General features: G+C 48.1%; 1 protein-coding gene and 1 long non-coding RNA gene across 4 annotated transcripts; one reads left to right on the top strand and one right to left on the bottom strand.

Moving 5' to 3' along the window:
- Nucleotides 1-58,078: 58,078 nt before the first annotated feature.
- On the bottom strand, nt 58,079-120,868 carry REM1 (RRAD and GEM like GTPase 1). Of its 3 annotated transcripts, XR_015297626.1 has the most exons (6): nt 119,542-120,868; nt 114,614-114,947; nt 111,641-111,720; nt 76,642-76,846; nt 60,948-63,937; nt 58,079-60,154 (listed from the first exon to the last, which is right to left on the bottom strand). XR_015297626.1 is itself a non-coding variant. In XM_086932708.1 (5 exons), exons 2-5 carry the CDS (start codon nt 114,942-114,944, stop codon nt 63,660-63,662), a joined length of 894 nt encoding a protein of 297 aa, XP_086788834.1. In that variant the 5' UTR covers nt 114,945-114,947; nt 119,542-120,868; the 3' UTR covers nt 58,079-63,659. The 3 variants fall into 3 exon arrangements, 2 of the variants coding, with proteins under 2 accessions (XP_086788834.1, XP_086788835.1); XM_086932708.1 differs by having other exon boundaries at nt 58,079-63,937; XM_086932709.1 differs by having other exon boundaries at nt 58,079-63,937; nt 120,747-120,866.
- Nucleotides 88,347-91,403, top strand: LOC147706264 (uncharacterized). Its single transcript, XR_015297627.1, has 3 exons — nt 88,347-89,237; nt 89,653-90,546; nt 90,962-91,403. It is a non-coding gene; the product is annotated as an uncharacterized LOC147706264 (long non-coding RNA).
- Nucleotides 120,869-141,857: the final 20,989 nt, after the last annotated feature.

The raw sequence follows: 141,857 nt of genomic DNA on the forward strand, positions 1-141,857 counted from the left end.
GTGGTCCTGCGACCCAAATTAAACCACTTCCTTTGTCGTATTTTTTATCAAAGCCCGCACGACCTAATCCTCCCTGTTCCACTTTTCAAAGTAACAGTGGACCGGGGTTTTTTCCACAGCAAGCCATCAAACCTTGGCAGCAACCACCTTATCCACCCCCTTTTTTCCCACATTATGTTAATTTACAGCAGCAGCTATCAAATGCCTCACCTTTTCCTATGCATCAAGTTAAAGCCCACTGGCAACACCCTTTTCATTTCCCGCCACCTTTACCCCAGTCTGCTTACCAATGGCAGCAATCTTTTCAGCCACCACAATTAGACAAACATCCGTGGCAACAAACGTGGCAGGACCCGCCCCACTCCCAAGACCCCATGTCCTCACAATTCGCCCACCCAAATAGATATGCCGTGCTAGATGAGGTAGACTGACTTAGCCCTCTAGAAGCACTGGATCTAAATATTCCTAAGCCCTTTCTTGATATGGAGTGTTCTTCTTCCTCTGCCACGCCCCTTGCTGTACCTCACGAATCTACTACATTGACACTACCAATACCTCCCCAGTACATAGGTAATCAGGGTAGCTCTGATAAATGTATAACTACTGCTAGCCCGAGCCTAAGTCCAGTTACCATCTTTCGGGAAGAGGGTCCTGCCTTTTTACCACCAGCAAATCAGCCGGAGTTATCTGTTGTTGGTAAACCTGGTAAACCAGCAGGAATTTCTCTTATTTCTTGGAACATCGCTGGTCTTACCGGCAAATTAGGTACACCCTTTTGGACCAGCTTTTTGGGTGAGGGATTTGATTTAATCCTACTTCAGGAAACTTGGTGTCCAGACCCTATTAACATCGAAGGGTATGCATCCTTCTGTCTTAGAGCAACTAAATCTAGCTCGGGTAGGGCTAAGGGGGGCCTTTTATTGTTAGTGTCAACCAAGCTGTGTGACTGTACGGTCAAATATAGCACGACCGTGGGGACATACAGCCAAGTTATTAGGGTGGAGTGTAGGAAGAACATTGATTTAGTCATTGTTAATTTTTATAATAATATTTTTGATGCTACTAGGGGGGATATTTTACTGCCTCTAGAAAGGGAAATCAATAAGGCTCTTGATATCTCGAAAAGAAAGGCTGAGGTGGTTTGGGCTGGTGATTTTAACTTGCAGCCCTGCCATCTGTCTAATGGGAACATCTGTGGCTTCGATGTAGCATTAAATAGCCATTGGGGAGACCAGGGGGGGAGGGAGGATTCTCCCCACTTTCAACACTGCAGTTATGGTTCCACTTTAAATAATATGCTAGTCACGCTAGACATGACCCTGTTAAACTGTAATGTTAATAATCGGGCAATTATATGCCCTACATTTACAGGCAGAGGTGCAGGTTCATTTATAGATCATATTTTGCTGTCTAGCAGTGGAGCCTACACGGATTTGTATGTGAATGAAGAAAGTCTCAGTGACCACAATAGTCTACGTGTTACCCTTTTGGGGCATGGTACCTCATCAGTTCCAGGTGGTAAATGTACAACTGATATAGTGCCTACTAGACCTAAGGGCCTAAGGGTCAAATGGACTGGTTTAAATTCCAAAGTCAAGCAGAAGGAGGTCGTTACTCTTTGCAAGAATCAAATTAGTTATTGTTTGGATGATGATAGTGATTCTGGCTGCTTAATAGATTATTTTGTATCTATGAATAGCATTATCGATGGTATTTTTACTAAGACCTCGTCAGTCAATGGTGGTCCAAAGCAGGGGTGGTTTGATAAGACATGTATAGTCGCCCTCCGCGATTTAAAGAATGCGCTAGGCACTAAACCACGTGTTAAGACGGATATACAATACCACAGGGCTTGTTATAAAACAGCTATTAATAATAGGAAAAGGGTATTACAGTCTGAGGCGTGGGATAAGCTGAGGGAGGCTGCTGAGACCAAAAATAGTAAACTCTATTGGGAAACAATTAATAGCCCGTTTCTCAATAAAGAAAATGTCCCAGAACTGACCTCATACGTGGCATGTAGCGACTGGGTTAATCATTTTTCTAAAATATTTAATCCAGATAGGTTAACCTCTGAGTTATCATCACCAGATATAAACCTATGGTTGCCCCTTTCGATGGCTATAACACTAGAAGAATGCCAGGAAGCTATCTCTTTAAGTAAAGGAGGCAAGGCCCCTGGCCCCAATGGGGTTCCGCTGGATTTATACAAAGACGAAACAGCGTTATGGGCTCCCATTCTGACGAGGGTTTTTAATTGTGCGGCTGAAAGTGAATTTCCTTCTACCTGGGGTCAATCGATCATCATTCCTTTACATAAGAAAGGTGACAAGTCAGAGGCCTCTAATTATCGTCCAATTTCATTACTGGACGCCTCTGTAAAGGTGATGAGTAGGATTTTGCTGAAGAGGCTAGAAGACTGGGCAACTGATTTTAACATCTTAACTAGAGTCCAATATGGCTTTCGCAAAGGCCTGGGTACACTGGACCAATGCGTAAATCTGGACCTTTTAATCAGTAAATATACTGTGGCTAAAAGTGGCAACCTCTTTTTATGTTTTGCTGATCTGAGCAGCGCTTTTGATTTGGTTAACCATAACATTCTCTGGGAGGTTCTGCTTGATGCAGGGGCACCAAGGGAAATAGTGCATTTTTTAGCTAGACTTTACGAAAAACTTTCATGTAAAGTCCGCTATGGCACCCTTGGTGAATGTACCCCGTTCTTTAGAGTGTCTCGGGGCATACGTCAGGGTTGTGTTTTAGCCCCGCTTTTATTTTCTCTTTTTATTAATGGTGTTGACCGATCCCTGACCGACATCCCAGCAGATGCCCCTTTGATTGATGGTAAACCTGTTCCGCTGTTACTTTATGCGGATGACGCTGTTCTTTTATCTCGAACACAGTTGGGCCTACAGCGCCTAATTGATAATTTCATGCAGTTCATTCAAGCTAGGCGGCTTCGTGTGAATAAAACTAAGACATATGTAATGTCATGTGGTCAGGCAGCCAAGCAGGTAAAGCATACTTTCTTCCTTGATAAGGAAAAGCTAACTTCTGTTAAGTCCTTTTGTTATCTGGGAATAACATATACTAATAGTGGGTCTTGGAATGCGGAATTTGATGCCGTAAAAATAAAAATGCTACGGTCCACTAGTAGCATATTTCGTTTTGCCTCTAAACTCGGCTCACGAAGTATCTTAGATATGATGAACATATACAATGTATGTTGTGTTTCCTCTGCTCTGTATGGGGCAGGGGTGTGGGGTCACCGTGAGGGTATTTCCCTGCAGAAGGAGGAAAACAAGTTCTTAAGGAGGTTGTTATGTGTTCCCCCTTCTGCCTCCATCCAGTTGATCCACGAAGAAGTTGGGATCGAGTATATTTCTGACTTAGCAGCAGTTCGGCCACTCTTATTGTGGCGTTCTATTTGGGCTAAGCCAGAGACTCGATTCACCAAGGACATTATCCTTGATTGTATAGGTTTGGATCACTCCTCACGTATATTATGGTTAAGATACATTCATCGTTGGTATCTACTTCTTTTTAACATTGATGTGTTCTGTGAGCCTGAAAAGGTTGTCTCCATTTCAAAAAAAGAAATTAAGATAACGTTCCTTAATTTTCGTAAGGCCGAACGAGACAAAGCCGTTGGCAATCTTGTTACTATGAAATTTTATAAAGACTTAAATTTAGCTCCCGGACTACAATCCTACCTTGCATTTGTGACTCGCCCTTCTCACCAGTATGTCCTAACACGGGTCAGATTGGGCATTGTACACCACTTGGTTGCTTTTCCAAACACAAAAACTAGTTCAAACATACCCTGTCCATGCGATAGCACCTCCAGGCAGAGTAGTTGCCATTTCTTACTTTTTTGTAAATTTTATCAGTTTTTTAGGTTAAAATACCTCAAACCTATTTTCATCAAATATAACATTTGTACCACACAAACAGCATTGATATTTTTATCTTCATTAGAGAACGAGGAGACTTGTTTCTTTTTGGCTACTTTTATTTTAAAATGTACAGCTGCCAGGAAAAGTATTGTATTATAATGTTGTCTACTTACCTGTCTGTACATATGCTATACAGCTGCCAGGATCTGTTTATGATAATATTACTGTTTAACACTCCTGTCTGTATATATATGTTTTCTTTTCTAAATTTTATATCAATTTCTGTAATTAAGGTATTTTTAAAACATGAAGAGGTCCACAGTATTGAATGATTACTTAATAATTTTAATGTTCAGTTCCCATGAAAAGCCTAGTGAGTAACTCCTACTGATCCCCAGCTAGTCAATGTAAGAATGTTTGTATTTTATAATAATATGTTGACCTATAGAGGCATGTTCACTTTCTACTTGATGCACTTTAGCCTTCTTTTCTTTTTAGGATTGATTATATGGCGATTTTTAATATTTCAATTATGTATTTCTGCTTGTATGATTTGTATGTACAAATCGAATAAAAGCTTTTGAACTGAATTGCACTGGGGAGGCGCTATAGGATAGGTAATAGTTTAATTTACTATCCAACACCATCCCTACTATCCACTGGGACTGGAGTTGGAATAGTAAATTAAACTATTCACTATCCAGCGCCCCCCAACGCAAGTCGTTGTAAACTTGCGTTGAAAAACCTGCGTTGTAAAAGCATGCGTGGTAAAAGCATGCGTTGTAACAACGTACATCCCTCATATAGCCATTCACATCTCCACCCCTTGCTTCCTAGCAAACAAACTCAAGTTATCAGGTGCTGAAAATCTGCTGCTCGAGCCTCCAACTTTCAAAAGGGAAGACTAATGGTGCAATTATTCTCAGGTAATGCGACTGGAATTTGGAACTTGCTGACTCCAAACCTTACCACCACCACCTCTTTCCGGATCTTCAAAATGGACCTTAAAACTCTTCTCTTCCAAAGACATTTTTCTCAATAACACTCCTCGCCAAGCTCCCCACTAGGCATACGGCCTCACTTTTACATGACACTGTCGAGGGCTATAACAAACTTTCTGATTCAAATCTGCAAAAATATCATATGTATTAGTGTAACCTTAATCGCTTTAACTTTTCAAAATATGTCAACTGTAGTAGCTATAAGTACTGTCACATACTACCCTGTTACTCAGAATTTCTCATGTCACGTTCTTCGCTCTATTGTAAAGCGCTCTGACACCTATGGGTATTGTCCGTGCTATATAAAACGCATAAATAAATACATAAATAAAGGATGACCTCAGAAGCTGTGAACGTGTACGTGCTCTGACTTTTCTCACTACTGACTGTGTGTGAAACAGTCCCAGGATGCTTGTTTCCGGTCCAGGGAAGACCTGGCTTTTTAGTTCGGGCTGGAGGGTCACGACTGATTTGCATATGGCTGTGTCTGAACTTGGGTGGCGAAGTGAGCTAAAGAACGATGATGGATTCAACCCAGATCTGTGACTGGGGGTGAGGGTCTGAAAAGTTTCAGCGCTCCGTCCATCATCTCCTTGTGTTTGGCTTATGGGTATCACTGTGTCCATTCTTCAGCTGTGGCCTTGGAAGCCTTAGAAACCAAGCAGACTCAGCCTCTTTAGTAAAACCTAACATGCACTTCCTTGAACCAAAGCATGGCCGTCGTTTTATTTCAACCACCTGGGGGCGGGGGGCGGTCAGTATGGTACCATGTGAGAAAACCTCCCAGGGTGGGATGACAAACAAATGGAAAACAACCCCTTAGCCTGTCTTTAGGGTAAGTAAAGGGACCTGCTAGCACTACCGTGGATTGGGGGTCTGGAAGGAAAGTTTATAGACTAGTAGGTGTACGTTCCCTCATTGATACTTAAAGAACACTATATACACCTACAGTCTCTCACATGTGTATGCGATGTAATCTAGAAAAGCCCTTGTTTTTCTCTCAACTCTCACAAGTGTTATAACACCAGGAAAGACATCCCTTAAGGATAAGACCCCTCACTCACCCGAAGGTGACATGCTTCATCATATGGGTCCTCCTTACCAGTGGGGAAAACCTAGTCACCACTGGGAGCTACTACTTCAAGGTTTTAAGGAAGGAGCTCAGAGATGTTTTGATTTTTCTATGGAGTAGGATGATAATCCCATATGTGTGCTGCTTAAGGTTGAGTGAGTAAATTGCAGCGCTGTGTGGAGGAAGGGTGTGGATTAAAACTGTCTAGATAGATCACCAATAAAGATTATTCCTGTGTGCTACCTGACAGGATTAAAATGTAACTCCCGGGGTTAGCTCTGCTCCACGAAGAGGTACCGACGGATAGTGCGGGCCTCCCTCCTGAGCAACCTGACAGGTAGAGGTGAGGCTGGGTTATCCAACAATTGTGGATATCCAGAGTATGGCCTGACACAAGCAATAGAATTGAGCAGGAATACTGGTGGTGTATTACAATTTACTTTTTTAGTTTATTTGTTATATTGCACACTAACTGCAGCAGCATTGTATAAATATCTGGTCCTGAAGAAAGCCGCTGATACTGAAAATAGATCAAGAGGCTGAAACATGTCGACCTATCACTAACAGTGGTTTATATCCATACCACTGTGCTGTTACATTTTAATCCTGTCTGGTAGCACACAGGAATAAAGTTTATTGGTGATCTATCTAGAGAGAGTTAATCCACACCCTTCCTCCACACAGCGCTGCAATTTACTCACTCAACCTTAAGCAGCACACATATGGGATTATCATCCTACTCCATAGAAAAATCAAAACATCTCTGAGCTCCTTCCTTAAAACCTTGAAGTAGTAGCTCCCAGTGATGACTAGGTTTTCCCCACTGGTAAGGAGGACCCATATGATGAAGCATGTCACCTTCGGGTGAGTGAGGGGTCTTATCCTTAAGGGATGTCTTCCCTGGTGTTATAACACTTGTGAGAGTTGAGAGAAAACAAGGGCTTTTCTACATTACATTGCATACACATGTGAGAGACTGTAGGTGTATATAGTGTTCTTTAAGTAAAGGGACTGCCAGAAAATGTAGAGAGAAGCCAGTGGGAGTAGGCCATCGTCCTATACCCCAATACTGACTTTTAGGCCACCCCAAGCTTCATCATCAATGCTTTGTCCCAAAGGGCGGTGGTCCCTGATAGGTCAATTAAGAGATTTAAAGGAACCTTCACAAGGGAACAGGGAGGAATAGAGGAGCACAACTTGACCTTCAGATCAGAGAGGAATTGTAAGTGAATACATCAGTGTCATCGTCCCCTTTTCTTGTGATTTAGGTGAAAACTGATCAAAAAAGAATGTTCTAATAAAGGTGCAGTCTCCAGGCACGTTCTTTTATTGTGAATAAGAAGGGACTCGTGGAATTGTTTTGGAACAGGAGCGAGTAGCTGGCTGGGTCAAGAGAGCGAGATTTTGGGGCAACCGGAAGAGATGCAGGGGGCACTCAACATTTTGAACAGGTGCAGCAGCGAGGCTGGGATTGCGCCAGCATTCAAAACCATTGGAAGATGTTGGCACCTACGTGCCTGGTTAGAGCCGAGTTACATAGGCAGTGGCTAGGCTGCCACAAATCACAATGACCCAATGTGTAACGACTACTTCTCAATATCTTGAAACCAAAGAATATACACATAAAGCAGGTCTCTGAGTGACAGCAGCAGGACTATCAGGATGCGGACATGGAATATCACCTAAGTGAGAAAGTGTCAGAACATGATTATTCACTCACTCGTCCACCTATACATTCCTCTCAAAGAGGTAAGCATCTTCTCCAGAGATCTGTCTGTGCCCTACATGCCTTAAGTCAAGTCAAGTCATAAAATTTGTATAGCGCACTACATACCCAGAGGGTTTCAAGGCGCTTAGGAAGGGGAGGAGGATTATTTGTCAAATATCCACGTTTTAAGCTGCTTTCTGAACGCTAGGTGATTCTAGGTGAGGCGAAGGTGGGCGGGGAGTGAGTTCCATGTTTTGGCAGCCAAGTATGAAAAGGATTTGCCTCCCATGGTGGTCTTGTTGATGCGAGGTACAGTGGCGAAGGCTTGGCTGGAAGAGCGAAGTTGGCGGGAGGGGGTGTAGAAGGATAGTCGAGAGTTGAGGCAATCTGGACCGATGTCGTAGAGTGATTTGTGTGCGTGGGTAAGCAGTCGGAAAGTGATCCTCTTATTGACGGGTAGCCAGTGGAGGTCTTTAAGGTGACCAGAGATGTGTTCGTTTCGTGGGATGTCTAATATGAGCCTGGCTGAGGCGTTTTGGATTCGTTGTAGTTTCTTCTGGAGTTTAGCGGTGGTACCTGCGTAGAGGGTGTTTCCGTAGTCCAGTCGGCTCGTGACTAGAGCGTGGGTGACTGTCTTCCTTGTCTCGGAGGGTATCCAGCGAAATGTTTTTCTGAGCATGCGAAGAATGTTAAAGCAGGAAGAGGATACGGCGTTGACTTGTCTGTTCATTGAGAGTGAAGAATCCAGGATGACGCCAAGGTTCCGTGCGTGGTCTGTCGGGGTGGGTGCTTTTCCGAGGGCTTCCGGCCACCAGGAGTCGTCCCATGCAGAGGGGGATGAGCCTAAGATGAGCACTTCTGTTTTGTCTGAGTTCAGTTTCAGACGGCTTTGTTTCATCCATTCGGCGACTTCTTTCATTCCTTCGTGTAAGTTAGTTTTGGCGGTGCTGGGGTCCTTGGTGAGAGAAAGGATTAGTTGAGTGTCATCCGCGTAAGAGATGATGTTGAGGTTGTGTTGGCGGGCGATGGTCGCGAGGGGGCTCATGTATACGTTGAAGAGGGTGGGACTGAGTGAGGATCCTTGTGGTACGCCGCAGATGATTTCAGAGGCTTCGGACTTGAAAGGTGGGAGGCGGACTCTCTGGGTTCTTCCTGTGAGGAACAAGGTGATCCATTCCAGTGCCTTTCCTTGAATTCCGATGTTTCTGAGGCGTTGTAAAAGGGTGCTGTGGCAGACTGTGTCGAAGGCTGCAGAGAGGTCGAGGAGGATGAGGGCGACTGTGTCTCCATTGTCCAGTAGAGTTCGAATGTCGTCTGTTGCTGCGATGAGGGCGGTCTCAGTGCTGTGTTTTGCTCGGAAGCCAGATTGTGAGGGGTCGAGTGATTTGTTGTCTTCCAGGAAGGTGGCGAGCTGGTTGTTGACGGCTTTTTCGATGACTTTGGCCGGGAATGGAAGAAGCGAGATGGGGCGGTAGTTTTTGAGTTCGGTGGGGTCTGCTGTTGGTTTTTTCAGAAGGGCGGTGAGTTCAGCGTGTTTCCAGTCTTCCGGGAAGGTGGCGGAGTTGAGGGAGCAGTTGATGACATCTCGGAGGTGCGGAGCAATGACAGAGTCTGCTTTGTTGAAGATGTGGTGAGGGCATGGGTCTGTGGGGGAACCAGAGTGGATGGAATTCATCAGGCGGATGGTGTCCTCCGTGGAGATTGGGTTCCAGGCGTTAAGGATGTTTACGGGGGGAAGATGGTCAGCAGATGGTAGGGTGGGTTGGCTTCCGGGTTGGTTGTCAAAGCTGTTGTGGATGTCAGCAATCTTGTTGTGGAAAAAAGAGGCTAGGGAGTCGCAGAGGGTTTGAGAGGGGGTGATGTCGTTGGAGTTGGCCGAGGGGTTGGAAAATTCCTTGACGATGTTGAAAAGTTCCTTGCTGTTGTGGGCGTTGTTGTCAAGTCGATCTTTGAATGCTGTTTTCTTGGCTTTTCGGATCAGTTGGTGGTATGTACGGGTGGCGCTTTTGAAGGCGTCCTTGTTGCTGGTGGATGGGTCTTTTTTCCAGGCCTTTTCAAGGGAGCGGCAGAGTTTCTTGGACTTCTTGAGATCATCGTTGAACCATGAGGCTTTCTTGTTGCCAGGTTTGCTTTGACGTTTTTTCAGTGGTGCTAAGGTGTCAGCGGTGTTGGATAGCCAAAGGGTGAGGTTGGAGGCGGCTTCGTTGGCGTTAGAAGAGAGGGCTGGGGAGGTTTGAAGGAGCGATGTGGAGATCTGATCCGTGGTGATTTTGTTCCAGTTTCTTTGCAGGGTAGGTTGGAGGTGGATGTTGGGTTTTGGCTTGTTGTAGGTGAAGTGAACGCAGCTGTGGTCAGTCCAGATGAGGTCCGTAGTGTGGCTGAAGGAGACGTGGTTGCTGGAGGTGAAAATGGGGTCGAGTGTGTGACCTGCGATGTGGGTGGGGGAAGTGACCAGTTGTTTAAGTCCGAGGTTGGCGAGGTTGTCTAAGAGGGTGGCGGTGTTGCGGTCGTTGATCTTTTCAAGGTGGAAGTTGAGGTCTCCTAGAAGGATGTAGTCTTTGGAGGGGAGCGCGTGATGGGTGATGAAGTCCGTGATGTCTTCACTGAATTTTGCGCGGGGTCCTGGTGGTCTGTAGAGGAGGGTGCCTCTAAGAGTTGTCTTGGGGTCGATGTGGATCTGGAAGTGGAGGTGTTCGGAGTTAGCAAGGTTGGCGTCGGAGCTGGTAGAGATGCGGATGGATTTCTTATGGACGATAGCGATTCCTCCTCCTGTATGGTCGGTGCGGTCCTTGCGTGTGATCTTGTAGTCATCAGGGATAGCGATGGCGATGTCGGGGGCGGAGGAGGCGTTCATCCATGTTTCCGTTAGGAAGGCGATGTCTGGAGAGATGGTGTCTAGTAGGTTCCAGAGGTCGATGGCGTGTCTGTGGACCGAGCGGGTGTTGAGCAGGATGCATTGTAGGTGGTTGGGGTCGGGAATATGTGGTGTGGTCGTAGCGAAGATGTTGTTGGTGCCGCTAAATTTGCAGGAGAGGCAGGAGAACGGTCCATGGGTGCGTCCAGGAGCGGCTTGGACGCAGTTGGGGGTGCGACCGGGATTAAGGGCTAGGAGGGTGGCGGCATCGTAGGTAACACGGGGGGGCTGGGCTGCGCGAGGGCCAGGGGGTCTGGCACTGGGCGCGGTCCAGGCGCGGACGGGCGTAGACGGGCTTACCTTTGGCGCACCTTCGGCGCGAATGGGGCGCGGTCGCTGCGCGTGATCGCTGCACGCGGGAACAGCTGTCATATATGGATGGTGGAAGGGGAGGGGCGGGGCATCTCAGCTGGGAGGCGGGGCGGGCACACGAGGACGACGAGAACAACAAACAAAATGGAGGCGGGGGGAGGCACAGCGGAGCGCTGCAGGTAAACGCGCTGGTAAGGCTAGGGAAGCGGACACAATGACACTACAAGCAGGCGGGCTGAAATTAAAAGGCAGCGATTGAAGCACAGACCCAGAGCGCCAAAGCAATCGGTAAAATAAGCACAAATACAGAGCGCCACTGCAATCAGATAACAGGCAGCGAGCGAGCACAGCCACAGAGCGCCAATGCAATCTATAAATAAGCACAAATACAGAGCGCCAATGCAATCAGATAACAGGCAGCGAGCGAGCACAGCCACAGAGCGCCAATGCAATCTATAAATATACATGTTCTGAGAGTGATCGAAGTTTGTGCTAGTCTGCTACACTGGACATAGAAGATATCGCACTTATGGCCTTCTATGGGCGAGGGAAGCTTGCATTACTACCATACATGTCCTGTGACGGGGAAAGCTTGCATTGCTGCTGGCCTAGCTGTACATGTCCTGTGATGGGGAAAGCTGGCATTGCTGCTGGCCTAGCTGTTCATGTCCTGTGATGGGGAAAGCTGGCAATGCTGCTGCCCTAGCTGTACATGTCCTGTGATGGGGAAAGCTGGCAATGCTGCTGCCCTAGCTGTACATGTCCTGTGATGGGTAAAGCTTGCATTGCTGCTGCCCTAGCTGTACATGTCCTGTGATGGGGAAAGCTGGCATTGCTGCTGGCCTAGCTGTTCATGTCCTGTGATGGGGAAAGCTGGCAATGCTGGTGCCGTCACCTTACATGTCCTGTGATGGGGAAAGCTGGCATTGCTGCTGCCCTCGCTGTACGTGTCCTGTGATGGGGAAAGCTGGCATTGCTGCTGGCCTAGCTGTACATGTCATGTGATGGGAAAGCTTGCACAGCTCCTGCCCTCGCTGTACGTGTCCTGTGATGGGGAAAGCTGGCATTGATGCTGGCCTAGCTGTACATGCCCTGTGATGGGAAAGCTTGCACAGCTCCCGCCCTCGCTGTACGTGTCCTGTGATGGGGAAAGCTGGCAATGCTGCTGGCCTAGCTGTACGTGTCCTGTGATGGGGAAAGCTGGCATTGATGCTGGCCTAGCTGTACATGCCCTGTGATGGGGAGAGCTTGCATTGCTGCTGCCCTAGCTGTACATGTCCTGTGATGGGTAAAGCTTGCACAGCTGCTGCCCTCGCTGTACATATCCTGTGATGGGGAAAGCTGGCAATGCTGGTGCCTTCGCTGTACATGTCCTGTGATGGGTAAAGCTTGCATTGCTGCTGGCCTAGCTGTACATGTCCTGTGATGGGGAAAGCTGGCAATGCTGCTGGCCTAACTATACATGTCCTGTGTTGTGGAAAGCTGGCAATGCTGCTGGCCTAGCTGTACATGCCCTGTGATGGGGAAAGCTGGCATTGCTGCTGGCCAAGCTGTGCATGTCCTGTGTTGGGGAAAGCTGGCATTACTGCTGCCCTAGCTGTACATGCCCTGTGATGGGGAAAGCTTGCATTGCTGCTGGCCTAGCTGTGCATGTCCTGTGTTGGGGAAAGCTGGCAATGCTGCTGCCCTAGCTGTACATGCCCTGTGATGGGGAAAGCTTGCATTGCTGCTGGCCTAGCTGTACATGTCCTGTGATGGGGAAAGCTGGCAATGCTGCTGCCCTAGCTGTACATGCCCTGTGATGGGGAAAGCTTGCATTGCTGCTGGCCTAGCTGTACATGTCCTGTGATGGAGAAAGCTGGCATTGCTGCTGACCTAGCTGTACATGTCCTGTGATGGGGAAAGCTGGCATTGCTGCTGCCCTCGCTGTACGTGTCCTGTGATGGGGAAAGCTGGCATTGCTGCTGGCCTAGCTGTACATGTCATGTGATGGGAAAGCTTGCACAGCTCCTGCCCTCGCTGTACGTGTCCTGTGATGGGGAAAGCTGGCATTGATGCTGGCCTAGCTGTACATGCCCTGTGATGGGAAAGCTTGCACAGCTCCCGCCCTCGCTGTACGTGTCCTGTGATGGGGAAAGCTGGCAATGCTGCTGGCCTAGCTGTACGTGTCCTGTGATGGGGAAAGCTGGCATTGATGCTGGCCTAGCTGTACATGCCCTGTGATGGGGAGAGCTTGCATTGCTGCTGCCCTAGCTGTACATGTCCTGTGATGGGTAAAGCTTGCACAGCTGCTGCCCTCGCTGTACATATCCTGTGATGGGGAAAGCTGGCAATGCTGGTGCCTTCGCTGTACATGTCCTGTGATGGGTAAAGCTTGCATTGCTGCTGGCCTAGCTGTACATGTCCTGTGATGGGGAAAGCTGGCAATGCTGCTGGCCTAACTATACATGTCCTGTGTTGTGGAAAGCTGGCAATGCTGCTGGCCTAGCTGTACATGCCCTGTGATGGGGAAAGCTGGCATTGCTGCTGGCCAAGCTGTGCATGTCCTGTGTTGGGGAAAGCTGGCATTACTGCTGCCCTAGCTGTACATGCCCTGTGATGGGGAAAGCTTGCATTGCTGCTGGCCTAGCTGTGCATGTCCTGTGTTGGGGAAAGCTGGCAATGCTGCTGCCCTAGCTGTACATGCCCTGTGATGGGGAAAGCTTGCATTGCTGCTGGCCTAGCTGTACATGTCCTGTGATGGGGAAAGCTGGCAATGCTGCTGCCCTAGCTGTACATGCCCTGTGATGGGGAAAGCTTGCATTGCTGCTGGCCTAGCTGTACATGTCCTGTGATGGGGAAAGCTGGCATTGCTGCTGACCTAGCTGTACATGTCCTGTGATGGGGAAAGCTGGCATTGCTGCTGGCCTAGCTGTACGTGTCCTGTGATGGGGAAAGCTGGCATTGCTGCTGGCCTAGCTGTACGTGTCCTGTGATGGGGAAAGCTGGCATTGCTGCTGGGGTAGCTGTACATGTCCTGTGTTGGGGAAAGCTGGCAATGCTGCTGGCCTAGCTGTACATGTCCTGTGATGGGGAAAGCTGGCATTGCTGCTGGCCTAGCTGTACATGTCCTGTGATGGGGAAAGCTGGCAATGCTGCTGCCCTAGCTGTACATGTCCTGTGATGGGGAAAGCTGGCATTGCTGCTGGCCTAGCTGTACATGTCATGTGATGGGGAAAGCTGGCATTGCTGCTGGCCTAGCTGTACATGTCCTGTGTTGGGGAAAGCTGGCAATGCTGCTGGCCTAGCTGTACATGTCCTGTGATGGGTAAAGCTGGCATTGCTGCTGGCCTAGCTGTACATGTCCTGTGTTGGGGAAAGCTGGCAATGCTGCTGCCCTAGCTGTACATGCCCTGTGATGGGGAAAGCTGGCATTGCTGCTGGCCTAGCTGTACATGTCCTGTGATGGGTAAAGCTGGCATTGCTGCTGGCCTAGCTGTACATACCCTGTGATGGGGAAAGCTTGCATTGCTGATGCCCTAGCTGTACATGTCCTGTGATGGGTAAAGCTCGCATTGCTGCTGGCCTAGCTGTACATGTCCTGTGATGGGGAAAGCTGGCATTGCTGCTGGCCTAGCTGTACATACCCTGTGATGGGGAAAGCTGGCATTGCTGCTGGCCTAGCTGTACATGCCCTGTGATGGGGAAAGCTTGCATTGCTGCTGGCCTAGCTGTACGTGTCCTGTGATAGGGAAAGCGTGCATTGCTGATGCCCTAGCTGTACATGTCCTGTGATGGGGAAAGCTTGCATTGCTGCTGGCCTAGCTGTACGTGTCCTGTGATAGGGAAAGCTTGCATTGCTGCTGGCCTAGTTGTTCATGCCCTGTGATGGAGAATGCTTGCACAGCTGCTGCCCTAGCTGTACATCTCCTGTGATGGGCAAAGCTCGCACAGCTCCTGCCCTAGCTGTACATGTCCTGTGATGGGGAAAGCTTGCATTGCAGCTGCCCTAACTGTACATGTCCTGTGATGGGGAAAGCTTGCATTGCTGCTGCCCTAGCTGTACGTATCCTGTGATGGGGAAAGCTTGCACAGCTCCTGCCCTCGCTGTACGTGTCCTGTGAGGGGGAAAGCTTGCGTTGCTGCTGCCCTAACTGTACATGTTCTGTGATGGGGAAAGCTGGCATTGCTGCTGGCCTAGCTGTACATGTCCTGTGATGGGGAAAGCTGGCATTGCTGCTGGCCTAGCTGTACATGTCCTGTGATGGGGAAAGCTGGCATCGCTGCTGGCCTAGCTGTACGTCTCCTTTGATGGGGAAAGCTGGCATTGCTGCTGGCCTAGCTGTACATGTCCTGTGATGGGGAAAGCTGGCATTACTGCTGGCCTAGCTGTACATGTCCTGTGTTGGGGAAAGCTGGCAATGCTGCTGGCCTAGCTGTACATGTCATGTGATGGGGAAAGCTGGCATTGCTGCTGGCCTAGCTGTACATGTCCTGTGTTGGGGAAAGCTGGCAATGCTGCTGCCCTAGCTGTACATGCCCTGTGATGGGGAAAGCTGGCATTGCTGCTGACCTAGCTGTACATGTCCTGTGATGGGTAAAGCTGGCATTGCTGCTGGCCTAGCTGTGCATACCCTGTGATGGGGAAAGCTTGCATTGCTGATGCCCTAGCTGTACATGTCCTGTGATGGGTAAAGCTTGCATTGCTGCTGACCTAGCTGTACATGTCCTGTGATGGGGACAGCTTGCATTGCTGCTGGCCTAGCTGTACATGTCCTGTAGTGGTGAAATCTTGCATTGCTGCTGCCCTAGCTGTACATGTCCTGTGATGGGGAAAGCTGGCATTGCTGCTGGCCTAGCTGTACATGTCCTGTGTTGGGGAAAGCTGGCAATGCTGCTGGCCTAGCTGTACATGTTCTGTGATGGGGAAAGCTGGCATTGCTGCTGGCCTAGCTGTACATGTCCTGTGTTGGGGAAAGCTGGCAATGCTGCTGCCCTAGCTGTACATGTCCTGTGTTGGGGAAAGCTGGCAATGCTGCGGCCCTAGCTGTACATGTCCTGTGATGGGGAAAGCTGGCAATGCTGCTGGCCTAGCTGTACATGTCCTGTGATGGAGAAAGCTTGCACAGCTCCTGCCCTAGCTGTACATGTCCTGTGATGGGAAAAGCTGGCATTGCTGCTGGCCTAGCTGTACATGTCCTGTGATGGGGAAAGCTGGCATTGCTGCTGGCCTAGCTGTACATACCCTGTGACGGGGAAAGCTTGCATTGCTGATGCCCTAGCTGTACATGTCCTGTGATGGGTAAAGCTCGCATTGCTGCTGGCCTAGCTGTACATGTCCTGTGATGGGGAAAGCTTGCATTGCTGCTGGCCTAGCTGTACGTGTCCTGTGATAGGGAAAGCTTGCATTGCTGCTGCCCTAGCTGTACATGTCCTGTGATGGGGAAAAGCTGGCATTGCTGCTGGCCTAGCTGTTCATACCCTGTGATGGGGAAAGCTTGCATTGCTGATGCCCTAGCTGTACATGTCCTGTGATGGGTAAAGCTCGCATTGCTGCTGGCCAAGCTGTACATGTCCTGTGATGGGTAAAGCTCGCATTGCTGCTGCCCTAGCTGTACATGTCCTGTGATGGGGAAAGCTTGCATTGCTGCTGGCCTAGCTGTTCATGCCCTGTGATGGGGAAAGCTTGCACAGCTGCTGCCCTAGCTGTACATCTCCTGTGATGGGCAAAGCTCGCAATGCTATTGCCCTCGCTGTACATGTCCTGTGATGGGAAAACCTTGCACAGCTCCTGCCCTAGCTGTACATGTCATGTGATGGGGAAAGCTGGCAATGCTCCTGCCCTAACTGTACATGTCCTGTGATGGGGAAAGCTGGCAATGCTGCTGCCCTAGCTGTACATGCCCTGTGATGGGGAAAGCTTGCATTGCTGCTGGCCTAGCTGTACATGTCCTGTGATGGGGAAAGCTGGCATTGCTGCTGGCCTAGCTGTACATGTCCTGTGATGGGGAAAGCTGGCATTGCTGCTGGCCTACCTGTACGTGTCCTGTGATGGGGAAAGCTGGCATTGCTGCTGGCCTAGCTGTACGTGTCCTGTGATGGGGAAAGCTGGCATTGCTGCTGGGGTAGCTGTACATGTCCTGTGTTGGGGAAAGCTGGCAATGCTGCTGGCCTAGCTGTACATGTCCTGTGATGGGGAAAGCTGGCATTGCTGCTGGCCTAGCTGTACATGTCCTGTGATGGGGAAAGCTTGCATTGCTGCTGCCCTAGCTGTACATGTCCTGTGATGGGGAAAGCTGGCATTGCTGCTGGCCTAGCTGTACATGCCCTGTGATGGGGAAAGCTGGCAATGCTGCTGGCCTAGCTGTACATGTCCTGTGATGGGGAAAGCTGGCATTGCTGCTGGCCTAGCTGTACGTGTCCTGTGATGGGGAAAGCTGGCATTGCTGCTGCCCTAGCTGTACATGTCCTGTGATGGGGAAAGCTAGCATTGCTGCAGGCCTAGCTGTACATGTCCTGTGATGGGGAAAGCTGGCAATGCTGCTGCCCTAGCTGTACATGTCCTGTGATGGGGAAAGCTGGCATTGCTGCTGGCCTAGCTGTACATGTCCTGTGATGGGGAAAGCTGGCATTGCTGCTGGCCTAGCTGTACATGTCCTGTGTTGGGGAAAGCTGGCATTGCTGCTGGCCTAGCTGTACATGTACTGTGTTGGGGAAAGCTGGCAATGCTGCTGCCCTAGCTGTACATGCCCTGTGATGGGGAAAGCTGGCATTGCTGCTGGCCTAGCTGTACATGTCCTGTGATGGGTAAAGCTGGCATTGCTGCTGGCCTAGCTGTACATACCCTGTGATGGGGAAAGCTTGCATTGCTGATGCCCTAGCTGTACATGTCCTGTGAAGGGTAAAGCTCGCATTGCTGCTGGCCTAGCTGTACATGTCCTGTGATGGGGAAAGCTGGCATTGCTGCTGGCCTAGCTGTACATGCCCTGTGATGGGGAAAGCTGGCATTGCTGCTGGCCTAGCTGTACGTGTCCTGTGATAGGGAAAGCTTGCATTGCTGATGCCCTAGCTGTACATGTCCTGTGATGGGGAAAGCTTGCATTGCTGCTGGCCTAGCTGTACGTGTCCTGTGATAGGGAAAGCTTGCATTGCTGCTGCCCTAGCTGTACATGTCCTGTGATGGGGAAAGCTTGCATTGCTGCTGGCCTAGTTGTTCATGCCCTGTGATGGAGAATGCTTGCACAGCTGCTGCCCTAGCTGTACATCTCCTGTGATGGGCAAAGCTCGCACAGCTCCTGCCCTAGCTGTACATGTCCTGTGATGGGGAAAGCTTGCATTGCTGCTGCCCTAACTGTACATGTCCTGTGATGGGGAAAGCTTGCATTGCTGCTGCCCTAGCTGTACGTATCCTGTGATGGGGAAAGCTTGCACAGCTCCTGCCCTCGCTGTACGTGTCCTGTGAGGGGGAAAGCTTGCGTTGCTGCTGCCCTAACTGTACATGTCCTGTGATGGGGAAAGCTGGCATTGCTGCTGGCCTAGCTGTGCATGTCCTGTCAATGGGGAAAGCTGGCATTGCTGCTGGCCTAGCTGTACATGTCCTGTGATGGGGAAAGCTGGCATCGCTGCTGGCCTAGCTGTACGTCTCCTTTGATGGGGAAAGCTGGTATTGCTGCTGGCCTAGCTGTACATGTCCTGTGATGGGGAAAGCTGGCATTACTGCTGGCCTAGCTGTACATGTCCTGTGTTGGGGAAAGCTGGCAATGCTGCTGGCCTAGCTGTACATGTCCTGTGATGGGGAAAGCTGGCATTGCTGCTGGCCTAGCTGTACATGTCCTGTGTTGGGGAAAGCTGGCAATGCTGCTGCCCTAGCTGTACATGCCCTGTGATGGGGAAAGCTGACATTGCTGCTGACCTAGCTGTACATGTCCTGTGATGGGTAAAGCTGGCATTGCTGCTGGCCTAGCTGTACATACCCTGTGATGGGGAAAGCTTGCATTGCTGATGCCCTAGCTGTACATGTCCTGTGATGGGTAAAGCTCGCATTGCTGCTGACCTAGCTGTACATGTCCTGTGATGGGGAAAGCTTGCATTGCTGCTGGCCTAGCTGTACATGTCCTGTGATGGTGAAATCTTGCATTGCTGCTGCCCTAGCTGTACATGTCCTGTGATGGGGAAAGCTGGCATTGCTGCTGGCCTAGCTGTACATGTCCTGTGTTGGGGAAAGCTGGCAATGCTGCTGGCCTAGCTGTACATGTTCTGTGATGGGGAAAGCTGGCATTGCTGCTGGCCTAGCTGTACATGTCCTGTGTTGGGGAAAGCTGGCAATGCTGCTGCCCTAGCTGTACATGTCCTGTGTTGGGGAAAGCTGGCAATGCTGCGGCCCTAGCTGTACATGTCCTGTGATGGGGAAAGCTGGCAATGCTGCTGGCCTAGCTGTACATGTCCTGTGATGGAAAAAGCTTGCACAGCTCCTGCCCTAGCTGTACATGTCCTGTGATGGGAAAAGCTGGCATTGCTGCTGGCCTAGCTGTACATGTCCTGTGATGGGGAAAGCTGGCATTGCTGCTGGCCTAGCTGTACATACCCTGTCATGGGGAAAGCTTGCATTGCTGATGCCCTAGCTGTACATGTCCTGTGATGGGTAAAGCTCGCATTGCTGCTGGCCTAGCTGTACATGTCCTGTGATGGGGAAAGCTTGCATTGCTGCTGGCCTAGCTGTACGTGTCCTGTGATAGGGAAAGCTTGCATTGCTGCTGCCCTAGCTGTACATGTCCTGTGATGGGGAAAAGCTGGCATTGCTGCTGGCCTAGCTGTACATGTCCTGTGATGGGGAAAGCTGGCATTGCTGCTGGCCTAGCTGTACATACCCTGTGATGGGGAAAGCTTGCATTGCTGATGCCCTAGCTGTACATGTCCTGTGATGGGTAAAGCTCGCATTGCTGCTGCCCTAGCTGTACATGTCCTGTGATGGGGAAAGCTTGCATTGCTGCTGGCCTAGCTGTTCATGCCCTGTGATGGGGAAAGCTTGCACAGCTGCTGCCCTAGCTGTACATCTCCTGTGATGGGCAAAGCTCGCAATGCTATTGCCCTCGCTGTACATGTCCTGTGATGGGAAAACCTTGCACAGCTCCTGCCCTAACTGTACATGTCCTGTGATGGGGAAAGCTTGCATTGCTGCTGCCCTAGCTGTACGTATCCTGTGATGGGGAAAGCTTGCACAGCTCCTGCCCTCGCTGTACGTGTCTTGTGAGGGGGAAAGCTTGCGTTGCTGCTGCCCTAACTGTACATGTCCTGTGATGGGGAAAGCTGGCATTGCTGCTGGCCTAGCTGTACATGTCCTGTGATGGGGAAAGCTGGCATTGCTGCTGGCCTAGCTGTACATGTCCTGTGATGGGGAAAGCTGGCATTGCTGCTGGCCTAGCTGTACGTCTCCTGTGATGGGGAAAGCTGGCATTGCTGCTGGCCTAGCTGTACATGTCCTGTGATGGGGAAAGCTGGCATTACTGCTGGCCTAGCTGTACATGTCCTGTGTTGGGGAAAGCTGGCAATGCTGCTGGCCTAGCTGTACATGTCCTGTGATGGGGAAAGCTGGCATTGCTGCTGGCCTAGCTGTACATGTCCTGTGTTGGGGAAAGCTGGCAATGCTGCTGCCCTAGCTGTACATGCCCTGTGATGGGGAAAGCTGGCATTGCTGCTGGCCTAGCTGTACATGTCCTGTGTTGGGTAAAGCTTTCATTGCTGCTGGCCTAGCTGTACATACCCTGTGATGGGGAAAGCTTACATTGCTGATGCCCTAGCTGTACATGTCCTGTGATGGGTAAAGCTCGCATTGCTGCTGACCTAGCTGTACATGTCCTGTGATGGGGAAAGCTTGCATTGCTGCTGGCCTAGCTGTACATGTCCTGTGATGGTGAAAGCTTGCATTGCTGCTGCCCTAGCTGTACATGTCCTGTGATGGGGAAAGCTGGCATTGCTGCTGGCCTAGCTGTACATGTCCTGTGTTGGGGAAAGCTGGCAATGCTGCTGGCCTAGCTGTACATGTCCTGTGATGGGGAAAGCTGGCATTGCTGCTGGCCTAGCTGTACATGTCCTGTGTTGGGGAAAGCTGGCAATGCTGCTGCCCTAGCTGTACATGTCCTGTGTTGGGGAAAGCTGGCAATGCTGCGGCCCTAGCTGTACATGTCCTGTGATGGGGAAAGCTGGCAATGCTGCTGGCCTAGCTGTACATGTCCTGTGATGGGGAAAGCTGGCAATGCTCCTGCTCTAACGGTACATGTCCTGTGATGGGAAAAGCTGGCATTGCTGCTGGCCTAGCTGTACATGTCCTGTGATGGGGAAAGCTGGCATTGCTGCTGGCCTGGCTGTACATGTCCTGTGATGGGGAAAGCTGGCAATGCTGTTGGCCTAGCTGTACGTGTCCTGTGATAGGGAAAGCTTGCATTGCTCCTGGCCAAGCTGTACATGTTCTGTTATGGGGGAAGCTGGCAATGCTGCTGGCCTAGCTGTACATGTCCTGTGATGGGGAAAGCTGGCAATGCTGCTGGCCTAGCTGTACATGTCCTGTGATGGGAAAAGCTGCCAATGCTGCTGCCCTAGCTGTACGTGTCCTGTGATGGGGAAAGCTGGCATTGCTGCTGGCCTAGCTGTACGTGTCCTGTGATGGGGAAAGCTGGCATTGCTGCTGGCCTAGCTGTACATGTCCTGTGATGGGGAAAGCTGGCATTGCTGCTGTCCTAGCTGTACATGTCCTGTGATGGGGAAAGCTTCCATTGCTGCTGCCCTAACTGTACATGTCCTGTGATGGGGAAAGCTGGCATTGCTGCTGCCCTAGCTGTACGTGTCCTGTGATGGGGAAAGCTGGCATTGCTGCTGCCCTAACTGTACATGTCCTGTGATGGGGAAAGCTGGCAATGCTGCTGCCCTCGCTGTACATGTTCTGTGATGGGGAAAGCTGGCATTGCTGCTGCCCTAGCTGTACGTATCCTGTGATGGGGAAAGCTTTCACAGCTCCTGCCCTCGCTGTACTTGTCCTGTGAGGGGGAGAGCTTGCATTGCTGCTGCCCTAACTGTACATGTCCTGTGATAGGGAAAGCTGGCATTGCTGCTGGCCTAGCTGTACATGTCGTGTGATGGGGAAAGCTGGTATTGCTGCTGGCCTAGCTGTACATGTCCTATGATGGGGAAAGAGTGCATTGCTGCTGCCCTAACTGTACATGCCCTGTGATGGGGAAAGCTGGCATTGCTGCTGCCCTAGCTGTACGTATCCTGTGATGGGGAAAGCTTGCATTGCTGCTGCCCTAACTGTACATGTCCTGTGATAGGGAAAGCTGGCAATGCTGCTGCCCTCGCTGTACATGTCCTGTGATGGGGAAAGCTGGCAATGCTGCTGGCCTAGCTGTACATGTCCTGTGATGGGGAAAGCTGGCATTGCTGCTGGCCTAGCTGTACATGTCCTGTGATGGGTAAAGCTTGCACAGCTGCTGCCCTCGCTGTACGTGTCCTGTGATGGGGAAAGCTGGCATTGCTGCTGGCCTAGCTGTACATGTCCTGTGTTGGGGAAAGCTGGCAATGCTGCTGGCCTAGCTGTACATGTCCTGTGATGGGGAAAGCTGGCATTGCTGCTGGCCTAGCTATACATGTCCTGTGATGGGGAAAGAGTGCATTGCTGCTGCCCTAACTGTACATGTCCTGTGATGGGGAAAGCTGGCATTGCTGCTGCCCTAGCTGTACGTATCCTGTGATGGGAAAACCTTGCACAGCTCCTGCCCTAACTGTACATGTCCTGTGATGGGGAAAGCTTGCATTGCTGCTGCCCTAGCTGTACGTATCCTGTGATGGGGAAAGCTTGCACAGCTCCTGCCCTCGCTGTACGTGTCCTGTGAGGGGGAAAGCTTGCGTTGCTGCTGCCCTAACTGTACATGTCCTGTGATGGGGAAAGCTGGCATTGCTGCTGGCCTAGCTGTACATGTCCTGTGATGGGGAAAGCTGGAATTGCTGCTGGCCTAGCTGTACATGTCCTGTGATGGGGAAAGCTGGAATTGCTGCTGGCCTAGCTGTACGTCTCCTGTGATGGGGAAAGCTGGCATTGCTGCTGGCCTAGCTGTACATGTCCTGTGATGGGGAAAGCTGGCAATGCTGCTGGCCTAGCTGTACATGTCCTGTGATGGGGAAAGCTGGCATTGCTGCTGGCCTAGCTGTACATGTCCTGTGTTGGGGAAAGCTGGCAATGCTGCTGCCCTAGCTGTACATGCCCTGTGATGGGGAAAGCTGGCATTGCTGCTGGCCTAGCTGTACATGTCCTGTGTTGGGTAAAGCTGGCATTGCTGCTGGCCTAGCTGTACATACCCTGTGAGGGGGAAAGCTTGCATTGCTGATGCCCTAGCTGTACATGTCCTGTGATGGGTAAAGCTCGCATTGCTGCTGACCTAGCTGTACATGTCCTGTGATGGTGAAAGCTTGCATTGCTGCTGCCCTAGCTGTACATGTCCTGTGATGGGGAAAGCTGGCATTGCTGCTGGCCTAGCTGTACGTGTCCTGTGTTGGGGAAAGCTGGCAATGCTGCTGGCCTAGCTGTACATGTCCTGTGATGGGGAAAGCTGGCATTGCTGCTGGCCTAGCTGTACATGTCCTGTGTTGGGGAAAGCTGGCAATGCTGCTGCCCTAGCTGTACATGTCCTGTGTTGGGGAAAGCTGGCAATGCTGCGGCCCTAGCTGTACATGTCCTGTGATGGGGAAAGCTTGCATTGCTGCTGGCCTAGCTGTACGTGTCCTGTGATAGGGAAAGCTTGCATTGCTGCTGCCCTAGCTGTACATGTCCTGTGATGGGGAAAAGCTGGCATTGCTGCTGGCCTAGCTGTACATGTCCTGTGATGGGGAAAGCTGGCATTGCTGCTGGCCTAGCTGTACATACCCTGTGATGGGGAAAGCTTGCATTGCTGGTGCCCTAGCTGTACATGTCCTGTGATGGGTAAAGCTCGCATTGCTGCTGCCCTAGCTGTACATGTCCTGTGATGGGGAAAGCTTGCATTGCTGCTGGCCTAGCTGTTCATGCCCTGTGATGGGGAAAGCTTGCACAGCTGCTGCCCTAGCTGTACATCTCCTGTGATGGGCAAAGCTCGTAATGCTATTGCCCTCGCTGTACATGTCCTGTGATGGGAAAACCTTGCACAGCTCCTGCCCTAACTGTACATGTCCTGTGATGGGGAAAGCTTGCATTGCTGCTGCCCTAGCTGTACGTATCCTGTGATGGGGAAAGCTTGCACAGCTCCTGCCCTCGCTGTACGTGTCTTGTGAGGGGGAAAGCTTGCGTTGCTGCTGCCCTAACTGTACATGTCCTGTGATGGGGAAAGCTGGCATTGCTGCTGGCCTAGCTGTACATGTCCTGTGATGGGGAAAGCTGGCATTGCTGCTGGCCTAGCTGTACATGTCCTGTGATGGGGAAAGCTGGCATTGCTGCTGGCCTAGCTGTACGTCTCCTGTGATGGGGAAAGCTGGCATTGCTGCTGGCCTAGCTGTACATGTCCTGTGATGGGGAAAGCTGGCATTGCTGCTGGCCTAGCTGTACATGTCCTGTGTTGGGGAAAGCTGGCAATGCTGCTGCCCTAGCTGTACATGCCCTGTGATGGGGAAAGCTGGCATTGCTGCTGGCCTAGCTGTACATGTCCTGTGTTGGGTAAAGCTGGCATTGCTGCTGGCCTAGCTGTACATACCCTGTGATGGGGAAAGCTTGCATTGCTGATGCCCTAGCTGTACATGTCCTGTGATGGGTAAAGCTCGCATTGCTGCTGACCTAGCTGTACATGTCCTGTGATGGGGAAAGCTTGCATTGCTGCTGGCCTAGCTGTACATGTCCTGTGATGGTGAAAGCTTGCATTGCTGCTGCCCTAGCTGTACATGTCCTGTGATGGGGAAAGCTGGCATTGCTGCTGGCCTAGCTGTACATGTCCTGTGTTGGGGAAAGCTGGCAATGCTGCTGGCCTAGCTGTACATGTCCTGTGATGGGGAAAGCTGGCATTGCTGCTGGCCTAGCTGTACATGTCCTGTGTTGGGGAAAGCTGGCAATGCTGCTGCCCTAGCTGTACATGTCCTGTGTTGGGGAAAGCTGGCAATGCTGCGGCCCTAGCTGTACATGTCCTGTGATGGGGAAAGCTGGCAATGCTGCTGGCCTAGCTGTACATGTCCTGTGATGGGGAAAGCTGGCAATGCTCCTGCCCTAACGGTACATGTCCTGTGATGGGAAAAGCTGGCATTGCTGCTGGCCTAGCTGTACATGTCCTGTGATGGGGAAAGCTGGCATTGCTGCTGGCCTGGCTGTACATATCCTGTGATGGGGAAAGCTGGCAATGCTGTTGGCCTAGCTGTACGTGTCCTGTGATAGGGAAAGCTTGCATTGCTCCTGGCCAAGCTGTACATGTTCTGTTATGGGGGAAGCTGGCAATGCTGCTGGCCTAGCTGTACATGTCCTGTGATGGGGAAAGCTGGCAATGCTGCTGGCCTAGCTGTACATGTCCTGTGATGGGAAAAGCTGCCAATGCTGCTGCCCTAGCTGTACGTGTCCTGTGATGGGGAAAGCTGGCATTGCTGCTGGCCTAGCTGTACGTGTCCTGTGATGGGGAAAGCTGGCATTGCTGCTGGCCTAGCTGTACATGTCCTGTGATGGGGAAAGCTGGCATTGCTGCTGGCCTAGCTGTACATGTCCTGTGATGGGGAAAGCTTCCATTGCTGCTGCCCTAACTGTACATGTCCTGTGATGGGGAAAGCTGGCATTGCTGCTGCCCTAGCTGTACGTGTCCTGTGATGGGGAAAGCTGGCATTGCTGCTGCCCTAACTGTACATGTCCTGTGATGGGGAAAGCTGGCAATGCTGCTGCCCTCGCTGTACATGTTCTGTGATGGGGAAAACTGGCATTGCTGCTGCCCTAGCTGTACGTATCCTGTGATGGGGAAAGCTTTCACAGCTCCTGCCCTCGCTGTACTTGTCCTGTGAGGGGGAGAGCTTGCATTGCTGCTGCCCTAACTGTACATGTCCTGTGATAGGGAAAGCTGGCATTGCTGCTGGCCTAGCTGTACATGTCGTGTGATGGGGAAAGCTGGTATTGCTGCTGGCCTAGCTGTACATGTCCTATGATGGGGAAAGAGTGCATTGCTGCTGCCCTAACTGTACATGCCCTGTGATGGGGAAAGCTGGCATTGCTGCTGCCCTAGCTGTACGTATCCTGTGATGGGGAAAGCTTGCATTGCTGCTGCCCTAACTGTACATGTCCTGTGATAGGGAAAGCTGGCAATGCTGCTGCCCTCGCTGTACATGTCCTGTGATGGGGAAAGCTGGCAATGCTGCTGGCCTAGCTGTACATGTCCTGTGATGGGGAAAGCTGGCATTGCTGCTGGCCTAGCTGTACATGTCCTGTGATGGGTAAAGCTTGCACAGCTGCTGCCCTCGCTGTACGTGTCCTGTGATGGGGAAAGCTGGCATTGCTGCTGGCCTAGCTGTACATGTCCTGTGTTGGGGAAAGCTGGCAATGCTGATGGCCTAACTGTACATGTCCTGTGATGGGGAAAGCTGGCATTGCTGCTGGCCTAGCTATACATGTCCTGTGATGGGGAAAGAGTGCATTGCTGCTGCCCTAACTGTACATGTCCTGTGATGGGGAAAGCTGGCATTGCTGCTGCCCTAGCTGTACGTATCCTGTGATGGGAAAACCTTGCACAGCTCCTGCCCTAACTGTACATGTCCTGTGATGGGGAAAGCTTGCATTGCTGCTGCCCTAGCTGTACGTATCCTGTGATGGGGAAAGCTTGCACAGCTCCTGCCCTCGCTGTACGTGTCCTGTGAGGGGGAAAGCTTGCGTTGCTGCTGCCCTAACTGTACATGTCCTGTGATGGGGAAAGCTGGCATTGCTGCTGGCCTAGCTGTACATGTCCTGTGATGGGGAAAGCTGGCATTGCTGCTGGCCTAGCTGTACATGTCCTGTGATGGGGAAAGCTGGAATTGCTGCTGGCCTAGCTGTACGTCTCCTGTGATGGGGAAAGCTGGCATTGCTGCTGGCCTAGCTGTACATGTCCTGTGATGGGGAAAGCTGGCAATTCTGCTGGCCTAGCTGTACATGTCCTGTGATGGGGAAAGCTGGCATTGCTGCTGGCCTAGCTGTACATGTCCTGTGTTGGGGAAAGCTGGCAATGCTGCTGCCCTAGCTGTACATGCCCTGTGATGGGGAAAGCTGGCATTGCTGCTGGCCTAGCTGTACATGTCCTGTGTTGGGTAAAGCTGGCATTGCTGCTGGCCTAGCTGTACATACCCTGTGAGGGGGAAAGCTTGCATTGCTGATGCCCTAGCTGTACATGTCCTGTGATGGGTAAAGCTCGCATTGCTGCTGACCTAGCTGTACATGTCCTGTGATGGGGAAAGCTTGCATTGCTGCTGGCCTAGCTGTACATGTCCTGTGATGGTGAAAGCTTGCATTGCTGCTGCCCTAGCTGTACATGTCCTGTGATGGGGAAAGCTGGCATTGCTGCTGGCCTAGCTGTACGTGTCCTGTGTTGGGGAAAGCTGGCAATGCTGCTGGCCTAGCTGTACATGTCCTGTGATGGGGAAAGCTGGCATTGCTGCTGGCCTAGCTGTACATGTCCTGTGTTGGGGAAAGCTGGCAATGCTGCTGCCCTAGCTGTACATGTCCTGTGTTGGGGAAAGCTGGCAATGCTGCGGCCCTAGCTGTACATGTCCTGTGATGGGGAAAGCTGGCAATGCTGCTGGCCTAGCTGTACATGTCCTGTGATGGGGAAAGCTTGCACAGCTCCTGCCCTAGCTGTACATGTCCTGTGATGGGGAAAGCTGGCAATGCTCCTGCCCTAACGGTACATGTCCTGTGATGGGAAAAGCTGGCATTGCTGCTGGCCTAGCTGTACATGTCCTGTGATGGGGAAAGCTGGCATTGCTGCTGGCCTGGCTGTACATGTCCTGTGATGGGGAAAGCTGGCAATGCTGTTGGCCTAGCTGTACGTGTCCTGTGATAGGGAAAGCTTGCATTGCTCCTGGCCAAGCTGTACATGTTCTGTGATGGGGAAAGCTGGCAATGCTGCTGGCCTAGCTGTACATGTCCTGTGATGGGGAAAGCTGGCAATGCTGCTGCCCTAGCTGTACGTGTCCTGTGATGGGGAAAGCTGGCATTGCTGCTGGCCTAGCTGTACATGTCCTGTGATGGGGAAAGCTGGCAATGCTGCTGGCCTAGCTGTACATGTCCTGTGATGGGGAAAGCTGGCATTGCTGCTGGCCTAGCTGTACATGTCCTGTGATGGGAAAAGCTGCCAATGCTGCTGCCCTAGCTGTACGTGTCCTGTGATGGGGAAAGCTGGCATTGCTGCTGGCCTAGCTGTACGTGTCCTGTGATGGGGAAAGCTGGCATTGCTGCTGGCCTAGCTGTACATGTCCTGTGATGGGGAAAGCTGGCATTGCTGCTGGCCTAGCTGTACATGTCCTGTGATGGGGAAAGCTGGCATTGCCGCTGCCCTAGCTGTACGTATCCTGTGATGGGGAAAGCTTTCACAGCTCCTGCCCTCGCTGTACTTGTCCTGTGAGGGGGAGAGCTTGCATTGCTGCTGCCCTAACTGTACATGTCCTGTGATAGGGAAAGCTGGCATTGCTGCTGGCCTAGCTGTACATGTCGTGTGATGGGGAAAGCTGGTATTGCTGCTGGCCTAGCTGTACATGTCCTATGATGGGGAAAGAGTGCATTGCTGCTGCCCTAACTGTACATGCCCTGTGATGGGGAAAGCTGGCATTGCTGCTGCCCTAGCTGTACGTATCCTGTGATGGGGAAAGCTTGCATTGCTGCTGCCCTAACTGTACATGTCCTGTGATAGGGAAAGCTGGCATTGCTGCTGGCCTAGCTGTACATGTCCTGAGATGGGGAAAGCTGGAATTGCTGCTGGCCTAGCTGTACATGTCCTGTGATGGGTAAAGCTTGCACAGCTGCTGCCCTCGCTGTACGTGTCCTGTGATGGGGAAAGCTGGCATTGCTGCTGGCCTAGCGGTACATGTCCTGTGTTGGGGAAAGCTGGCAATGCTGCTGGCCTAGCTGTACATGTCCTGTGATGGGGAAAGAGTGCATTGCTGCTGCCCTAACTGTACATGTCCTGTGATGGGGAAAGCTGGCATTGCTGCTGCCCTAGCTGTACGTATCCTGTGATGGGGAAAGCTGGCATTGCTGCTGGCCTAGCTATACATGTCCTGTGATGGGGAAAGAGTGCATTGCTGCTGCCCTAACTGTACATGTCCTGTGATGGGGAAAGCTGGCATTGCTGCTGCCCTAGCTGTACGTATCCTGTGATGGGGAAAGCTTGCATTGCTGCTGCCCTAACTGTACATGTCCTGTGATGGGGAAAGCTGGCAATGCTGCTGCCCTAGCTGTACGTGTCCTGTGATGGGGAAAGCTGGCAATGCTGCTGGCCTAGCTGTACGTGTCCTGTGATGGGGAAAGCTTGCATTGCTGCTGGCCTAGCTGTACATGTCCTGTGATGGGGAAAGCTGGCAATGCTGCTGGCCTAGCTGTACATGTCCTGTGATGGGGAAAGCTTGCATTGCTGCTGCCCTAGCTGTACGTATCCTGTGATGGGGAAAGCTTGCATTGCTGCTGGCCTAGCTGTACGTGTCCTGTGATGGGGAAAGCTGGCTATGCTGCTGGCCTAGCTGTACATGTCCTGTGATGGGGAAAGCTGGCATTGCTGCTGGCCTAGCTGTACATACCCTGTGATGGGGAAAGCTTGCATTGCTGATGCCCTAGCTGTACATGTCCTGTGATGGGTAAAGCTCGCATTGCTGCTGGCCTAGCTGTACATGTCCTGTGATGGGGAAAGCTTGCATTGCTGCTGGCCTAGCTGTACGTGTCCTGTGATAGGGAAAGCTTGCATTGCTGCTGCCCTAGCTGTACATGTCCTGTGATGGGGAAAGCTGGCATTGCTGCTGGCCTAGCTGTACATGTCCTGTGATGGGGAAAGCTGGCATTGCTGCTGGCCTAGATGTACATACCCTGTGATGGGGAAAGCTTGCATTGCTGATGCCCTAGCTGTACATGTCATGTGATGGGTAAAGCTCGCATTGCTGCTGGCCTAGCTGTACATGTCCTGTGATGGGGAAAGCTTGCATTGCTGCTGGCCTAGCTGTACGTGTCCTGTGATAGGGAAAGCTTGCATTGCTGCTGCCCTAGCTGTACATGTCCTGTGATGGGGAAAGCTTGCATTGCTGCTGGCCTAGCTGTTCATGCCCTGTGATGGGGAAAGCTTGCACAGCTGCTGCCTTAGCTGTACATCTCCTGTGATGGGCAAAGCTCGCAATGCTATTGCCCTCGCTGTACATGTCCTGTGATGGGAAAACCTTGCACAGCTCCTACCCTAGCTGTACATGTCCTGTGATGGGGAAAGCTGGCAATGCTCCTGCCCTAACTGTACATGTCCTGTGATGGGGAAAGCTGGCATTGCTGCTGGCCTAGCTGTACATGTCCTGTGATGGGGAAAGCTTGCATTGCTGCTGCCCTAGCTGTACGTATCCTGTGATGGGGAAAGCTTGCACAGCTCCTGCCCTCGCTGTACGTGTCCTGTGAGGGGGAAAGCTTGCGTTGCTGCTGCCCTAACTGTACATGTCCTGTGATGGGGAAAGCTGGCATTGCTGCTGGCCTAGCTGTTCATGTCCTGTGATGGGGAAAGCTGGCATTGCTGCTGGCCTAGCTGTACATGTCCTGTGATGGGGAAAGCTGGCATTGCTGCTGGCCTAGCTGTATGTCTCCTGTGATGGGGAAAGCTGGCATTGCTGCTGGCCTAGCTGTACATGTCCTGTGATGGGGAAAGCTGGCATTACTGCTGGCCTAGCTGTACATGTCCTGTGTTGGGGAAAGCTGGCAATGCTGCTTGCCTAGCTGTACATGTCCTGTGATGGGGAAAGCTGGCATTGCTGCTGGCCTAGCTGTACATGTCCTGTGATGGGGAAAGCTGGCATTGCTGCTGGCCTAGCTGTACATGTCCTGTGTTGGGGAAATCTGGCAATGCTGCTGCCCTAGCTGTACATGCCCTGTGATGGGGAAAGCTGGCATTGCTGCTGGCCTAGCTGTACATATCCTGTGATGGGGAAAGCTGGCATTGCTGCTGGCCTAGCTGTACATGTCCTGTGTTGGGGAAAGCTGGCAATGCTGCTGCCCTAGCTGTACATGCCCTGTGATGGGGAAAGCTGGCATTGCTGCTGGCCTAGCTGTACATGTCCTGTGTTGGGTAAAGCTGGCATTGCTGCTGGCCTAGCTGTACATACCCTGTGATGGGGAAAGCTTGCATTGCTGATGCCCTAGCTGTACATGTCCTGTGATGGGTAAAGCTCGCATTGCTGCTGACCTAGCTGTACATGTCCTGTGATAAGGGAAAGCTTGCATTGCTGCTGGCCTAGCTGTACATGTCCTGTGATGGTGAAAGCTTGCATTGCTGCTGCCCTAGCTGTACATGTCCTGTGATGGGGAAAGCTGGCATTGCTGCTGGCCTAGCTGTACATGTCCTGTGTTGGGGAAAGCTGGCAATGCTGCTGGCCTAGCTGTACATGTCCTGTGATGGGGAAAGCTGGCATTGCTGCTGGCCTAGCTGTACATGTCCTGTGTTGGGGAAAGCTGGCAATGCTGCTGCCCTAGCTGTACATGTCCTGTGTTGGGGAAAGCTGGCAATGCTGCGGCCCTAGCTGTACATGTCCTGTGATGGGGAAAGCTGGCAATGCTGCTGGCCTAGCTGTACATATCCTGTGATGGGGAAAGCTTGCACAGCTCCTGCCCTAGCTGTACATGTCCTGTGATGGGGAAAGCTGGCAATGCTCCTGCCCTAACGGTACATGTCCTGTAATGGGAAAAGCTGGCATTGCTGCTGGCCTAGCTGTACATGTCCTGTGATGGGGAAAGCTGGCATTGCTGCTGGCCTGGCTGTACATGTCCTGTGATGGGGAAAGCTGGCAATGCTGTTGCCCTAGCTGTACGTGTCCTGTGATAGGGAAAGCTTGCATTGCTCCTGGCCAAGCTGTACATGTTCTGTGATGGGGAAAGCTGGCAATGCTGCTGGCCTAGCTGTACATGTCCTGTGATGGGGAAAGCTGGCAATGCTGCTGCCCTAGCTGTACGTGTCCTGTGATGGGGAAAGCTGGCATTGCTGCTGGCCTAGCTGTACATGTCCTGTGATGGGGAAAGCTGGCAATGCTGCTGGCCTAGCTGTACATGTCCTGTGATGGGGAAAGCTGGCATTGCTGCTGGCCTAGCTGTACATGTCCTGTGATGGGAAAAGCTGCCAATGCTGCTGCCCTAGCTGTACGTGTCCTGTGATGGGGAAAGCTGGCATTGCTGCTGGCCTAGCTGTACGTGTCCTGTGATGGGGAAAGCTGGCATTGCTGCTGGCCTAGCTGTACATGTCCTGTGATGGGGAAAGCTGGCATTGCTGCTGGCCTAGCTGTACATGTCCTGTGATGGGGAAAGCTGGCATTGCCGCTGCCCTAACTGTACGTATCCTGTGATGGGGAAAGCTTTCACAGCTCCTGCCCTCGCTGTACTTGTCCTGTGAGGGGGAGAGCTTGCATTGCTGCTGCCCTAACTGTACATGTCCTGTGATAGGGAAAGCTGGCATTGCTGCTGGCCTAGCTGTACATGTCCTATGATGGGGAAAGAGTGCATTGCTGCTGCCCTAACTGTACATGCCCTGTGATGGGGAAAGCTGGCATTGCTGCTGCCCTAGCTGTACGTATCCTGTGATGGGGAAAGCTTGCATTGCTGCTGCCCTAACTGTACATGTCCTGTGATGGGGAAAGCTGGCAATGCTGCTGGCCTAGCTGTACATGTCCTGTGATGGGGAAAGCTGGCATTGCTGCTGGCCTAGCTGTACATGTCCTGTGATGGGTAAAGCTTGCACAGCTGCTGCCCTCGCTGTACGTGTCCTCTGATGGGGAAAGCTGGCATTGCTGCTGGCCTAGCTGTACATGTCCTGTGTTGGGGAAAGCTGGCAATGCTGCTGGCCTAGCTGTACATGTCCTGTGATGGGGAAAGAGTGCATTGCTGCTGCCCTAACTGTACATGTCCTGTGATGGGGAAAGCTGGCATTGCTGCTGCCCTAGCTGTACGTATCCTGTGATGGGGAAAGCTGGCATTGCTGCTGGCCTAGCTATACATGTCCTGTGATGGGGAAAGAGTGCATTGCTGCTGCCCTAACTGTACATGTCCTGTGATGGGGAAAGCTGGCATTGCTGCTGCCCTAGCTGTACGTATCCTGTGATGGGGAAAGCGTGCATTGCTGCTGCCCTAACTGTACATGTCCTGTGATGGGGAAAGCTGGCAATGCTGCTGCCCTAGCTGTACGTGTCCTGTGATGGGGAAAGCTGGCAATGCTGCTGGCCTAGCTGTACGTGTCCTGTGATGGGGAAAGCTTGCATTGCTGCTGGCCTAGCTGTACATGTCCTGTGATGGGGAAAGCTGGCAATGCTGCTGGCCTAGCTGTACATGTCCTGTGATGGGGAAAGCTTGCATTGCTGCTGCCCTAGCTGTACGTATCATGTGATGGGGAAAGCTTGCATTGCTGCTGGCCTAGCTGTACGTGTCCTGTGATGGGGAAAGCTGGCTATGCTGCTGGCCTAGCTGTTCATGTCCTGTGATGGGGAAAGCTGGCATTGCTGCTGGCCTAGCTGTACATACCCTGTGATGGGGAAAGCTTGCATTGCTGATGCCCTAGCTGTACATGTCCTGTGATGGGTAAAGCTCGCATTGCTGCTGGCCTAGCTGTACATGTCCTGTGATGGGGAAAGCTTGCATTGCTGCTGGCCTAGCTGTACGTGTCCTGTGATAGGGAAAGCTTGCATTGCTGCTGCCCTAGCTGTACATGTCCTGTGATGGGGAAAGCTGGCATTGCTGCTGGCCTAGCTGTACATGTCCTGTGATGGGGAAAGCTTGCATTGCTGATGCCCTAGCTGTACATGTCATGTGATGGGTAAAGCTCGCATTGCTGCTGGCCTAGCTGTACATGTCCTATGATGGGGAAAGCTTGCATTGCTGCTGGCCTAGCTGTACGTGTCCTGTGATAGGGAAAGCTTGCATTGCTGCTGCCCTAGCTGTACATGTCCTGTGATGGGGAAAGCTTGCATTGCTGCTGGCCTAGCTGTTCATGCCCTGTGATGGGGAAAGCTTGCACAGCTGCTGCCCTAGCTGTACATCTCCTGTGATGGGCAAAGCTCGCAATGCTATTGCCCTCGCTGTACATGTCCTGTGATGGGAAAACCTTGCACAGCTCCTGCCCTAGCTGTACATGTCCTGTGATGGGGAAAGCTGGCAATGCTCCTGCCCTAACTGTACATGTCCTGTGATGGGGAAAGCTGGCATTGCTGCTGGCCTAGCTGTACATGTCCTGTGATGGGGAAAGCTTGCATTGCTGCTGCCCTAGCTGTACGTATCCTGTGATGGGGAAAGCTTGCACAGCTCCTGCCCTCGCTGTACGTGTCCTGTGAGGGGGAAAGCTTGCGTTGCTGCTGCCCTAACTGTACATGTCCTGTGATGGGGAAAGCTGGCATTGCTGCTGGCCTAGCTGTACATGTCCTGTGATGGGGAAAGCTGGCATTGCTGCTGGCCTAGCTGTACATGTCCTGTGATGGGGAAAGCTGGCATTGCTGCTGGCCTAGCTGTACGTCTCCTGTGATGGGGAAAGCTGGCTTTGCTGCTGGCCTAGCTGTACATGTCCTGTGATGGGGAAAGCTGGCATTACTGCTGGCCTAGCTGTACATGTCCTGTGTTGGGGAAAGCTGGCAATGCTGCTGGCCTAGCTGTACATGTCCTATGATGGGGAAAGCGGGCATTGCTGCTGGCCTAGCTGTACATGTCCTGTGATGGGGAAAGCTGGCAATGCTGCTGGCCTAGCTGTACATGTCCTGTGATGGGGAAAGCTGGCATTGCTGCTGGCCTAGCTGTACATGTCCTGTGATGGGGAAAGCTGGCATTGCTGCTGGCCTAGCTGTACATACCCTGTGATGGGGAAAGCTTGCATTGCTGATGCCCTAGCTGTACATGTCCTGTGATGGGTAAAGCTCGCATTGCTGCTGACCTAGCTGTACATGTCCTGTGATGGGGAAAGCTTGCATTGCTGCTGGCCTAGCTGTACATGTCCTGTGATGGTGAAAGCTTGCATTGCTGCTGCCCTAGCTGTACATGTCCTGTGATGGGGAATGCTGGCATTGCTGCTGGCCTAGCTGTACATGTCCTGTGTTGGGGAAAGCTGGCAATGCTGCTGGCCTAGCTGTACATGTCCTGTGATGGGGAAAGCTGGCATTGCTGCTGGCCTAGCTGTACATGTCCTGTGTTGGGGAAAGCTGGCAATGCTGCTGCCCTAGCTGTACATGTCCTGTGTTTGGGAAAGCTGGCAATGCTGCGGCCCTAGCTGTACATGTCCTGTGATGGGGAAAGCTTGCACAGCTCCTGCCCTAGCTGTACATGTCCTGTGTTTGGGAAAGCTGGCAATGCTGCTGCCCTAACTGTACATGTCCTGCGATGGGGAAAGCTTGCACAGCTCCTGCCCTAGCTGTACATGTCCTGTGATGGGGAAAGCTGGCAATGCTCCTGCCCTAACGGTACATGTCCTGTGATGGGAAAAGCTGGCATTGCTGCTGGCCTAGCTGTACGTGTCCTGTGATAGGGAAAGCTTGCATTGCTGCTGGCCAAGCTGTACATGTTCTGTGATGGGGAAAGCTGGCAATGCTGCTGCCCTAACTGTACATGTCCTGTGATGGGGAAAGCTGGCATTGCTGCTGCCCTAGCTGTACGTATCCTGTGATGGGGAAAGCTTGCACAGCTCCTGCCCTCGCTGTACGTGTCCTGTGATGGGGAAAGCTGGCATTGCTGCTGGCCTAGCTGTACATGTCCTGTGATGGGGAAAGCTGGCATTGCTGCTGGCCTAGCTTTACATGTCCTGTGATGGGGAAAGCTGGCATTGCTGCTGGCCTAGCTGTACATGTCCTGTGATGGGGAAAGCTTGCATTGCTGCTGGCCTAGCTGTACGTATCCTCTGATGGGGAAAGCTTGCACAGCTCCTGCCCTCGCTGTACGTGTCCTGTGAGGGGGAGAGCTTGCATTGCTGCTGCCCTAACTGTACATGTCCTGTGATGGGGAAAGCTGGCAATGCTGCTGGCCTAGCTGTACATGTCCTGTGATGGGGAAAGCTGGCAATGCTGCTGGCCTAGCTGTACGTGTCCTGTGATGGGGAAAGCTGGCATTGCTGCTGGCCTAGCTGTACATGTCCTGTGATGGGGAAAGCTGGCATTGCTGCTGCCCTAACTGTACATGTCCTGTGATGGGGAAAGCTTGCATTACTGCTGGCCTAGCTGTACGTGTCCTGTGATGAGGAAAGCTGGCATTGCTGCTGGCCTAGCTGTGCATGTCCTGTGATGGGGAAAGCTGGCATTGCTGCTGGCCTAGCTGTACGTGTCCTGTGATGGGAAAAGCTGGCATTGCTGCTAGCCTAGCTGTACATGTCCTGTGATGGGGAAAGCTGGCATTGCTGCTGGCCTAGCTGTACATACCCTGTGATGGGGAAAGCTTGCATTGCTGCTGCCCTAGCTGTACATGTCCTGTGATGGGGAAAGCTTGCATTGCTGCTGGCCTAGCTGTACATGTCCTGTGATGGGGAAAGCTAGCATTGCTGCTGGCCTAGCTGTACATGTCCTGTGATGGGGAAAGCTTGCATTGCTGCTGGCCTAGCTGTACATGTCCTGTGATGGGAAAACCTTGCACAGCTCCTGCCCTAGCTGTACATGTCCTGTGATGGGGAAAGCTTGCATTGCTGCTGGCCTAGCTGTACATGTCCTGTGATGGGGAAGCTGGCATTGCTGCTGCCCTAACTGTACATGTCCTGTGTTGGGGAAAGCTGGCAATGCTGCTGGCCTAGCTGTACATGTCCTGTGATGGGGAAAGCTTGCATTGTTGCTGGCCTAGCTGTACGTATCCTGTGATGGGGAAAGCTTGCATTGCTGCTGCCCTAACTGTACATGTCCTGTGATGTGGAAAGCTGGCATTGCTGCTGGCCTAGCTGTACGTGTCCTGTGATGGGGAAAGCTGGCAATGCTGCTGCCCTAGCTGTACATGTCCTGTGATGGGGAAAGCTTGCATTGCTGCTGGCCTAGCTGTACGTGTCCTGTGATGGGGAAAGCTGGCATTGCTGCTGGCCAAGCTGTACATGTCCTGTGATGGGGAAAGCTGGCAATGCTGCTGGCCTAGCTGTACGTGTCCTGTGATGGGAAAAGCTGCCAATGCTGCTGCCCTAGCTGTACGTGTCTTGTGATGTGGAAAGCTGGCATTGCTGCTGGCCAAGCTGTACATGTCGTGTTATGGGGAAAGCTTGCATTGCTGCTGGCCTAGCTGTACATGCCCTGTGATGGGGAAAGCTTGCACAGCTCCTGCCCTAGCTGTACATGTCCTGTGATGGGGAAAGCTTGCATTGCTGCTGGCCTAGCTGTACATGCCCTGTGATGGGGAAAGCTTGCACAGCTCCTGCCCTAGCTGTACATGTCCTGTGATGGGGAAAGCTTGCATTGCTGCTGGCTTAGCTGTACATGTCCTGTGATGGGAAAACCTTGCACAGCTCCTGCCCTAGCTGTACATGTCCTGTGATGGGGAAAGCTTGCATTGCTGCTGGCCTAGCTGTACATGTCCTGTGATGGGAAAACCTTGCACAGCTCCTGCCCTAGCTGTACATGTCCTGTGATGGGAAAACCTTGCACAGCTCCTGCCCTAGCTGTACATGTCCTGTGATGGGGAAAGCTTGCATTGCTGCTGGCCTAGCTGTACATGTTCAGTGATGGGAAAAGATGGAAATGCTGCTGACGTAGCTGCACATGTCCTGTGATGGGGAAAGTTTACATTGCTGCTGCCCGAGGTGTACATGTCCTGTGACGACAAAAGCTTAGATTGATACTGTCCTAGCTGCACATGTCCTGTGATGGGGAAAGCTTGCACTGTTGCTACCCTAACTGTACATAGCCTTTCAAATGCAAATGCAAGTAACTCAGGTCTGATGGGCTAGCTTTAACAACCCCTGGACAAACAAACTGCATTTTAAAAGGTGTCATTTACGAAAACAGCAGCTGAACCCCCTCTCCCCAACTCCTCCAAAAAAGGTACTGAGAAAGGAGAAACCATGTTCTGTCATGCCTCTTCCTGAGCTCATACCTGGACTGGAGGGTAGGGTGATTTAGATAGATTGTCTCTAACAGCAATGTGAGGCTCCATTCCTTGAACAAGTGGAGCACATGCTGGAGGTGCTGCCCCTCAAGCACTGCCAACAGAGCTAAGCAAGGTAAACAGGCCTGGCACCAGCTGTCTTTAACATAACTTGTGTAGTTGTAAATCGTGTTTCCTCCCCTATCCAGCACTCATAACAGAGGCTTACTGCTAACCCACTTAGTGGTACTTATTTTACCAAACCCTGGAAAGATGATAGGCTGAGTCGACCCACCTTGATTCAAACCTGTCCCAATGAGGTCAAGTACAGATCCCTGGAGTGGATGTCTTAGCCCATGGAGCCAACAAACTTCCCTTTTATTTTTTTATGGAGAAGAAAGATGTTGACCCTGGTTGGGAGAAAATGACCCCCACCAGGGTAATGCTTGTGGCCTCACAAAGCTGCCACCATGTCCTGAGTGCAGAACCCTGAAAGTCTAGTTGCACAGTAAAGAAACTGCCCCAAATCTGTACAGGCATTATTATTAATAGTGTTATTTGCAGAAGTGTGCACACATCACAAAGAACCACAAGTCATGCATGTACCAGGCACTATTTTCTTTGTTTTTTATTTACCAGTCCAACATGGTGGACACCTCTTGGAACAGTAATTGAAAACAATAAAGGCCATTTTGTACAAAATCGCAATTGAAAAATAAAAATAAAAGTTAGTTCTGAGGGCAAAGGAGGAGTGGGTTGGGGGAGAGAGTGGTATGGTGGAGGGGGGAAAGTAGCACACGAGGAAGAGAGAAATACGATAAGTGAGAAAAAGCAATGGGAGAACTCGAGTGCAGAGGACAGAGGGAGTAGCACATGAGAGAATGAACAGCCCACAGGGGTGACAGCAACATAGGGAGTGGATGGAGAAGCACCCGAAGAAGAAATAACACAGAGTGCAGAGGGGTGAGTATGAAGCATAGAAGAGAGGAATACAGAATGCGGGATCATTTGAAGGGAGTACACGAAAGAGAGCTGGAAAACACATGCACTCTCATGGAATGCTTAATAAAAAAAAAGGATTTCCCTATAAGTGAGCAGTGGAAGTAAACAAGTCAGCCAACTCAACAAAATGGTAAAGAAGCATGACCTTAGGTGCTCAGGCTGCAGCTGGTCACGTCACCCTTAGGGCAAAAAGTATAAAGAACATTAGTGTTGTTCTCTCGCATCAAGAGTGTTCCTTTCTTTAATCCACCAAGGGAACACTCGAGGCTGAAATGGTCATTACCAAAACCTTGACCTTTTAGTTACCTGGGCACATTACGCCTACTGGAGTAACACACCACCTCCGGGGTTTTCACTCTGACAAGGGTACCGCCACAATAAATATCCCCTTTTGGTAACCCTTAGCGAGATTTAGCTTACACACGCTCTCTCAACCTCCTCATAGGACTCACCCCACACACCCACACCCATCTGATGGCAGTTCTCAAAAGATCTCCGCTATAGTGACCCTTAGGGGGATCCGTAGGGCATTTCAGTGCCGGCCCGACGAGGAGCAAACGCCCGATGATGAAGCATGACATACTTCGGGGTGTCTGAGGGCAGCAAGAGACAAGACTTGTTCTTGCCTCGGACCAGTGGGTTCTAGACCTAGGACTACCTCTTGTCTTTTTCTTTCTCTTTCTCTTTTTCATTGGGTTGAGTGGGTGACTCCTGGCACCCCCACCTACGGAACAGTGTCCCCACATTTTGAGTTCATTTCCAAAACCTCCCAAGTATATCACATCCAGGGTGGGTGTTTGATGATACAGGTTCCTAAGGGGAATTTACAAAGATGACAACCTCTTTTACGGTCAGTCAAGAGATGTATTGAATTGTAGTAGCATTTATATGGCACATTTTAACTAGATGACAATTTGCCTCATTACCTTCTCATTTCAGAGTCTCATGGTGGAGTTGCAAGGCAATCCTTTAGCCTTAAAGAACAATAATGCTCAGAGAGCTGGGGGGAACAAGGCTATCCCTCAAAATGAGCACAACAGGTAGTTTAAAAGCCACCATTGTCGATATTTCTACAGGATTACCTCAGCCAGGTTTGGCGGGAGTAATAACAGTTTTTGATAAAGTCAGTCCAACCTTCCCTCTGATGCAAGTTTGACTTTAAACCCTTCACAGACCATGAGAGCCTGTCAGGAAGATACATTCCTTTCTTGGTTACTTGTAAAGAGTGCCAAACAATGAAAGAATGCCCCACAACGGGAAGCCGCATCAGACCAACATGGATTTTTTTTAAAAGGATGACGTAAACAATAGTGAAGAAGAGAAGGCGGCACTGTAAAGAATATTAAACTTTCTAGAAGTCCTCATTGAACAAAGGGAACTTGTATCTACTGACCCACTGGGTCAGAAACTACAGTGGTACACCCTGTCCTAGGCAATTGACCAAATTAATCCTTTGTGCCTTCTAGATCACTCTTACTCTAAGCGTATGTTTCATAAAGCATTAGATGCCCCTTGAGTCACAGAGAGTGATGTAGGGGTAACAATTCTCAGGTGCAGACCGGAGCAATGGAAAATTGGCCCTCAGTCACTGACGGGCCACTGGGATAGGGAGAACCTTTCTCAGACATAGACATTCAGAAACAGATAGAGCAGGGGTCTCCAAACCGGTCCTGGAGCGCCGGATCCATGCCAGATCTTTTGGATATCCCCATTGAGATACATGTAGTAATTTTAAAAATCTGGCATGGATCCGGCCCTCCAGGACCGGTTTGGAGACCCCTGAGATAGAGTAACTGGCAGGTCAACTCTGAGACCCTGACAGCGACACATGGGGGATCAGTCCTCGATCATTGACATTGGGAGATCGACCCACAGACTGAGGTATGGTACAGGCAGATCTGTACTGAGAAAGTGATGCTGAGGGTGGTATTCCACCAAAATCTAATCTCAAAAATATCAATGGACACAAATATCATGTCAAATCATGATGCCAAGAGTATCGTGGGATAGAACATTGCAGGTGAAAATATTGTGTGTTTAAGCATTGTATAGAGGTTATTTACATAATGGTGTTGTTTCATTATTTTGTTGAGTTTTATTAGTTATAAGTTGTATGAGAAAGTGGATTATTAGTTGAAATGGAAAGTAGTCCTCTTCAAGTAATAATGAGACTAGTTCTTACTAGGTCCAGTTACGTTTCAATATTTTAAACCCAATCTCAACCCTTGGTAGCTGTAGCGAGGAGACGGGTTTAATTTAGGAGAAATTTGTAAAGCATTTATCAGTACGATAACAAAAGTAAAAAACACAACACAATAAAATCCCACTCCAAATTATGAAATACAGAACATTTTAATGAACAAATAGAAGCCCAAAGGACAAAAATCGGATATAGGAAAAAAGAGATATGATTTTTCAAAGTTTTACATTGTTCTATCTCCAAAAAATGCAAAGCACCAATCACGCATATCTTTTAATGCTAGACCAAGTCAAAATCAAAAGTTAAGGCTGACCCCAATGAAGCAAAGGCAGAGACAGGGGCCAGGTAAATCCCGGTGGAAAGTTTGCCTACTGATGTAGTTGTTTCTCTGGGAAATGTTTGTGCCGACCAGTTCGTGGGTCAGGTGCCAGCTGGTTCCGAAGAGGGTCTCATAAATGGCAGCTAGCTGATGCACAGGACCTCAATGAAAGCCTTGGTTCCTGTGCAAAGTTCGAGCTCTTGACAACGAAGGTGGGAAAACTAAAAGCAGGTGGAGTCCAAAGTCTGGGCCCAGGAAGGCGTCGTCTTCATTGGGTTGCTGCTCGTCATTGGTCCAGGTGAAGTCCTCTATGCTCGAACTTAGAAACCTTTCTGGAAGTCAGGATCCTTTCAATGGGGCAAACAATCAAGTTCATTCCAATTGGCAGTTCTACAGCAGCAGCTGCGGCTCAGTGGCGGTCTGGTGGTAGGCTCTGGTTCTTTGTGCAGAAAGTTTGGAGACTGTTTCTAAGTGACCAATCTTGCAGTTTTTGATTGGTAAAGAGTACACCCTAAAACCATCCAAGAGACTAGGACATTTTGGGCACCACTTGGGGGATAGGTCTCAATCTCCCAGAAGCCAAGAGCAGGGTCCAGGGCAAATCTAGATGGAACTGGTCAATTAGGCTCAGCAGAGACTCGGGCTTTGTGCACCTTTTCTATTCCTGTAGCTGAACGGGAGGCTAGCCAACTAGCCCTTGGAGTCCACTCCTCTGTCTTAGGTACTAGTGGGACCAGGTCCAGTGCTTGGGGTTCCCTCCACAGGTGCAACAATATATGAAGTCCTGTTTCTGTCTTCCACAGGTCCACAGGTGTTCTGAAGAGGGTACTAAGGCTGCTACTTTTGCGCGGAGCGGCAGTCTATGGATGGGGGAACTCCTGACCACTCCATTCTCTGGGCTGCCCGTAGCCACTTTTGTAGCATTTCCTATGTGTTTTACTGTAAACTATCCTGCAGTGTCCCTCTCTACCTAAAACCAATTTGGCATAACCTTTCTTCCCTTATGCAGAGTTCCGGGCACACCACTGAGGTATGTCCTAGGGAAGTTAGACACTCTCCCTGCAATACAGTTCTGGAACAGCTTCTCCCATACTGGGAGTGGTGCCCCTTTGGCAGCTTGGTAAATGGCAGAAACATGCCTAAGTTTGAGCTACATCTGCCCGTGGGATGCCCCTTTGAAGCTTGTGCATTTGGTGGGCACACCCTCCAGGCCACCCTCTCAGGAGTAGGTCATACCTCTTCCTAGCCAGGGCTCTTTTGTTCTATTTCCTGTGAGTCATTCACACCACCCAGCAGGCTGTCAAGTGACATTGGGGATTAAATCTGAAAAGGCTACTAGAGACTTTAGGTAGGAAAATGCAATTTTTTTGAAGTGGGGTCTTCAAAATAGTAATGTAAAATCTGACCTGGCCATTAGATTAGATTTGAAATTGCTATTAATTATAGCCTAGACTTATGGTTCTAGCTATTCCCAAACTGAAGTTATGCTTTAAAGGTGTTAAAGAGCTCCATTAGGATGACGGGCGGACTTTGCCCGCCCGTAATCCCATCGTAAATCGGGACCGCCCGCCATAAGGGCGGGGGTCCCGGGGTGCCATTAGGATGTGCCCGACACAGTGGTGGGCACATCCTGTATTTACAGCATTGTGGCGGGCGGTGCTCTCTGCACCGCCCGCCACAATGCTGAAAATGCACTTTAACATTGTCATTTGCAAAGCGGCAGGCACCGCGCGGTGCCTGCCGCTTTGCAAATGACAATGAAGGGGGTACCACAGGTACCCCCCATGTGCAACCCCCACCAGTACTTCACTTTGGGGGCCCGCAGGGGGCCCCCAGAGGGAAGACCGCATGCCTTTCCGTGGCGGCATCGCCGCCGTGGAAAGGCACTGCACACCACTCATCATAATATGTCTGGCGGTGGCGATCCGCCCGACATCGTAATGGAGCCCATAGTGTTAGCCAGGGCTTTTCTATGAGTGAGACGGCCTTGCCACAGTGAAAAACGACTCGGGAGATTTTTCACTGCTAGGACATGTAAAACTTAAGTACACATGTCCTATTTTTAAAATGCTATGGACCTTGCCCTGTAGGCATTTAGGACCTACCTTAGGGGTGACTTATAATTAATAAAAAGGCAGGTTTAGAGTTGGCAAAAGTTTTATTTTGTAGGGTTGAATTTGCAATTTTAAACCTGCACACTGAGGCTGCAGGGGCAGTCATGAACACATGCTTTGCATTTAGTAGTAGCACAATAGGTGCTGCAGTGTATTAGTGAAATTTAACTTACAGGCCCTGACTGCACTGGGTACCACATAGTCGAGACTTATTGGTAAGTTAAATGTGCCAATTATGATTTTTAACTGATGCAACACGTTTTTAGGGATCAGAGCACACGCACTGGGTCCCAATGTACAGGATCCAAACACCAACAGTATCATTTCCATGATCATGCAAAAAAAAAAGGCATTTTCTTACAAGTTGTTATTATGTTAGGTATGTGTAATTATGTTTCACTCTCTTTTTTGATATGGCAATATATTAAAATCTCTAATTTAATTTAATTTCATGTATGTTTATTTGGCAGATTGTTGGATTTGTAAGGGAATAGGGTGGGGTCTGTATTGGTTCATTTAATATGTTTAGTTTTTAGATATTTATATAAAGAATGTAATATTAAAAATATTATTTTTTATATATTTTATGTTTCATTATATATATATATATATATATATATATATATATATATATATATATATATATATATATATATATATATATTCTTTTTAATATGTGAATGCGGAAAACAAATCTGAGCTTTGCAAAGCCTAGCATTTTCCCTACTGTTGCTCACTTTGGAGTGGGAATAGTACTTCTGGCCCCTCCAAAGTCCAACACTTTCCTCACTGTTGTTTAGGTTGGGAATAGTAAATATAGCCCCTTCAGTGAATTTGACCACTCCAAGTCAATTTCTTAACTTGAATTTTTTTTTGTTTAAATGTGTTAACATATATTTTTGTGATTTAATTTTGAAGTTTACTTCAATTTAAATGTTTTTATCTACTGTTAGATTAATGTTCTGTTTATTGAACTATTTTTTATTCTAATAGTGTTATTGTACTTTTAAATATTTACATATATATATATAGTATTTATAATTATGATTAGCATTTTTCTATTATTGCTTATGGTAAATTAACAATTGTATTTATTTAAATATTATGTTTATTTTTTGCAATTAATTTTACGGCATATATGTTTATGTTATGTTTGTAAGTTATGCTTTTTATGTATTTTTGATAATATAAATATATTCTTTTAAAATGCAATATAATTTTTTTAAGTTCATATATATTTTAAAGTTAATATAATGCTTAATAATTACCATATACTTACCTACAGTTTACAGTTTACAGTTTGTAGGCTTTTTTCCGATAAAAAATATATCTTAAAAGCATTTTACAACACATTTAAAAACCACAGCATTTACAACGTACTTGGTACTATACATTGTGACTTACTTAAAAACAGCAATAAATATATACTATAAAACAATCATTAAATGGATAAAGAAAGCCTTTTTTTAGGGCTCGCCTGCTGTGCGCATGCGCATAGCTGGCGAAGCTTCTATAGGGGCTTAAATAAGCTTTACCTAGACTGGCGATTGACTGGCGATTTGATGCTGTGCCCGTGCGCTTTTAGGTCAATGCGCAAGCGCATTGACATAAAATGCGCGTGCACACCATCAAATCGCCAGTCAATCGCCAGCAGCACTCCTCCCCTGCTGCTTCACACCCTCATGCCGCTCTCCCCGCTCCGCCCCCTCCCCTGCCCGCCGTGTCGCATTTCTCATCCCCCCTCCCCACAGCAATACCCTCAGCCGGCCGTACTTTCACTTTGACGGCCGTCTCTCGTGTTTCTCCTTGTTTCGCTTTGTCTCAGGGCACATTACTGCTGTCTCTTTCTTCTTGAACACCTCTTGCAGGCAGCATTGCTGCTGTTCCTACTCATAATTCCTCGCACTACTGTTGCCATGCTGTTTGTTTGCACACTCTGCAGTTACTGTTGCTGTCAGACTGTTTCTAGACACACATCGGGCTGTCATTCTGTCCTCAGACACCTGCTGGAAGTAGTAAGCAGTGAGAATTATATTGCAATTTGCTTGTTTTTTCACTCATCTGGACATGTATTTAGAAATGATGACATCATTGTAAGTCCACCTGGACTAAACAATCCTTTTTACATGCACTTTTCGGAGCTGATCACGAATTGATTGATAATCCATATTTGCAGACAATCCATCGATTGTCATTAGTAAGTATTGATCCCTGCGTGAAGCACGACTGAGCCACCGGCTCCTTGGAGCCCTCAATGAGGAGGAAGGTGGCCCCAGCCCCGCCGGCTCTATCTCGGGTGGTTCTGGCTAGCACCGCCGATCTGACCTTTACTCCGAGCGGACTAGCAGCTCTCCGTCACCCGGTCAAGGACAGGCAGAGCTGGCCGTGTGCTATCATGTCCAGAGCCCCCCAAGAGAATCTGAGGTCTGTGGGTTCAGCCGTCTCCGAGTTACAGGTGGAGAGCAGACCCTCTCTGGGGATCACAACCTGCAAGAGGAAAAACACTCGCGCTGCTTTGCTTCTCGCCCGTTCCAAAAATATATATTATTTTATTTGATTCCTTTTGGGGGGGAAATTCCATTCCGAAATTCTCTGGGACTAGAAACCCAACCGGATCTTTACCGTCTGGGGCAAGTCCTGGGTGGCAGGGTGAGCTTGTTTACGGCTGAAGGTCTGGGTGGAAGCGCCAGCCCCGAATAAACAATCGTACATTCAGAAAACGCAAAATTAACGGTGCACAACCGCTTGTAAAGAGAATTCACATCTTTTGCCCCAACATAAAATGTTTGTTCCACGTCCTTTCTGCAAAAGTACAAAACAAGAACATCACAGCCGCCATTGAAAGTTATGGGGGAGGGAAAGTGCCCCAGACACCCCGTCTTTAGGGGTTGGAAATGTTGAAATGCTGAGCAGCGCAAGTGGATGTTAAATAAACTCTACTCCACAGAATAGATGTTTTCATTTCATGTTAATATCTATTTGTTTTAATGACTAAAAAGATGCCCTTCTGTGCATTGGGGCTGGTGCAGCTGTTGCCATTGCTCAGAACTGACGAAAATGACTTGTATTAAAAGTGCCACAACTCTGCCCTCAGCTGATGAATCTGAGCGAAAAACAAAAAAATGCACCCCTGGCCCCTATATCTCACACTCTGGGGTCTCGGGGGCCGTGAAAGTTTAAATAATTTAAAATAAACGAGCAAGGACCACCGCCATTCTGAAACGTTCCTATACCGCTCTTTAGAGTACATTGTCCGCCCTGCAGGGAACGGATGCGGACAATGCTTGACTCATAAAATAGATTCAAATGATCACAGTAAACTTCCACTGGCCTCTTCGGGTACTCAACAACAACTGGGAAAGTTAGTAAGAAGCACTTGCTTTTAATTACTAGGAAAATACACTTGCTTCTAATTACGTTACCTATGATGCACCACTGAAAACAAAAACAACAGCCCATCCACCACCACCACCACCACCACCACCGCATCCACCACCACCACCACACCCACCACCACTACATCCACCACCATATCCACTACAACAACCACCCCATCCACCACTACCAACACTGCATCCACCACCGCATCCACCACCACCACATCCACCATCCCCTCCACATCCACCATGACATCCACCGCCACATCCACCACATCCACCACCACCACATCCACCACCGCTACATCCACCACCACTTCCACCACCACCGCATCCACCACATCCACCACCACTTCCACCACCACAGCATCCACCACCACCACATCCACCACCACATCCACCGCATCCACCACCGCATCCACCACCGCATCCACCACTGCATCCACCACCGCATCCACCACCACATCCACCACCGCAACCACCACCGCATCCACCACCGCATCCACCACCACATCCACCATCACCACCACATCCACCATCACATCCACCATCAAATCCACCACCACCACCACATCCACCATCACATCCACCATGACATCCACCGCCACATCCACCACCACATCCACCACCACTTCACCACCGCATCCACCACCACATCCACCACCACCACCACCACATCCACCGCATCCACCACCACATCCACCACATCCACCACCACATCCACCACTTCCACCACCACCACCACATCCACCACCACCACATCCACCACCACCACATCCACCACCACCACATCCACCACTGCATCCACCACCAACACATCCACCACTGCATCCACCACCACCACATCCACCACCACATCCACCACCACATCCACCACCTCATCCACCACCTCATCCACCACCTCATCCACCACCGCATCCACCACTGCATCCACCACCACCACATCCACCACCACATCCACCACCACATCCACCACCACATCCACCACCACATCCACCACCTCATCCACCACCTCATCCACCACCTCATCCACCAACGCATCCACCACCACCACATCCACCACCACCACATCCACCACCACCGCATCCACCACCACCGCATCCACCACCACATCCACCACCACATCCACCACCGCATCCACCACCGCATCCACCACCGCATCCACCACCACATCCACCATCACCACCACATCCACCATCACATCCACCATCACATCCACCATCAAATCCACCACCACCACCACATCCACCATCACATCCACCATGACATCCACCGCCACATCCACCACCACATCCACCACCACCACATCCACCACCACATCCACCACCACTTCACCACCGCATCCACCACCACATCCACCACCACCACATCCACCGCATCCACCACCACATCCACCACATCCACCACCACATCCACCACTTCCACCACCACCACCACATCCACCACCACCACATCCACCACCACCGCATCCACCACCACCACATCCACCACCACATCCACCACCACATCCACCACCACATCCACCACCACATCCACCACCTCATCCACCAACGCATCCACCACCACCGCATCCACCACCACCGCATCCACCACCACCACCACACCCACCACCACTACATCCACCACCACATCCACTACAACCACCACCCCATCCACCACTACCACCACCACCGCATCCACCACCACATCCACCATCAACACCACATCCACCACCTCCACCACATCCACCACCACATCCACCACCACCACATCCACCAACACATCCACCATCACCTCCACATCCACCATGACATCCACCGCCACCGCATCCACCGCCACCGCATCCACCACCACCGCATCCACCACCACCGCATCCACCACCACCGCATCCACCACCACCACATCCACCACAACCACTACATCCACCACCACATCCACTACAACCACCACATCCACCACCACCGCATCCACCACCACATCCACCATCAACACCACATCCACCTTCACATCCACCAACACATCCACCAACACATCCACCATCACCTCCACATCCACCATGACATCCACCGCCACAGCCACCACCACATCCACCACCAACACATCCACCACCACCGCATCCACCACCACCACCACCACCACCACACCCACCACCACGACACCCACCACCACATCCACTACAACCACCACCCCATCCACCACTACCACCACCACCGCATCCACCACCACTGCCGCATCCACCACATCCACCACCACCACATCCACCACCACATCCACCACCACATCCACCATCACCACCACATCCACCATCACATCCACCATCAAATCCACCACCACCACCACATCCACCACCACATCCACCATGACATCCACCATGATATCCACCGCCACATCCACCATCACATCCACCGCCACCACATCCACCACCACTTCACCACCGCATCCACCACCACCACATCCACCACCACCACCACATCCACCGCCACATCCACCACCACATCCACCACTTCCACTGCATCCACCACCACTGCATCCACCACCACCACATCCACCACCACCACATCCACCACCACCGCATCCACCACCACCGCATCCACCACCTCATCCACCACCTCATCCACCAATGCATCCACCAACGCATCCACCACAACCACCACATCCACAACCACCACATCCACAACCACCACATCCACCACCACCACATCCACCACAACACCACCACATCCACCATCACCACCACATCCACCATCACATCCACCACCACATCCACCACATCCACCATCACCACATCCACCACAACACCACCACATCCACCATCACCACCACATCCACCATCACATCCACCACCACATCCACCACATCCACCATCACATCCACCACCACATCCACCACTTCCACCGCATCCACCACCACCGCATCCACCACTTCCACCGCATCCACCACCACCACCACATCCACCACCACCACCACATCCACCACCACCACATCCACCACCACCACCACATCCATCACCGCATCCACCACCACCTCATCCACCACCTCATCCACCACCGCATCCACCACCACCACATCCACCACCGCATCCACCACCACCACCACCTCCACCTCCACATCCACCACCACCCCCACATCCACCACCACATCCACCCCCACATCCACCACCATCACCACCACATCCACCACCACCACCACATCCACCACCACATCCACCACCACATCCACCACCACCACCACATCCACCACCATATCCCCCAGATCCACCACCACCACATCTACATGTGTGTCGCTCTGTGTGTGTAGGTGCAAATGCAATGTTCTTGGATTGTCGTCACAATAAAATACACTGAACATAATCTTCACAAAAGTTATTTACAAACGTTTAAGCTATTGCCATTATAAATTACAATAGCTTTTATTTAAGTATTAATTATTTACAAAATTAAAAGCCATTGTTATTTGTAATATCAATACATCTAAGTCACGTAAATACAACACACATTGCATTACAAATGCTATAGGTGTCACATTTGCAAAAGTTAAAACTATTGACATTGTAACTGACAAAGCTATTAATTTTGCTACTTTCGAAACCAACACATAAATAAAAAAAAGTGTCATTTACAATACCAATAGCTCAAACTTTCCTAATGCGAGACCTATTGCATTTCCAATGCTTGTCTTACCTATTTCATGACAGTATTGTGATTTTTGTTGTCAATATCTTTTACTTTAAATACAAAGTATGAAAGGTTGATATTTGTTCCTCTATATTTTATGGCAATATTCCTGACTCCTAATATTTTTGTAGGTGATATTCCATGAGAGAACTGCTGGGGTATCGTCAGCACTCAGTCGTTAAGAGTGATATGGGAGAAGAGGGAGATGTGATCAGCCTTCAGTCACTTAGAGTGACAATGGTGGACTGTGACTGGAGATCAGCAGCTGGTTACCAAGGATGACACTTGAGTGCAGGAAGATGTGATGAGTGGCGCTGTTGGAGAGTATCAGGAGACTAGCATACAGTGCCTGAGAGTGAAAAGAGAGGACAAGGACATGTGACCGTGACGTAGCCGCCAAGAGGAACATTGGAGGATAGGGAAATGAGTTCAGCCGTCAGTTACTGAGAGTGGCAGTAATAAAGAGTAGCACTCAGTTACTGAGTGTGGTTCTGATGGACAGGAAATTGTGATCAGCACCCAATCACTAAGTGTGACACTGATGTAACATACCATGTGTATTTGTAAAGTGCACGTTAACCCCCAAATGGTACTCATTTTATCGCCCTCAGAAAGGATGAGTGGACCCGCCAGGATATGAACCTGTGACCCTGAGGTCAAACACAGGCCCTTTCAGTGGATGCTTTAGTCCACTAAGCCACCAGACCCAGCTTGTAGAGTGGGAAAAGATGAGCAGTCAGTGCCTGAGATTGACAGGAAGATGCGATCAGCACCCAATCAATGAGAGTGACAGTAATGGAGAGTAAGAGGAGATTAGCACTCAGTCACTGAGAGTGACAATGAAGGACAAGAAGATGCGATGAGCACACAGTCACTGAGAGCTATTCTGGAAGACAGGAAGGCGTGATGAGAACTCGGGGAGAGTGAAAGAAAATTAGCACTCAGTGCGTGAAAGTGACTGATAATGGTGGACAAGTGGGTAGGATCAACACTCACTCACTTACATTGATAATGGAAGACAGGGAGATGTGCACAGCCTTCAGTCGCTCAGAGCGATGCTGGCGGACAAGGAAATGTAATCAGTACTCAGTCCTGTAGAGGTCAATGGTGGGCAGGGAGTTGAGTTTAACCAGGGCTTTAAGTGGGATGAAAAAAACGGGGGTCTCTCAAAGGGGTGTGGCCAATATAATTGAGGGCGTGGCTTAAAAACATGTACGCTAAAAATCTGTGCTTAGCATAGTGCACCTCCAGACTTGTATTTTGCTGTTTCTGTCATTGCATCCAGATATATGAAACAACAAGTAACATCATACCTACAAGTCAGGACTAATGGCTTTTTCAATAGTTGTTAGTTGCATAAGATAAATAAGCTGCAACTATGGCTTGTATATAATATTGAAAAATCTTCCACTTAACCCCATGCATGCTCATGACGGAGCCGCTCCGTCATGAGCCGCGGTTGCGCTGTGCTCATGACGGAGCGGTTCCGTCATGGCCCTGCCGCCGCGCCTGCACGGCGCGTTCTATTGAGCAGGCGGGGCCATGACGGAACCGCTCCGTCATGAGCACAGCGCAACCGCGGCTCGTGACGAAGCGGCTCCGTCACGAGCATGCGAGCGCCGCTTGCCCCCCCAGCGCTGCGGCGGAATTGCCGCTGCAGCGAAGGGGTTAAAGCCCTGGTGACACCATGACAATGTTGCTGCTCCCGAGTTTAAAAAAGAGAAGGGGAATCCAGAGAGAAAATGACTCTGTAAAGGATTTCCCTTCCCCTACAACGCTCCCCTGGCATGACGTCATGACGTAACTTCTCAACTAGTGAGAAGTGAGCAGCGTGAGCACATGCATATTGACGTGCCTGCTGTCACTGCAGTCCAGAAAAAAATGGACCGCCTGTGCCAGGGCACAAAACAGAGCCCGATAGAGACCTGTTTCGAGGCCCCCCCAAAAAACTGACGGTGCTCAACACCAGTGAGACCCGGCCTACCTAAATTCTAGCCTTCATTCACTGAGAGTGGCAGTGGGGTACAGGTGGGTGTGATTAGCCTTCAGGTACTGAGCTTGACACAGGACAACCAGGAAATGTAATCAGTCTTCAGTCAGATGGTGATACTGGAGCATGGTTAGATGTGATCAGCGCTCAGTCACTTAGCGTGACAATAGAGGACAGGAACATGTGATGAATACTCAGTCACTGAGAGTGATTCTGGAGAACGGAGATGTGATGGGCGCACGTAGAGAGTGAAAGCAGATTAGTCCTCAGTCACTTAGAGTGATCCTGGAGAACAGAGAGATGTGATCATCCTTCAGTCGCTCACAGTGACACTGGAGGACAGGTGGGTGGGATCAGCACTCATTCACTTAGAGTGACACTGGAGTCAGTGCTTAATTTGTAAAACAATAAGTGCCAGGGCCCTCCTCAGGAGGCTGTCACAGCTCGCACTACCCATTGCCCCTGCCATACTGCCAGTGATAGTAACAACACACCTACTAACCATCACATCTACAAGTGTGACATTTCAGACTATTCCAGGCACCCAAAGCTATAACAATGGCTTAGGCAGCAGGTGTTAGTCATTTTTGATGTATTTTGAATTAATAAATAACTGTTGTTGTGCACATCTCTAAATCAGACAAACAGTGCCACCATGTGGCAGACTGCCAGATGTCCTGGTGTTGACAATCAAGTGCCGGTGCTAAGCACCGTAAACAACTGGCACAAATTAAGCACTGCACTGGAGACCAGGGCTGTTTGAGCAGCACCCAGCCAGTTTAAGTGAACCTGGAAGACAGGTGGGTTAGCACTCAGTCACTTAGTGTCACTGGAGGCCAGGGCTATTTGGGCAGCACTCAGTCATTTGAAGTGACCCTGGAAGGGAGGTGGATGCGATCAGCCCTAGTCACTTAGGCTGACAGTGGTGGAATGGACTTGGAGATGAGTTTAGCCTTCAGTCACTGAGCGTCATGCTGCAGCAGCGTGAGCGCGCGCAGCCCTCGCTGGCAGGAAGTGTCAGTGAGAGCGCGGTGTCACGAGGTCACCCTTTAGCTGCGTTTTTCCTGGGTTTGAGCTAATATTTTCCATAAACTCCCCTGCTGCGGTTTCCTGCCAAGTTTCCATCTTTACAATTGGGGCGGCGGGGGTGGGGGCGGGGCGCTGCAGCCGGGAGTAGGTCCTACGCCGAGTGTGGGAGAGGGGACGGCGCCATGGCCGCGTGTTTACATCTGGGTGCGCACAGGCGACGGAAGAGGTCATGGAAGGAAAGGCAATTTGTCACTTTTCATAAACCGGCTCCTGCTTTGTTTGTGAGCTGAGGCGCATGAGGACAGGGGCCGAACGTGTGCTTTCAACACAGCACAATAACGGACTACTTTTCAAATACATCCATCCAATACATCCAATTACACCCACCCACGTAATTACACCCACCCACGTATCCATCCACCCACCCACCCTTCCATCCATGCCTCTGCCTCAATCACATCTAACTCTAGCTCCATCTGTCTTTGTCTATCTCTCTGTTGTCGTCTCTATCTCTCTCTCCCTCTCTGTCAGTGTCTTTCTCCCTGTGTCTGCCTCTGCACCTGTATCTCTATGCTTCTCGACCTCTGTCCTTCTCTCGCTCTTGTTGTTGACCGTCTGTCTTCCTTTCTCTGTCTGCCACCCTCCACTGACCGTTACCTTACATTGGTGTTGTCTTGTCAATTTTCGTAATTTCACGCTACTCTTGTTTCACGAAACTACGCTATTACGCCCCTAACCGCGTAATTATGTGACTTTCCCAGCAACGTTTTACCACGAGCACCCAGAAGACCCAGAAAGGCGTGGCTATTGTTCATAGCACTTCTGTTGTTTGCGCTTCATTTTACTGCAAAATCCTGGATTTACTTTTCGTATAATCACGCATAATGTCATACCATTTCCCTGAAACTTTGCATAATGTTGCAAAAAGCGAATTATATATATTTTGCACACCCGTAATTATAAGGCAGATCCATGTTAGTCCAGGGTAAAATAAAAGAATCAGCATGATGCCGAATGCATGAGAGTGCAGAAGGCTTTACAAAAAATGCAAAAATAACAATTGATGGACAGAATGCAGAACAATGTCATACATTCACCCCAGTACAGAGATCTGGGCCTAAATCCATCGCTTGTTTGCTCACTATGACATTCCAGTTTGGACCCAGCCATATGCAAATCAGTCTTGACCCTGTGCCCAATGGGAACAGTCTAGCCCGAACTGCCAGACCAAGTCCACTCTGAATTGGAAACAAGCATCCTAGGACCAGTTTCGGGCTTTCAGCCCTCATCAGCCAGGATAGCTTGACTCCAGTGGCATGGAGTGCATGGGACCCACGTCTGGGCATACCCGTTCCACTCGGGGTGACAAATGCAAAAAGAACAATTGATGGACAGAATGCAGAACTATGTCATACATTCACCCCAGCACAGAGATCTGGGCATATATCCATCGTTTTTTTGCTCACCATGCCATTACAGGATACTTGTTTCCGGTCCAGGGAGGACCTGGCTTGGCAGTTCGGTCCGGACTGTTCCCAGGAGGCACAGGGTCAAGACTGATTTGCATATGGCTGGGTCTAAACTGGGATGGCATGGCCAGCAAAAGAATGATGAATTTAACTGAGATCTCTTGACTGGGGGGGTGAATGTATGATTTAGTCAGCATTCTGTCCATCATTTGTTTGCGTAGCACTTTCCACTCTAAGTAGGATGGGTATGCCCAGACATGGGTCCCTTGCTCACTGTGCCACTGGATTCAAGCTAGCCTGGCTGATGAAGGGTAATACCCAGAAACCGGTCCAAGGATGCTTGTTTCCGGTCTAGGGAGGACCTGGCTTTGCAGTTCTGTCTGGACTGTTCCTATGAGGCACAGGGTCAAGACTGATTTGCATATGGCTGGGTCTAAACTGGGGTGGCATGGTGAGCAAAAGAACATGGATTTAACCTAGATCTCTTGACTGGGGGTGAATGTACGATTTATTCAGCATTCCGTCCATCATTTGTTTGCGTACCACTATACAAAAAAAGTACAGCACGGAACAAGTCCTAGGTGTGCAGTCTGTAACAGAGGCATCATACCAACTTGAAAAGAGGATATCTTTGGCCCAGTGTCAGCAGAGAATGAGTTTACAGTCAGTAGAAGAAACTAGTAATGCACAACAGTACTTCAGCACACCCCCAGCTCAGGAACAAGGGTCATCAGTGACCTGTTGTATGGACTCTGGTCCAGAGCCCCAGAACCAACTCACACCATGCCTTTTTCCATTGTTTATCTTGACCGTTCTTCCAACCACAGCCCCCTGCGAGCAGTGCTTAATTTGTAAATAAAAACATGCTGGTGCCCCAAGCCCTCCTCTGAAACATGCGGCTTCTGCAATTAAGTGAGTGAGCACAAAATACTAAGGCAGCGTAATCCCAAAGCCATATCGGGCCTCTTTAATCCATTTACAGCCACTCCCTGCCACTTCAGCTCACTCTTGCAGCTTTCTCCCTTTGTGATGCTTTTCCGTCTTTCTCTTCCTTCGTCTTTCCCATATGTGTCTTTTGCTTGCAGTAAATTTCTGATGCAGAAAAATTAGCGCCGGTGTCCTCCATTGGCAACCACCCTCTCAAATTAAGCAGTGCCTGTGAGCCAAGGAGGAGGGGGTAAACAGTTGAAGAAGATAGAAGACACCATTTCATCTCCAGCTCAGTCCACTGCCAGGTGCCTTTCGGAAGTCTGTCTATAGGTGTTAAATGGAGCGATTGGTATAGCCAAAGGCCGCTGGGGGCAGGGAGGTTGTTACATATCTGTAATACCAGACATTTTTCAATTTTATGAGTTCATTAGCACAAAAAGCATTATCACTTGAACCATAGGGCCTTAGATTACCCATCAAAAGCATCCCTTTTTACATGCATCTGTGTGGTTGTATCTATCTGCGAACACATGTACTCTGGGGACACACTAACCACACAAGGGGAGAGGCAGAACCCCGACTCTTGGAATGTCTGAACCTGCAACACACCTCCAAATCGCGTTGTAGTGTCTTGTCATTGCATTTATTTAGTGTTTATTACCCCTGACAGGGCATTGGAGCGCTTTGTGGTGGGTAGCATGCTACTCCTGAACTCAAGGTTAGTGGTCAATCCAATGGGTATTGGTTATTGTTGGTTAACGATTATTTTTCTCTATTGGGATTAGTTTTCTACTTTCAAGGAAAGCATTCCATGCATTTACTCAAGTTTATTTGTGGTACAAACAATTCAACATTCTTGCAAAGTTAATTCATGGGGGTTGTGCCATAACTTTGTGTATGGATGTAAAATGGGAGAGACGTGGGCACTCCAGGGATTCCAGAGACGGATGCTTTAAAGTTAGAGTGATTGGGTCCTACGGATTCTGACCACAGTCCAAAGATCCCCTGGGTTGAAGTCCATGATGGCCACCACCCTCCACCACCATTTTATTTTTTATTTATTTTAAAGGTTTTATATAGCACTGGCTAGACCCGGAGGTATCAGAGCGATTTACATGAGCATCAGATCGTAGTTACAGGTGTTCGGTGTTCGGGAGTCAGGGGTGAGTTCTCACACAAGACATTTGGCTCAATGATCTGTTGCAATAGGCAGAAGACTGACCTTACAGATTGAGATGTTACTTCCAAAGGTCTGTAGGTCTGAGACAGCGTCCTTGCATGGCATACTCAGGGGCATATTATCAAGGGGGTTTATCTCTGCTTTTTTGGCTTTAAGAGCCAAGAAAGCGGAGATAAAATGATCTCCCTATTACCTAGATGTCGCTAACACCAGTTAGCGACAACTAGTAGGAGATAGCGACCATCTTGGGCCCCACTTTGCATGTCACAGAAATTTATCACTAATGACATTCAAAGTGGGCGTGCCAAGATGTTAGCGACTGGAAACAGTCGCTAACATCGCTATCTCCCATTACCAACTTTTGGAGATATTCGCGCTAAGCGCGAATATCTCCAAAAGCTAACACCTGCCCTGAGCAGTTCTTAGCCATGTTATCCAATGGGAGGTGGATAACATGGCTTAGCTCAGTAATGCTTGAATAGCGCACACTTTTCAGCGATATTCATGCATTGCGGCCGATTTTTATCATATTTGCGATAAACCTTGGTAATACCAAGGTTTATCTGCGTTAAAACTCGCAGCAGGTCGGCGATACATTTTTGTCTCTAACCAAGCAATAGCGATAATTATCGCTTCAGTTTAAATACTTCTCAGTCCCTTGCAGACATCCTTGGTTTGGGTAAATAATGAAAGCATCACTATTGGGGTTTGAAACCCTGTGTAAAGGATGACAAAGTCAGTAGTTTACAAAAAGAAGACATATTTAATCAAAATAACTTTACATGTTTCTCCGGCACCTCTGTTCAGTAGTTGGTCATGAACTTCTGCCAATCTGGACATACACATCTCTTGGAGCATGAAGAAGGTGCTGCAGATTCAGCTCTTGACCGGCTCATTATACAGGAAACTCAGGACCGCACTGTGGAGGAGTTTCCCACCTCAGGCTCCTCTTGTCTAGGAGCAGTGACTCAGGACCAGGCTGTCCAGTGGCACTTGCCTCTGGATGCTCCTGTTTAGGAATACTCATCTCAAGCCTCCACTATCTAGATGCCATTGTTTGAAACCCACCCAGTCTGTTAGCTTCACACTTCAGGATCAGCCTGTCCAATGGACTCCAAACTCAAGCCCACCATATCTAAGAGGCTCCCTCCCACCTGAGGCCCGTACTGTCCATGAGTCCCATGCCCCAGGACCATATGGGCCAGAGCATTGGCCTCGGGACCATCCTGTGAGGTGGACGTGTCTCAGGACTCTCCTGTCTAGGAGCCCCTATCTCAGGACCTTCTGTCTCAAAGTGTCCAACCGTAGTACCATCCTGTCGCTAGGCACCTGCATCAGACCTTTCTGCAGAGGAGCCCCTGTTTCAGACCCCTATTATCTGGAAGCATCAATCCCAGGCTTCCCTTATCTACATGCATATAACCCCAAGCCCATCCTGTTGAAGAGCCTCCAGCCTCAAGTCACCCTGACCAAGAGCCTTCTGCTTCAGGCATATACCTCCTGGAAGCGTCCTGCCAGGTGCCGTGCCTCAGGTTTACTTTGTTGAGGAGCTCTTGTCTCTGCACCTCATGTCTAGGAACCTCTTGCTCAAGCTCTTCTTGACTGTTAGCCTCCCTCCTCAGGACCAGCCTGTCCTATGGCCTCTACAGTCAGGTCCATCTTTTCTCTGCTCTGTTCGTGGAGTTTGCGGCACTTTCTGCACTCCGCAGAGAATGCAGAGGTCCGAAAACGTTTGCTTCGCGTAGAGCAGTTTTTTCCTCTCTTGCCAAGGTCAAGTTGACGAGCGAGGAAAATCCACCTCCTGGCAAGATTTCCCAACGAGGGTGGTTGGATTTCTGAATGCGTTGAGAAGCCTTCTGTTCGCGTTCAGAAAAGCTGCCACTCAATTAGAAAATCTACTTGAGCGGCAGAAAAGAAATAGCGCCTTCCTGCGCTGTTCATGGTGCAGTACGCGCTGATTTTACAGTGAACGACAAACACCCGGCACTAAAAACCAATGCGTACGGCGTGACCAAACGCACTCTGCCACTTGCGGAACTTCGCAATGTGCGGCAGACTTTTTTTACGCAGACTCCAGGCCTACACATTACCTGTACCATGTCACCAATCAATGTAAGCGATCACTTTACCTATAGACTGGCACCAATCACTGTAACAAATCACTGCTGCTTCTAGCTGGCAACCTTCACTACAGCTCATCACTGTTCCTGTACTCTGCCGGCAATGAATGTCAGGGATCACTTTACCTGTAACATGTCAGCAATCAATGCAACCAATTGATGTACCTGTATACTGACAACAATCGCTGTAACAAATCACTGCTGCTTCTAGCGGTCAACCTTCTTTGTAACTTCTTTGTTTCTTTGTTCCTGTAGACTGACAGCAATGACAGTTACAGATCCCTGTTCATGTAGACTGACAGCAATGATCTAAGAGATCACCTTACCATCAGACTGTCAGCAACCACTATAACATATCACTTTCCCAGTAGACTTGCAACCACCCCTTTAGAATTCACTGCTCCTATTGACACCATTTCTTGCAACAGATTACTGACCCTGCTGTGAGCATTGTATCTACTCTGACCACCCCCTGCAATCAGCATTGTACACACATAGTGTACTTTTACTGCTGCCAGCTTTGCATATACACTGAGCACTGCCTGTGCGGTCAGCACTGCGTGTACACAAAGAACCCCCTTGCTGTCAGCATTGCAGGTGTACTAAGCACTGCCCCTTCTCTCAGCATTGCAAGTACACAGAGCACTGCCCCCTCCACCAGCACTGCAAGCACACAGAGCACTGCCCCTGCTATCAGCACTGCATGTACACAGAGCACTTCCCATGCTGTTGGCACTGCATGTACACAGATCACTTCCCATGCTGTTGGCACTGCATGTACACAGAGCACTTCCCATGCTGTTGGCACTGCATGTACACAGAGCACTTCCCATGCTATCAGCACTGCATGTACACAGAGCACTGCCCCTGCTATCAGCACTGTATGTACACAAAGCACTGTCAGTACTGCCAGCACTGCATGTACACAGAGCACTGCCCCCTCCATCAGCACTGCAAGTACACAGAGCACTGCCCCTGCTATCAGCACTGCATGTACACAAAGCACTGTCACTACTGCCAGCACTGCATGTACACAGAGCACTGTCACTACTGTCAGCACTGCATGTACACAGAGCACTTCCCATGCTGTTGGCACTGCATGTACACAGAGCACTTCCCATGCTATCAGCACTGCATGTACACAGAGCACTGCCCCTGCTATCAGCACTGTATGTACACAAAGCACTGTCAGTACTGCCAGCACTGCATGTACACAGAGCACTGCCCCCTCCATCAGCACTGCAAGTACACAGAGCACTGCCCCTGCTATCAGCACTGCATGTACACAAAGCACTGTCACTACTGCCAGCACTGCATGTACACAGAGCACTGCCCCTGCTATCAGCACTGCATGTACACAAAGCACTGTCACTACTGCCAGCACTGCATGTACACAGAGCACTGTCACTACTGTCAGCACTGCATGTACACAGAGCACTTCCCATGCTGTTGGCACTGAATGTACACAGAGCACTTCCCATGCTATCAGCACTGCATGTACACAGAGCACTGCCCCCTCCATCAGCACTGCAAGTACACAGAGCACTGCCCCTGCTATCAGCACTGCATGTACACAAAGCACTGTCACTACTGCCAGCACTGCATGTACACAGAGCACTGTCACTACTGTCAGCACTGCATGTACACAGAGCACTTCCCATGCTGTTGGCACTGCATGTACACAGAGAACTGGCCCCGCTGCCCTCATTCCTTGTAACAGTTTACCGTCCTCGTAAAATAGTATCATCCACTGTATACAGAACCCTGCCTTTGATTTTAGCATTTCCTGTAAAGCTGCCAGCCTATCCTGTAGCGTGATACTGTGCAGGTACTGACAGCACTTTCTGTAACGTGTCACTGTCGCCGTAGAGCGCCAGCAGTCCCTGTGACATATCAATGTGTGTCTGAAGACAGCCAGCAGTCCCTGTGACATATCAACGTGTCTGTAGACGGCCAGCAGTCCCTGTGACATATCAACGTGTCTGAAGACAGCCAGCAGTCCCTGTGACATATCAATGTGTGTGTAGATGGCCAGCAGTCCCTGTGACATATCAATGTGTGTCTGTAGACGACCAGCAGTCCCTGTGACATATCAACGTGTGTCTGTAGACGACCAGCAGTCCCTGTGACATATCAATGTGTGTCTGTAGACGACCAGCAGTCCCTGTGACATATCAACGTGTGTCTGTAGACGACCAGCAGTCCCTGTGACATATCAATGTGTCTGTAGACGGCCAGCAGTCCCTGTGACATATCAATGTGTGTGTAGATGGCCAGCAGTCCCCGTGACATATCAATGTGTGTCTGTAGACGACCAGTAGTCCCTGTGACATATCAATGTGTGTCTGAAGACAGCCAGCAGTCCCTGTGACATATCAATGTGTGTCTGAAGACAGCCAGCAGTCCCTGTGACATATCAATGTGTGTGTAGATGGCCAGCAGTCCCTGTGACATATCAATGTGTCTGTAGACGGCCAGCAGTCCCTGTGACATATCAATGTGTCTGTAGACGGCCAGCAGTTCCTGTGACATATCAATGTGTGTCTGTAGACAGCCAGCAGTCCCTTTGACATATCAATGTGTGTGTAGATGGCCAGCAGTCCCTGTGACATATCAATGTGTGTCTGAAGACAGCCAGCAGTCCCTGTGACATATCAATGTGTCTGTAGACGGCCAGCAGTTCCTGTGACATATCAATGTGTGTCTGTAGACAGCCAGCAGTCCCTTTGACATATCAATGTGTCTGTAGACGGCTAGCAGTCCCTGTGACATATCAATGTGTGTCTGAAGACAGCCAGCAGTCCCTGTGACATATCAACGTGTCTGCAGACGGCCAGCAATCCCTGTAACAGATCAATGTGTCTGTAGACGGCCAGCAGTTCCTGTGACATATCAATGTGTCTGTAGACGGCCAGCAGTCCCCGTGACATATCAATGTGTCTGTAGATGGCCAGCAGTCCCTGTGACATATCAATGTGTCTATAGACGGCTAGCAGTCCCCGTGACATATCAATGTGTCTGTAGATGGCCAGCAGTCTCTATAACAGATCAATGTGTCTGTAGACGGCCAGAGGTCCCTGTGACATATCAATGTGTCTGAAGACGGCCAGCAGTCCCCGTGACATATCAATGTGTCTGTAGACGGCTAGCAGTTCCTGTGACATATCAACATGTGTCTGTAGACGGCCAGCAGTCCCAGTGACATATCAATGTGTCTGTGTAGTCCCTGTCACAGGTAACTGTGTCTGTAGATGGCCAGAAGTCCCTGTAACAGGTCAATGTGTCTGTAGATGACGAGCAGTCCCTGTAACAGGTCCCCATCCTATAGAATGTTACAGTTCCCTGTTAACGAGAACACTGTCCTATTGTCAGCATTTCCTGTAAGAGGTCTCTGCTGATGCTGTTCACTATCTGCACCCTACATGATGGGCCATATCCGATCTCCTGCAGGTTCAGGTTGCCTTGGAAATCTGGGAGCATCTTGACCACAGAGTGTTGCTATGTTACTAAGGCATAGTTACAAGTATTGTTTCTTTCAGTCTCTGCACAGGCACATAGATCCTCCTTCTGTGTCTGGTTGCATAGGCACAGCTCTCAACCTGTCCATTGAGGACACCTTGGTATGAAACTCTCTTAAGCTCTAATCCACCCCCCCCATTACATACATTCAGAGCACACGATCCAACAGTGCTCCTCAGAAGCCCCCAGTATAAAGGTTCTCCAAAGAGGCAACAGCAGATGAGGGCTGAATAAAATGAAAGCGTAATTCAGAAAAAAAAGCCATTTGTGCCCCAGTAGATGGCGAGAAGGACATGGTGGCACCAGAGGGGGCGCTAGACCACTTTAGCAATGTCCGAGGGTCCATTTGAATACATCTCCTGAATAGAGGGAGCCTCCCAAGGAATTAGGGTCTAGGTTGAGCAGCAAAGGCCTAGCTCAAGGCAGGGGTCCTTCAAGGTTCTAGACTTGCTTCTGATGACCCTGGCAGCTTTGCCTCATGTGTTTCACCAGTCCGTAGTTCGCTCCGGCTGGCATACTTTTGAAGAAGACAGTTTGGAAGATATCGGCATCCGCAGCATCTTTTGCATAGATAGTCACTCATTCAAAAGGCAAAGAACAAAGTGGGGATCCTGAATTCGTACCTCAGTGAAGCTTCTGGAAGGACCCTCACAGGAAATCATTTGAACATGGACATAGTGGCTGCTTAGAGGACCGAGAGGTCATGGCAGGACTTGGAGCGCACCTTCATGGCCACTTTCCTGTTGTTTCGGGCCACCAGTTTGTCCAGGAAGCGGCGCGCCTTCTTGGTGATGCTCTCTTTGCGCCTGTAGATGGACCGGCGCTTGTCGTTGGCTTCCTTGCTGTCCCGGCGCAGACGGATCTGGCGGACAATACCCTCGAAGAGTTCGGCCACATTGTGGTGCAGGGCCGCTGAGGTCTCGATAAACTTGCAGTCAAAGACCATGGCACAGGCTCGGCCCTCTGCGGGGGAAGAGGGGAGATAAGCAGTATAAATGAATTGGATAAGAAAAAAAACTGGATAAAAGGCTATGCATAAGGGGAGAAACACAAGAGAGGATGGCTGGGGAGAACTTAAGGGTTTTACGGAGAAAGGTACTGAAGTTAAAAGTATGGTGGCCCGTGGCCTGCAAGACCATGAGCGGTAGGTGTCACCACTCATACCTCTGGCTGGTTTTGTGCAGCCACTTCCCATGACCACCACCCTGGATGTGCAACTGCCGGGACTCGGGTTTTTCTCAAATCCAGGTGCTTATCCGGTCACATATTACATCTGCTTTATAGTTATATAGGTGGACTTTGTGACCAGATGTAGGTGGTATACCAGTTGTGGAATCTCCTGATAATACTGGCATGGATTCGGTACAACTTGTAAACCTGACTAGAGCCATTGCCACCAAAACGGGGCAGAAATACAACTGTGCACAACGCGTAATAAGAATCCTGGAAGGGGCTAAGACCCAATGCTTGGCGTTCATACTATGCTTGCTAGGACTTCCATAACGAAGGCTCTTACTTGTAGGGCTGAGCCAACTAATCTTTTGTATGTGTTAGGACCTGTGTCCGCTAGAGGGCCTTCTATTCTTGATTTATCGGAGTAAGACCTTTCTCTCTGGCTCCAACCTGTCCGTCAACCTCTGTCAATTGTGCCCTTTTCCTGCCATGTCCAGCTTTTGCTCTCACCACCTCTGTTCCTCTGCAACCAGCAGCTTTCCAGTGCAACTTCCACCCCGGACTCCTTTTCTGATCATCAGATTTATAGCACAGTCAATATCTTTTGTTGACTTTTTCTTTTGCGATATCTTCAGTCCTGTTCTTCTAGGTCTGTGCTCTCATCTAAATTGCCCTCTGCTTTTGATTATTGTGAGAAGTTGGCCCGATATGCAACGTTCGCTATTCTAGCGACCGCTATGTATCGTTCCAACGTCCCTTATGGTGTTTGGTTGTAAGTCAACCTATAGACCAGCTATCCTAGTAGCGTGGATACGAGCAGTCTAAGGCTAAAGACTCGAGAGGGCGCGTTAAGCCAGCTGTTTACCACACATGTACCCCTTGAACACCCAGTGAAAGGACACCACACAAGTGTTATGAAAATAAACAGGATATTTATTAAGATTCACAACAGCCCTGGACTCTTTATGAGGACAGGGTACTAAGCACAAACCAAATCTCTTAGGAAAATACTTCAAGTGCACAATTAAAACAAGTGTCCGAGGACACGGAAAGTTTAAGGTCTCGGGCGGACCCGATAAGGCAAGTCGGAAGCGAGGGACTCGGGACCCTAGAGTAAAGAGGCTATGCAGGCACCGAAATGCCGAGTTACCTAGCCACGAGGGCTGCGGCTGCACAAGTCTTACAGGCGTCGGGGTCTTCGCTGACGAGCCAGGAGCCGGAAGAAAAGGAGTTGCTGGCCGGCGACCAGTGATGAATAGTTCATAGAGATCCAAGCCTGGATCAGAGATTGTTGATACCTGAAAGCAGAGGGGACCAAGTTCGTACTACTAGCCAGTAGTCAGAGGGTACCAGGATGGCACTGGTTGGCCGTCACCTCGACCAGGTGAGTGGGCGACGCTAGGCTCTGCAGTCTCACGGACCAGGAGGCGTTGTCGGCGACCACGGCGGAGGTGCGAGCTGTCCCACGAAGGATGATGCTGTCGGCGTCGCTGGGCCCAGGATGGGGCAACAAGCCTTGGCAGATCTCAGGGCCACGTGGTGGGCCTAAGATGGCGTCTTGAGTGGACCAGGAGGGTCCGGGGTGCTTCTCGCAGAGATGGAAGCAAGGGCCAGTCTGGAGCAACCAGACCAGCAGTGTTGATTGTCGGATGTCGTCACAGAAGGGCACAAGCCAGCGGCTAGTGACCAGACAACGTGCTGAGCAGCGAGCAGAAGGGCCCCACGCAGATCGTGGAGATACTGGGAGACTGCACTTCGGTGCTAGAGCGGCTCAGGGTCGGGGCTTCTCGGACCCCAGAGCACTCACCAGGGAATCGCTTCGATGGTCGTGCTGGTTTAAGAGCGTGCAGGTTCTGATGATGGCCGGTCCCTCGAGGTCTCGTCGCACCCACAGATCACAGCTGAGCTGATGACGTGGCTAGAGGTCAGAGGTGCCAGGGAAGCCGGTTCTCGTCGAGCTGGGCCGTCGGATCCTTGAGGAAGGACTTGCAGCAAACCGCAGAGTTCTTAGATGGTGCCCGCTGATGCAGGGTGACTACTCCTTAGTCACAAGGGAGAAATCTTGAGAAGAGTCTTGAGTGTCCTTTCGTAGAAAGTAGTTCTTGATTCAAAGATGATCTAATTTGGAAGGGTCCCCGCTCCGGCCTTTATCCTAAAGAAAGGGGTGGGTACATGACTAGGTCCTGCCCTAAGGGTGGGACCAGGAAGGGGGGTAGTTACACCCCTCTCCCCTGCCGGACTTTCCCCAGGCCAGGGCTGGCGCCCCTGGAACTGGTTCTGACCGGCAGATGCGTAGTGAGCACCGGGGTGCCACTCCGCAGTCACCTTCTCGCAAAAGCCCTACCTACCCAGAATACACAAACCCTGTCTGGGACGGTGCGAACACCGCCCTCGACAGGAAACCCTTTGTCCAAGCGCCCCTCACTGGAAGGACTCCCAGCAGCAGGAGGTCAAACTCGTGTCTGTGGTGGCAGCATCCATTTTGTGGAGCTGAGGCTTTAGTTAACTTTAACCGGGGTTCACAGTTACGTACATGTCGTGTCCCTCTAGAAGGGCGGAATGCTAACCTCATCGCCAGGGTTGGTGAGAGGGCAGCATCCCGATTCGTATGACACCTTACTCGACATGCCTTGATAACGCGACACCGAAGTTACCGATGGGGTACGCGTTATCATGGAACAGCCATTGGGTCTTGGTTCCGCAAGCTGCAACCGGGCTCGGCTCGGGCCAGAGCCTAGTTCACACGAGCCCATGCACTCTGCCTTCAGGATTGTCAAGGCCTGCCATAGGAGTGACTGATAGGAACTCGAGTGTCCATTGTATGGTTAGATATAGGGCTACTATATCTAAAGCAAAGTGTGATTACACGACTTCGCCCCAGCTGTCATGCAGCCAGTTGTGTCAAATTTAGGCGGCCAGCCAGGGGTGGCATAATACATGCTGCAGCTCCCGGCGGCCCTGGGTACACCTATGCCCTGAGTTACAGGGTCTGATAAGGTGGCCCAGTACCAATTGGTAAATGCACCTAGGGTACATGTCGTAATTTAGAAAGAGAACAGCCAGGCTGTGGGTCTGATTAGCAGGCCCACAGCCAGAGAAAGTCGTAAACCAGTGAAACAAAAGCAAAAAATCTGGGTGATCATAGGATTGCAGACCCTACTCTCCTACATGACCCCCCCCCCAAACGTCGGAACAATAAGCTAACCTTGACCAGGTGAGTCTTCTTGTTCTAAGTGGAAATATCTGGAGAGCCCATCGGCATTGCCATGATCAGTACCAGGTCTATGTTCCACTGTAAAGTCCATCCCCTGTAGGGAAATGGACCACCTTAGCAGTTTGGGGTTTTCACCCTTCATCTGATTTAGCCACAAGAGGGGCTTATGGTCGGTCTGAATCTTGAAGTGAGTGCCAAACAAGTATGGCCTCAGCTTCTTCAGGGCCCAAACCACAGCAAAGGCCTCCCTCTCAATAGCTGACCAATTCTTCTCTCTAGGGGTCAGCCTTCTGCTTATAAAAGCAATGGGCTGGTCTTGACCATCAAAATTCAGTTGAGAAAGAACAGCTCCCACACCCAACTCAGAAGCATCTGTTTGGACAATGAATGGTTTGGAGTAGTCCGGACTCTTGAGGATAGGCGCCGTGCACATGGCCTGCTTTAGGTCATCGAATGCTTTTTGACAGCTCGCTGTCCACTGAACCTTTTTTGGCATTTTCTTGCTTGTCAGTTCGTTTAATGGTGTCACGATGGAACCATAGTTCCTGACAAACTTCCGGTAGTATCCAGTCAGGCCCAAGAAAGCTCGAACCTGAGTCTGGGTGGTTGGAGGAGCCCAGTCCCTGATTGACTGTATCTTGCTCTCCAGTGGCTGAACCTGGCCTCCACCTACAAGGTGGCCCAGGTATACAACCTGTGTCTGCCCTATCTGGCACTTGGTGGCCTTGATAGTGAGGCCTGCTGCTCGCAGAGCCTCTAACGCTTTCCGCAGGTGGACCAGGTGATCCTCCCAGGTGGAGCTAAAGACAGCAATATCGTCAAGATACGCCGCACAGAAGTCATCCAGCCCAGTAAGGACTTGATTCACCAACCTTTGGAAGGTGGCAGGTGCATTTTTCAGACCAAAGGGCATTACCACGAACTGATAATGCCCACCAGGGGTTGAAAATGCGGTTTTAGGCTTGGCGTCCTCAGCTAACCTGATTTGCCAATACCCAGCTGTCAGGTCAAACGTACTTAAGAAGTTGGCCGAAGCCAATCTATCGATAAGCTCGTCTGCCCTTGGTATTGGGTGGGCGTCAGTCTTAGTGACTGCATTGAGACCCCTGTAGTCTACGCAAAACCTCATCTCTCTCTTACCACCCTGGGTGTGAGGTTTCGGCACTAGAACCACGGGACTAGCCCAAGGGCTGTCCGAGGGTTCAATGACTCCCAGCTCCAACATTTTCTGCACTTCACTCTTGATGCAGTCTCTAACGTGATCAGGCTGCCGGTAGATTTTACTCTTAACGGGCAAGCTGTCACCAGTGTCAACCTCATGGGTGCACCAATCGGTCTGGCTGGGTGTTAGAGAAAACATATGTCTGAAAGACTGAAGAACCTGTTTACAGTCTCTCTGTTGATGTTCGGAGAGGCTGCCACAAAAGACAACACCATCTACCGATCCATCGTCAGGATTCTGAGTGAGCAGGTCGGGGAGAGGGTCACTCTCCTCCTCCTGTCCCTCATCTAGGGCCATGAGCAAACTCATGTCCTTCCTGTCGACATATGCCTTGAGCCTGTTGACATGAAGCACCCTGTGGGGGCTCCGGGGAGTTCCCAGGTCGACCAGGTAGGTGACCTCTCCCTTTTTCTCCAGGATGGTGTAGGGCCCGGACCATTTGTCCTTGAGTGCTGCTGGGGCCACTGGCTCCAACACCCACACCTTCTGTCCGGGCTGGTAAACAGTCAAGACAGCCTTTTGGTCATGCCAAGCTTTCTGGAGTTCTTGGCTGGCCTTAAGGTTTTCAGATGCCTTCTCCATGTATTCAGCCATCCGCGAGCGGAGGCCAAGCACATAGTCCACTATGTTGGCTGCAGGCTTTTTGAGAGGTCTCTCCCATCCTTCCTTCACCAAACACAGGGGTCCTCTTACAGGATGCCCGTACAAAAGTTCAAAAGGGCTGTAGCCAACCCCCTTCTGTGGGACTTCTCTGTAGGCGAACAAGAGGCAGGGGATCAGGACGTCCCATCTACGCCGAAGCTTTTCAGGTAGTCCATGAATCATCCCTTTAAGGGTCCTGTTGAATCTCTCAACAAGCCCATTGCATTGTGGATGATAGGGTGTAGTGAACTTGTAGTTGACACCACATTCCTTCCACATAGCAGTTAAGTAGCTCGACATAAAGTTTGCACCTCTGTCGGAGACGACCTCCTTAGGGAAGCCCACTCTGGAGAATACTCCAACTAGGGCTCTTGCCACAACAGGTGCTGTAGTGGTCCTAAGGGGAATAGCTTCAGGATACCTGGTGGCATGATCCACTACCACCAGTATAAACTTGTGCCCTGATGCTGTCGGTGGTTCCATGGGACCGACGATGTCGATCCCCACCCGTTCAAAGGGCACCCCCACCACAGGCATTGGTATAAGGGGGGCCTTTGTCGTGCCACCTGACTTGCCACTGGCTTGGCAAGTGACACAGGAGCGGCAAAACTCCTTGGTATCTTCGTTCATATGAGGCCAGTGAAAGTGTGAGACAAGCCTGTCCCACGTTTTCGTCTGGCCTAGGTGACCTGCTAAGGGAATCTCGTGGGCCAAGGTAAGTAGGAAACCACGCTGAGACAAGGGTACAACCAGCCTCCTGGTCATGCCAGGCTTGGGGTCTCTTGACTCAGTGTACAGGAGTCCATCTTCCCAGTATACCTTGTGGGTACCTGTGGCGTTCCCAGCAGCCTCAGCAGCAGCCTGCTGTCTGAGGGGTTCAAGAGAAGGGCAGTCTAACTGGTCCTTCCCCAGGTCTTCCCTTGAGGGTCCCCCTGAACCCAAGAATTCAACTTGATCAAGTTCGAACTCTCTCGGCTCAGTTTCCCTCAATTCCTGTAGGTCAGCCTCCTCTGAGACTTGATCCACGACCTGGGGCAAGGGGGAAGGCGCAGCCTTAACCCTACTGCTCTTTTTCTTGGGAGGTGTCTGGTCCGTGGTTCCAGGATCCAGCACCTGTTCAGTGGGGCATTTCCTGACCTGTGACCTGGTCACAACGAACACATGTGCTGGCAAACCTAACATTTCCATGTGAGTCCGGTGCTCCACTTCTGACCATTGTGATGACTCCAAATCATTGCCCAACAAACAATCCACTGGGAGGTCTGGACTAACTACAACCTTCTTTTGGCCAGTTACCCCTCCCCAGGAGAAAGCTACAATTGCCATACTGTGATTGGTAGTGACATTGCTTGCATTGGTCACCAGGAATTCTGTACCTGGCATGATCTGTCCAGGGTCCACAAAGTTAGGCGTCACCATGGTGACGCTGGCACAAGTGTCCCTATAGGCCTGAGCCATCTTTCCATTTATGAAAGGCGTCTGTCTGTATTTGCCCAAGGTATTGGGACTTATGTCAGGGGACACGTCCGCGTCCCCTGTACTGACAAGGACAGCCTGAGTGAGTGTGCCAGCTAAGTTGTCACGCCCCTCAGAACCCAGGGTTAACCCTACTAAACCCTTGGGAGGCGCACTACCACTGCTGACTGTACTAGGGGGCACAGGTGCCTTAGGGGCTGCAGTGGCAGGAGTCTGCCCTCCTCCTTTCTTGGTGCACTCACTAAACCAGTGAGATTTACTTTTACAGTACTGGCACCATCTTTTGGATTGGCCTTCTTTCTTCTTTTGGGGAGCCTGACCCCCTCCCTCTTTGGGTTGTTGGGGACCTGTCGAAGACTTCTGGTCATTTTGTTCCCCCTTAGAATCTTTACCCTTCTGGTCTGCTTTCTTCTGACCACCTTGATTCTGGCCCTGGTTCTGTTTAACTCTCGTGCGAACCCATCTGTCTGCCTTCTTTCCCAATTCTTGGGGAGAGGTCAGATCCGAGTCGACAAGATGCTGATGCAACAACTGGTTCTGACAATTGTTTAAAATTTGTTCTCTCATCATCAAATTATACAATCCTTTGTAATCAGTAACCTTGCTGCCCAGCAACCAGCCCTCAAAAGCCTTAGTGGCACAATCGACAAAGTCAGACCAATCTTGAGACTGCGTTTTCTGGGTATCCCTGAACAGCACCCTGTACTGCTCAGTGGTTAGGCCGAACCCTTCAACGAGTGTATTTTTCAAGACTTGGTAATCGTTCGCATCCTCCACCCTTGTGGTGAGGAGCTTGTCTCTTCCTTTACCTTCAAAGGAGAGCCACAAGATAGCTGCCCACTGACTCTGGGGAACACCTTGCACAGTGCAGGCCCTCTCCAAAGCAGTAATCCATTTGTGGATGTCGTCCCCTTGTTTAAAGGGGGGCACTATCTTACCAAGGTGTTTCGTATCGAAACTCTTTTCCCTATTGCTAGGTATATTGCTGCCACCAGTGGGGACTACCCCACTTAACTGTTGCTCTCTCGCAAAGGCAAGCCTTTCTTTGGCCAGGGCAAGTTCTTCCCTTTCGATCCTCAGATTAGCTGCCCTTTCCTTAGCTTCGTACACTCTCCGCTGAGGGGACGTCATCCCTCTCTGAGAAGAGTTGCGAGAGCCATTGGTTTGAAGGGATCTGCCAGAATCTCTTGACAGAGATCAGGCTCGTCCATTCCCAATGTTAAGCTGACCTGATAGTGGCCCCAGGGGTCCCCCAGTACCGCTATCATGTTTGCTTAAGTTGGACCTGCTTAGTCTGACGACTTCTACCTGTCCCTTATCTGCCTCATCCCCAGAGGGATCCTCATCCTCATCATCCTCCACATCTTCGTTCTCAGTTGCGAGGTGGATGAGGTCAGGATCGTCTCTGGTTCCCTCGAGGGGAGGCATGTCTCCTTCTGGATTAGAAGAGCTAAGACGGGTCTCAGCTTTTCTGGCATCATAAGTCTCCAAGAGACCAATCAGAAAGGACGTGGTGGGGTTAGACCCCTGCTTGATCTTCCTGGAGTGACACACTTGTCTTAACTCCTTGAAGCTCAGCACAGTATATCTTGAAGGGATGACCTGTGGAGGGTCCACTGACACAAGGGGAGACTCAGAGTTTCCTCCTTTGTCCGACATACTGTTTCTAGTGTGGTGTAAGTGATGCACCTACCTACACTATGTGTTTACCTACTGTTCCCTTGCTAAGAGTTGCAGCCAAGGTGTGCTAAGCCTTGAGGAGCTGCAACAGCTGGTTCAGTAGAACTCAGAGTATTCTAAGCTTTAGTTATATGTACTAACAGTACTTATGTGATCTTTCAACAAGATATTCTTAGGATACGTGTGGTAAAACAACAGCAAGCTCAAATCCCAACCGCTGCTCACCAATGTGAGAAGTTGGCCCGATATGCAACGTTCGCTATTCTAGCGACCGCTATGTATCGTTCCAACGTCCCTTATGGTGTTTGGTTGTAAGTCAACCTATAGACCAGCTATCCTAGTAGCGTGGATACGAGCAGTCTAAGGCTAAAGACTCGAGAGGGCGCGTTAAGCCAGCTGTTTACCACACATGTACCCCTTGAACACCCAGTGAAAGGACACCACACAAGTGTTATGAAAATAAACAGGATATTTATTAAGATTCACAACAGCCCTGGACTCTTTATGAGGACAGGGTACTAAGCACAAACCAAATCTCTTAGGAAAATACTTCAAGTGCACAATTAAAACAAGTGTCCGAGGACACGGAAAGTTTAAGGTCTCGGGCGGACCCGATAAGGCAAGTCGGAAGCGAGGGACTCGGGACCCTAGAGTAAAGAGGCTATGCAGGCACCGAAATGCCGAGTTACCTAGCCACGAGGGCTGCGGCTGCACAAGTCTAACAGGCGTCGGGGTCTTCGCTGACGAGCCAGGAGCCGGAAGAAAAGGAGTTGCTGGCCGGCGACCAGTGATGAATAGTTCGTAGAGATCCAAGCCTGGATCAGAGATTGTTGATACCTGAAAGCAGAGGGGACCAAGTTCGTACTACTAGCCAGTAGTCAGAGGGTACCAGGATGGCACCGGTTGGCCGTCACCTCGACCAGGTGAGTGGGCGACGCTAGGCTCTGCAGTCTCACGGACCAGGAGGCGTTGTCGGCGACCACGGCGGAGGTGCGAGCTGTCCCACGAAGGATGATGCTGTCGGCGTCGCTGGGCCCAGGATGGGGCAACAAGCCTTGGCGGATCTCAGGGCCACGTGGTGGGCCTAAGATGGCGTCTTGAGTGGACCAGGAGGGTCCGGGGTGCTTCTCGCAGAGATGGAAGCAAGGGCCAGTCTGGAGCAACCAGACCAGCAGTGTTGATTGTCGGATGTCGTCACAGAAGGGCACAAGCCAGCGGCTAGTGACCAGACAACGTGCTGAGCAGCGAGCAGAAGGGCCCCACGCAGATCGTGGAGATACTGGGAGACTGCACTTCGGTGCTAGAGCGGCTCAGGGTCGGGGCTTCTCGGACCCCAGAGCACTCACCAGGGAATCGCTTCGATGGTCGTGCTGGTTTAAGAGCGTGCAGGTTCTGATGATGGCCGGTCCCTCGAGGTCTCGTCGCACCCACAGATCACAGCTGAGCTGATGACGTGGGTAGAGGTCAGAGGTGCCAGGGAAGCCGGTTCTCGTCGAGCTGGGCCGTCGGATCCTTGAGGAAGGACTTGCAGCAAACCGCAGAGTTCTTAGATGGTGCCCGCTGATGCAGGGTGACTACTCCTTAGTCACAAGGGAGAAATCTTGAGAAGAGTCTTGAGTGTCCTTTCGTAGAAAGTAGTTCTTGATTCAAAGATGATCTAATTTGGAAGGGTCCCCGCTCCGGCCTTTATCCTAAAGAAAGGGGTGGGTACATGACTAGGTCCTGCCCTAAGGGTGGGACCAGGAAGGGGGGTAGTTACACCCCTCTCCCCTGCCGGACTTTCCCCAGGCCAGGGCTGGCGCCCCTGGAACTGGTTCTGACCGGCAGATGCGTAGTGAGCACCGGGGTGCCACTCCGCAGTCACCTTCTCGCAAAAGCCCTACCTACCCAGAATACACAAACCCTGTCTGGGACGGTGCGAACACCGCCCTCGACAGGAAACCCTTTGTCCAAGCGCCCCTCACTGGAAGGACTCCCAGCAGCAGGAGGTCAGACTCGTGTCTGTGGTGGCAGCATCCATTTTGTGGAGCTGAGGCTTTAGTTAACTTTAACCGGGGTTCACAGTTACGTACATGTCGTGTCCCTCTAGAAGGGCGGAATGCTAACCTCATCGCCAGGGTTGGTGAGAGGGCAGCATCCCGATTCGTATGACACCTTACTCGACATGCCTTGATAACGCGACACCGAAGTTACCGATGGGGTACGCGTTATCATGGAACAGCCATTGGGTCTTGGTTCCGCAAGCTGCAACCGGGCTCGGCTCGGGCCAGAGCCTAGTTCACACGAGCCCATGCACTCTGCCTTCAGGATTGTCAAGGCCTGCCATAGGAGTGACTGATAGGAACTCGAGTGTCCATTGTATGGTTAGATATAGGGCTACTATATCTAAAGCAAAGTGTGATTACACGACTTCGCCCCAGCTGTCATGCAGCCAGTTGTGTCAAATTTAGGCGGCCAGCCAGAGGTGGCATAATACATGCTGCAGCTCCCGGCGGCCCTGGGTACACCTATGCCCTGAGTTACAGGGTCTGATAAGGTGGCCCAGTACCAATTGGTAAATGCACCTAGGGTACATGTCGTAATTTAGAAAGAGAACAGCCAGGCTGTGGGTCTGATTAGCAGGCCCACAGCCAGAGAAAGTCGTAAACCAGTGAAACAAAAGCAAAAAATCTGGGTGATCATAGGATTGCAGACCCTACTCTCCTACAATTATGTGTTCCTGTAGTCTGTGTTGTTCTTTGTCTTTTTTTCTAGCTCAGCGGTTCTAGCCTTTTGACTTCTATGGACCCCCACTTAATCATTACTGGAATCCATGGACCCCCACGTTGTCATTACTGGAAGCTGGGGTCCCCGGCCTAAGCAAATGCAATGATTTGGTCAAAAAAACAATACACAAATGACGACATATTTGACCTAATTCACAAACAAATATAAAAAAAAATCATGTTTTTTTAATTTTAATGGGAAAGTAGAAGCTTTTATATGATGCTGCACAGCTATTAGTGGTTGGGCGCAGACTTGAATCACCTACACAAAGTGAAGGCATTGGCCATCAATGGATGTGTGGGAATCTTGCAAAGGTGTCTGCAGGGCTGGGAGACATTTATCAAAGACTTGAGAGGGAAACATCCTTTACAACGCAACTTTTACCACGCAGTGCCTTTACGACGCAACTTTTACAACGCAAACCATTACAACGCATTGCGCTGGGGGGCACTCTAGGATAGGGAATAGGTTTAATTTACTATCCAACACCTTCCCTACTATCCACGGGGACTGGAGTTGGAATAGTAAATTAAACTATTCACTATCCAGCGCCCCAAAGCACTATGCGTTGTAAAGGCATGCGTTGTAAAAACCGCATTGTAAAGGCATGCGTGGTAAGAGTATGCGTTGTAAAGTCATACATCCGACTTGAGAATCTCAATTATAGCTGAATATGGCAGACTCACATTGAAGGAACATTTGATGAAATAAGAGAAAGGGCTGTGAAGTGAAAGGATAGATAACTTTATAAAAGTGTAATCAGACAAATGGACCATTGATTAACTAAAGTGGTTAAAGGCCCTTTATGCCCAACAAGCTTGGTCAGCATACTTTTCAGCATCTAGATGATTTGGGTGGGTGAGAGGAAGGTTGAAATGCCCATTTTGCAAGGTGGCTAGGATTACCCATTGCCTGGCTGCCAGAGTTCTCATTCTTGCTATCCCAAGCCTGGCAGCTTCCCAACAGGTTATGAGAAGGGTGCTTCATGGCTCCAATGAATGCCCCTCATGGGCTTTCTGCCATGCTCTTCATGCACAGCCTCTATACTGCAGGAAATTCCAAAACAGGCAAATGTGCTCCGTTAGCCTGTGCTGAAACTCAACACGGGAAAGATAGGGAGCAGCAGCACCTCCTGAAACTGCACTGTAAAGGGCTGGGAAACACATACCGGCAGAATGGATCCAATGTTGTACGACCCCATATGAACTGCCAAAAAGGTGGGCTATTTGCTTGATGGTGGTGAAGAAGGAGAGAAAACGGGGGGTGAGAGTGGATTTGGTGTTATTACGCTATTAGGACACTAGATTGTGAATTGGTTTTAGTATCTATCCTGCACAGGTACATAAATGGAAAAGCTAGGGCTTGACCTGAAGAAGGTGCATTGAAGATTTAGCAAGACCCTGGAAATGGCCGAAACATGGCAAAGCAGACCTAGGAGTTTGGTACACATGGCCTAAGCGTGTTCATTCGTTCCCAGGGCCAGACCACACTCACCTTCCACAGAGACCTCCCGGCTTCGAACCAGGTCAGTCTTGTTCCCCACCAGGATGATGGGAATGTCCTCTGATTGGCGTATCCGTCTCAGCTGGATACGGAGCTCTGAGGCGCTCTCGAAGCTGGCCCGGTCCGTGACTGAGTACACCAAGAGGTATGCGTTCCCAGCCTGCATGCTCCAAGACACTTCGTCCCCCTCGGTAGACTAGAGAGAGGGAGAGACCAGAGAGAGTGTCACTGCTAACAATAGGTATCAAGCGTCTAAATTGGAATTTACTCATTGTTCTCAATCAACAAACATGTGAAATGTAAAACACAAAAAGTGCAGTGAGCAATTGTCAAGTTAATTGGGTTTTTGTGGTGTCTTTTAATGTTGTCTTTGTTCCATCCATGTTATACAGACTCCATGGGATTGTGAGGAATCTACTTACCACTGCATTATATTTAGTTATCAGATGTGGTAAGAAATGTGGCCATGTAACACAGAGACAAGGGAAAGCAGGGGTTGCTGTTCTATCTTTACTCACACAAATACACAGACAAGATTCAGCAAAGGCAGGAAGGAGCTAAACCATCTCTCAAATGGCGAACAGGAACAGCATGAGCAGCCGCTGGGCAAACTTCACTCACACAAATACAGAGGAAAATGGAGCAAAAGCAAGAGACAGCAATGCAAGCGTCCATCACTGACAGAACAGGACGAAAAGCTTCTCTCAAACACAGAGCAGACACAGCACAGGCCTCTGCAATGCAAACTTCATGCCGAGAAAGACACACAGAAACATGGGCACAGAATAGTCAGTGAGATCAAGGGGTGTACATCTAAGATGTACCAATTAAAGAGCAGTGGAGCAGAGGGTGGATGTGTGAGGTAACCGCGGTTCAGGATGGTCTGTTCTCATGAGGAGCAGGGTCCGTACTGATTCATAGTAGGTGGGCCTCTGCGGATGACTTAGAGTTTGGCAGGCAGGTACTCTGTTTCAACTGTGACGGAGAACCCTCTCTGCCAAACTCAGGATCCGCCTGCCAGATTTTAAATTGCGCCAGCTGCAAGCTTTACGCCGATTCAGTAAAAGTTACTCTGTCAGTGTAAAACTTCTTTTGACAGCCCAGTGGAGTAGTTGCCTTCGTAAGTAAGCCATCCGATCATCCGGCCTATTCAGAGTGGATGGTCAGTTGGCTTTTTTTTCCTGTCCATAGAGGGACATTAAAAACACAAAAAAGTCCCCCACACTGTGGGAAAAAAATTGATGTGGGGGTCATTTTTTTATTTTTAAAGAAACAACTCCCACCATGGACTATGTTTTTGAAAAACATTTAAAACTGAAAAAGTTTGAAGGCCAGCGGTCATGTTTGATGTTCCTGATCCAAAAAATGAACAAGTTAAAACATCTTAGTGAAATCAGGATGTCAAGAAAAACCAACACACACACATAGCAAACCCAACTAAGGGCCACTAGAACCAACTACCAAGCCAATAATGCATTTGTTTCGGGGGTGTCACACGCTACACCCCTGCACAGAAAATAGAGAAAAAAACAGGTACAACATAGGCAGCAGTAGGGCAAACTTCAGTCAGAGAGAAACTTACAGAAAACAGAGAGACAAAGCGGGTTCAGCCCAGGCAGCAGCAGTGCAAGCTTCAGTAAGAGAGAAGAGAGAGACAGACAGAAAACAGAGAGAAAAAGCAGCAACACAAGCTTTAAGTAGAGAGAGAAAAACGGAAATAAGAGAGACCAAAAGGCACAGCACAGACAGCAGCAATGCAAGCTTTCCTAAGTTAGATACAAAAAGGTACAGGCTGCCTCAGTTTCCAGAAGGCACACACAGAACAAGTGTACACAAGCAGCAGAAGTGCAAACCCCCCTCATACACAGAGCCAATGCCTCACATGCATCAGCAGTGCAAGCTTCCCTCACACACTGCAACTGGTAAATTACAGGCAACAGCAATGCAAGATTCGTTCACACGTAAATGAGGCACAGCATTGCCGGCAGTAGCAGCAGCAGTGCTGGCTATGCACAGCAGCAGGGTAAACTTCCCTCACAGAGTAGGCACATCAGCAGCAGCAGCACACACTTCCCTTACATACACAGACCAGGTACAACACAGGCGGCAGAAGTGCAATCCTTCCTTGCCCCTCGAATCCCGGAGCTGAGAAATAAAATGGTAACTAGTTCATTTATTACCATGTTATTTTTCAGCAATCCGCCCTGAACTAAGTGTTGAGATGGGATGGGGCCATTGCTGCCGAGTGGCAGCAGCCGGGACTGTGCACTTTAACCCCTCCCCTGCTGATGACGGAACCGCTCCGTCATCAGCCGCGATGGCGCTGTACTGATGACGGAGCGGTTCCGTCATGGCCCGCCCGCCGCTCATGCGCGGCGCGAATTCCCGCCTGCGCTGAGCGTTCTATTGAGCGGGCGGGGCCATGACGGAACTGCTCCGTCATAAGCACAGCGCAACCGACGCTGGTGACGGAGCGGTTCTGTCACCAGCATGCGCCCGCCGCATTTCCGCCCCGCCCCCTTAGCACTGCGGCAGAATAGCCGCCGCAGTGAAGGGGTTAAAATGTGCACGTCTCGTCAGCCGGCCATCTTGTGACGGCCAGCCAGACATGCACATTTTAAAGTTCTCTAACCTAGCTGTCTTAGTCAGTTCGGTTAGAGAAAGTGCAGGCCTCCAGTGCTCTTAGGAGTGCTGATTGAGCCCTCTCTATCCAATCCTGGTGCTGCTCTCATGCTGTGAGAGAATTGGGTAGTGATTGGGTAGTGCAGTTTCTTGCTACCGGAGCTTCCAGAGGACACCCCAAGGAGTAGGACCTAGCGCTACAAGTTAGGTAAGTCTATTTTGTTCATTTATTTTGTGCCCCCGCCTCACCACCCTCGGTACAAGCCAGCCACCACTGGTTATTTTGTAGGAGACAGAATTGTTTGTACTCAAAATCATGCAACCTCAGCCCTGTGGATTTCAAGTGAGATCTTAGACTCATCCATTGTAAGCCACAGTCGCCACTTCTGTTATTGTTATCCAGACTGGCTTCTAAACCGACCCACAGATCATTTCCGTTTGGCGTTGCTTGGTGCGCAGAACGATAACACCGCTTGTGGCCTATAGAGACAAAGACCATCTATGCGCTGTTTCTGTTTCTCTGGGAGCAACCACCCAGTGCCGGGTCAATCAATAGTTTCCAGAATGGAAGTCTCTGCCCTGGGGCTGTGCTTGATTGGTCGGATGGTAAATCTATTGTCATCTTGTCCAATCATGGGCTACGGCTCAGTGCATTGATTCGAGCACGGCCACAGGGGAGGGACATGGAAACTAGAAGGTATGCTTAATAGGGCATGGTTGGGACATATAGGGAAAGGAATGAAACAAAAACAAATACAGATAGATGCCTGGTACAGTAATAGAGGAGTGTCCCAGGCCACGCACACCTTACGTATTCTACCACATAGTGGCTCTTCAGGTTTTGATACCTCTACACACCAGTGAGAGAGCTGGACTATAGGCTGGGGGGTAGATTTAGGAGAGGGGATTTGGGTGTTATATCCTCTTAATAAATGTATAATGTATTAAATAGTTGGGTACAGGAGCTTTCAGTCGGGTATTGTAAGGTGTCTGTCAGTTTTCACCTGGGATTTTTAAATAATCACTCAGACATAAACACATCCACAATCATCTGTTTTGAAGGTCTTAAAACATGCGTATTTTACAAAATACCATGTTTTAAGTACCCCTTGCAATTTGCACTCCTTTCCCTTTCCTTTGGCCCTTTAACCCCCCCCCCCCCTCATGCACTACTTCTCATATAATAATTAACATTCTATGCAAGCGTAATTGTCAGGAAATCTGAAGCTCACACCCCCCAGTCTTACTGACCAAGCTATGCCCCTGGCTATAGGACACTGGCTCTGAGGGGCATCTTTGCTGAGGTCTCTCAATTAGATGATGGAGGAACATGAGGCAAAGAAAGAGGCTGACTTGCCTTTTGAAGTTCTTTGCTTTTCCAGGAAAAAGGGCTCTCGTTTGTTTCTCATCGAGGAGGATACCCCTGTTGAATATTTAGATTTTACTCCTGCAAACGGTGTGGTGTGATGTCGCAGTGGGATGTATGTCGTTACAACGCATACTTTTACAACGCATACCTTTACAACGCATTTTTTACACCGCAACATCCATTACAACGCATTCCATTACAATGCATGCCATTACAACTAGTTCTTTGAAACTACCTTTACAACGCATTCCACTACAACGCATACTACATTTACAACGCATAACATTACAACGCATACCATTACATTGCATGTATGATAAGTATTAGATAGTGTAGGGGTTAAAATTACTATTCTAACTCCAGGGGGTGCAACAGTAGGGTAAGTGTTGGATAGTGTAGGTATGCGTTGTAATGGTATGCGTTGTAATGACTGCGTTGTAATGACATGCATTGTAGTGGTATGCCTTGTAGTGACATGCGTTGTAATGGTTGCGTTGTAATGGTATGCTTTGTAATGGATGTTGCGTTGTAAAAGTTTCATTGTAAAGGTAGTGCGTTGTAAAAGTTGTGTGTAAGTGTTGTTTCCCGTCGCAGTGGGACCCAGGCCTGACTTTCAAACAGTTGTACGTCAGAATATTGACTACAAAAATATCAACCTACCAAAATATAGTGGCTGAAATATTGACTCCTTAAATGTAAAGAAGGTAATCAAACTTAGGTAAGTGCAGATTACTATTCTTAAAAACAAATCTATGAACCTTGAAAATGTATATGTAGTCAAGGCAGTTAGGAATAGTAGAACTATACTTACCTATTTGTAATATTTTGCCCATAATATTTTGGCAGGTTAATATTAATAGCGCTCTAGTCTGGGAGAAAACCCTCGGTCCATGTATTAGAAAGCGAGGGCAAGATGAATGGGCCACGGGACACTGTTTCCACCTAGCACTTTTTTTCCTGTTCCGGGAGCCTCTGTTTAAAGCATTCCTCGCAAAAAGTGCATTCAAACCCACAAACAAAATAGGAGCTGAACGACTAATGTGGGGTTCCATGCAGCATTTTTCTAGCTCTCTCAAGGAGGTGCACTGTGGTAGGATCACAAATTCTTATAACTCCAGGATGAAGGAAAAGCAGCAACACAACAATCTTGGACAGTGTTTCTTAACCTGAGGTCCAGGGGCCACTGGGAGTCCACGAAGCCTACTCAGGGTGTCTGTGACTGCTTAGAAAATTAAATAATATTAAGAATATATAAATTATAGAAGCGAAATGTAAAGCTGAACACCTTTAAACATTGTGTAGAAGTGAAGGAATTTGAATGATATGCTACACTTTAAGTAGTAACATATTAATTTGTGGGATCAATGCAAGTGCATCAAAAAGAATATAGCATGGACAATGAGTGGCCTTAATTCAATTTAGAATACATCCAACCTTCCCTTAAAATTATATATATCTATATATATTTGTTTTTGAAATAAATAAAATATCTCAGCATTTGTGTATTTGTTTGATGAATGCCTGTTTCTGTATTTTTAGGGCGTTGTTTTGAGGTTCATATCATCAAAAATGCTTAGGCAATAATGATTCAGAGGGTCCCCAGGTTCCTGTTATGATTAAATGGGGGTCCACGGGATTCAAATGGTTAAGAACCACTGATCCAGGAAATGAATCCTGCACAGCACTAATTTGATTCACACCTAATTTGATGGATTTCAGGGGTTTTAGGCAATTTTTCATAATTTTCCCACTAAATGCCCTTTATAAGTTAGATACAACAAAGAAGGGCTTAGACTCACCTGCAGTAAAGCAGAGTCTGAAAGTAGAATAAACAAAAAGGGTGCTAGTACTGAGTCTCATTTAAGAATCACAATTGTCTCCAAAGCCGACAAGTATTCAATTATCAGCCGAAAAATGGAATCAATCCATCATTATTTATTTGAATTTGGTAAAAAAATACTTTTGGACAACACGACCAAACAATTACAAAACTTGTCTTATATATATATGTGTGAAAAAGGGAACCAGAACGACATTTACAAGGAACCAAACACACTTTCTGGACGTTAGACAATAAATAGACACATCTCAGTCAAAAAAAACATCCGTTCTTCATTCGTACTCACACTCCTTCAAATCCACAAAACATAAAAAAACATGTAGCACAAGACAACAAAAAGGGGATGAAGATGGGTCGATAATAAAGTGCAAAACAAATCACATGAATAAGGAACAAACCACTGATTATTACTTCGAATACTCAATATCAAACAATTATATCAAAATACAGAAAAACAACTATTTAGACCCAAGTGCGAACAAGAGATGAAAAGCGTTAATAAGGTCGACGCGTTTCGAATCGGACCCTTTGTCCGATTCTCATCAGGACCAGACCGTCAAATCTGTGTGTGAAGACAGTTGAAATGCAGACAGAAGGGGGGATCTGCGTGCGTTGTGTGCACAAGCGTGGGTCCAGAAATACTTATGTTGCGCGTCCAAGCTCCGGGAGCTGGTGTGGTTCGTGAGGGTTGTAGTTCCTGTCAAGCAGCAGAAGTTGCGTGCGGCCCGAGTTCAATTAGGAAAGGGATCGAGGGCGGGAGCGTATACCGCGGGCTTCAGTCAATTTCACCAGGCATATAACGCGGGCCGCTCAGAGACTGCCTTTAAGTTTGCATAATGGCCTGGAAACATAGCTTTTGCCATAATCGATTGCTTGTATAGGCTGAACTCAAGTTGATTTTGAGATGATGGAGTGGCCAGGCGTGGCCGGCACAGTTAAAGAGTGGTGAGGTGGGGCGGGGTGGGGGAGGGAGTCGACAGGATAGGTAAAATGAAATTAAAAAAATAATCAAACCACTTACATTGTGCTTGTGGCATTGCGGAGTAGGTTATGCGGCAAGCACAAGATAAGTGGTTTTAAATTTCTTTTATTTTACCTATCCCATCGTCTGTCAACTCCCCCGAACTCCGCCCACCCCCGCACGCTCCACTGCTCTTACCTGTGCCGGCCGCGCATGGGAGTGGGGTCTGGCAGCTGGAATAATCTTCTGTAGAACCAGCATTGAGTGTCGTCCAGCCAAGCGGCTAGACGGTCCTTAAATACCAGCGTGCCATATGTCAATGTTGGCAAAAGCTTGGCATCAATGACACAGCACATTGCTTTTAACTCCGGTCCTCCCAGATTTTTTAACAATTTTTTTTAACTGATGTTAAAGAACATAGACACTCTTTTCAATGCGAAGAGCTGTGCTTGGTTATGCTGCACTAGTTCAAATGAATTCCCAGGCACTTCCTGCTTGACACTTGCTCTAATTTCACCTGGTCTAAGTAAAATCTGGCCTTGTTGATGATTTTATTTCCGCAAACTATCATTTTAGATTTTTAGGGATGTATGTCGTTACTACGCATGCTTTTACAACGCATGCCTTTACCAAGCAACTTTTACAACGCAAGTCGTTACAACGACTTGCGTTGGGGGACGCTGGATAGTGAATAGTTTAATTTACTATTCCAACTCCAGTCCCAGTGGATAGTAGGGAAGGTTTTGGATAGTAAATTAAACCAGTCCCTATACTACAGCGCCCCCCAGCGCAAGTCGTTGTAACGACATGCGTTGCAAAAGTTGCGTGGTTAAGGTAGTGCGTGGTAAAAGTTGCATTGTAAACGCTGTTCCCCGATTTTGAGGAATTAATCGAGGTATTATTTTTATTTTAATAAATGGCCAGTGCATCCAGGGATCGTTGCATACTGACAGCTGTATGGTCGAATATGATTGTGTTGTCTGTATACTGTAAACATTGGAGAGGGTCACCTCCTAACTAGGACAGACATGCTCATAATTTGCCTAGGGCACTATTTATCTCCCAAATATAGGTTGGACAGCAGGGGTGCCAAAATGCACCCCAGCTTTAGCCCTTGCTTTGTCAAAGTCTTTTTTGATGTTACTTTATTGAACGTAACTTTAACTTTAACCCAGGTCTTTACATATAGGCTCATAATAGCTCTTTCTTAGAAGAATGGTAGGGATATCCCAATTATTCTGCCCTGAAGGATTATCGCTTGGCTAGCCTATCACGAAATAGTACTCTAGGTGTATTGAGTTCTAGATTCTTGGAGGTAAAGTCCGATAATCACTTTGAGCAGTTCTTGGACCATATACAGCCTCTTCTGACTAAGATATGATATCTGCAATTTAGATATGGAACACTCCCAGTTAGGGCCTACACTAACAAGTGGATAGGTGCACTTACCCCTGCTCAGGGTTGTCCAGGGTGCGACGCTAGTGTAGAGTCTGACTTGCATGTCTTACTATTCTACCCTTTATATAAAAAGGCCAGAGTTAAATGGATTGTTCAATTATGTAAGAACTTGGGCCTTAGGAATTATCTGGAGGTGTACAGATTTCTAAAATACGATCCATCCTTTTTAATGGCATTCGTCACATCCAGGTTCCTATTTTCTATGTGGTGTACTAGAAGTGCAAAGATTAAATCAATGGAAATAGGGAGATGCGTGGCAGCGGTCTCTCCCTCACAGACCTGAAATGTGGGATGACTATTGGTCCTAATCTGATGGTCACAGTCCTAGCCTACAACATTGTACTTACCTGATTATCTAATTGTACTGTTTGTCGGTTTTTTAATTGATTTTATGGCATTTTATCTGATTGTTTTAACTTCATATTTTAACCATTATAGACTTAATTGTGATATCTCATTCATGTAATGTTGCCTTATATCTCTGTCGGTCATGGAATACCTTGAAAATTGCTTTTTTTTAAATCCTTGTACTGCTTTTATGGCCGTATGGCCGATAATAAAGCTTATTTGACTGACTGACAATTATGAAGCTTCTGCCAGACCCTAGCTCTGTCCACACTATTGAATGCGGTGGTGAAATCGATAAATGCTGCATAGAGCGGTGAAGCCTTTTTCTTTGTTGAGGCTTCAATCAATAAGGAAAGAATAACCACATTTTCCTCAGTGCCATTCCCATGTCTAAACCCTGATTGTGTGATGGGAATTAGTGCTCTCAATGTGGCCCAATTTTCTAGTTGCAAGTTTATAACTTTGGGAAAACACTTGCCGTCCACATCAAGAAGTGCAATCAGTCTAATGTCGGCCGGCGGATTTATTGGGCCTTTTTCATGTATAGAGTTTAACCCCTTCGATGCTTCGATGCTCGTGATGGAACGGTTCCTTCACGAGCGTCGGTTGGGCTGTGCTGGTGACGGAACCGTTCCGTCACGACCACGCCTGTTTTAGAATTTTCAGCCCAGCGCAAAAATTCGCGCCACGCTGAAGCGGTTAATATTGAACCTCTCCAGCTGTCTGGGACATGATTTGTCAAAATACGATGGTTAGTCAGCGGACTTAATAGAGTTGCCCATTCTTTTTTTGCTGTTTTAAATATATTGGCTGGCACACCGCTTGGTCTGGGGACACCAGTCGAGCAAAATGAAGCAATTAGTAAACTTGTTCTGTTTACATTATAGCGGTTACCGATACATTCATTCAGAATTTCCATACATTGATCACTACCTATTGCCCCCGAGGGCTCCACGAGCTCTCTTTAATCCCTTATGACATACAGGTTTGTTACACAGTAAGCCCATCTTGCTGCAGATATCCTGTGTGTCAAGAGCTGGGCATTTCCATTTCACTGTTTCTGCACAAGCTGCCAAAAATTATTTGGATTCTTACATTTTGTGGCTTAAAAGTTCCGTCCACAGTTTTTCCTCAATTTGTCTGTGAATTTCCCAGATCTTGGATCTATAGGCTTTCCTTGCATTTCGGATGGCATAGATTTGTGAGCGATAGTCTCTTCTCAGAAGGCCATTCATGTTTTGCTTGAGAGTTCTAAGTTCAGATGAAGATTTGAAAGGCTGAACCCTATCGAGGTTACTGGGACCCAGTTTTCTTGAAAATTGGTTTAATATGGTTTGACCATTGCTGCGGGGTTGATGCCCAGTTATTTGCCCATGATTGAAGAATTTTCTTGAGTTCCACTGTCTTTTGTGCAGGCATCTCATTTGACAATGTTATTCTACGTAGACCACTTACTTCCTCCTGTTCGTCAATTGTTTTTATTTGGATTAACCTGGGCGTAATCATGGAGAGGGTGCAGATCAACATTGCATGGTCAACCATCAGACTGGGGTGCTCTCGAAACTTGCACACATGGTTATAGTATTATTGACTAGAAACAGAAATATAATCAAGTACAGATGAATTTGTCAGGGTGAACCACAAAAGACACTAAACTGTGCGTAACCCTCTGGTAGCCTAGCACAAAAGCAGTTAGGCTTAACTTAGAGGTAATGTGTAAAGTATTTATGCAGCCCACAAACAATAATAAAGTGAAAACACAACACAAGAAAAATCCCAAACCAATTTAGAAAAATTTAGTAAATGTTAATAAATAAGAAAGATATCAGAGTGGCACAAAAACAATTAGTAGAACTGGGGGCATGTAATTTTAAAGATTTTAGTGAAACAGTGCCTAAAAGCACAGTGTGCCACTCACTGTCATCTTGTCACGCTAAACTTGGGGAAAGTTACAAGTTCCGGCCAAAGGCGGGAAAATAGGTCTGATGCAGGGACAAGGTTACTCCCACTGAAAAGTTACTTTCTCAGTCAGGTGTGAAGAGTTCCGTTTGCATTGGAGGAGGTCGCGAGGAGGAGGCTGAGTGTAAAGGGTGGTCATCACTGTAGCACAAAGAGCAGGTTGGGCATTGCAGATGGTTGTCTATGTAGCTCGAAGAGCCCGTCAAGCGACATGGGCGGTCGTTGCTTAGGCTCACGTTGGCGATCATCATTGGCTGTCGTTGCTGTAACAGTTGCTGGTCACTGCAAACTGTCATTGTCAGCACCGAGCTTCACGTTCACAGACATCACATATGGCAGAGATTTGGTGTGATTGGGCCGTTTGCAGTCCCGAGGAGCCCATACTTCGGGATTTCCACTTGATGCGAGCTAAGGGTGCCGGACCTGGGAAGGCACCTCGTGGGGATCAGTAAAACACTCGAGGAGAGTCCTGCAGGGATCGGGCATGTCCAGCTCTAGTTCCAGGTGGGTCCAGTTGCAGCAGGTCAGCTAGACAGTTGCAGGTAGGCCTCTGAAGCAAGTTGTGTCCCTGTTGCCCACACAGGAGGTCAGCCAACTGACTCTCATAGTCACTCTGGTTAGCCTGAGATGAAGGCAGGCAGGTCCAATATTCTTTCTCGGACAGCAAGGCAGTCCCTCAAGCACCAGGGCAGTCCTTTATCTGCAACCTCCACAGGTCCAGGAGTATTCTAAAGAGTGGTTCTGGGAGTCTAATATTTACATCTCGTGCCAGCCTTTGTGTGTGTGTGTGGTGGGGGTGGGCTCACTCTTCTATCCCCAAAACTGGTTCTGAAACGTTCTTCCCCTGTCCAGGCTTCAAACTGTCGGGAGGGGATAAAGGCAGGGCAGGCCTGGTGTCAGATTCATTTGTGTGGGCAGGAAGCAACGCTCTTTAAAGTGCATGTGGGGCTGGCCCCTCCCCAATCATCCTTCCAGGATGGTCCATCCGGCCCACCACCAAGTCCGTTTGTGTTACTGTCTGGAAGCAATGCACAAACCCTAAAATCAGAGCCATTCACAGTCTTGTGACCCATGATATAAATGTGTGCACGTAATGGCGGATGTATAATAAAAGCGTGTTTAATTGTCATTTTCAGTTTTCCCTGATGAAGGGCCCCAGAGGCCCGAAATGCATTGGATATTAAATAAACTGCTATTGATGAATATGGCTTTAGTCGTGTTCTTGATGGAAGGCTCGGATGGCCAAACATGAGCACTAGAAACCTGGAAAATGGCGGTTCCTTGCATGAGGATGAGAATGTTTACAAACATGAAAGGATTAAAATTTAAGCAAAAAGAAGGTCGCAAAAAATGTTGTTAAAAAATTGTGGTGAAAGTTACATGGTGAAAAGAAAATGATGCAAACGCAAATGAAAATGCTGTGCCAAAGGCTAGGGGCAGAAAGTTGCACCTAAATTTGTTGTTGTTAAGTTTTACACGTGCAGTGTGGGCATGGCACGACGCCAATGAGCACGCAACGGTCGAAATGTTTGGAGTTGAAAAATTTGGAGATAGTTGTCAAAAGCAGAGGTGTGCAGCCCGTTCATATATGATGTTTTCAACGTAATGCCCCTTCAGGGTTAGCACCCAATAAATATTGAGCAATAAAAGGACTATGCACAAAGAAATGTTGTTTTCCCCACATGCAAGGCGGAACATCGAAATTCACACGGCAAGTTTATTTTCATGGGTCAGAAGAACGTGGCAGTCGCTGCGATGAACTTTGGACTGAGCACATGCTTTACATACCGTTAATTATTTAAAAGTATTTGGACTTGAAAAATCGCCACGCAACCAATTTGTATTTCTACCATAAGTTATTTTAAATGCATCACGGGAAGTTGAGTCTCTCAGGGAAGAATTAGTGCACAGGTGGAGGGGGAAGGGCTGCTTGATAGGAGGGGCGTAAGTAAATGGTTAAAAGACATGATGTCGGAAATGGAAAGAGAGATGTTTGTTTGGAAGGAGTGAGGTTGATCGTTTGTTAGCAGGTACGTTAAACTCACACGAAATTTAAAAAGTGGGAGATGGGCTTTTTTGATGAAAGACAACAGATCATGTTTTTGGGGTGGAAGGAAGAGAGTATCGTGTTTATGAGAAACAGGAGCTACAAGTAAAATAATCACGAAACTTTTTTGTTAAAAAGTGAATGAGAACTTTCAAGCAGTGGGGGTTATTGTATGGTCATTAATCATTGCGTGTCAGGAAGACATGATTGTTTTTTCTCGAGAGATGAACTGTAGTACGGGCGGGATATAAAGGGGAGGTCTTGATATAGCATGCATTTACAATTATTTTTTAAAGGGTTGGTGCGATTTACAAAAGTTAAACTTTTTTAATCAGCTGTTTCATGTGTGCACGTAATGGCGGATGTATAATAAAAGCGTGTTTAATTGTCATTTTCAGTTTTCCCTGATGAAGGGCCCCAGAGGCCCGAAATGCATTGGATATTAAATAAACTGCTATTGATGAATATGGCTTTAGTCGTGTTCTTGATGGAAGGCTCGGATGGCCAAACATGAGCACTAGAAACCTGGAAAATGGCGGTTCCTTGCATGAGGATGAGAATGTTTACAAACATGAAAGGATTAAAATTTAAGCAAAAAGAAGGTCGCAAAAAATGTTGTTAAAAAATTGTGGTGAAAGTTACATGGTGAAAAGAAAATGATGCAAACGCAAATGAAAATGCTGTGCCAAAGGCTAGGGGCAGAAAGTTGCACCTAAATTTGTTGTTGTTAAGTTTTACACGTGCAGTGTGGGCATGGCACGACGCCAATGAGCACGCAACGGTCGAAATGTTTGGAGTTGAAAAATTTGGAGATAGTTGTCAAAAGCAGAGGTGTGCAGCCCGTTCATATATGATGTTTTCAACGTAATGCCCCTTCAGGGTTAGCACCCAATAAATATTGAGCAATAAAAGGACTATGCACAAAGAAATGTTGTTTTCCCCACATGCAAGGCGGAACATCGAAATTCACACGGCAAGTTTATTTTCATGGGTCAGAAGAACGTGGCAGTCGCTGCGATGAACTTTGGACTGAGCACATGCTTTACATACCGTTAATTATTTAAAAGTATTTGGACTTGAAAAATCGCCACGCAACCAATTTGTATTTCTACCATAAGTTATTTTAAATGCATCACGGGAAGTTGAGTCTCTCAGGGAAGAATTAGTGCACAGGTGGAGGGGGAAGGGCTGCTTGATAGGAGGGGCGTAAGTAAATGGTTAAAAGACATGATGTCGGAAATGGAAAGAGAGATGTTTGTTTGGAAGGAGTGAGGTTGATCGTTTGTTAGCAGGTACGTTAAACTCACACGAAATTTAAAAAGTGGGAGATGGGCTTTTTTGATGAAAGACAACAGATCATGTTTTTGGGGTGGAAGGAAGAGAGTATCGTGTTTATGAGAAACAGGAGCTACAAGTAAAATAATCACGAAACTTTTTTGTTAAAAAGTGAATGAGAACTTTCAAGCAGTGGGGGTTATTGTATGGTCATTAATCATTGCGTGTCAGGAAGACATGATTGTTTTTTCTCGAGAGATGAACTGTAGTACGGGCGGGATATAAAGGGGAGGTCTTGATATAGCATGCATTTACAATTATTTTTTAAAGGGTTGGTGCGATTTACAAAAGTTAAACTTTTTTAATCAGCTGTTTCATGTGTGCACGTAATGGCGGATGTATAATAAAAGCGTGTTTAATTGTCATTTTCAGTTTTCCCTGATGAAGGGCCCCAGAGGCCCGAAATGCATTGGATATTAAATAAACTGCTATTGATGAATATGGCTTTAGTCGTGTTCTTGATGGAAGGCTCGGATGGCCAAACATGAGCACTAGAAACCTGGAAAATGGCGGTTCCTTGCATGAGGATGAGAATGTTTACAAACATGAAAGGATTAAAATTTAAGCAAAAAGAAGGTCGCAAAAAATGTTGTTAAAAAATTGTGGTGAAAGTTACATGGTGAAAAGAAAATGATGCAAACGCAAATGAAAATGCTGTGCCAAAGGCTAGGGGCAGAAAGTTGCACCTAAATTTGTTGTTGTTAAGTTTTACACGTGCAGTGTGGGCATGGCACGACGCCAATGAGCACGCAACGGTCGAAATGTTTGGAGTTGAAAAATTTGGAGATAGTTGTCAAAAGCAGAGGTGTGCAGCCCGTTCATATATGATGTTTTCAATGTGGTGGGGGTGGGCTCACTCTTCTATCCCCAAAACTGGTTCTGAAACGTTCTTCCCCTGTCCAGGCTTCAAACTGTCGGGAGGGGATAAAGGCAGGGCAGGCCTGGTGTCAGATTCATTTGTGTGGGCAGGAAGCAACGCTCTTTAAAGTGCATGTGGGGCTGGCCCCTCCCCAATCATCCTTCCAGGATGGTCCATCCGGCCCACCACCAAGTCCGTTTGTGTTACTGTCTGGAAGCAATGCACAAACCCTAAAATCAGAGCCATTCACAGTCTTGTGACCCATGATATAAATGGTTTGGACAAGATAATGCCAACTTTCTAAAAGTGGCGTATTCAGAATTGTAACTTTAAACCTGACTTTACCATTAAAGAGTATTTTAAATTACAATTAATTGGAGTGGAAACAGCATATCTTTATCTACTCCCAATACAAAATTAGCACTTATTAAATGTAATAAGGTAACCCAGTGTTAGTCAATGGGAGATATGCACGTTACAACAGTGAAAAACAACTTTAGGAGTTTTTCCCTGTAAGGACCTATAAAACTTAAGTACACATGTCATACTTACTAAATACATCACACCCTGCCCTATAAGCCTATAGTCAGTATAAATCAATGGGGATACCCAGTATAGTGCAGAACCTGGGAACAATTACATAAAATGAACAGTGGTTCTGCCACAAAATACTTTTAAAGCAGAATAACTTCAAAATGTTGTTATCCCTTTCTTCGTTAGGATATCACCAAATGTTCTAAGAAAACTGTCTAAACACATATTCAAAGCAAATAGAACAAACTAATTGTGTTATTCAATAGTTTATTTTAGGTCAAAAGATTTTTTAGCATCGTAAGGGAGCAGGTCATACATACACAAATATCTGGTGAAAAATGTGAGACAGAATGAAATAAGGTTCAAGTTCAAGGATTTATATAGCGCACTACTCACCCAGAGGGTCTCAAGGCGCTTGGGGAGGGGGTTCATAATTTATCGAATAGCCAGGTTTTGAGTTCTTTTCTGAAGGAGATGTGGTTCTGTGTGAGGCGGAGGTGAGTGGGGAGTGAGTTTCAGGTTTTGGCCGCCAAGTAGGAGAAGGATCTACCTCCCATGGTGGATCTTTGGATACGCGGAACTGCGGCGAGGCCTTGCTTGGAGGATCTTAGTTGGCGGGTGGGTGTGTAGAAGGATAGCCGAGTGTTGAGGCATTCGGGCCCTAGTTCGTAGAGGGCCTTGTGCGCGTGGGTGAGGAGACGGAATGTTATTCTCTTGTTGACGGGAAGCCAGTGGAGGTCTTTCAGGTGTCTGGTAATGTGATCTTGGCGAGGGATGTCCGAAATGAGTCTTGCCGATGCGTTTTGGATGCGTTGGAGTTTTTTCTGTAATTTGGCTGTGATTCCGGCGTAGAGGGTGTTTCCATAGTCTAGTCGACTCGTGACCAGTGCGTGGGTGACGGTCTTTCTTGTCTCGGTGGGGATCTAATGGAAGATGTTTTTGAGCATACGAAGTACGTTGAAGCAGGAGGATGAGACGGCGTTGACTTGTCTGGTCATCGGGAGGGAGGAGTCTAGGATGAAGCCTAGGTTACGTACATGGTCCGTGGGTATGGGAGCTGAACCCAGATCCGAAGGCCACCATGAGTCGTCCCAGGCAGAGAGCGATGATCCTAGGATGAGCACCTCCGTTTTGTCGGAGTTAAGTTTTAGGCGGCTGTTTTTCATCCATACGGCTACTTCTTTCATGTCTTCGTGAAGGTTGGTTTTGGCGGTGTTGGGGTCTTTGGTGAGGGAAAGGATCAGCTGGGTGTCATCAGCGTAGGAGATGATGTTAAGGTTGTGTTGACGCGCGATGGAAGCGAGTGGACTCATGTAAACGTTGAAGAGGGTGAGACTGAGTGATGATCCTTGTGGTACACCGCAGATGACTTCGGTGGCCTCTGATTTGAATGGGGGAAGTCGGACTCTCTGAGTTCTGCCGGCAAGGAACGAGATGATCCAGTCCAAGGCTTTTCCTTTTATGCCGATGTTGCTGAGGCGTTGTATGAGGGTGCTGTGGCAGACAGTGTCGAAGGCGGCGGAGAGGTCGAGTAGAATGAGGGCCACTGTTTCTCCGTTGTCCAGTAGTGTTCGGATGTCGTCTGTTGCTGCGATGAGGGCGATTTCGGTGCTGTGTTTGGCTCGTACAAAAATCACAACAAATGTATTGGATACATACATAAATGACATTAACATTCCGGCATGGAGAAAAAACAAATATTCAATCTCACAGTGACCTAGAGATTTATCTGATCAACTTATAACGGTCTTAGTGGAATGTAGTGCTTCTAATTATACGTCGACGTTTCGACCCATGTACGTCTGTGCTACATAAAATCATCAAACATGGGTCTTCTGTGTAGTCTTCCCCATGTGGTTCCAAAGGAATCCAAATTGTGGACACTTCATGGAGCTCTTACGTAGCTCACAGGTATGGCAATCAATCCTGGGCGAGCACAACGTGCTTCTCTAATTACCTATGGTGTCTTGCGCTCTTTGCCAACATGGAATGATGCTTTCTCCTTAGGAGAGGACACGTTCATGGCGAGGCAGACTGCGAGCCGATGAAAGAGCCCATGGGAACAAATTTATCGGGACTCACGCGTGTCTTGATTTAATGCAAGATGGGAACAGAAACGCCTGCTTTTGAGTAACTGCCAGAACCTTTTACTACTGGAGGTAACCCACCAACCCTGTGATTTATCATCTAACCCCCGGATGCATTGAGACAGTGGGAATTGAAAACTTCTGCTTTTACATTATTCTATGTTGGCATAGAGCGCAAGACGCCATAAGTAATTACAGAAGCACGTTGTGTTCGACCAGTATTGATTGCCATACCTGTGAGCTACGTAAGAACGCCATGAAGTGTCTACAATTTGGATTCCTTTGGTACCACATCGAGAGGGCTACACACTACCTATCTTGTTCTGTCCTGAAGAAGACACGCGTTTGATGCTTTTATGTAGCACACATTTATATGGGTCGAAACGTCGACGCATAATTAGAAGCACTACATTCCACTTTGACCGTTATAAGTTGATCAGATAAATCTCTAGGTCACTGTGAGATTAAATATTTGTTTTTTCTCCGTGCCTGAATGTTAATGTCATTTATGTATGTATTCAATGCATTTGTTGTGATTTATGTACGTTATACACCTTATTTCACCTTGTCTCACATTTTTCACCAGATATTGGTATGTGTATGACCTGCTCCCTTATGATGATAAAAAATCTTTTGACATAAAATAGAATACTGAATAACACAATTAGTTTGTGCTATTTGCTTTGAGTATGTGTTTAGACAGTTTTCTTAGAACATTTGGTGATATCCTAACAAAGAAAGGGATAACAAAATGTTGAGGTTATTCAGCTATGAGCCTATAGAGCCCACCTTAGGGATGACTTATAAGTATTAAAAGGAATGTTTAGGCCTGGTAAAAAGTTAATTTTGCCAGTTCGAAACAGCAGTTTACAACTGCTCTACAGGCTGAAATGGCAGGCCTGAGACATATTTTAAAAGGCTACTTCAGTGGGGCACAATGAGTGCTGAAGTCTCTTTAGTAGCATTTAATTTACAGACCCTGTATTCATTTAGAGCCATATGTATCAAGGCCAAATGGGTTCGCAAATGCCGAAATTCGCAGAATTTCGGCGTTTGCGAACTCATTTTCGCAAAATGGTTTGTATGAAAGAATTTGGGTGCAAAATAAGGAATCGCAAAATTTGCGATTCCTTATTTTGCGATTGCATTTAAGGAATCGCACATTTTGCGATTCCTTAAATGCAATGTATTAAGCAAAAAACAAAATCCAAAATGCCCTTAAGGAATCGCAAATTACCACCAACTTCTAGTTGGTGGTAAGTTGCGATTTCTAGAAAAATGCACATTTCAGCATTTTTCAAAGTGCCATGTGACGCACATACATGCCCTTAGGGCATGTATGTGCACCATATGTGCACCCATACTTATTTCAGGGGTGCAACAGGGTGTCCTTTGGACACCCCTGCACCCTTGAAATTATTCTCAATTTGCGATTCGCAAATTGCGAATCGCAAATTGAGAATAAATTCCCATTCCTTCCGATGGGCCAGGAGGCTTATAGAAATGAATGGGAAAGTATTCCTTAATTGCGAATTTGCAATTTGCGAATTCGCAATTAAGGAATATCAAGAAATCGCCAAAAAATTGCGATTTTCTTGATACATACCGATTAGCGATTGTGAAATAGCGATTTCTTAAAAATCGCTATTACAGAATCGCTAATTGGTATCTTGATACATATGGCCCTTAGTACCTTGTACTAGGGACTCACATGTAATTTAAATGTACCAAGCAGGACAATGCCAATTTACCATGATTTATGGAGAGAGCACAAGCACTTTACAACTGTGAGCAAGGAAAAAGTGCACAGAGTCCTAAAGCCAACAAAAACAGGTTCAGCTACAGAAGTTAAAAATGTAAAGGGAACCATGCAAAATGGGCCACGTTCAACAGAATTCTTCCACATTCTGAGTTCCCTCATGAAAAACTGGTGCTTTGAGAACAGTATCAGTCATGTAAGCATGAATTTGCAAGAATATAGAAACAAAATATTTCTGTGACTAAGAAGTAACCATTTGTTTCACCCAGATTCAAAGTACAAGAGCCATCACTGTTGCCAGCTCTGTAAAATAAATCCTTTGTTTTATATCTTTACACCCTGTGGAGCGTAGCGTCTGTTAGGAATAAATATAACTTTGTTTGAATGGTTTCCTGGTTTGTATATTCTATGTTATACACAGAGTTTGCAGATACATAACATTTTGTAAATTGGCCTTCATTTTTATGTAGCTCAAAGACAGGAATATAAACCAAAGTTCAGCACTACAGGCTAGCTGTGTATTCTTGCAATGAGAATGCACTGGCTGCAAGGGGCGAGGAAGACAGTTTGGGCTCCAGGGATCCTACAGCTTGTAAACTTGAGATCGCTTAACTTGCCCCAATGTATGAGGAATCCCTCGGCTATGAGAGGGACCCCCCTACACACGTTTATTGGAAGTGATGTTTGATGGGACAAAAGTCTGCAGCGACGTGTTGCAGCTCTCCCAACCAGCACCTTTATAGATCCCATGTTGATTCTTACTTCAGTTTTTGCTCTCCCTCACATTGCTATGGGCTGACTATCTACGTGTTGGGTGTAAATCTTTTTACTGCGCCTCTAGGCACAAACTCTCCCCACTAGATAAACCCATGCAGCCCTATGAGCGCTGGAGAGGAGACTTTTGGTGAATCTTATTATACTTGGAACTCTGTCTTACCACTCCCAGCAGGCCCTTGTGCTCCCCTGCATGAATTCCTGTTGTGTTATGAAACAGGATCCGATTCTTGCTCCACTCCTGATTTTAGATCTGCCTTTTGGTTGTTTCCTGGCACGCTTTTAGTCATGGAGAGCTGGAGGAGGGACTTTGACTGCTTTCACCTGAACTGTGCTGCATTCCAGTCTCCCTGTATGACTGTGAGCTGGGAGGAGGTATTTAAGCCTGGCTTCTGTATTCAGATTTTTGGCTTCAACAGCCATTGCTGGAGGCTCCTGCATTCTTTCCCAGTTGCCTGCACTGCTGAATCCTTGAAACCTTGAGAAGCGTTCCTGATTCCTGCTACTGCTTTTTGCAGTGTCCTGCATTCCTCTCGATGCCCCTAGCCAATGTTCTTTATGTGGGCTCCTTTGTTCTTAGTCTCACCGGGCCCGATTCACAGAATGAACTTAAGACTCAATCCTAAACTTACTACTGTTTTGGTATTCACAGATTGCACTTACTACTTTTGGTATTCACAGAATGAATTCACTACTTTTGGCATTCACAGATTGCATTTACCACTTTTGGATTTGGATTTTTCTCAATTTAGTAGTAGTAAAGTTAGGACTCCTAACTTTACTACTATTAAATTGAGAAAAATCCTAATTTTAAGACTTTCGGTATTCACAGAAGGCATTTAGGCGTCCTAAAGTTAGTAGTCCTAACTTTACTACTACTAAATTGAGAAAAATCCTAATTTTAAGACTTTCGGTATTCACAGAAGGCATTTACGAGTCCTAAAGTTAGGAGTCCTAACTTCTGTGAATACCGAAATGAGTAAGTTCATTCTGTGAATACCAAAAGTAGTAAGTGCATTCTGTGAATGCAAAAAGTAGTAAGTTCATTCTGTGAATACCAAAAGTAGTAAGTGCAATCTGTGAATACCAAAACAGTAGTAAGTTTAGGATTGAGTCTTAAGTTCATTCTGTGAATCGGGCCCACCTTTCTTTCAGCCTATCCTTTCTAGCCTGATAGTTTGAATTCTGTGTTTTCTCTGCCGGTGTACTGACCTTCAATTCGCGGAGTTGGAAGCAGTTCCCTTTGTTTCTTTGTTCTGATTTACTGGCCTGTCTGTGTTCTGTTTTCCTGTCCTTATTGCATGTATCAACAAGACATTACTTGTTCCTGTGACTGTTAAATGTATACTTGAACTCCTTCTTCTGAATCCAAGTTCCAGAGAATTGCTTGTTCCAGTGCCTGTCGGGTACAGCCTGCTCTTGATCCCTATATTCCTGTTCTTGACTTCTGAAGCCGTGTTCATTATTCCTTATCTTGTTTTTTCTCCTTGCTTTCTTGTCTATCCCGCACTGTCTTGCCTGTCCTGTATCCTGGTTATTCTTTCCACTCTGTCTCATTCCAAAGATGGTCCACCGTCTCTTGCAGTCCATATCTGTTTGCCGTGTTACCTTTGGCTTGATCTCCGTTCTGATCAGGTAAAAGAAAGACTTCTATCGTTGCACACAGGGCCTTTGCAAACTTTCCAGTCTCAGTGTTGTTTAGGGGTGGGCGGCCAGCTACGCTCCGTCTGCGGAGTGTGCGTAGCGCCGCCTACTCCGCATTTTGCGGAGCTGGCGGAGCCAGGCGGCACTCCGCAGACGGAGCGTAGCTGGCCGCCACCCGCCTCCCTCCCGCCCTCCCTAAATACTTTGAAAGAAAGAAAGGAAATAATTTAAAAAGCACTTACCTTGCCGCCGCTGCCCGCCGCGTCCCCGGGGCTCACTTACTTCCGTCTTCCGTCTTCCGTACTAATGCGCATGCGCGGGCGGCCGCGCATGCGCATTTTCACGAGAAAATGCGCATGCGCGGCCGCCCGCGCATGCGCATTAGTACGGAAGACGGAAGATCGCGAGCCCCGGGGACGCGGCGGGCAGCGGCGGCAAGGTAAGTGCTTTTAAATTATTTGATTATTGTATTTCAAAGTATTTAGGGAGGGCGGGAGGGAGGCGGGTGGCGGGGCTGGCGGCCAGTGGTGTTTGCGGAGTGGGGCTACGCGGAGTGCGGAGGTGGGCGTAGTTTCTCGCCCACTTCGCGTAGCTCAGCGAAGCCCCACTCCGCGAACTCCGCCCAGGGTTAGTGTTGTTGTCAGTCTTTGTTCACCTTGCACAGAGTTCAACAGTCTGTATAACAGCAGGCCCAGCTATGACTTGGCTGTAGAAATATTGTTCAGAGCAATCTGCCGGTGTCAGTCCAAAGGGCTCTCCTCAAGCTACTAAGAGACCTCTTGTTCATATACGAGTACATCTCTTACTTTGATCAAGCCTTGTTCTTGCCTGTCTTCTGTCCTGTGTAGTTCTGTGACCACGGTTATACTTTGAGTAGCCTGGTATTACCTTGCCCTGTTTCTTTGCTAAGTGTTACCTCTGAAATCACTTGTCCCTGCCTTTTCTCCCTGACACAAACAAGCTAGTCCTTTGAGTTAGGGCCGGGGAGACCCCTAGCTCTTTTGAAAGGTACATGGGTGGCATAGTATTTCAAAGGTAAATACATTTTTTGGAAACTACTAGATTGGACTTTAAAGTAACTAGGAACCTCCTCATCCAATCCACAAGTTACCGCTAAGGACCCCGTACCTTGGGTGAAGGACGTTCATCAATGTGATGGCCTAATTCAAGGATAGTGAATTTTTAAGTTCATACAAGGCATCTGAGCCTAGCTGAGTGGTACAAGTTGTGCCTAGAGCTCAGAGCAACCCAAAAGCGTCTGTCAAAACCATCAAATGTTAAGATAAAGGACTGTTTTCATTCCTGGTTGTGCAAAACATTATTTGTCACTTGGCCAGATGAAAGCACCCATGGTTCACTTAAATAAATGAACTATGAACAGCAGGAACTGGAGAAAAAATCTGATCTAAACTTTATTTTTTGGGCTTGTATTTCACAAGCATGAAACCATTGGGTAGAAGCAGTATTAACACTGGTCATTCAAGCAGGGAACCATAGTTTTGAAATCCTGCCACGCCTATCACTGTGTGACTGCCCTATGCTAAAGTGTCTCAGCACCTATGGCAGTGCTGGAGGTATCCACATATTCATAAGACAATGTGTCATTCAGTATTATGGAAGTACATTAAAAATTAGTCTATTAACCGACTCCCAAATCAGAGTCATATGTCCTAATCCTCAAGCTACTGTTGTGAATATCTCTGGAGTGTTTAGACCAAGATACTTTAAGTTTTCCCTGCTCTTCCCAATTTCGACTGTTCATGTATGCTGTGCATTTTAAATACTATATCTGACTGTCCATTAATCTTTTTAGTACAAGTGATAAATCATTTTGTTGTGACATACATAGGGCCTGATTTAAACCCTGGAGCACAAGGTACCTTCCTTCAGGGTGGTGGAAGACGTCAGTACAATTTCGAGATGATTACTCCTCCTCTTTCGAGATGATCCTCCTCCTCCTTCTGATGCCTGACTCCCACGCAACGTTCTGTGCTCGCCATGCTCGTGCCCGCGAGCTGGAGCTGGAGTCACGAGCACCGAATGCTGACCTGCCTTGAACTACCGGGACCTGCTGGAATTGTCAGAAAAACCCTGCCGGAACGCAGCCTTATAGAAACTTGGAGGCTGTTGGTGAGGTATCAGAGGAAACTGGTGGCCTCCCTATTAGGTCACACATTACACATTGCTGGTGACATCAAACACTTGTTACCTATGCACCATCGCTAGAGACAGAGCTGGCAGGAGTTAGTAGAAGCCCACACCTTAGGGGCAGGGTACTGCCTTACTGCCCTATATGCTGCTGAGCAGACAAGGGCTGTTTCTGATGACCCTGAACTGGCAACAATTTGGAAAGGGGCTCCAGGTGCATTCCTGACAGTGGGGGCACTTGCCTTATAGTTGCCAGTATTGGAGAGGGAACTTATAAGGAGCATAGCTGAAGTAAGCAGCTAGAAGTAGACTTACAGGGTAGTGGCGGCGGTGCAGCAGCATGGCTCTGGTTTTTGGGGGCAGCAGGAGGAGGTAAGTGAACTTATTTTTTTCTGAAATCTCTTTTTGGTTCACTGACAAGGCCGGACAGTGATGCCTCCTCCAAGGAAAACAAGCATTTGCAATGCAATAGGTCTCGCCTTAGGAAAGTTGGAGCTATTGGTATGGTAAATGACAAATTTTTTATTTATGTGTTTTTTTTTTTAACTAACGTAATTAATAGCTTTGTCATTTACAATGCCAATAGTTATAACTTTCACAAATGTGACACCTATAGCATTGGTAATGCAACATGTTTTGTATTTACGTGACTTGCTCTTCACCAGCCGACCGTCCAGCGTGGCCTTGAACTGGGCGGGCTCGGGCCTGCTGGCCTCCACAGTCACAGGGCTGGCCTACGCAGTCACGGGGCGGCCCTCCCGCACCCAGTTCCGGAAGCCGCCGTTGAGCACCGACACCTGAAGGCCCGGAACATCCACGAGGCCCGCGGGGCGTAGAAGGAGCCCAAATGGTCGCCGTCGTAGACCACCACGTGCGTGCTGTTGCCCCCGCCCAGGCTGCCCACGTAGTCGCCGAACAGCTGCTCGCCGGGCAGCATCACCTCGTAGATGTACTATACCAGTGGTTCCCAAACTTTTTTGACCTGTGGCTCCCTTGACCTAATCAGCAGTTGGCCGTGGCTCCCCACCATTTTTTTTACCGGTGGGCGATATGTAAGCCCGACCTTGGGAGTACTTCCTGTTGTCTTAAAGTAATTGGGACGCAATGAAGGTATTATAATCATATTTGTAACAAAATAAGAAGAGAACAGTTGTTTAATAAAAACTTGTTAAGGGCCATGTACAGAACTCTTGCATTAGTGCAAAAACTAAATAACATCCTTAATAAAGAGCCTTCAGGCAGTGTGCGTGGCACCTGTCATAAAGCAACAATGGGAGCGCAGCAGAACAGCTCTGAGCCACAGATAGACTGGAGTCATGAACAGAGAGCATGTTCATCAAAGTATTGCTGCACGGAGGCGACCCAGGACATGGTGGCCCCTGGATCAGCCACACTCCATGTACCCGTCACCAGTTTCACATGGGAGTGACAAACTCTGCCTGCTTGGGGCCTTTTTCTCAGAGAAAACCCATTTTGTCTCCATGTGTTCGGGAACCACCACCTCCTCCCAGGCCTTCAAAACTGACCTCAAAGTTCTCCTCCTTCAAAGACACCTCCAAATTTAACTCACACCCTCTCTATTATCTGAAGGAAGACCTTCCAGTACAGAAAATTCTATTCTCCATGATTATGTAAGTGCCTTCCCTGTGTATTCTTGTGGTTTGAGTGTCTGCCACTTATTGCAGTATTATCCTTCTACCTGTGTTTTGTACTCGTTTGTAACATGCACACGTCACTTTTCTCTTTTAACACCGTTTGCTACCTTACATTTTGTTTGCTTTAGATACTTGCACAAGTGCCACCATTGCCTACATAACGTTTGTTCTTGTGTTTGAGTGTCTGCCATTTATTGCAGTATTATACCTCTACTTGTAGTTTTTACGTTTTTGTAACTTGCACACGTCACTTTTTCCCCCTGTAATGTACCTTTTGCTACCTCTTGTATTTTGTTTGCTCACGATACTGCCTCGTGTAACTTAACGTTTGCTTTTGTAATTTGTTCATTTGTAATTTTCTCCTCATGTATCAGTTCTGTTCCTATTGTGAAGCGCTGTGACACCTTCGGGTAAAGTCTGCGCTATATAAAAACGCATAAAAACAATCAATCAATACATTAAAAAAAACTGTTCCCCTCAGTCTGAGAGGTGATAAACGGCCCCTGCCTGCACACCTCCAAAGCTTACGTTTGTAGAATTACACCCAGCACCCTGCAGAGATGGGCAAGCAGAAGCCTCGATAGGGGAAAAGTATGAGGGACAGGTCTGTCCTACAGTGCTTAGTTCTCCAGGTCAGGGCGGGAGCAGTGAAATAAATCAGAGAGCGTGGGAAGAAGTAAACAGCTGAGGTCACGGGGTCAAATTACGAGCAGAACAGAAGAGGAACCGTGAGAGGTTAGAGGAGCTGAGCGGCAGGAGGAATCTGTCTCGAGCAGTAGTAGGTAAATAATAGAGGGGCTCGTTGATTCAGGTGAGTTTGAGTATAGAACTCCACCGCGTTCTTTCCATACCTCCCAAAATTCCTCACCAGTCTCAGTGCTTTGCGCCCTTATAGATATGACGCGCTTTATAAAACTAACCTACACGCAAAATCAAACACTGAGGCACTTTCATGTGGAGCCCAGTGAAATTGCACAATTCAAAATAAACAACGTTACTCCTACGCTCCAAGCTTGCTAAGGCAGTAATGGTGAGCCTACGCAGCGTGCTGGGCAAAACCATTCCGAAGGTGGCATTTTAAACCCCCCGCATGTTGGACTGCAATGCATATCACCCACATAATGAGTGCCGCGGCGCGGCGCCCCTGGCTGCTCATCACGGCGCACACTTAGGGAACCGCAGTACTATACACACTTAATATGCAGCACTCCAGCCTGACCCTCGAGTTTCTTCAAGTTCCCGCCGGGCCGCCGCGCTGCCTGCGACGACCCGGAAGCGGTTGGGCAGCCGGCCAATCGCAGCGCGGCCCCAACCGGAAGTCCCGCCCCCATCGCGGCGCGAGAGAAAAGCCACTGTCCGAGGAGCCCCGAGGGCTCCTGATCGAGTCCGGGTCCCGAGATGGGGGACCGGGTGAAGAGCGGCCAGGCGCATGGGGAAGGCGGGGCTCTCAGGTGGTGAGAGAGCCCCGCAAAGCGCTACCGCCGCCCGAGAGCCAGAACCGCTGCCGAGCACCGCCAGAACAGGTGAGTGTGTTGAGGGAGAGGAGGGGTGAGTGGGGGTGGGGTGTGCGCGTGTGTCTGTTGTAGTGTGTCTGTGCGTGCGTGTGTCTGTGCGTGCGTGTGTCTGTCTGGGCGTGTGTCTGTTTAAGGGGGGGTGCGTGTGTGTGTGTATGTGCGCATGCGTGCGTGAGCCTTTCTTTAAGGGGGGTGCGTGTGTGTGTATGCAGTGTGTGTATATGCGCATGCGTGCGGGAGCCTTTCTGTGCATGGGAATATCAGGCACGGCGACGCGACGTGCGCGCTCATGAGCTACAATCTCCAGGAGGACAAGCTCGTCACAGTCTGCAGTCCACATTACCCGGAAAGTGGCAACATTAGTTGTCTTCCTAGACAGCAAAGCTTCGCTTTGCTTTCGTCTAGGCGAGACCTAAAAAGGGCATCAAGTTCCCAGTGATTGGAAAAAGATAAAGAACTGGTGAGGCAACAGTTAATACTCCTAAAACTAGAGACTCTCAAGGCCCCGAGTCTATTGTTTCCTTACACCATGATGAGGCAACACGAATGAATGTGGAACGCTCTCCTGCAATTGGAAATGTGCAATCTTCGACCCAGATTTTGACTGAGTCAGTCAAGGATTTTGTGGGAAAGGCCTTTAGGTCCATTACAATAGAGGATTCTGCAAATGAGTGTCCTGCTGCCTCCTCGGTAAGAGGGCCCTTGGAGACATTTGGGGGCCCATTAGGATGGCGGGTGGATTGCCCCCGCCAGGCTGGTGGTAGCCACTGCCGGCCTGGCGGGGGCAATCCGCCCGCCATCCTAACCAGAATGATCCCCCGCCATATTAGCATGGCTGGGGGGTCCGCGGCAGACGGAAAGACCGTCCGCCGCTTTTCCGCCCGGTCGCCTTGTGACCGGGGCGGAAAAGGTTTAATATGGTGGCGGTGTCTATCAGACACCACCAGCCATATTAGTATGGGCTGCAACAGATGCCTTTTCCGTGGCGGCAAGCGGTCTTCACTTTGGGGGCCCCCTGCGGGCCCCCGGAGTGAAGGCGAGGTGGGGGGTGCACATGGGGGGGTACCTGTGGTACCCCCCCAGCATGCATACACAAAGCGGCAGGCACCGCGCGGTGCCTGCCGCCTTGTGTATGCAAATGCATACATGCATTTTTAGCAATGTTGTAGGCGGTGCTAAGAGCACCGCCCGCCACATGTTAAAAATGCAGGATGCGCCCGCCACTGTGGCGGGCGCATCCTAATACCCCCCACAGGACCCCCGCCCTTATGGCGGGCAGTCCCAAGTACCATGAGGATGGCGGGCCTGCAAAGTCCGCCCGCCATCCTAATGGCCCCCTTGATATCCAGAAAAAGGAGGCTTTGAATTTGATCAGAAATATTAAAGCAATGCACCCACGTCTTTGCACCTCTCCCTGTTTGTTTCACCCCTCTGAGCTGTGCATTGTGTGCCCTGAAGAGGGGTCTACGGTAGTGGGAGATTCAGTGGAGAGTAAAAGTAATAGGAAAGGAAGGACCTGTTAACGGTCAGACCCAGGGCATGTTGGCAGGTATGCCTGACATGTCTGGTGGGTTCCCGCACTGTGAGACTCAAGGGACATTGGCCTCTTCAGCAGCGAATATTGACGCCTGATTGATTGGTCGTTCACCGATGTTGGATGTGCTCCTTCTAATGTAGAAAACACTGCATGGTCTTTTAGAATGAATTCCCCCTAGCTACAAATGAGTCTCTGAAATCTGAGGCTGGTATTCTTAAGGAGATTCTGTGTGAGGTAACATCTTTTAATTCCTGTATGCCAACGCTTGTGAGGCCGATAGCCCCGCAAACGTCGAAGTTCGGTGATGAGGTACCGGAGCAAGGGGGGGACCAGAGAAACACCACTGAGTATGTCTGAAGAAGTTGTATACAAGTCTGTGAGAGGAACGCCTACTCAGTGGCGGGAGCTCAACAGCAATGATTACAAAGTGATGGTCATCAAGTTCATTCAAATTATGATCCAATGATTCCAATATAATCCACTAGTTTTCAAATTCCAAATATTTATTTATTCTTTCTTCTCAGTGATCTGTTCATAAACGATGAGTAATATTCCATTCAATGATGATTTTCCATAATCAAATCAAAAATCCAATGCATTTTGGGTAAATAACGCGACCCTTCATCAGGGGTCCTCTCTCAAAATTTGGATCTAGCTTCAGCCAGCAGCGCGGGCCGCGGTTGCAAGCTGTGTCTGAAGAAGACCTATGCTAGTGAGAAGATGGAATCATGGGTTGGCCTGGGATCTGCGCTTTGATCATTTGAATGCGAGAAAATGTAGGGGTAAGGTGAAAAAGCTAATAAATCTCCCTCAGAAGCCTAGGCTAGTGGTAGATCAAGATATTGTCTCAATATGCAAAGAATCAATGAGAGAAAAGGAGAGCATGCTTAGGGGAAAAGGGTGTTATATAAAGAGCTGAGGTTACTGCAAAGGAGCTCACTGCTAAATTTCAGTCAGGACCTAGGTCCCTAAGCAAAGGATGTAGTATTCGAGGCATTAAGAAGGGAATTAAGGGCCCCAAAGGAACTGGGAATGTGGATCGTATATCCGTGGAAATCCCTCCCCATACATAGATAGGAGCCCTGAGACAATGAAGTACCAAGACTTCCCGTCTACTAGACACTTAGACTTAGAAGTTGCCCATAGTCAGGCCCAAACCCCTCGTAGGAACCCAAGAGTAAAGTCATTGTATATGGATGCGACCAAGAAGGGAAAAAAAGCAAGCAAATGGAAGCCGTTAATTAGGTCAAATGTGTTAAGAGCTTTCTCAGCTTGTAAGGCGTTGGGGGTATTAAACAACAAGGGATATAGAGCAGTAGCCTTTAGGGAGACCAAAGTAGGAAGAGAGATTATAAAAGTTAGTTTTCAGTTCCTCATTTTTGTGAGCTTAGTATCGGAGGCTAGTGGGGAGCTCAATAAACTCGATCTAAGAATTGTGCCCACATCAGAGGTTGAAACCCACCGCCTAGAGTGTCCTCTATTGGCTAATCATGTAGGCCTCAACTCGGTGCAACTAAATATGGTAATTGGACCGGAAATAATCCTGCCTCCTCCTGCTTGGTGGGTTAAACAGGGGTTCCTTTGAGGTAAATGTCCCATCCTTCTCAAGACAAGTAATGTTAGAACCATTCTCACTTCGCAATAGGTTTTCGAGTCTAAGCATTGATAGAGAGAATGTCGAATCATGGGGCAGGGGGGAGCGGACTAGGTAGATGCCTCACCCACCACCTGGAAGCACCTTCCCAAAGTGCTTAGCAACAACAATCGATGAACGATATTTTTCCCAACTGACGCAATTCCAAGTGTCTAATGACCTGGACTTTGGGGAAGTCGCAGGCCCGAAAATCCTAGAATGGTACTCAAAAATCATAGCAGAGGTAGAAAAGCGGTTGACCCCTATAGATGGATGTGTAACCATGAAACTAAAAAGGATAATCCTAGCCAGCCCCTAAATCAGCCTTGGTTTGATAAAGCGTGCTAAAACGTTAGGAAGAAGTTGAGGAAAGCAGGGAGGATGAGGCACTTGAAGGAGACTTCTAGTGAAAGATGGGGTTTTGCTTACAGGAAAAGGAGTATGATGCCCTGATTAGTGCTTAAAAGCAGGTATTGTATCAATCTAACTGGTACCTTATGAATAGTACCCTCCAGGATAAAGATATGGTTAAATTTGTGAAGTTAGTCGCGAGGGGGTGTAGTAACTTGAAACCAATCCCCCTCCCTAAGAAGTACAGTCGCAGAAACTGATTAGGTTGCCTACTTAAGTAATATCTGTAAGGAGAGGGAGACAACTGCAAGAGAAACCTGGCCCTGATTGGAAGAGAGTCATTGAAATCCTTCTCCCTAAAACTAACTAAGATGGCGGGCCGGACAGCCTGCCTGCAATTGTAATAAAGTCAAACCCTATGTGGTGAGCAACCTTCTTCCCCAAAGGTTTTGTAGCAATAACAAAGTCTGGTGTATTCCCGCCAGGCTGCAAGAGGGCAATAATTAAACCGATACACAAAAAAGGGAGACGGATGTTCCGAGTAATTTCCGCTTGATAAGCCTCCTTGACGCTGGTGCTAAATTGTACTCAAAGGTAATGCTAATTTCCCTTCAGAATTGGATTGCCTAGAATGATATGGACCCAATCGAACATGGCCGCTTCAAGCAAGAGCATTCTATGGCCGATCATTGTTTCAGCTTGTGGGCCAATGGGCCAAACGGTGATGGAAACATCAGGGAATTTGTTTTGCCGTTTCGTCGACTTTAGCTCAGACTTTGGCCTTGCGGATCAAAGTATCAAGTGGGACAAGCTACTGCAACTGAAAATATCCTCCAGTTTACTTGCAGTCCCACAGGAATTGCAATCATAGATGTGGGCCCAGGTAGAGCTTGATTTAAATAGGGCCCTGTTGAGTGTGGCTCAATGGTTAGAGCGGCAGACCCTGATGCAGAGGTCTGGCCCGGGACCAGGGTTCAATTCCCTGCCTCGGCGGGTCTTGGGCTCAAAATTCCATGGACCTGAGAATTCTCGCCTCGGTGCCTATTCCAATCATGGAGTCCCACTCTGCAACTCTGGGCAATAGCTTGCTTAATCTCCACAACGGCCCCCACAACGCTAAGGATGCCTGGCCTCCACCTTGGGGGTGCCCAGGAGTGGACGCCTCACAGGAAAAGCCAGGATGGATTCCACAGCGGTATTCGTACAAGCGCCTTGAGACCCTTGCGGGTGAGTAGTGCTCTATACAAGTATCAATTTACATTTATACAACAGGCTAAGGCAGAGATGTATCCTGGAACCTAACCTGTTTTCCCTGTTCCTTGTCGACCTCCCTGGAGCACTTGCTTCAACCAACTTCTCTTTGTGAAAATAGGGGGGTAGCCATATATCATGCCTCCTTTATACAGATGATCTAACTATTTTGGAATTTGACCCCAGTAGGCTTACAAAGGAAATTTACTAGTTTTAGTAGTTATTGTGAAGATAATAAACTCAATGTAAATATGGAAAAAAACAAAATAATAGCCGTTCAAATGGTATCTGGGGTATAGGACGGTGGAGGTGGTAACCTCGTACAGATACTTAGGTATGATGTTTTCTAAAAAGCTGAACTTGGCTCTATACACAGATGTAGTGGAGAACGCTGGCTGTCTCAATGATAAGAGGACTATTATTCAAGAAGAGCTTTGGAGGCCCTACTTGCAGTCCCCTATTAACAGTTTACAATGCTCTGTTACCTGTTCAGTGTCTCTATGGGGCAAAATTACTGACCCTAAGTATTGAGGCAAACTGGAGGAAGTGCTAGGCCAAGTGCTTGCCAAAATTATTAGGCCTCCCAACAGGTGTGATTTGCCCGGCAATAAGACTGGAAGGGGATTTGCAGGCCAGGTCTGTAATTATTTGGCCTGCAAATCAACCCTCCAGTTTTGGGACAAACTGTGGTCTTCAGAGATTCTGAAGATATCAGCACTATGGAAATAAAATTGTTAGGAGTGAACTCAAATGGGCAGGACAGGTCAGAAATAGAATAGGGAAAATCTCTGCAGCCCTAAAAATTGAGAAATGTCAGCTGACTGAGGCCTCTCACCTATCGAAAGGTGAATTAAACGAGGCCTGCAGAAGAGTGTCTAGGCTCTGGGATGTGGAGTATGTAAGGGATAAGCCCTCAGCCAACTATATGTTGGAATCCTGGGAAAATCAGAGGGTGTTCCCATACATATCTACACTCCCAGAAGCTCGGCTTCGGCTATTAATATTAAAATTTCTGGTTGATCTGAATTTCCAGTACCAAAGGCCTGAACGTTTGATGCACTTTTGGATGCTGAGAATAACTGCAAGTGTGGGTAAAGGTTTCAAAATGTTAATGTTTTACTAGATTGTTTTTACTTCTTTAAGACTCGTTGTCTGATTTGAATACCCTTTTGTAAAAAAAACTATAATATAAAACATTGGAATGAAGCACTTACACTTTTGGTAAATATGACATTTTTAGATGTAGCATGCCTCTAAGCAAAAAAATGTTTAATAAGATTGGACTGATATTGCAATAATTGAAGTTTAAAGACAGGGGCTGAGTGCAAAAATGGATATATAGTGTTTCAAGTTCTTTTAAGACCAATTTTTAGCGTGGATCTCATGGGGAATAATAATAGGTCATGTGGAAGTGGATTGATTGGAGGAAGGTTTCAGATCATTTTTAAGGAACCATTTTAATGTGTTTTATTGTATTATTATTGTTTCAAAAGATAAGTGTCTATATATTAATAACATGTTGATTTAAAATTTGACTTTAAGATGAGGACTGGCCAAGCAGCCAATCTCTGTACATTGAAAGAAACCGCCATCATTGTGGTTTCCTTCAAGACACTGTCCATGTTGATGGCCATACATCATGCATTTAATATTTTTTGATTTTCAAAAACAAACTCCAAAAGTGGAAGTTTGGTATTGAAAAACAAACAATAATAATGACCACCACACCCTGGGATTTTTCTCCAAGGGTGTGGGTGGTAATTAGGGTGCATTATTTTATATTCTGTCCATCCCTCCAGGTTTTTCCTGGTGGTGACAGACAGGAAAAAAAACATCTGCCCGTTCAATCGAAATAGAGTGACTGGGTGATGGCATTACTCCGATGGTAATACTCTGCAAGGCTATCAGAGATATCTTTCCTATGATGGAAATTTGTCAACCGAAAGCTGACGATTCTCTTGAGACTAAAAAGGGTGTGCAGACTGTCAGTTTGAGGGACAGGGTTCTTTGTTGCAGTTGCAACAGCATACAATGCCTGGCAAACTCTAAATCACTCCTTTAGTATCTACCTTTAGATCAACTCCCCTTAGTTAGGTCTTTACTGTACAACCAAGCAACATTGAAGAGTCAAGTAGGGTTTGGGCATCAAGGCTGAAATTAGCATCTACCATCCAAATCAGTAAGAATGACAGGCAGCCTCACCGTTGGTGCTGCTGTGTGGTACATAATACCTCTGAGATCTAGAAAAAAACTCATATTGTTGCAGGCCAAGCCCTCCCTTAAACCAACACACCCTCATACTAGTGCCATATAAGCATGAGCGGATTTTGCGGATTGGCAATCCGCGAATTTTGCGGATTTGCGGATTCGCAATCCGCAAAATCCGCGAATTCCCGCGAATTTGCGGATTTTTTTTTTTTTGTGTTCGCCCGTGTTTCTGCCAGTTCGCGAGGGTTTTTACAATTTCGCAATTTGCGAACTTACCTGTCGGGTCGCAAGTTTTGCGAACTTGTTGTTTCTACGTGTCCAGCCTGTTTGGGACACTCTTCTTCATCACTGCCACTCTCTGTCACCACTGCCACTCTCTGACTACTCATGCCACCCTCTGGCCCACCCATGCCACCCTCTGTTTCATCACTACACCCTCTGGTTGTCCAGTGTACATTATTTTCGGCAAAGCAAAGCACACCTTCCCTGCCTCAAGTGACCTGAATTAATTTGGGGCTGATTAATGTGTCACAGAATATTTTTTTAGCTGGCACCTGCTTCCTTAGTGCGCCCTGATTAGTGATCTTTTGCACTTGCTAAGTGCTTTCATTGTTGCAAAATTAGTTACAACACCTGCCCTGCCCCAACTGACAATAATGAATTAGGGGCTGATTAATGGATTTTAACTTCCAGCCTGGCTCCTGCTTGTCTCCCTTAGCTGTAATTCAGGACCTTTGTGGCATATGTGTAACTATTCTGAGGTTCAGAGCAGGGTCACATAATAGTTTCAACTGGCAACTGAACTCTGGAGGGGCCCCTCAGGAAGCCCTACAGGAAATGGCTACTAATGATGTGCCTGAACTTTTGAACCTGGTAAGTAGTTACTTTCAGTTTTGCCAAGATCGTATTTCTGCAATTTCGCACTTATTCGCGGGGCGCGAACTCACGCTAACAGTGCGAGCAGCGCGAGCAAAATCCGCTGCTCGCGGATTTGCGGATTTTGCGGGAAATTCGCAAATCTCGCGGATTGCGGATTTCCCGAAAATCCGCAAAATCCGCGAGCGGAACGGATTTTCCGCCCACACCTAGTGCCATACCTGCTTCTCTGCTTCGAAGTGATCCAACACTAGCAACGTGGTCTCTTCGCCATCCACTGACAAGGTGCATTCACGGATCTCTAGATAGAGAAAGGACAAAAGTTAAAAGATTACAACATAATCACCATAGAAAATGCTTAGCAAAAGATGAAAAGGAAAAGTGATTGAGGAAATGAGGAATTGAGATATGAACCCATCTTGGGGAGCACGGCAGACATAGTCATGAAGGTCTATGGATCAGAGAGTAATGGGAACCATCTCAGGGTGAGTAGATCGAAAAAACTGAGGAGGAGATAGATTTAGATGGTCCAGGGCAAAACATAGAACCTGATTTAGAGTTTTGCAAATGGATTACTCCGGCACATGAGTGGTGGATATCCAATCCACCTTATTACAAGTGCTTTATAGCCTACAGCACTTGTAACGAGGCAGACGGGGTAATCCATCCATCAAAGCCCATACTCATCAGGAGGACTAAAATTGAGAACAGGAGGATCGGAGTTCATTTAGGATCGACTGGTACAGAGTGAAGAGGAGCACATCAGAGTGAAGGCATGCATGAAGAAATGCCTCGTGCAGGAGCCATGAGTTATTAAGGCCGACAAAGGGTTCACATACGCATCCAGGATCACCCTGGCCAATGAAGGGTTCATGCAAGGACATAGATCATAATGGTAAATAATGGTTCACCTGGGGTTCATGGATCATTGTAGCCAATGAAGGGCTCACACAGAGATCAGGGAAGGTAATTTGTTTCAGAACTATGGAATGCTCCCAAAGCACATGCGTACAACCCAGGATAAGGGGTTCCGGAAAGATAATTTGGCTATTTACAAAAACCATAACCAAAGAATAAAGAAACAAATCTCTGACAACAGAAACATTCAGACCCCAAAAGATACATTCTATGCTTCCAAACAGACAATAAACAAAAATTATAGAACTACTGGTACAGAATCTAACACAGAAATGGATCTCTCACCAACCATTGGCACAGAACCCAACACAAAAAGAAACCTCTCACCAACCATCGGTACAGAACTCAGCACAGAAAAGAAGCTCTCGCCAACCATTGGTACATAACCCACAACAGAAAGCAACCTCTTGCAGTAGCCATTAAGAGATGCCTAACTCCAAACAAACATCATACAGACACTATAGCAAACCACCATTGACTTATGAATGGTTACACAGCAGAGCAACATAAGCGAGCAAATGATCACTGCTAAGGTCTTCTTTCTTCTTTTTTATGATTATTATACCAGCCACTTTCCATCCGCACACAGGTATATAACAGCTAAACCTAATTTCAGCTTTAAGACCAAGGTAACCTTGAAACACGCTCTAGGTATAAGATCAATTCTCATTCATGAGGAATGGAAGTAATCATCTACCTGCCGTTTATGATGAAATATGACGCAAATAAATTATATAATACCAAAATGTCCCATACCTTTTGAACTGTGCCAGACAGCAACTTTCTATACAAAGACATAGCTTCATCACAGAGCACCTCATACGGAGCCCTTGACGCTCAGCCCTTAACCTAGGATACATCTGCACTTCCTTAAACATCACTAATTACTCTACCTTACCTGACCTAACATCTCCAGTCAACAGGTAGGAGACTATACCACCTCTAGAGATTGTCATACATCTTTCCAAAGACACTCTATGCCCTCCCTTCACCAAAGATTTTTTTACAATAGATGTTTAATCTCCCTCCACTCAACCCTCAAACCACTACCTTTACCCACCAACCGCCTGTAACAACCTACAAAGTCTGTAATACTCAAACAAATGTTCCCAGTGATGCCCTTCAGGGATTTCAAAGGAAGATGGGAAATGGGGGAGAAAGAATAGACTAGAAACAATACATCCAACGAGAGTGCAGAACACCAACCCTAAGCTAAGATGTTATCACGGCTCCGAGCACCTCCCAAAACCTTCAGGGAATTCACACACGAGCTATCCCACCAGGCAATGCCCTACGCCAGCTAACCCAGCTAGCACAAAGGCTAACTGGGTTAGATCTCTGGTCACACCCAATCATTTTACATTTCACAATACATCTAATTATCAGTCATGAATACTCAAATATTCTCCTACAGCGTACACTTAATACATCTCATGAGTAACACCAGAATACCTTAGTGAGAAAGTATCAAACCCAAATGGCGCTGCATAGCCATATCAATGACAGAAAGCCTGCCATACAAATACACACAACAGAACATATAGAAAAATTGATGGCTGGTAAAGGCCTCGCTCAGAGTTAATGAGCTCCAGAGGGCAATAATGGGGTTACCGCAGAACTACGAGTCATTAGTGGCCCATCAAGGTTTCACAAGTGGATCATTGGTCACCTGGGATCAATGAACGTTTTAGGCAAGGGCAAAGGGTCAGTGATGATTAAATGGTCGAAATAAAGATTAAATAAATAAAATATAGATTAACAAAGGATTATCACGTATGCCACTGTTCGCTGGTGGTCTATGAAGAATTCAGATAGAGATGGATGCCACTGGTGTCCCATGGTGTGTTCTAAATGAGATCCCTGAATCACAGTGGGCCAAAAATTATTTTTGTTTTTTTATTCAACAGAGTTTTATATAGCGCAAACTTGACCCAAAGGTATCGGGTATCAGAGTGCTTTACACCAGTACCAGTTGCGTTATATAAGGACACATTAATTTTTTTTGTTAGGCACGGGGAGACTATGTGATTTGCTGAGAATCACAGGATGTTGCACGTTCTTGCCGAGATTCGAAAACGGCTCCCCAGATTTGAGTTCGATCGCCCTAGCTGTTAGGCCACATTCTCTCCCTTATACCTGGCTTATACCTGTATCTGTAATCTATGCTCACTGACTCTTGACTTAGTCACTATGAAGTGAGGTGACATAGTGCTCCCTAACAGGGAGTCCTTAACTGAGGTCAAAGAAGAAGCACCTTCACATTGGTGTTTACCTACCCCCGGGCTGCTCCAGTGGCCCTTGGTCTGACATTCCGGCAACAATGCTGGCTAGACTGGTCTTCCCGACACCAGGGTCACCTAACAGGACCACTCGGAAGATGGCTTCAAACGGGCCTTCGGAGTCAGTGGAGTCAGAGGAGCAGCTGCAGGTGGGCCGTACTGGCTGTTTGATGGTGGGTCCGAGAGAAGTAGATTGTCCCAAAGGGCGGTGTCCTGTGGTGGTTCCTGCCTCTAAAAACCTGTGGTGAGAATGGTGGGATGACGGCAACGGTGTGCTGGCTCTTCTCCGTAGCGGGGGTAGGTGCCATTGCTCAGTGTTCAGCGTCATCCTCTGCAAGCATACAGATTGAGCTTTGTGTTAGTGTACCTAAGGAAAGTAATTCCATTCAAAGATATAAAATAGCATTTCAACAATGTTGTACCTAGAACAAGGATCACAGTACATAAGATCAACATATAGCTTGTGTGGGAAACATAAGTAGGGTGGATACGATTAATACATATGTTTGATGGACATTGCAAACATAAAGACTAAAAACATACAGAAACTATAAAATTCACATTATAAAGAAAAGAGCTGAGACAGAGTTTTGAAAGAGTTGAAATGGAAAATATTGTTATGTTTTTTGTCTCAAAGATGTGCAAATGTGACGTGAGTGCATATTAAAGGGCGGAAGCATGCGCACCACACGAACCTTTAATAGTAACAGCAAGGTTTAGTTTGTGGATCAGAGTTGTGTGGTATAAGCCTACATTTTGGCCACATGTGATCTTGGGATCTTATTTAGAACACACCATGGGGCACCAATGGTGTGTGTGAGTCAGGATATAGTAAACATTTGAGCTAATTTAGTGCTAATCCATTTATGGCTTTGAAGACAAAGGGGAGCAGTCCGATTTTTGCTGACGACCATCGAATCTGAGTGGTTAGGCAGCGTCTTACCATAATTTGTAGGGTTCTTATACCAAGGTTTAGTATCTTCTCTGGGGGTGGAAATAAGTAAAGGGGGAGACCACCTACTGGCCTATTTCTGTAATCTAGCTTTCTTAGGACAAGAGAAGAGAGTAGCGTTGCAGAAGTGTGGAAGAGGAAATGAGGACATATTCCGTGTATTTCACACACTTGATATCTATAGGCCACAGCGGTGGTACTTATGTAGGAGTCCAGGCCCATTGTGGTGTCCAGTGGTGGTGACTGATGATGATGTGTTGTGAATGTCTGAGGGAAACAGTAGAAGGATAGACAGGTGTGAAATATCCGAGTTGTTGGTAAGGTAGATGATGCAACTCTTAGATCAGTTGACCATGAGATCTTCCTGGATGTAGCCAAAGCATTTGACCGAGTATGGCACAGAAGACTGATCTACAAGGTAATTAAGCTTGAGTTTCCAAGATGCCTGGTAAACCTGCTGAATAGCTACCTGGCAGAACGCTCCTTGTATGTGGCGGTACAAGAGGAATGTTCAACAGTACGCCCGATTCTTGCTGGATTGCCTCCGGGATCAATTCTAGGACCATTTCCCTTTAATCTATTTACAAACAATATCCCCACGGAAATAAAGAAAACGGATTGTGGTCTTTACGCAGATGATGTTGCAGTCATCTCCCAATCTTTCAGCAAAGAGGGAGTGGCTAAGAACCTTGAAACATTGCTCAGTAGACTCTCTGGAGTCTGGATGGTACAGCGACTGGCAGATAACCCTTACCACAAGCAAAAGCACAGCAACATTATTCACCAGAAAGCAGGTCAAAAAGCATCCACAAATCCGCCTCTACCTAGGGGTGAAACTTGACTTCTCAGCTGGAGACACCACATTGAGAAGAATTGCCAGAAAGCATCAACCAAACTGGCTGCATTGAACCCACTTCTGAGACCTAAGTCGATGCCTATGCGGAGCAAGGTGTGCACCAATCAACGCCATTATTCAACCAACAATGACATATGCTTCACCAGTGTCGAGTGGCTGCCAGCCGAAGTATCAGGGGGCCCTGCAGACACTACAGAGCAAGGCCTTAGGGATAGCAGCAGATGCTCCTTGCTTCACAAGTACAGCAGACTTCCACCGAGATCTAGGTGTTGAGATGTTGGACAACCATCTCCATAAACGCAACAAGACATTCTACAAAGGATTAGATCAAAAGGAAAACCCACTGATTAAGAAACTTGCTGACATTTCTGCAAACCCTTTTGACCGCTATCCACAGCACATCACAGTGTTGACTGTGTGAGCTAACTTCACATGTGAAAAAGTGTCACAGATCAATAAGAAACAAAATGGCGACTTAAAATCCAAAATGAACGTGGCCTAATGAGGCTACTGCCTCGGTATCCAAAACACACCACTGTCAGAAGGCAGAGAAGATGACAGTTGGCCACATATCAGGTTGGTGGCTCTGAAAAGCCGGTAGGGTTGGGAAAGGGCCAGTCACACATCAGCTGGACTCTTCTTAAGGCCCATCGGCCTGGGTCACTGTCTATACCATGTCAAGCTGAAACCATTTAAAAGCAAGTAAGGCTGGGCCACAGTTAATTACGTCAGGCTGCCTCTTAAAATGCTATTGCAGCTATGGCACAACCAGTGGCGTGTCTGGTCGATGCCCTGAATAGCTGCCAGTGCTGGTGCTGGCAGGTTGGTGTCTCTGAAAAGTCCAGTAGTGCTGGGGCAGACACAGCGACACGCCTGGCCAATGCCCAGGAGAAACACCCAGAGGCCTTGGGTGCAGAATAAATTAATATTTCGGACTTGGTAAAACGATCACCCCTGAGAAGGGTAACAGACATGACATTACTGGGCCACCAGACGAGCTGTAAAAACCCATCTTTTTCCTTCTGTTTCTTAGGTTTTTGCCTTTGTTCATTTGATTTTCTGAGGTCTGTTGTGTTGTGTCTTTTATCTGTCCAAAGCGCCGGGACGCCCCTTTGCTGGGGCAGCTGTGCGCTATACAAATGTGGATAACATAACATAACCTGCAGGACAGGGTTGAAATAGAAACAAAACCACCCTGCTGGAGTGTGGCAGGGGTGAGTGGATGTGCAGAGCAATCTCTGATGCCAGAGGCTAGGACGGGTGGGAACAGCATAGCGCACCCTGTTGGCAGAGGCAAGGATTGGTGGGTATGGCAACACGAATCCTGCTGCAGTCCTCCTTAGGGATTGGAGGGCACTGCACCACAGGTACTTCTGCAGCCCGCCGCAGGGATTGGTGGGCATGGCACCACATGTCCTGCTGCAGTCCTCCGCGGGGATTGGTGGGCATGGCACCACAAGTCTTGCCATGAGAGGCAGCAATAGGTAGGGCAGAGTCCTCTGTAGATGTGGCTCTTGGCCCCCTACTGGCAGAGGTGGTGATGGTTGTACTCTGCAGTGACCCCAGCGGTGAGTATGCCCGCTCTACTCCCTGTTAAAAAGCGATGGGATTGCTGGGGAGGTTCAGCTTATTTTTGCATTTTTATATAGCGCAAACTTCACCCAGAGGTGTAAGAGCGCTTTACAATAGAGCAAAGTTAAGTACATAAGGAATGATAGTACATGGAAGTAGGTAAAACTACTTATAGGTACTCGCGGTGAAAGTTACAGATTAACAAATTACAGATACATTCAAGATTACACAATGCGACAAGCAAAATTCACCCCTCGCCATTACTGTGAGGTGCGGAGTGTGACCCCTCAGAGCGACCCCTGCTGGGCGTGGAAGAAATGTGACCGACACAATGCCCTCTGCGGGAGTGGCAAGGGTTACTTGTGACAGAAACCTCCCTTCAGGGACACGGATCCCTGCTCCCTGGCCTGGTTGTACCCCCTCCCCTGTGTCCGCAGAGGGTGGGACGCGGTGACTTACCACGTGGCCCGGTAGGTGAGATATGTTCTTTCCACCTTGACAGGTCAGTATCCCATTTCATGATCTCACATGTAACCCTACCTGTGCCGCTGCCATGGCAACGGGGAAGCTTCCAAAACACTAAAAAATTCAAAAGTTCGCTAATGACGCGGACATTCTCCTAAGAGCAGGAGACAGGTGCACCAAAGGACCAATAACACAGTTAATATTGAAAAATAGCGTGTACTATCTGTGTGCCCTGAAGCAACTATCAGAGGCATGTAGCACTTTGAAAAATGCATATGAGAGGTAAACAGAAACAACAAACAAATGACAACTGCAACATTAACACTAACAGATCATTGTGTTGCTATTTTTACAGAATATAAAATGGTGTGAAATTCAAAATCTCACTCAAGTTTTGGGTTTGCAGTTACAATGTTTCCCATTCTTCTGGGGGAAATTTCAGTTGTCCATTTGCAAATGGTTTTCAATGGTTCAGCTTGGGGGTGAGCAAGAAAAAAATCGATTGGGTAATTAAAAAGATATAATCAATAAACACTATCAGATACCGACAGCCAGCCACGAGGCGAATGAAAAAAAAGTAACCATCAGACGTCAATAACCGGCCACAATCAGCAGCTGAAACCAGGCTAACCCCTGATTCAATTCATCAGATGCCCAAAGCCTTGTCTGCCACTAAACGGCCCAGTGGCAACCATTTGTAACTGGTAATTTCCTTGAAAGGAAAGAGCTTGTCTGATTATTGTATTTAAAATGTGTAACCTTGATTTGGGCCGAGTTGCTATTTGGCACTTGGCTGCAATGTCTAATTTCGATGTCGTCAGCCCAAGGTATGTCCTGTAGCCAAAGTTTTACATCACTTTTTGGAAGAGGAAAAGGACAGATTCCCTGGATGAAGTCAGAGGCACAGCTATCATTGGTGCAGCAGGTGCAGTGGCACCGGGGCCCATTGAACCTGGATGATATCTGTTTCTGCCACCCCAAGCGCAGTCTAAAGGGACATGTTCCTTGCTTTCCCCAGGGCCTGCGGCCTCCTTGCCGCGCTAGTGCAGGGAGTCATCATCCCCTTGCACACTCACTCACCTCGGGCGCTGCCAGGGTGTCTCCAAGACTTCACCCCTTCCGACGCCTCTCTGCTGCTGCTGTCTCACTGCACAGTCCGCCTGGAAGGCCCGTCTGCTGTAGCAGTCTGCACGCAAGGCCCCTCGGTTTTCAGTCTGTCCTGGAGGCAGTATCCTCGGTAGCTTCAGCGCCTCGTAAGAGGTATGAAGCGCTATACAAATGCAATATCCCCGCGACCTTTACTATGGAACGGATGTCTCTTCGCGCTTGTGTAATCTCGCTAAAATTGTGTTTTCGGATGGTCTCTTTTCTCAGGGGTCTCTCTCTGTGTCCGGGGTCTGCAGCCTCTTTGGTGCAGTCTCGGTAAAAAAAAGTCTCGTTCGTAGCTGCTAGCGTCCTCCCTGGTTCAGGCGGCCTCCGCCCCCCGCAGCAGTCTCAAGAACACTCTCTTTGGCGTCGCCATATTTTAGAGTTCTTTCCTCCCTCTCCGAGTGTCTGTTCTCCTAGATACTGCGCATCTTTGCCCCAAGAGGCTGTTCCATGATGTCTCATGAGGTCTCTTTCTCAGGGCCCACTCTCATCTCTCGGGCTCTAGATACGTTCTGTCACCATGGCTGTCCTTAGTGGTTTATGCTCACGGTGATGTCTCTTTTCTGTTGTAGTGTCTTGAATGGAATATGGCGTCTTCACAGGCTTCTCATGGGGGGGGGGGGGCTTTTCTCAGGGTCTGTTCTCTGAGATATATGCTGTCTCTTCTCCCATGCTCTAGTCACTCTCTGGTGCACTTTCTACGGATGGAATGTCCCTTTCCTCTCTGTCTCTTCTTCCAGGCCCAGCTTGGGAGCAGCTCTTTTGTTCCTGAAGCACCCAGCGGTACACTATATTTGTTGAGAGATGTCTCTTTTCTCAGGGCCTGTTTCCCCAGTTTCTGGATCTCTCTTCTCCTAGTCTAATCCCTAGGTGCTCGTCTGCTTCACGTGCACTCTCCAGTGGTCTCTGCTTGTGAAAGGGAGTCTCTTTTCTCAGCTCTGTTTCCCCATATTCTGGGTGTCTCTTCTTCCAGTCTCTAGCGGGTTTTCTGTCCCGGGTACTTCTCACTCTTTGGAGCTGTCTTTGGGGGGCTGTCTCTTTTGCCCGTTCTGCTTACCCAACTCGGTCCCGAGTGTCAGATGTTCTAGCCCAGTGGTTTTTCTGTTCCAGATATATATACATCCTTACTTCTTTACCTCTGTCTCCGGAGGGGCGTCTCTTTTCTCAGGATCTCACGTTGCCTTGTGTTGGGTGTCTCGGGGCACAGCCAGAGTTCTTCTGTCTCTTTTCCTCTGCATCTCTCACTCTGATCTGTTTTACTCTGTGTCCCAGGCAGAGACGTGCAGCCCCCAGAGGAGAGGCCCCGCCCCCACCGGGAACACGACACCCCCGCGAGTCGATAAACTACGCCCGCCCGCCCCACAAACTCTGCGCAGCATCATTCAGTCCGGGTACCAGCCTGGGGCGGGGGCTAGGGATACCCTACCACATGACCCTGCTTCTGGCAGAATCACACTTTGACTCGGAGTGCACTGTCCAAAACACCACAACTGGGTGAGAAGAAACATATCATGTTACAATTTAAGAAGTTTGTAACTTTGGACGTTGCAACATATTGCAGATTCGTGTTCAGCCCGAGGTCCACGCCTTTGCTGCAAGTCGAGTCTGCCTGTAACAAGAAGTGTGAGAAGCTACGAGCATCTTTTGTGAACCTGGGGTCAGCTGACCCCTAAGGGTGCAGTTTTGAATTCCACAATAATATGTGAAGAAAGAAGGACACTGTCCCACAGTGCCCGCTCTCTGCGGAGACTGTCCAGAGCCCAGTTAGGACTGGGAGGAGCTGTCCGATGTAAGTATTGGGGCAGTACGGAGGCGTGCTGGGCTGTCCCAGTGCGGGGCAGCCCGGCTGGGAAGAGTTGGTCATGTTTCCCCACAGTTATTGCCAGAGACGTTTAAGGCATGGGCAAAGTGGGCTCTGGCCCAGGGCCCCAGCCTTTTAGGGGGCCCCCTGATAGAGCCAGATCTGTCCTGATGACCTTGAGTTTTTATTGGACAATATGTTGTAAAAAGCATTTTCCTTTAAATAATTTTTAATGTGGGTAATATGTGAGAGTCTATTACAGACATTTTGCAGACAAAAGTTTTGTTTATGTTTCAAGAAACATCCATAATAAACGTTTCTCTTAGATCAATACTAGACCTGACTTATGAGTAATGGGAGGGGGGTCACAGAGATTTTCTTTTTAGTAATATTGATGAGCTGCTGCTGTGTTACAATACTGACAGAACACATCACTATTCCTGAGTATTAGATGTAAATACATTTAGAATTCGGACAAATGTGCGTGTGCAGTGCACTGTCAGTGACCTGGCTAAAAAGTAATGAAAGAGCTGAAATTAAATCGTAAAATCAAAGTGTTCCGAATAGAGCCCCAACATACGTTTAGCCCAGGGCCCCCAAAATCCTTAAAACGTCCCTGGTTATTGCGGCCAGACCTGCTCGATTTCCTAAACCCCGCAGAGAAACCGTGACCTTTTCAGACAAAAGAAAACCTGGAAGGTGTTTCTCGCCCTCTTCACCGAGCTGTGCTTCTATGATAGCACGGACGGCAGTGTCAGCAGCACTGCATTCAATGGCGGGTACTGATCGGTACTGCCTGCCTGCACCTGTTTACTTCAGAGTAGAGTCTCTGCACTTCTAAGCACTATAACAATACATTTATGGGGGAGTGCCTACACCTATTACAGTAGAGTACCCACACTTCTGAGCACTGCCTCAATACATTTATGGGAGAATACCTGCACCTATTAGAGCTGAGTAGGGAACCTGCACTTCTCAGTACGACTGCAATACATTTATGGGAGAGTACCTACAACTGCTAGAGTAGAGTACCTGCACCTAGTAGAGTAGAGTATCTGCACCTACAAGAGTAGAAAACCTGCACTTAACAGCACGACTGCAATACATTTAATGGAAAAGTACTAGCACCTACCAGAGTAGAGTACATACTAGAGTAGAGTACCCATACTTCCGGGCACTGCGACAAAACATTTATAGGAGAGTACCTGCACATACTAGAGCAGAGTACCCACACTTCTGAACACTGCTACAATACATTTATGGGGGAGTACCTGCACCTATTACAGTAGAGTAGAGTACCTACACCTACTAGAGTAGAGTACCCACACTTCTGAACACTGCTACAATACATTATGGGAGAGTACCTGCACCTACTAGAGTAGAGTACCTACACCTACTAGAGTAGAGTACATACTAGAATAGAGTACCCATACTTCCGGGCACTGCGACAAAACATTTATAGGAGAGTACCTACACCTACTAGAGTAGAGTACCCACACTTCTGAACACTGCTACAATACATTTATGGGGGAGTACCTGCACCTATTACAGTAGAGTAGAGTACCTGCACATACTAGAGCAGAGTACCCACACTTCTGAACACTGCTACAATACATTTATGGGGGAGTACCTGCACCTATTACAGTAGAGTAGAGTGCCTGCACCTACTAGAGTAGAGTACCCACACTTCTGAGCACTGCTACAATACATTTATGGGGGAGTACCTGCACCTATTACAGTAGAGTAGAGTACCTGCACCTACTAGAGTAGAGTACCCACACTTCTGAGCACTGCTACAATACATTTATGGGGGAGTACCTGCACCTATTACAGTAGAGTAGAGTACCTGCACATACTAGAGCAGAGTACCCACACTTCTGAACACTGCTACAATACATTTATGGGGGAGTACCTGCACCTATTACAGTAGAGTAGAGTACCTGCACATACTAGAGCAGAGTACCCACACTTCTGAACACTGCTACAATACATTTATGGGGGAGTACCTGCACCTATTACAGTAGAGTAGAGTACCTGCACATACTAGAGCAGAGTACCCACACTTCTGAACACTGCTACAATACATTTATGGGGGAGTACCTGCACCTATTACAGTAGAGTAGAGTACCTGCACATACTAGAGCAGAGTACCCACACTTCTGAACACTGCTACAATACATTTATGGGGGAGTACCTGCACCTATTACAGTAGAGTAGAGTACCTGCACATACTAGAGCAGAGTACCCACACTTCTGAACACTGCTACAATACATTTATGGGGGAGTACCTGCACATATTACAGTAGAGTAGAGTACTTACACCTACTAGAGTAGAGTACCCACACTTCTGAACACTGCTACAATACATTATGGGAGAGTACCTGCACCTACTAGAGTAGAGTACCTACACCTACTAGAGTAGAGTACATACTAGAATAGAGTACCCATACTTCCGGGCACTGCGACAAAACATTTATAGGAGAGTACCTACACCTACTAGAGTAGAGTACCCACACTTCTGAACACTGCTACAATACATTTATGGGAGAGTACCTGCACCTATTACAGTAGAGTAGAGTACCTGCACATACTAGAGCAGAGTACCCACACTTCTGAACACTGCTACAATACATTTATGGGGGAGTACCTGCACCTATTACAGTAGAGTAGAGTGCCTGCACCTACTAGAGTAGAGTACCCACACTTCTGAGCACTGCTACAATACATTTATGGGGGAGTACCTGCACCTATTACAGTAGAGTAGAGTACCTGCACCTACTAGAGTAGAGTACCCACACTTCTGAGCACTGCTACAATACATTTATGGGGGAGTACCTGCACCTATTACAGTAGAGTAGAGTACCTGCACATACTAGAGCAGAGTACCCACACTTCTGAACACTGCTACAATACATTTATGGGGGAGTACCTGCACCTATTACAGTAGAGTAGAGTACCTGCACATACTAGAGCAGAGTACCCACACTTCTGAACACTGCTACAATACATTTATGGGGGAGTACCTGCACCTATTACAGTAGAGTAGAGTACCTGCACATACTAGAGCAGAGTACCCACACTTCTGAACACTGCTACAATACATTTATGGGGGAGTACCTGCACCTATTACAGTAGAGTAGAGTACCTGCACATACTAGAGCAGAGTACCCACACTTCTGAACACTGCTACAATACATTTATGGGGGAGTACCTGCACCTATTACAGTAGAGTAGAGTACCTGCACATACTAGAGCAGAGTACCCACACTTCTGAACACTGCTACAATACATTTATGGGGGAGTACCTGCACCTATTACAGTAGAGTAGAGTACTTACACCTACTAGAGTAGAGTACCCACACTTGTGAACATTGCTACAATACATTTATGGCAGAGTACAATCAAAAAAGGGAACAATGGTGAGGGCGCCACTCAGCATGCACCACGGAGTAGTCCACAAAATAAGTTCTAATTCCGTTAATATCCTTGGTTGATTTGGCGCTCTTCTTCCTTAGGTCCAATACATTTAAGGGAGAGTACCCGCACCTACTAGAGCAGAGTAGAGAACCCGCACTTCTCAACACTGCTCCAATATATTTAATGGGACCTGCACCTAACAGAGTAAAGTATAGAACCTCCACCAACTAAAGTAAACTAGAGTAGCTGCACTTTTCAGAACAGCTACAATATATTTAAAGAGCATGTACCAGCACCCAATAGAGAAGAGTAGAGTACTCACACTTCTCAGCACTGCTACTAAGTATTTAATGGGAGAGTACCTGCACCTACTAGAGAAGAGTACATTACCTGCACTTCTACAATACATTTAATGGGAGAGTACCTTTACCTTCAAGAGTAGAGTACCTGCACCTACCAGAGAAGAGTAGAGTGCCTGCACTTCTATAATACATTTAATGGAAGATCGCTTGCACCAACTTGAGAAGATGACCTGCACTTCTCGGCATTGCCACAATAAATTTAATAGGAGAGTGCTTTCACCTACAAGAGTAGAGTACCTGCACCTACTAGAGAAGAGTAGAGTACCTGCACCTACTAGAGAAGAGTAGAGTACCTGCACTTCTACAATACATTTAATGGAAGATTACCAGAACCTACCAGAGTTGAGTACCCACACGTCTGAACACTGCTGTAATATATTTAATGGGAAAGTACCCACATAGAGTAGAGTACCCACATTCCTGAGCACTGATTAAATATATTTATGGAGAGTACCTGCACCTACTAGAGTACCCACACTTCTGAGCACTGCTACAATACATTCATGAGAGAGTACCTGCACCTATTACAGTAGAGTAGAGTACTTACACCTACTAGAGTAGAGTACCCACACTTCTGAGCACTGCTACAATACATATATGGGAGAGTACATGCAACTATTGGAGTAGAGTACCTACACCTACCAGAGTAGAGTACCCACGCGTCTGAGCACTGCTATAATATATTTAATGGGAAAGCACCTGCATAGAGTAGAGTACCTTGAGTTTTTATTGGACAATATGTTGTAAAAAGCATTTTCCTTTAAATAATTTTTAATGTGGGTAATATGTGAGAGTCTATTACAGACATTTTGCAGACAAAAGTTTTGTTTATGTTTCAAGAAACATCCATAATAAACGTTTCTCTTAGATCAATACTAGACCTGACTTATGAGTAATGGGAGGGGGGTCACAGAGATTTTCTTTTTAGTAATATTGATGAGCTGCTGCTGTGTTACAATACTGACAGAACACATCACTATTCCTGAGTATTAGATGTAAATACATTTAGAATTCGGACAAATGTGCGTGTGCAGTGCACTGTCAGTGACCTGGCTAAAAAGTAATGAAAGAGCTGAAATTAAATCGTAAAATCAAAGTGTTCCGAATAGAGCCCCAACATACGTTTAGCCCAGGGCCCCCAAAATCCTTAAAACGTCCCTGGTTATTGCGGCCAGACCTGCTCGATTTCCTAAACCCCGCAGAGAAACCGTGACCTTTTCAGACAAAAGAAAACCTGGAAGGTGTTTCTCGCCCTCTTCACCGAGCTGTGCTTCTATGATAGCACGGACGGCAGTGTCAGCAGCACTGCATTCAATGGCGGGTACTGATCGGTACTGCCTGCCTGCACCTGTTTACTTCAGAGTAGAGTCTCTGCACTTCTAAGCACTATAACAATACATTTATGGGGGAGTGCCTACACCTATTACAGTAGAGTACCCACACTTCTGAGCACTGCCTCAATACATTTATGGGAGAATACCTGCACCTATTAGAGCTGAGTAGGGAACCTGCACTTCTCAGTACGACTGCAATACATTTATGGGAGAGTACCTACAACTGCTAGAGTAGAGTACCTGCACCTAGTAGAGTAGAGTATCTGCACCTACAAGAGTAGAAAACCTGCACTTAACAGCACGACTGCAATACATTTAATGGAAAAGTACTAGCACCTACCAGAGTAGAGTACATACTAGAGTAGAGTACCCATACTTCCGGGCACTGCGACAAAACATTTATAGGAGAGTACCTGCACATACTAGAGCAGAGTACCCACACTTCTGAACACTGCTACAATACATTTTTGGTTGCAAATAATAAAAGCATACAATAAAATGATCATACATAAAAACATACAATAAAAATACCGTACCTAAATACATAAGTACAATAAAAAACATGATATTTACAAGTTAAAAAATATATGCCCCACCTCATCTTTTACAAGGAAACAGAAAAGGGCATATACATAACAACTAATTAATCTTTAGTTAATAAGATTCACAACAACAGAATGAATCCATTAAAGTTAAAAATGACATTACATGTTTGTGTTAAATTTCAGAACTGGTCTCTGTGCAGTATTAATCTAAGTTCCTACGATGGCGAACAATACATTTAAGAAAGCTAACTACTATAAATACCAACTGCTCTCCCTCGAACATCTGTAAAAAAAGTAAAGCTGGGCGACATTGTCTATAACCAATACGCCTCAGGAACGGAATAAGCCATTTTTTCCTGGGTTCAGTATAAAATTTACAGAAAAGAATGGTGTGCAGAGTCGATTGCAAAGAAGTGTCATCACAGGAACAGCAAGAAAGTACTTTAGCCCAGTTGTTTTGCGCTGGAAATGCAACCATTCGATGGCAGAAGTTCATCCTAAATCTTACCAGAAGATAACGCTCGTAACTCGTGGTGTTAAAAGTGAGGTACGGCTGTATAGTGGATACCAATTGTATCATTAAACTGTGGGTAACAGAAGGTTTGGTGGCTTCACTCATCAGTCTCAGCTCCTCAAGATGGGCGAGACATTTCTTTTTTAAGGCCTTCCTCGAGACCTCACGTATTGATATGGGATTATGATAATATTTATCCCAACCCAAGTCGTGAAAAAACCTCGCAATGTACCACAACCACCTAGACCTACAAGCATTGTCCATGGTTAGACAGTCGGATAGAATAGACTGGGTAAGGGTTGCTTTATCCGAAGTCCAAATCGTGCGCCATAATAAAAGTGGTTTAACTTTGGCTAGGTCCGTCACATATACAAGACCTAGCTCAGTGTGACAGGCAAAGGTACCCGCACTCCCAGGAACTGCAAGAAGAAACCTCAGAAAAGAATTTTCAACTCTCTGAATGCTATCCGTAACCACAAAGCCCCAGAGACCCGCCCCGTACAACGCCACAGATAGGCATTTACAGCCTGATTCATGAACGGGCCGTTTTGCGAGGCTCAAATAGCGAATCATAAGGAATCGCTATTTGAGACTCGCAAAACGGTATTCATGTAGGAATCGCAATAGTAATTGCGATTCCCACTGATTCCTTATTTGCGATTAGCTAATTGCTAATCGCAAATAAGGAATAACTCCCCATGCTTCCTATGGGCCAAAAGGCCCATAGGAATGCATGGGGAGTCATTCCTAATTTGCGATTAGCAATTAGCTAATCGCAAATGAGATTGCGAGTACAAGGGTGCCAGGGGTGTCCAAAGGACACCCTGTAGCACCCCTGCATGGAAATGAACACAGGTGTTGCACACACACATGTCCAAAGGACATGTGTGTGTGTAACGTGCAACTCAGAAAAATGCATTTAAATGCATTTTTCTGAGTTTTCGCAATTTACCGCGAGGTTTGACCTCGCGGTAAATTGCGGCCCGAAATTGCGATTTCGCAAATGTAAAATGGATGATGAATTACATTTAAGGAATCTCAAATAGAGATTCCTTAAATGTAAATCCTCGCAAATATGCGAATTAGCAAATAGCGATTTTTGCATTTGGGATGTTGAATCCCAAATGCAAAAATCGCATTCGCAAAGGGCCAGATTCTCAGAATCTGGCCCTTTGCGAGCCTATTCGGCCTTGATGAATAAGGCTGATAGCTTTATATATCGTAATAATTTACGAGTACCTGCACCTATCAGAGCAGAAAAGATTGCCTGCACTTCTCAGCACTGCTCCAATAAATGTAATGGGAACGTACCAGAACTTACTAGAGTAGAGTGCCCGCACTTCTGAGCACTGCTACAATACATTTATGGGACAGTACCTAAACCTACTAGAGTAGAGTACCCATACGTCTGAGCACTGCTACTATACATTTTTGGGAGAGTACCTGCACCTATTGGAGTAGAGTACCTGCACCTACTAGAGTAGAGTACTTGCACCTATCAGAGCAGAAAAGATTGCCTGCACTTCTTAGCATTGCTCCAATACATTTAATGGGAAAGTACCAGCACCTACTAGAGTAGAGTGCCCGCACTTCTGAGCACTGCTGCAATACATTTATGGAAGAGTACCTACACCTATTAGAGTATAGTACCTGCACCTAGTAGAGTAGAGTACCCACACTTCTGAGCACTGCTACAATACATTTATGGGAGAGTACCTGCACCTATTAGAGTAGAGTACCTGCACCTAGTAGAGTAGAGTACCCACACTTCTGAGCACTGCTACAATACATTTATGGGAGAGTACCTGCACCTATTAGAGTAGAGTACCTGCACCTAGTAGAGTAGAGTACCCACACTTCTGAGCACTGCTACAATACATTTATGGGAGAGTACCTGCACCTATTGGAGTAGAGTAGAGTACCTACACCTACTAGAGTTTAGTACCCATATTTCTGAGCACTGCTACAATACATTTACGGGAGAGTACCGGCACCTGTTGAAGTACAGTACCTACTAGAGTAGAGTACCCACACTTCTGAGCATTGCTTCAATACATTTAAGGAAGAGTACCTGCACATATTAGAGTAGAGTACCCGCACCTACCAGAGCAGAGTAGAGAACCTGCACTTCTCAGCACTGCTACAATATATTTAATGGGACAGAACCTGCACCTAACAGAGTAGAGTATAGAACCTGCACCTACTAGAGTAAAGTAGAGTAGCTGCACGTTTCAGCACTGCTACAATACATTTAGAGGGCGAGTACTAGCACCCACTAGAGAAGAGTAGAGTACTCACACTTCTCAGCACTGCTACTAAGTATTTAATGGGAGAGTACCTGCACCTACTAGAGAAGAGTAGAGTGCCTGCACTTCCACAATACATTTATTGAGACAGTACCTTCACCTACAAGAATGGAGTACCTGCACCTACTAGAGAAGAGTAGAGTACCTGCACTTCCACAATACATTTATTGAGACAGTACCTTCAGCTACAAGAGTAGAGTACCTGCACCTACTAGAGAAGAGAAGAGTACCTGCACTTCTACGATACATTTATTGGGAGATTGCCTCCACCTACTTCAGTAGAGGACCTGCACTTCCCAGCATTGCTACAATACAATTAATGGGAGAGTACCTTCACCTACAAGAGTAGAGTACCTGCAGCTACCAGTGTAGAGTATTCACACTTCTCAGCACTATTACAGTACATTTATAGGGCAAGTACCTGTGCCTGTTTGCTTTGAAGACTAGAGTACCTGCACTTTTCAGCACTGCTACAATACATTTAATAGGAGATTAATGGCACCTACTAGAGTAGAGTACTCACAGTTCTCAGCACTGCAACAATACATTTAGTGGGAGAGTACCTGTACCTACTAGAGCAGAGTAGAGTACCTGCACCTACTAAAGTAGAGTAGTTTACCCACACTTTCCAGCACTGCTGCAATATATTTAATGTTAGAGTACCTGCAACTACTACAGTAGTAGTTGAACTTTGATTTTGAGAGGGGTTTGTATCTCAGATGAACCATCCCTGGACTATTAATTACTGATACTGACTATAGCCCCCAACGGCTATGTTAACTGAAGAGGATGGCTTTGTGAACTGGTCTATGGCACCCTCAGTCAGCCCTTCAGACATTGGGTTGAATCATTGTTCATTGTTGGGGGGATGGAAGAGGGGAATATTTCGGTTACTGGATTCATGGACTATTTTCAAGTTCTCAGTCACGTGGGCTCAAACACACCAGGTGGTGGCATAGCCTTGCACCCAATGCTCCATAAAATTAGAACAGACATATTATATTCACCTTAATACATTGTTCCACTCTGTTTGGAACGTGGGTGATTGATTGTAATACACAGAGCCCACAGTAAACCCCAGAGTTGAGCATTCTGCTGAGGGAACAACCTTTAGCCATATGGACCAGCACCGTAGCACATAAGTACACTGTTGGTGTTTTTGTGGTCTCAAGGACCTTCTATTTTTCGTTGTTTCTTATTTTACCTACCCTGCCTGAATGTAGCTTTTGGTGGAAATTAAGATTAACCCTGTAAAATCATAGCATTTTTTCTTTTTTAATGCCACAGGCTCGGCCTTCAAAAATTTAACAAAGGCTGTGGTAATCAATGCACCAAGTAATTACCAGGTGTGGTTAAGTGCCAACCAACTCGGAGTTCCAATCAGAAGCATGAAAACTTCGACCCACTCATAATTAGAGCCTAAGTCTTAGGGGATATTAAAAGACCATATATGTAGGAAAGTAGGATCTGCTTCTACGGTTACCCCCACTTTTTGCCTAGTGCTAAACTATTATTGACTATTCTGACTGGGATGCTGCTAATCAAGACACCAGTATATCTGCTTTCTCCCTTACATTGTTGTGTTCAGTACTTATATACATCCCAGATTGCATACTCGGGTACCCTTATCAGTCCCTAGTATATGGTATTAAGATACCCGGGTCGTAGGTTCCCCAGAGGTCCTCCATGGGCGGAAGAATGCATTATGCAACCCATGGGCGACCATTTAAAATACAACTACAGGCCTGCCATTGCGGCCCGTGTAAGGTGGTGCTAGCACCACTTACTAAAGATATAGGTTTCCTACATCTAGGGTCACTGCACTTAAAACCTATAAGTCATCCCTCCAGCAGGCCATTGCAATCCTGAAGACAGGCTGCTTGGTTCTAAGTGAGAGGGTGCCCCTGCATGAGCAGGACACCCCTACAGCCTACGGAGTCCATTCTCCCAGGTTGTCAGTGAAGCAGCCATATACCATATAGAGGGGCACCTCTAATTACGTGAATATGAACTTGAAACTGGCTGCAACGAATCCTATCATGTTTGGTACCAAACATGTTGAAATCATACCCCCACACAGTAAACAGTGTGGGGGGTATGATTCCAAGCACTGGCAGAGCCCTCCGTTTGGCTATCAGTGTACCCGTTGCCAACCTTCTAGGCCCGGGCAGCACAAAAGAGTTCCTGCCGACCAGAGACACATTTCTGCCCTCCTGCTGCTGAGCCAAGCTTGAGCAGCAGGATTTAGTGTATTGGAACTGAATGGTTCCCCTTAGCCAGCGCCACTAAGTCTGCATGAGGGGCACATTTGGTGTCCCCATACATAGTCCAGTTCAAACCAGCCCTGGCTCCCGCTCTGCAGTAAACCTGAACAAAGGACAAGGGAGTAACCGCCCCCTGTCCAGACCCTCCCCAGGGAGGGTCCCCTGAATTGTCCCAACCCTTTCCTTAGGGTTCTTAAGGGCTTACCTGAGTGTAGGCCCCTAGATTCGTTGTGGGACAAAATTCAGATCAGACACCACTTCTTTTTCTATCGTCTGTGCACTCTGGACTTTGTTTGGGCTCGACTTTGTCTCCCTTCCAGTCTTTTGCATTGTCTGGGCACCATACAGGCACCTTCCAAGGCCTGTGGGCATCAGAGACACCTGAAGGTATCTCCCTTGAAGTGTAGGAGTCACTTCCCTGCATTCGCAGGCACCACAACCAAGTCGACCGGTCTGCTGATTCTGAGCTCTTTCGGACTCCATAAGGTTCTGTAACACAGGTGGTAGTTTTCCACAGCTCTGCCCTCTCACCAAGTTTGAGACCACTATCCCTCGTGGGGGCTGCAATAACCGAACCCCTGTGCACCTCATCAACTTGCAGTTGCAAAGGCTTGTTGGCGTCATTCTTCAAGAAGATTTTCAGGCTCCCAGTAGCCCCAACCTTGGGCACCTCCAGTGACCAGAGTCTTCAGTCACACCGCATTGTGGCCTGCATCTTTTGGTGAGCGGCTTGAGGTGCTCTTGCGACTCCATTGCCTCTGGCCCGTGGTCCATTTGAGAGTCACCTTTATTTATTTTGGGCTCCCCTGATTACTCTGGGCCTGCCTGGACTCCCCTGCTTGTGGGGAGTCCCCTGGACTTTGCTGGTCCCAAAATTGCTCCTTCTTCAACTCCTGCATTGGTTGCATTTGCCAAGGCTAGTTGGTACTCCCACCGGACACCGACCCCTCAGCACCTGACATCCTTCATGGGACAGCTCATGTGCAGCTCCTGGTCTTCCTCAGCATCGCCTGGTCCTCACAACTGCAGAGTCAAGGTAATCTCTCCTGCAACACCCGACATCGGAGGGCATTCGTCTTCCAAGTCTCCTGGTCACTCCTGATGACATACGGCCTGATTCATGAAGCTAAATTGCGCTCGCAATAGCTGCGAAAATGCTATCGCGGGCGCAATTCCCATAATCGGAATTCACCATGAAAAATGCGAATTCGCAAACACAGAATTGCGAAATCGCTAAAAGATTCGCAGAATCCCGGCAGTAGACCATTTGCGAATCGGAAATTTGCGAGAAATCACGGATTCTGCGAAAATAATAGCAAAATCACAATTTCCTCGCAATTGGGATTCATGACAAATCGCAATTAGCGAAAAACCCCAAAATCGCATTTTGCGAGGCGCAATTTAAGGACAACCCAAAGCAGGTGGTAACCATCAAACCCATAGTAAAAAAAAAATTGAAAAACCGTTGGCCTATCAGCAACTGGTGCTGGCCTGCCCAAACACACTTAAGGAGAAGCAGCATCAGCATAAGGAGCGTCACAATGCCAGGAAAGTACATGGTGGTCAGGCGGCGAAGGCTACAGCGAGCAGCACGGAGGAGACGCAGAATCCAGGCCAGGATCTTCCGCCAGCTGGGCCAAACCAGAGAGCAAATTTACGCAAAGTACCGCCTGAATGGGGCAATGATCATCAAGCTAATTCAGGACCTTGACCCCCTGATGCATCACCCAACAAGGCAGACCAATGCCGTGCCAACACATGTCCAGGTATTGTGTAGCCTGCACCTCCTGGCCTCCGGGAGCTTCCAGGGGATAGTTGCGGCTGCTGGGGGGATATCCCAGCCCACCATGTCCCGCTGCCTAGGGAGTTTCCTTGACGCAATGCTGACCCAGCTACACCACCACATCAAATTTCCAACAAGCCAACAGGAATTGGATGAGACCAAGCTTCAATTCTACAATGTTGCGCATTTCCCACACGTGATAGGATGCATTGACTGTGAATAGGAGCACGAGAGGGGGGGGTTTGGCGCTAATAATCAAATCCCATCTTGATTGCCAATTTAGCAAAGTGGATATTAAAGGCAGTGAAAGCGCGCGTTTCTCGATCAAAGCTAACTCACAGTTCTGCGCGACTGGCCTTTTGATCTACAGACCCCCTGGCGCAGATACTCCTTTCATTAACTCACTTTTACAGTTTCTGGACTCCAACATTCTCAAAACAGCTAATTTTACGATCATAGGTGATCTCAATTTACATCTTGACAGGGACTCCGAGCTCAAAATTGCCACCTTTCTTGCAGATCTTGCGGCCTTCCAACTTAATCAACTTGTGATTGGCCCCACCCATAGAGCGGGTCACCTTCTTGACCCCATTTTTTCCAACATCACAAGTTGCTCCGCAGGCTCGTCAATCCCTATGACCTGGACCGATCACCATCTAGTAACTCTGTCCATCCCTTGCACCTTGAGACCTGCAGCGGTGCCTACTCCATTCGTTCAGAAACGGCCATGGAGAAAACTTCGTCTTGAAGATCTACACAATCTCCTGGTATTAAATCCCCCACCCCCTAGTGAAAATCTGGACGTAGGTTATGACCAGTTCTGCCTCTGGATCACCCAGGCACTTGATACCTTGATCCCGGCCAGATGTACCAAGGTTTGCACCCATACAGCTAGCCCTTGGTATAATTCCGAATTAGCAACCTTGAAAAAGGAATGCAAAAAGGCAGAGAGGGGTTGGAGGAAAAACTACGATGCTAACCTCAAACAGGACTATGTTCTGCTTCAAAAAACCTACCATCGTAAGGTTTGCAGAACAAGGGCGGCATATTATGCCAATGAAATCAGTAACAGCTCTAATAGCTCGAAAGCTGTATTTAAAATTCTGAAAGACCTTACTGAAAAAAAAAACGTTAATACCACTATCATTTCTCCTGACCTCTGTAATAACATGGCTAATTTTTTCACCAATAAGATCATGAAAATTTATGACACCTTTCCTAAAGGCCCGAAACCATTAGCTATCTTTGACCCTACCAGGCCATCTCTCTCCTCCTTACCTACGCTTGAGCGAGAGAGTTTCCTAAAAATCTGCAAAAAGATTAAATCAGGCTCCCCGGCAGACCCCCTAAAACCGGATACCTTTTGTGAAGCCCACGAATTCATTACTGAACACATCCGAGACATCATCAATCTGTCCCTTTCGACCGCCAAAGTTCCTTCCAAGTGGAAGCAGGCTTGGGTTTCCCCCATCCTAAAAAAACCCACTCTAGACCCCTCGCTTCCTGAGAACTTCAGACCCATCTCCCTGCTTCCCTGGCCTGCCAAAATCATCGAGGCACATGTCAACAACATCCTGTCCGACTTCCTCCTCACCAACAACATCTTGGATGACTCCCAGCATGGGTTTAGAGCCGGTCATAGCACCAAGACCGCCTTGCTCAGTGTTTCAGAGGATCTCCGCACCATTCTTGACACCGGCGGTACGGCAGCACTGGTCCTGTTGGACCTCAGTGCTGCCTTCGATACGGTGTCACACGAGGTCCTCTTGACGAGATTGGAGGAAATTGGAATCACAGGGACAGCCTTGGGATGGTTTAGAGACTTCCTCTCCAACAGGTCTTTCAGAGTCTCTACCCCCCCTTACATCTCTGAGGAACATAACATTGGACAGGGAGTGCCGCAAGGCTCTTCCCTGAGCCCCACCCTGTTCAATGTATATGTCCGCCCTCTGGCGGAGGTGGCTAGAAGAAACGGACTTGCACTGGTATCCTATGCAGATGATACCCAGTTGGTGGTGGCACTTAATGACAACAGTGGTCTGGAGGCTCATCACTTTAAACAGACACTCACTGACATCACCAACTGGATGACTGCGAATTTTCTTCAATTAAACGCCGGGAAAACGGAGATACTGCTCCTGGGGAAAAACACTTCGTCCTGGGGTGACAACTGGTGGCCTGATGTCTTAGGCCCACCCCCTATGCCAAAGGAATGCGTCAAAAATTTGGGAGTCTGGGTGGACTCTGCTCTAAAGTTCACTCACCACACTAAAAAAGTAGCTGCCACGTGCTTTGGCATCCTGCGTAACATCAGGCCCATTCTGAAGTTCTTTGACTGCCGCACTCGCCAAGTAATTGTCCAGGCGACCATCCTTTCCAGACTGGACTATGCTAGCTCTCTTTTATTGGGGGCTAATCTAGCTGAAATCACTAGATTGCAGAGAGTTCAGAATGCGGCAGCCAGGGCTCTGGTAGGTCTACCGCGCTATTCTTCGGTATCTGGAGCCTTGAAAAAACTGCATTGGCTCCCGGTGGGCAAAAGGGTCCAGTTCAAGGCATTGTGCCTAGCTTTTAAAATCCTTAAAACCTCCTCCCCCCCAATGCTTCGCCCGCTTTTGTCAGAGTACATCCCTAGAAGATCGCTCCGTTCTGAGGGGCAGCATCTTGCAATCATCCCCCGCACCAGACTGGCCAGAATGGGCGGCCGATCCTTCAGCTTCCTGGCTGCCAAGTTATGGAATAGTCTGCCTGAAGCTATCCGTGGGATACAGGATCTATTAGCCTTCAGAAAGGCTGTCAAAACTCATCTCTTTCTATAACTGTTCCATTTTCTGCGCCTCTATTTCTCTGTAAACTGTCCGTTCGCAGCGCCGGGACGCCCCTTGGCTGGGGCAGCCGTGCGCTATACAAATCACCATAACATTAACATTAACATTAACATCTGCCCACCAGCTGCAACGGAGTACATGTACCGCAATCACAAGTCCTACCACTCCCTCAACATCCAGATGGTCTGCAATGCAAAGACATACATCACGGACAAAGTGGCACAGTACCCGGGGAGTACACGACTCATTCATATTCCGGCACAGAGGCCTCCACACACGACTGGCCAGGGGAGACTTTGGGGAAGGACACCTACTTGGTAAGTACACTTTGCCCACAATGTCACAGTGCGATGAAGTAGCTGCGCTGCACAGGCACTCACCCTCTGTTCCTCTCATTCAGGTGACAGTGGCTACGCCCTGCGTGAATACCTTCTCACCCCATACCTCAACCATGCTACACCACAGCAACGGCGTTACAACGTATCACAAAACGCACAAGGAATTGCATTGAGAGAACTTTTGGGCTACTGAAGAGCAGATTCCGCATACTTCACAAGACAGGTGGGACCATGTACTACAGTCCTGAAATGTGCTGCTGCATTGTGGCTGTGTGTGCTATACTACACAACATTGCTACCAAGCGCCGGATACCTGTCGACATCTCTGGCAGTGAATCGGAAGGGGACGACCGGCCACCTGCACATGCGCGCCATGCACGCTGGGAGAACCCAGCTGAAGGCCGCAACCACATCACAATGAACAGTTTCTAGTGCACCCTCTCCCCTCACCCAACAAATCACAATTGCATGCAAAATTTAATAATGACACAACGCCAATGTGTGATGCTAAATTAAATATTATTGTTTGAATCACAATAATGGTTCCAGTTGCCATCCTTCCATTGCAAACAGTATTTCAGCATACTGCTGCGTCCAATACACAGGACAGGCTTATGTTCAGCCTGTGCCTGTACAAGTACAATTCAGTCAGGTGCGCCTCCGGCGCGAAGCACCCAAGCGCCTCTCCGGCTCCTCCTCAGCCACCGCACGTGTCCCTGCAGTGGGCCTGGTGCTGCGTCTCAACGCCCCTACTTGTGAGGCAGAGTGGCTGCTCACACTTGATGTGCCCTCACTGGCATCGTCACCCCGACAGTGGCAGGTAGGGCAGGGTGAAGTGCCGTCACGGCAGTGGTCAGGTGCTCAAGTACCCTGGCCACATCCTCGCAGCATTGAATGAGCTGCTGCTGCTGCGCCAGGGACCGGCGTGATAGCTGCGAGGTGGCATTGCCAATAACATAGTTTGACCGGGTGTAAGCCGTCAGCCGGGTCAGTAGCCGACGGTGGCGGCGGCGGGCCGTGTTGCGCTGTGAAATCATAGCAGCAGTGTTGGCCTCCATGGCTGCAGTCATGCGGGCCATCCCCTCCCCCTCACCTGCCATGGCTGCCGTCATGCGGTCCATCCGGTCCCCCACACCTGCCACATTGCGGCCAATGTTATACAGCTGCAGCTGTATGGCCCCTTGCCGGCGTGCCTGCAGCTGGTGAATCCTGAGCATTCAACGTTCGACACTCATGCTCGGCAGCCGCTGTCCATTCCCCCTCCTGGTGCTGGGGGCATTGGTCTGCAGGCGAGCCCTGCCACGCCTGCTCTGCTGGCCTGCCACAGTGGGTGGCCGCTGTGTCGCCGCTGTCGCGGGACCTGATGTAGTTGCGCCAGCTGCTGGTGGAGTCAAGCTAGGCATTGCTGGTGCGGCAGAGGCTGGTGGCACAGTGGTAGTGGGCCGGGCTGCAGGTGTTGGTGCTGCGGCAGAGGCTGGAGGCACAGTGGTAGTGGGCCGGGCTGCAGGTGTTTGTGCTGCGGCAGAGGCTGGAGGCACAGTGGTAGTGGGCCGGGCTGCAGGAGTTGGTGCTGCGGCAGTGGCTGGAGGCGTTGTTTGTAACGGCACCTCCTCGTCATCCTGGGCTTCCTCATCTATGTGCAGCCTCTCGCTGTCGCTGCTGTCTGCGCCACCTGTGAGGGGAAGTGGACGTTCATTACTTGCATGTATCTGTCACACGTGCAGTTGCTACATGCATGCTGGGTGACATTCACTGACTGCCTATGGCATTGCGTACTTTTGAACCTGTCTGGCTGCATTGGGGTACTTGTACATTGTGGCCACACTACATGTCCCACAATGCTTTAGGGCATTACCTGATGTGCACCAATGGCATGACTTTGGAACATTATGGGAGGCTATAGGGTCATGGCTATTCTTAGGGGACAGGGTTGCTGTCACATGCCACTTACCTTGGCTCTCTTGGGTGGGGCGGGATGAGTCCAATCGGGTGACTCCAATGCACGCCTCAGCCTCCAGGGTGTCTTCAACGCGATCCTCCATGGGGGTGTTTGGAGGGACTGGTGGTCCTCCCCCTCCAGTGGCCAGGGACTCTCCCAGCCTCTCGGCGACCTTCTCCTTGGCACAACCTCGGAGGTCGTACCACCTTTTCTTCAGTTCATCTATTGACCTGTCGGCCACACCCACAGAGTTCACTGTGGCCGCTATCCCGACCCAGATCCTGCGCTTCTCCTGCTCGGGCACCCTCCTCGACTCTCTCCCGAACAGTTTGGAGTGGTTCTCCACCACCCCTTCAATTAGGTGCTCCAACTCCTGCTCAGAGAACTTTAGCTTTCTCTTGCGCCCAGTGGTGTTGCCAGGTACTGCCTCCTCAGCCATTGGTGCAGTGGAGTTGGAAGTGGTAGTCCAAGGTGTCCTTGCAGGAGCTCTCTCTGTTGCTGACTCGAGGTCTGCCTCACTGTGGTGAATGGGGGTGAGAACTGGCTGCTTCCTGGTTGTGATGTCATCACTGTGCTCGAAATGCGACTTCCCGTTTTCCCGATCTCGCGATTTTGCGATCTCGCTTTTTGCGATCTCGCAATTAGCGATATCGCTATTTGCGATATCGCAAATCCGACACGGATGTTGCCGAAAATTGCGATTTTTCTGCGATTTTCGATAATTGCAAATGGATTTTGCGGCCGCGTGCGAATCGCTTTTTTTTCTCGCTAAACATCATGAATACCGTTCTGCGATTTCTCAATTGCGATTCGCAGTTAATCGCTATTTGAGAATCGCAGATTCAGGTTTTCATGAATCAGGCTGATAGGCTCTGTCCCCTCTGCTTGCAGGTACCTCTCATCTAGAATCCACCTTCAGATTGCACCGGACACTTTCTCCTTCGTCAGCAACGGTACTTTCCTGAATTCCTCTATTGGGTTCGACTGCGGTTTCTGACACCACTTCACACCAATGCACCTGGCTTCCCTGGTATAGGTAATGTGGGTATTAGGATATCCAAGGGTGGGGTGGCTCACCAACTGTCTGTCTTCCACATGGTTTCTTCAGGGTCCATTGGGAAGGGTCCTTAATCTTTGGAAATCCAACCGGGATTACACGTAGAGTTGTACGGAGCACGGGGATGTGTTCCCACACTGCACACGCTCTTTGTGGGGTTCCTAGTCACTCAACTTGGGTGGTTTCTTGGGTCCCCAGCACTTCTACGTCTTCTCAACATTGTCTTAACCCGAGTCGTGATTCTTATACCACTTTCTTAGTATATATGGTTTGGTCCCCCTCTGGTGTTTACTGTGTATTTCATGCTGTTTATTGTTTTTCTAAGCAAAGTATTGTGTGCATTGTGTTTATCTCCATGTAGGAGATATCTAAACGTATTACAGAGTATTATATATTAAATAAATATTTTTATAAATACCTATTGTGTTTTTTTTTCACTTAATCTATACTATAAGATTGCTTTCTAGTAAAACAGCGGTACAAAAGGGGGTGGTGATGGACGGAGCATCTGAATCAATCAAACACTCACACCCAGTCAAAAGATCTGAGTTTAATCCATCACCGTTCTTTAGCCCACTCTGCCACCCCAGTTCAGACATGGCTATATGCAAATCAGTCCATCACCACCCCCTTTTGTACCGCTTCTAGTAAAACAAGCTGCTTTACACTCCTTCTGGACTAAGTCTGCAGGCTGGTTTCCACAGCTACCACTTAGAGAACTTTCTAAGGTTATTTAAGACCTCTTAAATCACCATAAGGGTTGTCTGGACTGGTACAAGGTGCCCACGTACATTAGTGGACATCATATACCAGGTCAGCTTCTCACAATATACAATTAAGGGTTTACATATTTAAATTGCATTTTGGCTTTCACGTGTTTACAACTACACGTGACAAATTTACATATTTAACAACAGAGGGATTTTGTGATTTGCCTAGAATAACACACTTTACAGTCTAATGCTGAGGCTGGTATTGGAGTCCAGGTCCCCAGGTTCCAGTGTCAGTGGCTCAGCTTCTATACCACATCACTTTTGGGTGGACGGTGAAGAATAGTCCATACAAAAGCCTATAGAAGAATAGCCTCATAGAGAATTGCCTGGCTTGCAGTGAGGTTGGTGCTTTGTGAAAAACACAGGGTCCATTGATAGCAAGCGATACCTTACAACAAACGTCTCAAATCTCCCCCACACTCATGACCCCAAGATTCACTGCTCCCAATGAACATGCCCCATCCCTTTTAGAGATGCTGGAAATTAAACCTATCACACTTATCCTGAGTAGTGCTGGCTTTGTGGCTCAGATCTAGCACATTTATTATGTTCACATGCTAGGATAAATGAACATTCTTTGTAACTTCATCACTCTTAATCCATTGGCTGTTGCCTGGTACCTAGCTACCTTTTGGGAGGACCAGACATGGCCTTAAACTTTCTTAAAACTGAGTGTTAGACTTAGCATCATTGGCGTGGTGTTCCTCCTAAACTATTGCCTTCAGACCTCCTCTTATTTGCTGACTTTGTTTTTATTTACCAGTGCTAACGTACTCCCTCCTTAAAACATGGTAAGATTGGCTTATACCAAACAGGCACATTTCATTTATTTGGTAGTAGAGTGGCACTACCTGTGCCCAGGGCAAGTAAATTAAATGCTACTAGTGGGCCTTTAGCACCGATTGTGTGTGCGACGTTTCAAACTACTGTTTCGACCTGGTAAAATAAACCTTTTGTCAGACCAACCCTTCCTTTTAAATCATATA

Source organism: Lissotriton vulgaris, chromosome 7 (assembly GCF_964263255.1).
Source record: "Lissotriton vulgaris chromosome 7, aLisVul1.2, whole genome shotgun sequence".
NCBI lineage: Eukaryota > Metazoa > Chordata > Amphibia > Caudata > Salamandridae > Lissotriton > Lissotriton vulgaris.

Excerpts from the sequence above, each read along its gene's own strand:
- REM1 (XM_086932708.1), bottom strand. The coding sequence starts at position 114,944 with ATGACGCTGAACACTGAGCAATGGCACCTACCCCCGCTACGGAGAAGA. Across the intron at positions 111,721-114,613 it reads GCCACTGGAGCAGCCCGGGG|AGATCCGTGAATGCACCTTG; the intron begins GTAGGTAAACAC and ends TTCTCTATCTAG. Across the intron at positions 63,938-76,641 it reads CCGGGAGGTCTCTGTGGAAG|AGGGCCGAGCCTGTGCCATG; the intron begins GTGAGTGTGGTC and ends CTTCCCCCGCAG.